General features: G+C 46.3%; 10 protein-coding genes, 1 long non-coding RNA gene and 2 pseudogenes across 28 annotated transcripts; 6 read left to right on the forward strand and 7 right to left on the reverse strand.

Moving 5' to 3' along the window:
* Positions 1–2,060: 2,060 nt before the first annotated feature.
* Positions 2,061–4,648, reverse strand: LOC120644234 (leucine-rich repeat extensin-like protein 6). The gene has a single exon (XM_039920835.1). The coding sequence runs from the start codon at positions 4,453–4,455 to the stop codon at positions 2,314–2,316; it is 2,142 nt and encodes a 713-aa protein (XP_039776769.1). The 5' UTR covers positions 4,456–4,648; the 3' UTR covers positions 2,061–2,313.
* Positions 4,649–11,659: 7,011 nt separating this feature from the next.
* LOC120644775 lies at positions 11,660–12,903 on the forward strand. 3 transcript variants are annotated; one of them, XM_039921592.1, is made up of 3 exons: positions 11,660–12,163; positions 12,293–12,355; positions 12,440–12,903. In XM_039921592.1, exons 1-3 carry the CDS (start codon positions 11,802–11,804, stop codon positions 12,522–12,524), a joined length of 510 nt encoding a protein of 169 aa, XP_039777526.1. In that variant the 5' UTR covers positions 11,660–11,801; the 3' UTR covers positions 12,525–12,903. The 3 variants fall into 3 exon arrangements, with proteins under 3 accessions (XP_039777526.1, XP_039777453.1, XP_039777590.1); XM_039921656.1 differs by having other exon boundaries at positions 11,675–12,163; positions 12,293–12,337; XM_039921519.1 differs by having other exon boundaries at positions 11,663–12,163; positions 12,293–12,903.
* A 134-nt stretch (positions 12,904–13,037) lies between these two features.
* LOC120644297 (protein REPRESSOR OF SILENCING 3-like) lies at positions 13,038–17,484 on the forward strand. The gene is made up of 4 exons (XM_039920923.1): positions 13,038–13,497; positions 13,716–13,931; positions 15,936–16,400; positions 16,505–17,484. Exons 1-4 carry the CDS (start codon positions 13,264–13,266, stop codon positions 17,270–17,272), a joined length of 1,683 nt encoding a protein of 560 aa, XP_039776857.1. The 5' UTR covers positions 13,038–13,263; the 3' UTR covers positions 17,273–17,484.
* Positions 17,485–17,643: 159 nt separating this feature from the next.
* Positions 17,644–20,986, forward strand: LOC120644971 (annotated as a pseudogene).
* A 1,237-nt stretch (positions 20,987–22,223) lies between these two features.
* Positions 22,224–25,319, forward strand: LOC120644700 (annotated as a pseudogene).
* Positions 25,320–26,531: 1,212 nt separating this feature from the next.
* On the reverse strand, positions 26,532–30,392 carry LOC120644362 (protein PHOSPHATE STARVATION RESPONSE 3-like). Of its 7 annotated transcripts, XM_039921255.1 has the most exons (9): positions 30,224–30,392; positions 29,388–29,450; positions 28,689–29,342; positions 28,347–28,551; positions 28,139–28,215; positions 28,002–28,041; positions 27,824–27,893; positions 27,615–27,684; positions 26,532–27,089 (listed from the first exon to the last, which is right to left on the reverse strand). In XM_039921255.1, the coding sequence occupies exons 3-9, from the start codon at positions 29,316–29,318 to the stop codon at positions 26,820–26,822; spliced, it is 1,362 nt and encodes a 453-aa protein (XP_039777189.1). In that variant the 5' UTR covers positions 29,319–29,342; positions 29,388–29,450; positions 30,224–30,392; the 3' UTR covers positions 26,532–26,819. The 7 variants fall into 7 exon arrangements, 5 of the variants coding, with proteins under 5 accessions (XP_039777189.1, XP_039776998.1, XP_039777129.1 ...); XM_039921064.1 differs by having other exon boundaries at positions 28,689–29,557; positions 30,224–30,391; XM_039921195.1 differs by having other exon boundaries at positions 28,689–29,450; positions 30,224–30,388.
* Positions 30,393–31,935: 1,543 nt separating this feature from the next.
* On the reverse strand, positions 31,936–34,338 carry LOC120645049. Its single transcript, XR_005664115.1, has 2 exons — positions 33,919–34,338; positions 31,936–32,299 (listed from the first exon to the last, which is right to left on the reverse strand). It is a non-coding gene; the product is annotated as an uncharacterized LOC120645049 (long non-coding RNA).
* Positions 34,339–37,009: 2,671 nt separating this feature from the next.
* Positions 37,010–40,628, reverse strand: LOC120645345. The gene is made up of 6 exons (XM_039922167.1): positions 40,241–40,628; positions 38,235–38,288; positions 38,041–38,121; positions 37,690–37,759; positions 37,502–37,590; positions 37,010–37,402 (listed from the first exon to the last, which is right to left on the reverse strand). The coding sequence occupies exons 1-6, from the start codon at positions 40,424–40,426 to the stop codon at positions 37,268–37,270; spliced, it is 615 nt and encodes a 204-aa protein (XP_039778101.1). The 5' UTR covers positions 40,427–40,628; the 3' UTR covers positions 37,010–37,267.
* Positions 40,629–40,947: 319 nt separating this feature from the next.
* Positions 40,948–53,866, reverse strand: LOC120645102 (protein arginine N-methyltransferase 5-like). Of its 4 annotated transcripts, none has more exons than XM_039922029.1 (22): positions 53,544–53,865; positions 53,248–53,454; positions 50,034–50,120; positions 49,856–49,933; positions 49,673–49,761; positions 49,489–49,564; positions 49,308–49,394; positions 49,043–49,124; positions 48,593–48,687; positions 48,467–48,502; positions 47,741–47,809; positions 47,316–47,384; positions 43,007–43,060; positions 42,738–42,812; positions 42,514–42,606; positions 42,324–42,427; positions 42,182–42,230; positions 42,025–42,111; positions 41,766–41,871; positions 41,592–41,679; positions 41,410–41,503; positions 40,948–41,328 (listed from the first exon to the last, which is right to left on the reverse strand). In XM_039922029.1, the coding sequence occupies exons 1-22, from the start codon at positions 53,685–53,687 to the stop codon at positions 41,245–41,247; spliced, it is 1,953 nt and encodes a 650-aa protein (XP_039777963.1). In that variant the 5' UTR covers positions 53,688–53,865; the 3' UTR covers positions 40,948–41,244. The 4 variants fall into 4 exon arrangements, with proteins under 4 accessions (XP_039777963.1, XP_039778021.1, XP_039777891.1 ...); XM_039922087.1 differs by having other exon boundaries at positions 49,877–49,933; positions 53,544–53,844; XM_039921957.1 differs by having other exon boundaries at positions 42,182–42,427; positions 49,877–49,933; positions 53,544–53,866.
* Positions 53,867–57,137: 3,271 nt separating this feature from the next.
* On the forward strand, positions 57,138–64,374 carry LOC120645437 (glucan endo-1,3-beta-glucosidase 6-like). Of its 7 annotated transcripts, none has more exons than XM_039922498.1 (9): positions 57,138–57,281; positions 57,376–57,573; positions 57,677–57,749; positions 57,852–57,936; positions 58,298–58,383; positions 58,759–60,449; positions 60,522–60,734; positions 60,818–61,216; positions 62,954–64,374. In XM_039922498.1, the coding sequence occupies exons 8-9, from the start codon at positions 60,867–60,869 to the stop codon at positions 64,071–64,073; spliced, it is 1,470 nt and encodes a 489-aa protein (XP_039778432.1). In that variant the 5' UTR covers positions 57,138–57,281; positions 57,376–57,573; positions 57,677–57,749; positions 57,852–57,936; positions 58,298–58,383; positions 58,759–60,449; positions 60,522–60,734; positions 60,818–60,866; the 3' UTR covers positions 64,074–64,374. The 7 variants fall into 7 exon arrangements, with proteins under 7 accessions (XP_039778432.1, XP_039778484.1, XP_039778337.1 ...); XM_039922550.1 differs by having other exon boundaries at positions 58,759–60,161; XM_039922403.1 differs by having other exon boundaries at positions 58,759–59,078; positions 59,165–60,734.
* A 2,843-nt stretch (positions 64,375–67,217) lies between these two features.
* Positions 67,218–71,899, forward strand: LOC120645873 (squamosa promoter-binding-like protein 3). Its single transcript, XM_039922623.1, has 5 exons — positions 67,218–67,631; positions 67,937–68,662; positions 68,807–68,943; positions 69,881–70,150; positions 71,270–71,899. The coding sequence occupies exons 2-5, from the start codon at positions 67,992–67,994 to the stop codon at positions 71,605–71,607; spliced, it is 1,416 nt and encodes a 471-aa protein (XP_039778557.1). The 5' UTR covers positions 67,218–67,631; positions 67,937–67,991; the 3' UTR covers positions 71,608–71,899.
* Positions 71,900–85,754: 13,855 nt separating this feature from the next.
* On the reverse strand, positions 85,755–86,453 carry LOC120647964. Its single transcript, XM_039924762.1, has one exon. It carries the CDS (start codon positions 86,451–86,453, stop codon positions 85,755–85,757), a length of 699 nt encoding a protein of 232 aa, XP_039780696.1.
* Positions 86,454–89,302: 2,849 nt separating this feature from the next.
* Positions 89,303–97,998, reverse strand: LOC120645971 (cycloartenol synthase). Its single transcript, XM_039922694.1, has 18 exons — positions 97,627–97,998; positions 96,442–96,627; positions 96,044–96,133; positions 95,775–95,969; positions 95,600–95,684; positions 95,078–95,244; positions 93,917–94,105; positions 93,011–93,124; positions 92,724–92,846; positions 92,520–92,642; positions 92,157–92,255; positions 91,807–91,863; positions 91,518–91,564; positions 91,297–91,440; positions 91,028–91,205; positions 90,360–90,440; positions 90,193–90,276; positions 89,303–89,882 (listed from the first exon to the last, which is right to left on the reverse strand). Exons 1-18 carry the CDS (start codon positions 97,816–97,818, stop codon positions 89,763–89,765), a joined length of 2,274 nt encoding a protein of 757 aa, XP_039778628.1. The 5' UTR covers positions 97,819–97,998; the 3' UTR covers positions 89,303–89,762.
* Positions 97,999–125,086: the final 27,088 nt, after the last annotated feature.

The following is a 125,086-nucleotide window of genomic DNA, read 5'->3' on the forward strand; positions in this document are numbered from 1 at the left end:
ATGGCGGTGCACGAACGCATCCATGAGTTCCTGAGTCCATCATCCGTCGTCTCTGCGGTCTGCTCCATTTTGCATTTCACCTACACTACACACCTCTGTGGCACGCCGCTCGTCACAAGTCGTCAGCGCGTGACGCACGTGAAGCGTCACCGCTCGTCCCTCCCATTTACCCAGCTTCTGCTGTGGTCTGCTCCCCAAGTCCCGACGGTCTGATGATTAAAAAAAAAAGTCCCCACGGTCTGCGCCGCCGCCACCGACGATTCGGAGTGCTCAGAAGTAACGGCTACTGATGAACCTGAGATGGGCGTAGCTATGGGCAGCGGCGGATCCACAGAGCCGGGGGGGGGGGGGGGGGGGGCGTACGGGCTGGGAACAAGGAGAGCTAGAGGAGGAGATAGTAAAGGGAGAAGAAGAAGAGGAAGAAAAAGGCTTCGGCCTCTCTATGGCTGTGACCTAGATCCGCCTCTGCATAGCGGCTGCAGTAACAACACAGTTCCCTTTCTTTCCAAAATAAAAAAAAAAACAAACTGCAAATATAGTCAGTCAGCGTGTGCCGTCGGCTGCCGGTGCTTTTCCGTAGCAGTAGGGAACGAACGGCACAGCCCGGCCAGACGGCGATAGATCGATCGATCACTCGTCGCCCGTGTATTTCCGCCCTGCTTACCGCGCAGGACGCTCGTTCACTGGAACAGGTATCAAAGTTGTCGGGGAACGCGATCCCGTCTTGCTTTCCGAAGTGAGGCCGCGGCGGCATCAAGAGTTCAAGACTGACCAAATCTGAACTCGCTCCCAAACCTGACCATCAGCGTCCCATCTGGCACGGAGGACGGCCGTGCGTGCCATGGCCCATGGCGTAATGATTAATGAATTCCGAATTCCATGTGTCCTGCAACACTCCTTGACCATCAGCGTCCCATCCGGGCACTGGACCTGATTGATGGTCGGAGAACAAACAACAAAGGACATGATGGCCTTCCTTACCTACCCTTCTCCAGTTCCAGTTCACGGTTGGTAATTTAAAATTTACCAATGCGATTAATCCCCGGCCACCGACCAGTCGACCACCAACTCAGGCGCCGGCCACCTTTCTTCAGCGGCCATCGGCTGTGCTGCTGCCCGCTAGCATGCACGTCTCGGATCCCATCCATGCAGCATCCACGCGCCACCGGCGATGGCGACAGGCCTGATCGCCGCGCTCCTCTTGGTGCTTTGCTTTTGGCTGGCAGCACCGCGCCGCGCCCCCATCCGACCCGGCGCCCGCAGCGTCGAGTCGCCGTCGCCTCGCATGCATGGCATCACCTGACGGCCCTTTTCTCCCTTGGCGCGGACGGAGCCATGCCCCCACGCAGCGGCACCGTCTCGGCCCCGCTCCGCGCGGGCGCGCGGCGCACACATGGTGCGTGATGGATGGACGAGCAGACAGGACGGGCACGCCCACGCGGGCCGCCACGGGACGCCCGGCCCCGCTGCCGGCAGCATGCCGCCTGTCCCTTTCCCCCTGATCCGAACCCGGCAAGTACAGGCAGCATGGGGATTGCCCTCCAATTGATTGCCGGCGTTAGCCGCCACCAACCAACCGCTGAGCAGTGAGCTGCTGCTGCTTCACCTCGCTTCAGGCCTTTTTCTTTTCTTCACGGGCGCCATGGCCGTGGCCACGTTCTCGTTCATCATCCGAGCCATCGAAGATTCCCCGTTCTTTTTGCCCGGAATTATGCATCCTTTACCACCGAAAGAGAGAGATCACAGCGTGCACTGGCGAATCGAATTCAAATCCACCACCTGCTTGGCAAATGCAACCAAACATTCCCCTCGATCCGAAGAGGCTGCCGCTTTTTCCTTGCCATGGCGGCAGCTGCTCCGGAAGAGCGGAACATCCATCCCGACGAGGAATGAATTAAAGCCATGCCATTTCTTAAAAAAAAAAAATTAAAGTCATGCCCAAGCCCAACATAGATCGCGGTACTGTATCGCAGATCTCGTATCGCGGCGTGTGCATGTGATCGGCCGTGTTCCGGCGGACAATGCGATGCGATGCGATGGGGAGTACAGGAGCAGGATTATACATCTCCAGATCAATCAATCAATTAATTAATAAAATTCGGTGAGGGGGAATAAGAGGGGGGTGAGAAAGAATCAATACATTGCAACTCTTTGATTCAATTTGATCAAATACTCATCATCAAAGAAGAAAGAAGAAGAAGGATCAAAAATACTACAGGGATGCATGGAGAAGTATTATACTGGCAGTGGCGGGTGGATGCTGGTGCCGATGGCCGGCGCTCCGGCGAGGCGGCGAGCGGTGTTCACGAGCTTTTAGTACGGCTTCCCCGGCGGCGGCGGGGACGCGTAGGACACGCCGTAGACAGGCGGGAACGGCAGCTTCCCGCCGTGCGCGTGCCCGTGGTCAGCACCGGTGCCGGGGCTCCCTCCCTGGGCCGGCGGCGAGCAGTGTTTCGTCGGCGGAGCTCCTGGAGCCGTCGAGGGGGTGCCGGGGTGCGACGGGGGCGAGGAGGGGGTCCCCGGGGCGTGCGGCGGCAGGACGTAGCCCGGGTGCTCCGTGGGCGGCGACGGCGTCGGATGGCCGGTGGACGGCGGCTGGTAGCCTGTCGAGGGAGGCGACGCCGAGCCGTGGGACGGGGGCGTCGAGGGCTTGGGGCCGTACGAGCGCGGCGGTGGCGCGTAACGCACGTCCGGCTCGTCCGCCGACGTCGGCGGGGGCGGCGCGTGGGTCACTGGAGTTGGGGAGGAAGATCCCTTTGGTGGCGACGGGTGGGACGGGGTCGGCGCGCCGTGCGGCGGCGAGTGGTAGGATGGGGTTGTGGAGCTGAAGGGTGGCGACGGGTAGGACGGCGTGGAGGAGCCAGTCGGTGGTGAGGGGTAGGACGGCGTGGAGGGCGAACTTTGGGGTGGCGAGTGGTGGTAGGACGGGGTGCTCGCGCTCGACGGCGGCGGAGGGTAGGACGGGGTGGTGGGTGATCCCTGGGGCGGCGAGTGGTGGTAGGACGGGGTGCTGGCGCTCGACGGCGGCGGAGGGTATGACGGCGTGGTGGAGCCCTTTGGTGGCGAGTGGTACGAGGGAGTGGTCGCGCTCGACGGCGGCGACGGGTACGATGGGGTAGGAGAACTCGAAGGCGGCGGCGGGTTTCCAGCGATGCGGCTTCTCCTCGGAGGCGATCCCACCGGCGCGGGCGGCTGCTTGCCGCCTCCGCGCCGACCACGGCCGCCGTGGCCACCAGCACCGGGCGTCGGGGTGTACCCAGGGCCACCACCCGGCGTTGGGGTGTAGGACGGGGCCTGGCATTGGTCCTTGCTGCAGTCGAACGGGTGCGCCGCGGCGGCCGCGCACTGCGACGGCGGGCGCTGGGCCGGCGCGCCGGGGATGCAGTTCCACGCGCCGTCGGCAGTGGTCTTGGCGCAGGGCGGGCGCGAGGTGATGAAGTTGTCGGTGTAGGTGAAGTTCCTGAGGCTGGCGAGGCCGCAGACGCCGGCCGGCACGGCGCCCTCGAAGCGGTTCCTGGCGACGTCGAGCTCCTCGACGGCAGCCATCCCGCCGATGCTGGCCGGGAGCTGGCCCTGGAGGTGGTTGTCGCTGACGTCGAACACGGTGACCTTGGTGAGCAGCCCGACCTGGGGCGGGACGCAGCCGGTGAGCTCGTCGGCGATGAGGACGATCTCATTCAGCGTGTCGGCCATCTTGCCGATGCTGGGCGGGATGCATCCCCCGAGCCTGTTGTGCGCGAGCACGACGACGGAGGCCGGCGAGTTGCCGAGGTTGGCCGGGATGGGGTTGCGGAGGCGGTTGGAGTTGAGGAAGATGGCGTCGAGCGGGCGGTCGAAGAGCGCCGGCGGGATGGAGCCCTCGAAGTCGTTGAACCTGAGGTCGAGGTACCGGAGCGACGGGAGCGCGAGCACGACCTCGGGGAAGCCGCCGACGAAGCGGTTGTTGCTGAGGTCGAGCTCGTGGAGCAGGCGCAGGTGGCGGAAGGTGTCCGGGACGACGCCGCAGAAGCGGTTGGAGTTGATGTGGAAGAGCGCCAGGTCGGGGACGCCGAGGGGCAGCGACGCCGGCAGGTACCCGGCGATGTCGGCGTGGTTGAGGTCGATGCCGGCGACGACGAGGTCGCCGTGGCCGTACCCGCCGGCGGCGCCGGGGAGGGGCGCGCAGAAGACGCCGCTGTAGGCGCAGACGTTGGGGCCGGACCAGTTGGCGGTGAAGTTGGAGGGGTCGGAGAAGATGGCGGTGCGCTTCCAGGCCTGGAGCGCGGCGTAGGCGGCGCGGAGGCGCGGGTTCGGGAAGGACCAGGACGGCGGCGCGGCAAAGCGGGCCGCGAACGAGGCCGCGTACGCCTCCGGCACGGCGCCCTCCTGCTGCGCCGCCGCGGGGCGCGGGTGCAGGAGCCCGAGCAGCGCGAGCGCCAGCACCAGCAGCAGCGCCGGCGCGCCGCGGGGTGTCATGGCCGGCGGGGCTGGTCGTCGCCCGTCCCGAGGAGGAGAATGTCTGGCCAGGCGGTTGCCGCGATCTGGAGGGAGGAGGGAGGGAATGCGGGGGCTTGATCTAGGGAGAGGAGGAGGAGGAGCGGGGAGGAAGGAGACGACGCGCGTGAAGCCGCAGTGGCATTCAGAGCGGGCACATGGGGGGTGTGAGCGAGTGATCGAAGAAGCAGCGCTTCTCGTTTCTCACGCGGGGGCCGCCAGCCAGCTCAGGGTGTGTTTTCATTTTGTAAAATTGTGTAAAGATATAAATAGAGTATTTGAAGTACTAAATAAAGTCTATTTGCAAAACTTTTTCATAGATGGGTTGTAAATCGCGAGACGAATCTAATGATGCTAATTAATCCATGTTTAATCAATAATTAGCGGGTGGTTACTGTAGCATCACTGTTGCAAATCATGGATTAAGTAGGCTCATTAGAATCGTCTCGCGATTTACAGTCCATCCATGTAAAAAGTTTTGTAAATAAACTTCATTTAGTATTTCAAATTAGTAAGATTCCGTTTCACTTTAATGTGTTTACGGTTTTTTTGCATTTACATGTAAACATCTAAACAGGGCCTCAGTTGGAGCGCGTCTCGCTGGATTACTACTACTAGCTGGACTGTGTCTGTGTGAGGCGGTGTCCGTTTGCGGCTGCCGGCTTCGTCACGGAGGAGACGACGACGCCGCGGCAGGCAGGGGTGGTGGTGGTAGCTGGGCTTGGTTTAGTTGACGGGCGGCGCGGCGCGTAGCGGGCGGCGGGCGGGGAGCGGTCGGCGTTCGAACGTGGGGGGTTGGTCCGGTTGGCGGTGGCGGCTCGGGGGAATGCTTTCCCTCTGGCTGCCTGCCGTTTCGTCTTGGCCTGGACTCTGGTTTAGCTTTGCAAGCTACTAGCTTTCGCCTTTGTTTTTTTTTTTTTGTTTTTTGTTTGGTTTTGCTTGCGAGCTCTGGACCATCCGCGTTCGCCGCCGCGTGTGTCCTGGGTGGTTTTGGGTGGCTCTTGTTTACGAATCCCCATGGAGAAAAGAACCGGGTGATCGAGCTAGAATTCAAAAGTTGATGAGCGTAAGAGCGTTAGGCTATCCACATTGGATGGAGCAAATGGAGGAGCATTTGTACTGTATATGTACTGTTTGACACTGTAGATGTACTGTTTGGCACTGCAGACAGTGGAGGCACGAGGAACGAGGAGGAGAAGGAGCATTTTGCTCCACCGGATACTCCGGCCGCTGTGGACCGGCGCGCGCGGATCATGCTCGGGCTAGTCGCCGCCGGGGGACACATCCGCCTGGGAAAGCTCCTGCATAGGGATGGCAATGGGTACCCGAAACCCGAGTACCCGACGGGTTTTACCCGATAAGAAGGCGGGTATGGAATGATTTTTCTACCCGTGGGTATATTATTGGACAAAATCCTATACCCATTGGGTATAGCGGGTACGGGTGTGGGTTTATACTACCCATACCCGCCTACCCGTGGGTAAGAAATACCCGCAGGAAAAACAAATGAGCCTAAGTATCTAACTCATTTTAGCCCATATGACCTATGAATTTAGCTCAAATCCAATTAAACCCTCCTAGTATACATATTGTTGAACCCTCTCTAACTCATGTTAACCCATATGAGCCATTAACTTGTTGAAATGAAGCTTGTAATGATTTATTTTTCATGTGAATGTCTAATATTTATATGTAATACTCGGGTATGATTTCGGGTGTGGGTTACCCGACGGGTAAAAATTACCCGACGGGTACGGGTATGGAATCATTTTCTTACCCGTATGCGGGTACGGGTAACCCGACGGGTAAAATTTAATCCTAACGGGTATGGGTATGGGTGGCCACTACCCGACGGGTATATACCCGTTGCCATCCCTACTCCTGCATGTGTAGACTAGTTTAACACTGACCGGAGGCGACAAGCTATCCGACCTGGCATTGGACTTTCGGTACTTTTATATCGCTCGCTGTACTTACAGTTGCCGCTTGGTAGGGCCCACACGAGACCCTGCTTGTATAGTCACTGGCTCACTGTTAACAGTAATTGAAAAAAAAGGGACAGCGTGTAATGTACCATTGTAAAATCGTACTCATCACCCTACGATTTTACAAGTGCCTTTGGAGGCCGATTATCATGCATGCAAGATCCAACCTAACGTGCTCGCCCTACTATAATCGCCGCTGCCACTAGTTTAACTGCTCCGTGGCTTTTTGCGCTATGCGCTCCGTACCACTCCACGTGCTGACTTGCGATTGCTAGCGAGGATTCCGAGGCAGCTTCAGAGGTTTGAATCGGTCAGCCAAACCAAACCAGTGCTGTGTTTGCGAAAAGTGTTTTGCGAAAACACTGTAGCTTTTTTGTTTGTACGTGGTAAATATTGTCCTACCATAGTCTAAGTAGGCTCAAAAGATTCATCTCGCAACGTACATCAAAATTATGCAATTAGTTTTTTATTTACCTACATTTAGTACTCCATGCATGGGTCATTTGCTATATTTAATATTTCGATGTGATGGAGAGTTTGAAAAGTTTGGAGAAATTGGGGGGAACTAAACACACCCAGCCAACGTTAACACGAATTACCTGACACGCGTGCGTCGCGTCAGGCAGCCTGTTTTATCTGATGACACGGACGCGTTGCAGCGTTAGACTGACTTCAACAGGCAACGCAAATGCATTTTTGCCTTTCCACGGGGCACTGTGCATCACGGAACCATTGTCCAACAGAGAAGGCAACCGCGCCATCCATTTTGCCTTTGAGGAGAGAGGAGATGTAAAAATACATCCCCTCTCTCCTCGATTGCATTTGGCGAGCGGCGGCGCGGGGCGAGGCCGGCGCGATGGCGAGCCCCTTCAACCGCCCTGGACGGCGGCGTCCCCGGACGGCGGCGATGCCCGGCCGGCAAGGGTGGAGGCGGCGGCGGAGCAGAGGAGGAGGCGCCGGCGGAGCTTCAATCGGCGCCGGTGGAGCTCGAATCGACAACGCCGATCTTGAGGGTGGCCAGGAGGCACAAGACCCAGCGCCGCCCGCTGAGCCCTCGCCGCTGCGTTCCCCATTCGCGTCCGCGCCCCCGTCCCTGAGGAGATCCACATCCGCCACGCCGTCGGAGGCCCTCGCCTCCCTCGTCGCGAGAACCTTCTCCAGCAACGGCGCCTCCTCTTCCTCCTCGAAGCCGCTGCCCTCGCTCTTCCGCGGCGTCCGCCCCAGCCCCAAGCCCGGCGCCGTGCTGGACGCCACTGCCGCGGCATCCCGCGCGATCCTTACCCCGCACGTGGCTGCAATCAAGTCCCGCCGATCAGTCTCGGCGCCCCGTCCGCCGCCATGGGCTCCGCTGCGCGCGGATTCGAGGGAGGGGGGACGCGGAGGTGGCCGGCGAGCCATGGCCTTCGCGCGGTGGAGGAGGAGGTGGCCGTCGGGGAGTAGGAGGCGGCAGGATCCGCCCGCACCGGCCCCGCATGCGGGATGGGGAGGAGGGGGCGGCGGCGAGCTCCATGGGGAGGGAACAAAGGAGGTGCGCGCGCAAGGGGGAAGGGAGGGCCGGAGGAGAGTGAGGGACGGAGAGGGAGATTTTTTTTGCTTGCGCTGTTGGAGATCGGTGATTTTGCAACCGCAATGCAATTCCTATAGACGAGGCATACCCACGAATGCCTCTCCTATTTTGCATTGGACTGTTGGAGTCAGTCTTAGGCTTTGCTCGCTTGATGTTGAACCACGCCCAAAAATTTGGGGACAAAGGTAGTATGGGATGGTTTATTTTCAAATTTTCTTTTCTCCATATTTTAGAAATTAGGAGTATGCAGGAGTACGGTACTTTAGAAAGTATGCCTTGACTACGAGCATCTTCGAGGGCTTGCAGACTCATTTAAATAAAAAATGTTTTTTTATATCTCTGTATTCTTCAGCATCTTTTCTATATCTGTTGCGCTCCTTGCTCTATATCTCTATCTAGCAATAAATCGATAATAGAGGATATTATTATTTGGATATTTAATTGAAGAAGCTGTTGGAGGCTAGTTTTTCACTAAAATCTCTATTTCAATGGTAAACGACGTTTTCGTCGACGGCGAGGCATATATGGTGACTTTGTCAATTTTAAGGATTTGCTGATTCGGTCTTGAAGATACTCATGGAGGTAGAGTTTACTACGTGTGTTCACATGTATGAATGAGCGTGCATTGTAGGTGTCTAAATTATATTGTGTAATTTTAAACAGAGAGTCCATCGGAGATGCTTAGTACATCGAGGTGCAAACCAAGGATCTTGTGCAAACCCGTGCAAACCTACTAAAAAAAGTTTCTAAAAATTCTGAAAAAATCATGAATGTTCTTCCCAGCTTACCTCATCTATATACAAAATTTTATGGTCAAATTCATCATACTCTAAAAGTTAAAAAAAGACAAATTTTCTGACAACAATAATGGTTCAAATGCATCTCAAAATTGTCTTTTTTTTAACTTCTAGAGTAAGACGAATTTGACCATGAAATTTTATATATAGATGATGTAATCTGAGAAGCACATTCATGATTTTTTCAGAATTTTTTAAAACTTTATTTAATAGGTTTGCACGAGTTTATATGAGTTCCTTGGTTTTCACAAGATAAGTTGCCTTTCAAATGAGCTGTACGGGATTTATACCGCACGCTAGCTCAGCAGCAGGGGGAGGACGTCACCTTTGCCGGGCCTCCGCGGCATTTTCGGCCCATTTAATACGGAGTAGTAGCCAGGGCAGCACGTTGCTGTGCTGGATGGGTACGCGCAGTGGGCGGCCGCGGATACGGCGGCGGCGGCGGTGGTCCGGCTGGCGCAACGCATCCACTAGCAGTGTTCCTCCTGCTGTGTGCTGTCCCAGACTCCCAGTCCCAGGCTCCCAGCTGGGTCGCCTCGCACCCGGGCGCGGCAGCAGCCTCGTCGCCGGCGCGCCGCGCACGGGCACGGCTGGCTGCGCCCGCGGCGTCGCACCGCAGCAGCCGCGCCGCCGCCACGCAGGAGAGAGGAGACGGTGCACGTCGATGCCTACGCCGGACGGTGAACGAGCACGGCGAGCCGCCACCCGGGTCGGCTGCTGTACCTGTACGGAGCGGAGCGGGTGCTGGACTTGTGGCCGTCGACGCATGGCATGGGTACGCCGCACGCTACGCTTGCTGCCGGGGCCACGGCGGCGGCGGTCGCCGCCATGGTTTTGCTCCGATCCGCCGGCCAAAAGCCCTGAAGCGCCCACCTGACCGGCGACGGCGGCTGTAGCTCGATGGCCGGCCCGGGAGACGCGTTCCGCTACCAGGACGCGCACAGTGCTTTCTTCGCAGACGCACGCCGCTCAGCTCACGGACATGGGCACTTTCGGTGTCGAGTCGACCACGACCAGCTGGCAGCTCATCAGTTCGACTCCCCAAGGAACGGGGACTTTCACTTTCCACTGCAGCTCCTGCGGCTGCTTCGCATGTAGCAGCACTACACAGGGCGGAGTAGACATGGACGTTTCTCGTTCGTTCGTTCGTTGCAATCCGTGAGCGCTTTCACTTGACGAGAATGAACAGCGCGGCGGATTCAGCACGTAGCGGCCCGGTGATCACCAGCTGCTCGCTTTCCACTTTTCCAGCTTCGCCTGCGCGTCGTCATGGCAAGAGCATCGTGTCCGTGCCCGACCTCCTCCCAGCTAGGGAGCCACTGGACTACTGACTGGTACAGTGACATTTGCCGGAGATTCCCAACACTGATCACGCACACTGTTTCTTCCTTTCGAGGATAATAAAATATAAAAAGAAGAGAAAAGAGAGAGAGAGAACGCGGGAAGAAAGGAGCAGAGGGAAAAAAGAAATCTTTTTTTTCTTGACACGATAGGTGCAGTGCGACTCGAGCGTATCCCGCTGGGACGGGCGTGCGCGCATATGCGAATGTTCCACGAGACAGCTGGCGTACGTGCCCACCGCATCACATTACGGCGCCCACCAAGCGCCGCTGCACGAGGGCAGGGTCGGTTCCGTTCCCCTCCCGGTCGCCGCGACTGCCCGCGCGCTGCGCAGCAATCACCGTGTCCGTACCGCGCATGTGGAGTGCAAATAATTGCGTGCTGCCAGGCGTAGCGTCATTGAGAACCGGTCGGCACGGCACGGAGTGCATGCACGGGCGCACGGCGTTCACCGACCGTGGCGGATGCAGGATTGGAGAGAAGGGGCTGAAACAATAGAAATATTAATTTGTGTGAAAATTTAATGGTGATTTAGAGATCTTGCTACAGTGTTTTATATGTAATTAAGAGAGCTAGGGGCTGAGCCCCTAGCCCCCCTCCTGGATCCGCCCCTGTTCACCGACGACGCAGCGCAGACAGACACACTGCTGGAGGACAGCCGTGCCGTGGCGAGAACGCTTGCCAGACCTGACCGCGTGCCCCCGGCGGCTGGGCCGCCACCGATCACATGCATGCGCGCACCGCCACGTACGGGCGCAGTCGGAACCGACGCCCTGCCGGACGCCGGCATCATCAACCCAGGTTCGTAACGCTGCAGCCAGGTGACGATGAAGATCAACGGCTGACCTGACCTGCCAGGTGGACGAGCTACTAGCAGCCTACATGTACGATGCCAGAAAACACATGGGCCGTGTTTGGTTACCGAGGAAATTTTTCGCGTACGTTTTTCGAGAAGATAATTTTGTATGGATGGAGTACTAAATGAAAATGAAGTCTATTTGCAAAATTTTTTCAGGGATGAGTGTAATTTTTCGAGACGAATTTAATGACGGTAATTAAGTGATGATTTGCTACAGTGATGCTACAGTAACCATCCTCTAATCGCGCGGTCGAAAGCCTCATTAGATTCGTCTCGCGATTTACAGGAGTTGTAGAGGTGGTTTTGTAATTAGACTTCGTTCACTACTCTAAATTTTTGATCAAAAATGAAAGAAAATTCCATGGAATTCAACCAAACACTGCCCATGCGTCCATTTGTCTTGCCCCAATCGTACATCTGCTGATCTGATCGTCGCGAAATTCTCAGACAGTGTGATCCAGGGCCAGGAGCTTGCAATCGGAAAATCAAAATTTTCGAAGAGCCGGTACGGAGTAGTACTACGCGTAAGCAGATGTCAGCAGATGGAGGTCAGGCAAGCAACCAGGTGGCTGCGCAGAGCCCACGTCAGCTCTGCGAATTTGAGGCCCTCCTCTCGCGCCCGCCGGGGACGCCGCTAGGCGCCATCCGGATTCTGGTGGCCTCGCTCCGCCGCTCTCGCTTCTTCCTTGCTCCTTCAAACAGCACAGAGCCATGCATCTGGTGCAGGCCGCGCAATGGCTCGGGAGGACTCCTCCTCCTCCTGCTAGAGCAGCAGCACGATGCGGCCGCCGACCAGGCCCGGCGGGGCGCCGCTGGCCACTGGGGGCGGGCGTAGCCGTAGGCTCGGCGCCGGCGCCCTGAGGCTGCTGCAGGCCCCGGCGGTGGTGGCGCTGGCGGCGGCGCTCGCGGTCTCGGCGCCTGCGCCCGCGCCGGCGGCTCCGGGTCCAGCAGGGGCGTCGGAGCCGCTCTGCAACCTCCCGCCGACGCTGTCCGGCGACGAGGGCGGGCGGCAGGGGGAGGCCAACAGGATCCGGCACCCCAAGTCGGACCGCGCGGCGCGCTGCACCTCCAAGTGCGTCAGCACCTGCGTCCTCGGCGGCTACGGCGCGCCGGGCGTCGCCGGGCCCTTCAACATCCGGAGGTACTCAGCTCCCCCACCGCCGGCCGAATCGCTGACGAGCATCGTTCGTGCTCGTCGATGGATTATTCGATCGCGTCGACGATCGTTGCTGGTCCCAATTAATCAATCAATCCCCCCCGTTTCTTGCAGGCCCCTGGTGGTGTTCAAGGACACTTTCCGCAGCCGGCAGTACTGGTGCAGAACCAGCACGATGTTCAGATTCTTCATTCTTCTGATTAGTATCCTCAATTGGCATGAACTTGATCCACTCTCCATGCGTGTGTTGATTACTTGCAGCCTGGTCGAGTGTTCGGACATCTGCAATCTGCTCAAGGACGGCGAAGATGACCAGCGAGATCGATGGATACAGCTAGACGCCTAGACCAGCTCTTGCATTCCATGGCGTGGCCTGGCTGAGTTAGGCCGGCATATCGGAGGCCCTGGCCGGGCTGAGCCTGGGCGGCCGGTCCGCGCTCCCGGTGCCCACTCCACACAGCATTCCGAGGGTGGAAATGCCATGGGAGGCAGAGCTTTTTAGCTAGATGGAACATGGAGGAAGATGGGAACTTAGCTACTACTAGAACTCGACTCACCACTACTCCACTTGTGTTCTGCTCTCTGTAACAGATAGCTTGAGCTATTAAGGAAACTTATGCAGCAGCACAAGCAGCCATGGTCTTTCAACATTCACTGTTACCCGATGCTGCTGCCGTGTAAATCTGATTATCTGGTGAAATACAGGGAGTGACGGATTCACATGATTTGGTTGGGATTTGGTCAAAAAGCGATGATGCATGTGATTTTTTTTTTGAGGAGGATGTGATTTTTTTTTGGTTGAGTTTGAGTGAAATCGCAAACTCGCACTAATGGGTCTTTGAAGCCAATACTAGTTGGGCCGGCCCATATGAAGGCCTCGGCCCTCCAACCCACAACTCGTTGGCCCCACCTGTCCGAGACAGACCACGCACGCTTCTGCAAGGGGAGGAGCCACCTGGGCCGTCGCTGCTCGTCCCGCACGAATCTTACAGCCTCGTGTCGTGTCCGTCCACCCTCCTCTACTCCGCCGCCGCCACCGCGCTCTCGCTTCTCCAGCGACCACCGCAAGCAAGGAAACCTTCCTCATGGCGGCGGCGGGCGGGGAGGGAGGAGAAGTAGACGGCAGCGGCACGGGCTCCGTTGTGCGTATATTCGTGGGCGGTCTGGCGGAGAGCGTGGGCGCGGCCGACCTGGAGGCCGTGTTCGCCTCGGCTGGGCGCGTCGCCGGCGTCGAGTTCGTGCGCACCAACGGCCGCAGCTTCGCCTACGTCGACTTCCACTGCCCCTCCGACAAGGCCCTCGCCAAGCTCTTCTCCACTGTACTCATCACCCCCTTCTCGTCTTTACCAATTCAGTGCTCCCAATTAGCAGTATTGGATTTTGCAGCTTCTGTCAGTCATCTTACTCTGCTAGTGGTGGAGAACTGGAGATGAGTGCATTTTTCTAATTCGCGAATCTAATGAACTCAGGAAACATTGTTAATCAGAATTTTTTTTCGTCCTGTTTGCCGTTGTCTGAACTTATGTTCTGTGTGCAGTACAATGGGTGTAAATGGAAAGGAGGGAAGCTTAGGCTGGAGAAGGCTAAGGAGCACTACCTTACCCGCTTGAAGCGAGAATGGGAGCAGGAAGCTGCGGCGGCAGCACAGGAAGCTGCGGTGAAAGATAATGTGGAGAAGCAGGACAAGCCGAAGCTGGATAAGGCTGCTTTGGATGGCTCAAAGATTAACATTTACTTCCCAAAACTGAGGAAGGTGAGCAGTTTCTTGTGTTGTAGTCCAGGTGTTTGGAACTTATGTCTGTCAGATTTTCTCACAACCTCTCAGTACATACTATACGAGTTATTAGGCTTTATGAGCCGTACATTTCTTTAGTCAGTTCAGTTCTTAGCATAGGTCCAAGTACTAGAGTATTAGTTCATATACCACTCCTCAACATTGATCCTAGATTTCTCATTTAGTCATTTATACTTCCTGCTCCTGGGATCTTTAGATTGCACATTTAGCCATTTATACTTCCTGGGTAGATTCTAGATCGTCTTTCTTTCAGTAGTAGTAGTTTTCTTATCAATAAGTCAAGTTCAGAATAATAAGTTAACTGTAGGAGCTTGCCAGTACGATCTGGTTATACTAGTGTTATGCTAAGCTCTATATTATGTTTAATTGTTGACTAGTGCTTCTAGTCCTATGGTCTTTCAAGAAGTGAAAAAACACAAATCTTAGAGGACATTAATGGACTTACTTTCAAAGGTCATATAGGCAGTACATTACGGTATGCATATAATTTATATGGTGGAACTGATTCTCCAACAGTGTTGCTTTCCTTTTTCACATGTGCTAATGTATGTTGTCATAACTCATAACTTGTAAGAATGGGTATTCCTCAAAGACTACAAGTTTAATATGTCATGTAGGTAGGTTAGTATCTTGTTGAAATCTTTGGACAAGTAGTGTTACACAATTGTGAGAGCATTCAGCTACCTAATAAAACATAAACAAACATGATGATTACTACATGACATTTGTGCTTCTCCAAGGCCCACCACATGACATTTCTGACAAAGTACCGAGAAATGTCATGTGGTGGGCCTTGGAGAAGCACAAAGTCCCAACTAAGTACATTAGCCTCATTAAGGATATGTACAAGGATGCGACGACGTTTGTCCGGACATGTGATGGCAACACCACTGACTTTCCTATTAACATGGGCCTACACCAGGGGTCAGCATTGAGCCCTTATTTATTTGCTTTAGTGATGGATGAGGTCACAAGGGATATACAAGGTGAGATCCCTTGGTGTATGCTCTTTGCTGATGATGTGGTGCTAGTTGACGAGAGTAGGGCATGAGTTAATAGGAAGTTAGAGTTGTAGAGATGCACGTTAGAGTCGAAAGGGTTCAGACTTAGTAGGACCAAGACCGAGTACATGATGTGCGATTTCAGCGCGACTAGGCATGAGGGGGGAGACGTTAGTTTAGATGGGCAAGTGGTGGTCCAGAAGGATACTTTTCGGTATTTAGGATCGGTGCTACAAAAGGATGGCGACATTGATGAAGATGTTAGGCATAGAATTTCAGCTGGCTAGTTGAAATGGCGGCAAGCTTCTGGTATCCTTTGTGACAAGAGGGTGCCACAAAAGCTAAAATGCAAATTCTATAGGACAACAATTCGTCCGGCGATGTTATACGGTGCTGAATGTTGGCCTACAAAAAGGCGACATGTCCAGCAACTGAGTGTAGCAGAGATACGGATGTTGCGGTGGTTTTGCGGGCACACAAGGAGGGATAGAGTCCGGAACGAAGTTATTCGGGATAGGGTCGGGGTGGCACCAATTGAGGAGAAATTTACCCAGCATCGACTGAGATGGTTTGGACATGTCCAACGAAGGCCTCCTGAGGCGCCGGTGCATAATGGGGTTCTTGAGCGGGTCAATAATGTAAAGAGGGGTAGAGGTAGACCTAAACTGACGTGAGATGAGTCGGTTAAGTGAGACCTTAAGGATTGAAATATCTCTAAAGAGATAGCTTTGGATAGGAGTGCTTGGAGACTAGCTATCAATGTGCCTGAACCTTGAACTTATTTCTTTCGGGTTTCATCTCATGCCTACCCCAACTTGCTTGGGAAAAAAGGCTATGTTGTTGTTGTTGTTGTTGTTGATGATGATGATTACTACAGTAGTATTGTTCTGTGCAATATATAGAGCAATGTCCAATGTGCGAATAAACTCACAGGCATGTGTTCTCTTAAATCTATTTACAGGTAAAAGCTTTGCCTTTAAAAGGCACAGGAAAGCACAAGTACAGTTTCCGCCATATTGAAGTTCCTTCTTATCCAATTCATTTCTGTGACTGTGAGGAGCACTGTGGACCTCCTGAAGCAGCTAATAATGAATATGCTTCAGTTCTTAATGCTGCTGCATATGAGAAGGAGCGCAACATCATGAATTCTGTGATGAACAAGCTTTTTGAGAAGGAAAATGAGCATTTTGATTCATCAGAAAAGGAGAAATTTGATGTTCATACTGACACCATTGAACCCTCCAATGCTGTGAATAACATGCAAATTGAAGAAACTGAAGATGCTCCAGATGAAGATTTGCAAATGGAAGAACCAGAAGAGTCTTCAGACGAGGATTTAGATGATGACCTTGTAATTAATATTGCTCCCCGCAAGTCCAATGGATCAGTAGGGCAAGCAAACATGGAAAAGCAGGAAGTGAAAAATGTATGCACATCGCAAGTGCTTATTTGAGCAATTTGCATATCCTTTACAGATTTATGTGTAATTATGTGCATGAACATGATCTGAATAACTTTATTCATATGCAGGGCTCACAGTTAAGAAAGCGCCCAAGTGTTGAAGAGGCTTCTCTGCAAAAGAAGAGGCAGAGAACTGAGGGTTCGTCCGAACCTAGAAAAGGGAAACAAGAACCTGTTTTAGTTATGTCAGACATGAGAACCACAGGCAAGACTTTGCCTACTAAATCAGAAGAGAGAAAAATTCAACTGAAGTTTCCGGGTTCAACAGGAGAAGGGACATATGAGTTCTCTTCAATACTCCCCAGAGACAAAAGCTCTGCAGACCCTGAAGTTGTTGAGGCTCAGACAAGTTCTGGAAGTGCACAAAATGTGTTTGCGAATGAACCTAAAAAGGGCTCGATGTGGACTCAGAAATCAGCTTGGAGAGATCTTGTAGGGGGCACGGGAAGCGCACCTTTCAGTATATCACAGGTGCTGCCAAACACCTATCCAGCACAATCAGTACATTCAAATGTCACTGAAAATGTGAGATCTTCAGAACTCCTGGAATCTACAATGCAGCTCCCATCGGACCAGAAGTCTCCGAGTTCTGTGGCAATGCTGTCTACTGGTGCTATAGATGAGTCAACTGGTGGTGAGTGCAAGGACAGCAATAAACCGCAAAAGGTGCGGGTGGTCCCAAAGATCACCATCAGTGAAGTCTGCCCTTTCATGAGAAATGCTGAGTCACAAAAGCAATGGTCAAAGGCAAAGAAAGCTATATCTGGGTTCGCGAGGAAGAACAACGAGAAGAGTGGATCCAATGCTGGGAAGGGAAAACCACTGAAAAAAAGATAAAGCTGTTGTTTTGTGAGCTGTAACTCGTTGATCAACATTTCAATACTGTCAAAGTCATGACCATAGCTGTTGTGTTGTGATAATTCTGAAATGGCAAGGGTGGATTTTTGTAAGAGCAACTAAAATTTCTGTTTGCGTATTGTAAACAATTGTGGTGCTCTTAATCCAGTTTTTTAATGATATGGTAAAAAAACTAAATATACTTCCGCCAATATCATAAAATCACTAAGTCCTGGGCACCATTCTGTATTGTTTAAGTTTTTTTTGTGTGTATTGTGAAGGGCCACGTTGCAAAGCCAGTTGTTGCAAATGGACGACAATTTCGCGGGGATCATGCGCAGCGGGGCACCGTTAAAACTTCTCTCTCTCTCTCTCTCTCTCCTGAGTAGATGGAATGCCTTGTGCATCTATAAACTAGCCATGGACCTGGCCTCTCGTCTTCCTTCCATCCATTCGTCTCGTGATACCGTGCCTTAATTCCCATTAGATTCCAGACTTGCATTTCAACAAGGTGACCATTCTGTTCTAATGAAGAGATCATGTTATTCATGGCGATTCTTATTCTGATCGGGTTTCAATCTTTGGACCAGGAGATGGCGACGGACGGTGCCGACTACCGGAGGCTCTTGCATGGGCGTCAGAACTCCCATCAGGTTCTGTTCATGTGTATTCCTGTATAAATTCTGTCGTTCAGTCACCTCATCGAGAGATTTCCACATCAATCACGAAATTTTTGTGCGGTTGCATTCCTTAGACAATACTTGGGAGTTGGGATCATGCATGTTAAAGATGAATTCCTTTCGTGCTTCACTATTTGAGAAAGAATTTGCTTTTCCTTTGTTAAAAAATCACCAACGATGGACTCATACGGAATTTCATCAAGTTCTCCAAAGGAATTTGCACTTCAGAATCAATCATGCGAAAGTTAGGTATCATACTTTCTTATTGCTACTGATATGCAGATGGACCGGTTCAAGTAACTAATCATAGTCGCTATTGGTGCCATCTAGTGCATTCATCATTCTTTCCATTTCCCGAACTCCATGATTTTTGCTTGGTATGCCTCCAAACTTATTCACTGGATTTATCTCCACCGATTTTCCTATAGTACAGGCTCCCGTAGATGGAGCAGATGGGTTCGAGGATGACAATCTTGCTGCTCCACAATCACCGCCCCACAATATTGGAGTACGTCCCCAAAGGGATCTAGGCTCTGCAGATTGGGGCGTTTTCGGTAGCATGAAGATCGTGCTGTTCAAATCCAAGCTCAATTTGCTTATACCATGTGGATTCTTGGCAATACTGATTGATTATACCAGCCAAAATCAGGTCATATCCATAGACGATTCATCCATTTGTAGAACTTCCACAAATGCTTTTGCATGCTTGTGGTCTTTTATTGATGTTGTTACTTTGTTTTCTGAAGGGCTGGGTGTTTCCTCTGAGCCTGTTGGGTATAATTCCTTTGGCAGAGCGATTGGGTTTCGCTACCGAGTAACTACTTATAATTTTCCCCCACACTTGGCGTGTTTTTGTGACCTTATTGCACAAATTTTTTTGACTATTCACTTCTTGATGCAGGCAATTAGGACTCTTCACTGGCCGAACAGGTCTCCACTTGCTCTTTTTCTGAAGCATTCTGAATTGAATTTCATTACACGCAGCTGCACTTTACCTGAACTTACATTTCATGTGTAGCTGGAGGCCTTCTGAATGCTACATTTGGTAATGCAACCGAGCTGGTCATATCGATTCATGCGCTACGGAGTGGAAAACTACGGGTGGTTCAGCAATCTCTGCTTGGATCAATCCTGTCGAACACTCTCCTGGTTCTCGGTTGCGCATTCTTCGGTGGGGGACTTGCCTGTGGCAAAACCGAGCAAGCTTTCAGAAAGGTGCCCATCCTTATCACTCTGCACGATTGCCTGATACAGATGGAGTGCTGATCCTGAATTGTTGACAGGAAGATGCAGTGCTGAACTCCGGGCTGCTCTTGATGGCGGTGATGGGGTTGGTATCTCCTGCTATGCTGTACTATACTCACACTGAAGTTAACTTGGGCCAGTCGGCGCTGGCATTATCAAGGTTCAGCAGCTGCATAATGCTTGTTGCTTATGCTGCTTTCATTTATTTCGAGTTGTCGAACAGTCGCCGTCGAGATGAAGCTAGTGAGGCAAGCATGATGGGCTCATTCTCTTCAACTCACTACTTATTTATCCCTTTGCAAGTTTATGAGGCCCTTGTCTGCATTTTACTAGGGAGGAGGTGGAGATCAAGGGGATGATGACTACGAATATGCATATCCTGAAATTTCCAAATGGGAAGCCATCGCTTGGCTTGCAATTTTCACAGCTTGGATCTCAGTTTTCTCTGACTTTTTAGTTAATGCTATCGAGGTATTACGTCTCCCTGATCTAATGGATGGTATTTTTTTTGGCCAATTCTCTTGTTTATCAGAATTTGTAGCAATCACATTTATCTTCTATCATGGAGAGATATGGGTTAGCACTGCAAGTGGTTGCAGGGGGCCGCCAAGGCTTGGAAAATACCGATTGCATTCATCAGTACTGTTTTGCTTCCAATTGTGGGGAATGCTGCAGAACATGCTAGTGCTGTTATGTTTGCCGTGAAAGACAAATTAGTAAGCAGCTTGAGATTGCTAACCATTTTTAGTATATTTTCTCTTAGTATAGTTTTGCAAAACTCTTATTTGTCTTTATATAGGATATTTCCCTTGGAGTGGCTATTGGGTCTTCAACGCAGATATCCATGTTTGTGGTGGGTTGTTCAACTATATGCTGCTCACTATCATTAATCTGAACTTATTCAGAAATTAGATTGGCTATGCTTCACCAGTCATGTTAATCTAGTTCCCAAGTCATGCTCACAAGGGGCTTCTTTTTCTAAACTGACTGATACCTTTTCGTCTGGTTTTTTAGATACCATTTAGTGTGGTGGCAGGATGGATGATGGGCCAGCCAATGGACTTGAATTTCCATCTATTTGAAACTGCAAGCCTCTTGATAACCGTACTGGTTGTAGCATTTTTGCTGCAGGTACTGAAATAATATAAAGACCATTTTAGCAACCCCTGATGTAGATGTACTATTGCAAGATTTCCATGTTTCATGTTTTTGTGGTCAACATTTTCAGGATGGAACGTCGAATTGTTTCAAAGGGTTAATGCTAATTCTCTGCTATCTGATAGTAGCTGCCAGTTTTTATGTATACGCTGACCCAAATATTGACGGTAAGGTTTCATTCTCTGTTCGACAAAGAAGGTCCTGATTGCTTTTCTTTTTCGTAGTTCTCTAATTAAAAAAAAACATCTCTGAAGTGAGCAAGATCAACAACGCAATGATTTTGCATAATGTATATTTGGAATTTTGTGTTGCAGGTGTTTAGCCTCCAAAAGTACTTTGATGATTGGATGGATTGTTCACAAGTTTTGTACTGTGGGACTACGTGACAGTCAGAACAGGAGCTATTTTGTGTATCTTTGACCAACTTCTCGGTGTTCCTCACATTCAACGGTCCTTCAAGCACACCCACTGTTTTTGATATGCAGAAAATGAAAAGTTCAACATGAATCTACCATTCTTCTGTAGGCAACAATTTCGTTCTTATGATACGTGCAGAAATTATACGAAGTAGAATGACTCTTGAATTTTTGTATGAACAATTGTTGTTCCATTTCCATCTGAAAGTTAATCATATACAACGTCTAAACTCATGGCAGTACTAGTTGGTCATGGTCATAAGATACATTGAAGAAAGATCAGCATCTAGGAGCAAGTGCTAAAATTCTACAAGTAAAAAGAAGCAAACATTCAACCAATCACCATGTGTCTCCTTCTCAAGATCATCCTGAGCCTTTGCACTTTTGTTATCCACTTTTGATTCACGAGTTGCATTCCAGGTCAGTATCTGAAATTTTGCGCCTTGACAGTGGATCTGAATAGGTGTTTTTGGCTGAGGTTGAATGCTCATGCATCAGATATATGGGGTGCCAAATTTTTTGAAGGCAGGAATCCCAATTCCAGCTTGGGCTCTGCATAATTGCTACCTCTCCCAGATCAGACAGTCACTGAATGGACAGCATTAACAACCTTTAGATTATATCTTTTTACACCAATTTGTATTGTTGTGTATTAAAAAAATCTAATAGGCTCATAGCATTCAGATAATGATTTAGGTGTCATCTTAGCTTTGGATACGAGATGTAGCATTCGTACAGAAATATGGTAATTTTTCTTTGCTAGTTCATGTTCATCTCAACAGGTGCATAATATCAGTACACACATACATACAGTCTCAGTCGTCCAAGTACGACTGCAAATCCGTGTGTTTATCGTTGGATGCGAGGTCCTTGTCGTCACTGAACCTTACTTGTAACTGACATACATGCGCCAAAAAACAAGAAGTTGAATATGTGATGCAAATCCCCCAATATAGAATAGAAACTTCACCTCCAAGTCCTCAAGCTCACCAAAAGAAAACTCAGGAATGTCTAAATGACCTTTGACTTTCTTGTTTTCTTCTTTAACTAACCATTCACCTGATAAGCATGACCATGAGTAGTAATACCAATATCAAAGGAGAGAATCATGAGTGAATGATGTCAAATCTTGATATGATGTGGTGTTTACTACGTACTGCTCTAAATCTCAAGCTACTTCTTCCACGTCCATGGCGGAGGAGTCAGTTTTTTTATTGGTTGCGGCCTGCTACCTACTCCAGAAGTAATTCAGTCCAATGCACCTTCCGGCTCGGCCCGTCTAACACTATCTGTAGAACGGACGGGGGAAAGCCCACCGAGGCTCCAATCCAACGATCCAGATGCGCCCAACGTGGCTCGGGAGCTGTCCCTGCTTCAAATGCTTCCGCCGCCGCCGCTCCGGCTCCGCTCCGCTCGCAGGTCGCAGCAGCCGCCGGCAAAATGGTACGCGCCTCTCTCGCTCGTTCTGGTTGCCTCCCCGTTGCTGTGATCGGCAATGGAATTCCCAGTCCCAGCCTTCTTGCGAAAAATTTAAGCTAGTTTCCTTGGATCTTGAACGGCTGCTGCTAGGTTCTAGTACTGTTTGATCTAGTGATCCTAATTATCCTCGGGTAATCGTTTCTCCTCTTGCTAAAGAACAACAACCTAAACAATAATTTACCTATACTGGGTTTGCCCCCGATCCAATCCAATCCAATCCAATCCCTCCGTGCTTTGTTTAGGTTGTTGTTCTTTAGCGAGAGGAGAAGCGATTACCCGAGGTGCAACTGCAGTTCATTTTCCAAGATTTCTAGCGGTTCTGCTGGAACCCTCATGCCCCAGGTCAAGCTCGCCGCCTCTTCGACATGAGGCTCAACAAGGTGGAAGTGAACCTTAGAAGGCTGCTGGAGGCGGCTCCTCGGCAGCAGAATCAGGCTAAGCTTGTTCATGCATGTACTAGTGGTTCGTACGAATTTCCTTGGTAGTTAGATTTCCATGGCACATTGGTAAAGTTGATCACCTAACTTTCTTAACCTCCTTTGAAATGAATGGAATAAGTAGATATGGCCTCGTTCTTGTTTATTTGAGTATGTAAATATTTGTCATTTTGAATGAACTGTGTACTAGTCATTGACGGCTTCCATTCAAATGCAGTATGTAACCACAGCCAGGGAGCTATTGGAGCAGCTAGGGGCAGAGACCACACCTCAAGGGATATCAAGGTGTGTTTTTCTGCGATGGCTGAGAACATTCTGGAACACTGATATCGTGCATACTGGCTGTGACCCAATTGATGTATGTCAAAAATCTATAATTTTGGCGTAAAGGAAAACCAGTTGCCATTTGACAGTACCTAAAAACATCAGAATTTTTCTTTCTTGTAAAGCTGTTATGCATAGATCTTGCCACTGCACCAGTATAGCCATCCATCTTTTGCATTTCCATTGAATTCTTGATGTCTGTGCCAGTAGTGAATACACCCTGGTCGCATATTCTTTGACCGTCTATGAGAAAACACAATTGAGGACTGGCACATTATCAAAATTACGCCACCTATCCTATAATCTGGAAAAAAGTGGGTTTGCTAACCTGGCTTTCCGAAAAATCCTTATTGTTTCATGGAAGGCTCCTTGGTTCACCACTTCATATATGCATGTTTATCTTTCAGATTCACTAAAAAGCTGTTTCTGAAATTCTTTCTGTAGATATATATTCCATCTCGTGACTCCCAAAATATACAAAGTTAACAGTCATAAGTTCCTGCCATTTTTTATTTGATGAACTGCATTTCTATGATAAAAATCTTTGAGTTATTGCCTGCCTTTTTCATGTATCTGGTTCTGTGTTATTACTAATTTGTTCAACAAAGCAAGCATTTCTCTGTGTGAAAAACTTTCCATTCACTGCTTATGTTATATTTTTTTTTCATGAGCAGAAGAACATGTTTTAATGAATCTGTTTTTTTTTCAGTGTTTCTAAAGCTAAGCTTTCTGAGTATTCAGAAAAGATTGAAGCACTAACTGCCAGGCTTGCTGCTCCAGTGGTATGTTATGATTGCATCGATTCATTTTTCCCTCTTTACCAATTACCATTGTTAGTTCATTTGCCAGTTCTTCATAGGCTTCAGAGCTACCACAGCTGATGATGCCAATTTCTTTTATCTGAACCTTTATGTCATTAACTTTTAGATACACTTCTATATTACGGTTGGTGCATCCTGAAAATGAAAAGCCAGTTGTTGAAAGCAGAGAAGAAGAAATCTCTGATGAAAAAGCTAAGGCGGAAAGCCCAATATCTTTATCATCAGGATTGTGAAGGAGATCAGCGTAAGTTGTATTTGGTCCCTATGTTTCCCCTTGCTTACCATTACAACTACTGAACTAACAGATGTATCTACATAGAGCTCATGTTGAGGTTCGACCAAGCCATCAGGAGAGAAAAGAAGATATTGGAGCACCAATCAAATTGGATGCAGAAGCTCAGGCTCACATTGAGAAGCACAGGTTTGCTACTTTGCTAAAGATCTCCGTCCATATCTCAGTCTCCAGCTCAATCCCCTCATTCTTATCCAATATCCGCAGTTTCTGTATTGCACACAACCTACCCATTTCAGGATCCATTCATTTTATTGGGTTAACTGGGATGCTCTGTTGGAGGCCATACTGTGCCATGCTTGACTATTAGCTTCCTTTTTGTCCCTAGTGTTTTAAGATCTATGCATGAAAATTTTAGGCCTTGCACAAGGTCATCAAATGAATATACACCCAGGAGCTATTCTCTTACTGTTACCTGATCTTACTGCACAGGAAGCTGCAGGAAGATTTGACGGATGAAATGGTTGAGTTAGCACGCCAGCTGAAGGAAAGCAGCCTTATGATGAACCAATCTGTGCAAGAGACGGAGAAGGTATGATTCTTTCATTTAGTCCTTTACAGCTTTCGGTTGTGTTTACATTGAGTTTTCTGTGGATATAAGTTATTGTGGTGATACTGCACCAAAGATCTCCTTTTCAGTTGGCCGCTTGTTGAGAAGTTAACTTATCTGCTCATGCAGATCCTTGATTCCACTGAGAAGGCCGTGGAGCACAGCTTGGCAAGCACCGGTCGCGCAACCTCGCGAGCGGCGGAGGTCTACTCGCTGACTTCCAAGACGACGTGCTTCCAGTGGCTGCTCCTCTTTGTGATGACGTGCATGTTTGTAATGGTGGTTCTGCTCATACGGATCACTTGAAGGAAGAAGCCGCAGTGGCACTCTAGTGTTGCAGCCCCTCCTCTTTGTTCAATGGGCTCTGACGTGACCAGAAACCCCCCAATCCAGGAGTTTAACCTCGCAACAACAAGATGGACGGTGTACTGTAAACAGATGACTTTCTGCCAAGTACTTGTGTTCGTGGTGTTTTCTGAACCAAGTATCGGCATTGCCTGTTGCTGGATGATAGCACTAGCAGCGTGGTGTATGTAAAACAGGACGGCAGCTGCCTGCATAGGGGCTTTGTGAATTGTGATTGCTGTTTTGTTGCTCTGCTCGAGCCTTGATATATAATTAATTGATCCTGAATCCCGAGCTTTATCCTAAGTTAAACTTTTCTAATCTGGCCAATTATCGAATAAGGCATCAGCGTTTTCTTTTTATAAGTTAAGGGTACATGGGCGGGTCCTGTTCGTAGGTGCTTCTAACTCGAGCTCTGTTCACCTGGGGAGGGAGGTCTTGGACGATGGCTAGCCGGTCTTGGACGACAGCAGCACCGGTCCAACCAAGAAGCTTGAGCTGGGTAGGAAAGGAACACACAGCAGAGCGCAAGAGTGAGTAAACAGGACTGATCTAGTGGAGGTTGCCAGCGTGTAGAAAGAAATGTTCAGGTTCAGACTCCATGCATCAGATCAAGGCCTTGAGATCATCCATTTTATGTCATTATGAAATCTGAAGGTGTTCTTTCGTGCTGATTTGCTTGTTGGGGACATCAAGGGAGTACTAAAGTACTGAGAGGGTTAGTGCTAAATTGAAGTTTGGTGTTGGATAGGGAAGACGGCCTGAAGATTGCTGCACTACACCATGTTTATATAACTGCTGCCAAATATTGCATATTCTTCTTGAAAGATCTGATGGAAAATTTAGTTGTTCTACTTTATGGTTTGAAACCATGTGTTTCTATGAATAGCGCTGCTAAAACTACTGAAATCCTGTGACAGTTGGTTGTCAATCACTCTAGTTTGGCAAGCTCAGCCTACCATGAAATCTGTTACTTTCATGCCTTCACTACTATTGCTCGTAAAATTGCAATGATTTGATGTAAATGCTATCCACGTGCTATTGCAAGATTTCCTTGTTTCATGTATTCTTGGTCAACATTTTCAGGATGGAACTTCGAATTGTTTCAAAGGGTTGATGCTAATTCTCTGCTATCTGATAGTAGCTGCCAGTTTTTATGTATACGCTGACCCAAATATTGATGGTAAGGCTTCATTCTCTGTGTGACAAAGAAGATCCTGATTGCTTTTTTTTAAAGTTCTCTAAATAAAAAGATATCTCTGAAGTGAGCAAGATCAACAACGCAATGATTTTGCATAATGTATATTTGGAATTTTGTGTTGCAGGTGTTTAGCCTCCAAAACTAGTTCTTTGATGATTGGATGGATTGTTCACTAGTTTTGTACTGTCAGAACAGGAGCTATTTTGTGTATCTTTGACTGACTTCTCGGTGTTCCTCACATTCAAAGGTCTTTCAAGCACACCCACCGTTGTAGATATGCAGCAAATGAAAAGTTCAACATGAATCTACTGTTCTTCTGTAGTCAACAATTTCATTCTTACAATACGCGCAGAAATTATAGGAAGTAGAAAGACTCTTGAATTTTTGTACGAACAATTGTTGTTCCATTTTCATCTGAAACTTAATCATATACAACGGTAAACTCACCGCAGTACTAGTTGGTCATGGTCATAAGAAACATAGAAGAAAGATCAGTATCTAGGCGCAAGTGCTAAAATTCTACAAGGAAAAAGAAGCAAACATTCAACCAATCACCATGTTCATCGCAGATATGAACATAGTGCCTCCTTCTCAAGATCCTAAACGTTTGTACTTTTGTTATCCACTTGTGACTCACGAGTTGCACATTCCAGGTTAGGATCTGAAATTTTGCGTCCTGACAGTGGATCTGAAGAGGTGTCGTCTTTCATCTTGGTTTCCTCTTTCTCTGTGGATTCTGGCGCTTCCTCTTTCTCTTTTGTTGAATTTCTCGTAGTGGATAAGGAGTCCCTTGCCTTTTGTTGTTGTTCTAATATCTTCTGCAAATATCTTGCATGTTCTTCTATGTGCAGCTGTAGTTGCCTTTGCACCTGATGCCCAAGAAAAAAATTATCAATGTAAATGTTGCTGGTAAACTTAAAATTCGTTTGAATTCACCAAGAGCAGTGATGGTCTGTTATGAGCGTGGTGGGATTGAGAGGATTGTGGAGGAAGAAGGGGCGGCTGTTGCCGCGCTACAGTACCGCGGGTACTGTTCACGAGATGGAGGTTGCGAGGGCGAGAGAGCGGCGGCTAGGGTTGGGGGGCGCCGGGAACGCCGGCCGCGGGGCTTCGCCCACGGCCGGCAAGAGAGAAGGGATTTCCTTCTAATCTCTTGCTTGATTAGGTTGATATATATCCTCTCCTTATATAGAGAGGTTTACTTGACCCCTAAGCAAACGACTAATTAACCCTAATGGGCTAAGGCCCAATAGTCCCTTGACTCCTCTAACATGGTCAAATGACGATTTTCGAATAGTATTTGCCAAAAATGGCAGCACAGATGAATCAGAAATATATACAGATCTTCAAAATATTATATTAAATATCGTTGATCATAAGTGTCTGGTACTTACCTCTAATTGTTCATGAAGTTGTTTCTGAACCTCCATTTGCATCCGAAGAGCTTCTGCTACTTGTAAGCTCCTAAGAGAGTTAAGAGATGTGAGTTTAAATGGTTTTGAATTTCTTCATCCACACTGTAATTTGTTCTAATAGTCGCATACTCTTGTGGTCAAGCCAATGGCAAACGGGAAAAGGAAATCCAGGAGGAGGAGATGCTCACTTCTTTTTGTCAGAATCATTTCCTGGTATTACCAATTGAGATTTCTTGCCTTCTGAAGAGGACTTCTTATCTTAAATGAGCATGAAAAAAACCCAATAAATACAAAAGGAGAATTTTGCAACATAAAGCAATTACCAGGACTTTAAATATATATGCTTTGAATTGCTACTTTAAATACCTTCTTTTGTCTCTGGAAGATACTTGGCGAAACGATATTTCTGCATTTCCCGACAAAAGGAGTGACTTGAAAATCAGCAATGATAACTGTTTTGTGGAGAACGTGACTATGCACGGGAAGAAATTCCACCCATTTACCTGCAAATGGCTCTTCACATGATAGATGGTCAAACCTTCTACCTTCATAAGCTTTAGCACACCCTTTGGAGTTGCCTCTACAAAATTTTGTATCATTGATATGTTAAAACCAATTTGAATATCAAATCAAGGCCGGATTTTTTTCCATAATCTAAAAAACAATCAAATCAAAGAATTTGTTTACAACGAACTAGAAGGACCACCGTACTTTCTGGTCCTCCAAGCTTGTTGACAGCCTCTACAAAACGCTCATGGAGTTCCAGTGTCCATCTCAGTCTTGGTTTGTTACATGCTTCAGCTCGGGATGAACTCAGCTGAACTTTGACAACAGATACTGGGCTCGGGAGGTTTTCTTGGTTAGAGTAAGATGGTACTGTACAAGAAGAGGTTTGTGGTGGTCTGTCGTAGATGTCCTGATCAAGAACAAGTTGTAGGGAAGGAACTATAGTTAAGAGTCTCAATTAAGGCATGACAAATAGATTAAAGTGGACAATATAAGCTATTGTTAGTGTCAAATACCCACGAAGCTAGAGATCAATGGAAGACTCACATCTAATCGAGGGCTTTCTTCGTTGTTGGTGATGGCCATTCCGAGCTGTTCAGACAAGAACTGAAACTCCATCTGCTCACTGAAAGCCATGGCATCGCTTTCTCCATGGAAACTACCTTCTGAAACATCTCCAGAAAGGTTAAGAAAGTCCTTGAGATCACCTGAATGTTCAGCATCATCATGACTACCATTGCTGAGGTCAGCACCAAAGAGCAGTGAAGAAGAACTGGATGACTGCTGAGCCGAAATCTGCTGCTGCTGCTCACATTTAGGAGGATGGGGTAGGAAAGGCAGAGCGCCTTTTTGCCGGCACGATTCGGAGCTTGTCCTGAACGAGGAGAACATACTTGTGTGGAATGTGGAGGAAGAACTAGATGAAACTGGATCCGACAATTGGGTTTGTGATGCGCGAGAAGCAGAACGTTCAGGATTGGACTCAGGACTCCGTTTATGAAGGTCAAGCGGAAGGATCTTTGTCAGACTCAACGAGCCAATCATCTCTGACTTAACGCTCGAGGATTGAGCAGAAGCACAAGATGATTGCAGATCATACGCTGAACCACAGTGATCGGATTTAGCACTGAACAGACTATGAGCTGAAGGCTGTGGAGTAGTGCATGTTTGAGCCATACTGTCAGGGCCAGCGAATTGCTTCACAGCGATAATGCTCTGTGTGCTCATGGCGCCTTGAGGTTGTTGGTGTCTTTGGTCATTCACCACTGAACAGAAGACATTGAGGAATGAGGACTGCTTCCTCCAAGCCTGCATAGTGAAAAATCTGTATAAGAACACGCAGTTCCAAGACCTATCAAATAGACTAGTCCAGGTTGTGACATTTTGTTGCAAGTCCTGTCAAATCATTAATGGATCTAGTAGGAAAAATAAAAAATAGAAAAATTAGAGGCCAGAAATATGGATGCAGAGTGAAATATTGTCTTGTTTATGCCCCAAAGATAGTTTGAATAATATATCAAAAGAGGTAAAAACACATATGCTAATAGTAGCGGCAATACACTGAAATGGATGAAAGAGAAGAGAGCTGCAACATCTGAACAGAAGACACTTCAACAACAGTAGCCTTTTGGTTGATGTAACAGTATCCTGCTTTTGAACCGTCGGGTTCAGAGCAGCAACATCTGAACAGAAGAAAATCATAGCAGACTTGTGACAAAGAAGCCCAAGACAGATCATAGGAAGGAAAACAAACGGGAAAAAAAATACCCATGCAAATCTTGTGATGGTTCCAAATAAAACAGCAAATTAATGAATTATCAAGGTCACTTCGTTTTTTTCAAAAGAAGAATTATCAAGGTCAGACAGTTCAGATAGTTCCACAGTTTGACTAATTTTCCATGAAACGAGATCTGAAGGGGAAACTCAAACACAATCTGCGGATTATAAGAGCAAAACAAGATTCCTCGAAGAAAACAAAACACGACCAGGAGTCCAGGAGTGTCGGACTTCAACTCTTAAGACGGGAATCAAGAAGGGAGCGGCTCTGGAAAGAAATGGTGGTGGAAGATCCAAACCCCCACCTGACAATGAAGCGCAAGATGACGAGTTCTAGAGCGTAAGAGATTCAGAACTCAGAAGCTAGCAGCAGCGTACCCCTCTCCGGCTCTCCCCTTCACCGCACCCTCTCTCCCCTCTCCTCTCTACTCCTAACCTATCCATTCTCTCTCTCTCTCTCTCTCTCTCTCTCTCTCTGGCTTTAAACTAGTACTAGCATGGCAAATGATTGGTGCCCTGCAACTATACTAGTCTCTCTCTCTCTCTCTCTGCAGTTGCTTTCATTGTTTATGCCATTTTGTCCCTGCTTGCTTCTGATTTTGGGAAGACATCATGGTGTTTTAAAATAACAGGACAGGCTCACCAATTTTGCTGCTACAAGTTCGAAATTTTCTCACGTGTCTTGTTGGCACACGTATGTATTTCCCTTTCTTGTAAGCTAGCCCATAAAATGAGAGGTAATCTTACGCTCCCCTCCCTCCAACTTAGGACGCATTTTAGTGGAAGGAAAAATATATTCTTGCCTTTAGTTTCTGACAATACTGTCAATTGATGTAGTATAAAATCAGCATAATCCTAAAGGTACTTTGAATACGATTAACTTTGATCAACTAATCACACATACAAGTTGACTACTTATTACTCCCTCTGTCCCACGATATAAGTCACGGTCAAACTTGGCATGTTCTTAATAAAAATATTTGACTCTTAATATCTCCTATAATATAATATTTATAGCAACAAAATTATAGTTATATGAAACTACTTTTAAATATGAATACACTGATATGATTATTATTATTATAAGATAAACTTTTATTATACAAGATTAATCGTAGGTCAAATTTTTTCAAGTTTGAATCTTGATTTACATGCGCGCCTTATATCCTAAGACGAAGGGAGTATAAAATTTTTTTGTTTTAAAAAAATTCCGCATCAAACACGCCTACTTGGATCACAATTACTTGAAAAATCTAAATCTATGGGCCTAATACAGTGCACATGTGCGCGGCCATTGATAATGAGGCGAAGAAATTAGGGCCAAAGCAAAACAAGCCGTCGCTCGCAACACAAGTTGACCAAGCTGTGCTTGCTTATTCATCAAGCCATCACTCCTGAGTCTGAGTGTACTGCACGGCATGCGTTAACTGCATAAGCACGCTGAGTTAGCTCAGGGGTTACTGGTTAGCTAGTGCATAAACAAGTGAGACGCTGGCTGACTGAATCTGGGCAGCCTCTTGTGCTGTGAGAGGACAATGAATGCCCAGTTGCAAGCTGTGTGTGACCCTTGAGATGCAGGTGCTTGATTTTTTTTCCTACTTGGTTCGATGCTTAGTTAGATCGCTAAGTGTAGATTAAAGGGTTTGACAGTGGATTCGAATCTTACCCTCGTTGTCGTCATCTACACTGGCAGCGCGTCGTTGGGGGTGGGGCCATAGAGGGCCATGCCCCCTGCCATGCAAAATTTCCATTAACCAAACAGTAATTTTAACAGTGTTCGTTGGTTTAGCAGCTCAATTAATAAAGGCTGGGCCCCTGATTCTTTGATGAGGCTCCGCCATTGACCTACTGGTTTGTCTTGAAGCCCCTGCAAGATTCTATCCAACTAGAAACAACACGTGGCATTGCCGCGCTAAAGTCATTGTCTACCTTTGGTTTTGCCGCTTATTTGTAAATATTCTGTGGTTTTGAATTTATAAAAATTCTGTGGTTTTGAATTTATAAAAAACAAATGTACTGATCTGTGAGCACCATAATTGCATTGAACCACCAGAATTCTAAATGTTACATGGTTTTATAAAGATCCTGACTTAACATAGGGGCCAAAAGATTGTTGTTTCAGATGTACTAGGCAAAAGATGTGTTTGCCATTACATGAAGAGCATGGTGTTACCAAAGATTTGTGTACCACAATAGCAAAATACAAGGGTCATATTATCAAGCAAAAGACAAGGGTCATATTATCAGCTTGTGGAGAGCAAAATATCATTCTCCAATGTTCTTTCCATTTGTAGTTCACAAAAGCTAACTGGATAGTAGTAAACAAAATCTTCTGATGCCAAATGTGTTTCCATCACCTTCACTCCTTCGTTCCTTGATATCTGATTCATATGGAAAAAAGTAATTAAGTACAGTTGAATCAAATTTAAAAAGATAACATTTCACAGTTAACAAATCACCATGCGTAGTCATTACAATAGTAGGCACTGACACTTACGGACATTAACTGTTGTCCACACATACAAGGTAAACAATGCCCAAACAATTAACTTTATAAAATTCAACAAGCCATGTTATACTGATCCATGATACATATTTTAACAATTTGCAGATAGAAGAGGATCCTGAAGAAAGTTATTCAAGTCAGAAGATGGCACACTTAACTGTTCTTGAAGTTATTTTGCTTTGTTCTACCTAAATTTTAACTAATGCCATTGCCATTAAACTGATGCTAAGTGACTGTAAGGGGCAGCAAGATTTAATTGTGCACTTCTGTCATCTCCATCTAATGAGGCAACAACGTTGCAGTATGCTGAGTACCGAGTCTATGCAATGAATAATAACATTGGTGAAAAGTCACCACTTTAGCTCTGAGATTTTAGGGCAAAAATTGCACATCAACTGAATAATAAGCTGAGCGTTATTAGGAATATGGTTTTCTTTAGTAGCAAGATTTTTGTGGTGGTTCAAGTCTATTAGAATTATGAGCGTTAGTTCTAGTCTTGGGAGTTTAACTGTCCAACACAAGGTAAAGCATTTGGACATTCAGGTAATTAATGCTCCCACTGAATATGTGTGCTAATTCTGATGATCTTTAACATAACTATGGGACAAGGGCTATTTTGCTGACCACTTTTATACAACAATTTTTTTATGGCATTTGACACATTTGGCTTGCAAGTCTACATATACACACCCTGCAAACATGCCTCTATCAGTGGGAGGGAATTTTCAGTGGGTGCAGAGACAAAACTGTGCATGCTCCCTCCTTCGAAGGGTTAAAGAAAACTTGTTGATTGTGTCATTATTCTGCTGGTTTATTCCAGTGTCATCTTGAAAAAGAAAAAATGGACGCTAGTGTTGGTCTAGTTGGCAGTGATATCAGAAGCCTCATCTCATTGGTGATTTGCACTTGGTATGATCTAATGTTCAATTTAATAATGCATATGGGTGCTTACCTACCAGGTTAAATTAGTGTGCCACTGGAGGTTACTTAGATGGTAGTGATACTGAATTACTGACGCAGGTGGCTAATATGGAAGGAAAGAACCCTCTGTCTGATGCATAAACTGAATCATATTGCTGCATGAAACCAAGCTGATAGAAAATAGAACATGATGTAATGGGTAATAAATTGAGTCGCGAGCAGTGGCCGCGGTACAAGCCACAACGATAGGCAAGCGGAGTGGCTGGCTAGGCTAGTGGCGGCGGATGGCAGGTCTCAGCCGTGGGTGCTGAATGACTGGTGCTATCTATCCCAGTCACGCTGCCTTGGCCGTGCTGTGTGCCTGTGTGCTTGTGTGGTGGGAGTGCGACCAGACCTGAACTGGCCTTGTGAGTCTGAGGGCGAAGGAAGGAGAGGACAGGCTGGGGAGGCGCCGAGGAGGGATGGCCACTGCTTGCCTATGCACTACAGGCCGGGCAGGATCCGACTATCCGAGGCTTGTTCCGACCTGGCGCAGCGCCAAAAGGAAAATCTAGACCATCAATGAGCACGTACGGGGAGTTGGCTCGGGAGATGGAGGCGGAGGACCTCCTGGAGGCGCCGCCGTCGTGGCCATGGCCGTTCTTGGCGGGAGGGAGCCTCCTCCTGGAGGCGGCGGCGGAGGAGATGCTCCTCCGGGCGGGGTCACTGTGCTCGGCCGGCCCTGCGCCGCCGTCCATCCTCCCACCGCGCGACGCCCACGGGGGGAAGGCGAGGGGCCTCAGATCGGCGACGGCGCTGATCCGCAGGCGGCGGGGGGGCGGCGGCGGGGTGAGGTGCCTCCTCCCCCATCAAATGGCGAGGACTATACGGTTTAGGAAAACTGGGATGGATCTTATTCGAACTTCAGAGTCTTAGTACAACAATAGAGAAATCGGACTCAGGAGCAAAGAACAGCACTGAAGTAAGGAAAAGAAAATGTAATCTGGGAGATGAAATTACCTGAACAGTATGTGATGTTCGGCAAGAGATGAAAAGGCACGGGGAACTGGGGAAGGTAGAGGGACCCAGCGGAGATAAAAAGCTACGAGGAGGGTGAAGGGACCGAGGTGTGTTACTCGGCACAGTAAAAACGGAGAATTCTCTGGACTACCGTCGAAACGCCGTTGTACGGATGAAATACCAGACGCCCAATCCCAATCATACGATTTTGAAAGGCATTCTGATGTGGCACAACCACATCCCGTTTTATTAGCCGGGAATAGTAGGTAGAGATGAGGTTTATGACAAAAGCAGCACGCCAACCGAATTTTAGGGGTTTATTTGGAACGCGGGAATTTCACATGAGATCATCGCAGAAAAGAGTGATTTTTTTTTTCTCGTAGTCACGCTTGTTTTGTTTACGGGCCATTACTAAGTAGCACACGAATATGCCATATTTAGTCATGGTAAGTTGGGGACAAGAGGCTACACAGATGCCAAAAAGATACCACAAACCAGCTTGCACAGTACACCTGGCCCCACTTGAATGGCTGCTTCCCTGGTGGACCCCAGAGACAGCCCAGGAGTGGGTGATGCAGATCGACTAGTCGACAGAGCTCCTGAAACCGCCACTTCAGTCCTGCTCCACTCCAACCTGCCCACGCCTTCCCTTGTCTTTGGTAAACAAAGGAGAAAATTCTCCATTTGACGCAATAAATTCAGCTTCTCCCTTTTCTGGCCCTTTTGTCAGTTCAGTTTAGAGTTTGCTGTTAAAAATGTGGGTCCCGCCATCAGATTTTAGATCAAGTGACCAAAATACCCCTTTTCTAGATAGAATGAGCAGTCTTCCTCCCGAGTCCTCCCGCAACCCTAAATCGGAAAGGGAGGATGCTCTCGCATGGGCGTGCGTCGACGGGCGGCTGGAGCAGGGGGCAGGGGGGCGGCGGCACGGCCCTAGTCCGGGGGCATGGCGCCTGCTCGGGGCAGGGGCGCAGGCTGTGGCGCGGCGGCCTCCCCTGGCGGGCGAGCGGCGGGCGGCCATGGCACGAGCGTGGCTGCGGCTGGACTCAGCGGCGGCGCGACGGTTCCTGATCCCAGCGGGAGGCGGTGGATGCGAGTGCTGTTGCTTCCGGCAGGGCCGCAGCGGCCGCTCGGGGCAGGGGCGAAAGCCCCAGCGGCGCTCCTCGTGCTGCTTCCTCCCCTGCGGCAGAGCCTAAATGGCTAAGACCAGGGGTAAAATGGTTTTTGCATGCTGCTGCTAACACCGTTAGCACTCAAACTAACGGAATGACCTTAAAATGAAAAAAAAAAAACTGAAGTTAAGAGACTATATAGGGAAGACTTGAAAAAAAGAGATCAAAGAAGGAAGAGCCAACTTTAAAAGGGTCAAATAGGAAATTTTCTCTAAACAAAGACCATATCCGCTCAGCCATACACGTATGCAAATTCGGTTTGGGATGCTAAAAGCCTGAAACCAATTGACAAATGATTTAATTGGACAGATAGGTTTGTACAGTTGTTCGTGTACTGTGATTTCGTTGAACACTTGGAACCCCGGGCTGTAACAAGGCCTTAATGCCCATTTAAGATTAGGGCCAATAATTTGGTTCTCGGATCAGGACAAAAAACAGCCGTGTGATTTTATTTCTAAAATATTCTCTGAAAATAGTGTCGATATTAGTTCCCAAATTGATATAGAGATTTGATTTGGCCTTATTAGCACGGGTAGCGACAAATAAGAATATATATACCTAATGATGTCACACCACTATTTTTGACAATATGTCAGTCTGAACTTCTAAACGATTTGGCTATCTCCCGAACGTATCAACATCACTGGATGGTCATTACTTTAAAAACCACTTTTGACAACCATGTAGTAAAAAGAATGAGGGTTAATGATGATGAGGTTGGAGGATAAGGCAAGTAAGATTGCAATTGCCTGTCCAAATTCTCCACTGAACTAGATAAGCACTTCCCTTTGGAAAACTAGTAGTATAATCCAGACCAGCACTCATGCTGAAAATCCAAAGCTGGATGTGCCCAAATAGACAACTCCCAGGGCCAAAGAAACAGGTGTCTGCTCCTCATGAGATCCCCATCCAAGTAAATTTGTTCGCTTGCTGATAATGTGAAGCAGTCAATACATGATTGACATGATTGCACACTCAACAAAAAAGGTAGGATGATGAGCAAGTCATAGAATAATCCAAACATGTCACTCAAGAGCTATGAATGAATGGAGGAAAAAAAATCTAGGATTTGGGAGATTCATGCGCATGCATGTATTCTCCTCGTGTCTATGTGTAACGAATTTGATGGAAAGCTGTCATAGGAAGAGAGGATGAAATGGTCGATTTATTTTGAATTTTTGATGGAGAGAAATGGTGATTCCTGGGGTTTGTGGCTGAGGTTGAATGCGCGTGCATCAGATGTACGGGGACAAACTAAGTTGTGCCAAATTTATTGGAGACAGGGATTTCAATTCCAACTTGGGCTCTACATAATTGCTACTTCTTCCAGATCAGTCAGTCAGTGAAAAGGACAGCATTTCGTATATTAACAGCCTCTAGATTATAATTTTTTACACTAATTTGTATTGTGTATTCAAAAATCTAACTGGTTCATAGCATTCAGATAATGATTCAGATGTCATCTTAGCTTTCGATACGAGATGTAGCGTTCATACAGAAATATGGTAATTTTTCTTTGCTATCAAATATCGTTCGTGAAGAGGGAAGATCAAGAGACGGGTTCAGAGTTTTAGACAGTTCTTGTTCATCTCAACAGGGGCATCAAATCAGTACACATACAGTCTCAGTCGTCCAAGTACGACTGCAGAAGATGGCGAAACCACAAGACGACCTCAGCTTTGACATGCTTACTCATCTAGCACAGCAGCGCCAGTCAGTTACCTAGCACTGCTGACTCCTGTTAACCTTCGCTATCTACCTTTAAGCTCTTCTTCAAACATGCGCATTTTCTCCTGAATTGGAGCCAGAAATGACTTCAGATCCTTACAAATCAGTGTTTTATCGTTGGATGTGAGTTCCTTGTCGTCACTGAACCTTACTTGTAACTGACAGACACCAAAAAAGAAAAGGCAAATATGTGATGCCAGCCAGTATTATGTTAGATACATTGGTACAAAGCCCCCAATATAGAATAGAAACTTTACCTCCAAGTCCTCAAGCTCACCAAATGAAAACTCAGGAATGTCTAAATGGCCTTTTACTTTCTTGTTTTCTTCTTTAACTAACCATTCACCTGATAAGCATTACCATGAATTAAACTGTAGTAATACCAAGACCAAAGGGGATAATCATGATTGAATGATGTCAATCTTGATATGATGTTGGCGTTTACCTCTAAATCTCAAGCTCAGCTCATAATTATACCCTACTCTCTTCTTGTTGCGAACTGTGACCTGAAATGCCTGCATGGCAACAATGGGTATACATCGAGTTGTTACTATTACCAGTACAGAAATACTTAGTCAAAGAAGTAAACAGCTATCAAGAAATCACAGCAGATTCCATCCAGGGATACACATTGAACAATGCATCTGCCCCACTGTTACAGGTCAATACAAATAATATCAATTGCATTAGGTGCATAATGACAATGAAAGAACATGAATAATTAGTGTGTTTTCTTCAGCCACGAACTAATAATGGTATCACGGAATTGAATTGCTCAGTCAAACATTATACTTACGTCTCCTGAGCATTTGGACACTTCATCAATGGATGCCTTCCCTGTTGGGAATTCCAATGAACCTAGAGAACCCAACAAATCCTGTAGCACAGATCAGCCAACAAATGTCAAGAGAAATGCAGAAGAATTAAGACATCATTTTTCTATTTTATACCAAATATTTTTGCAAACAATTGGCTGTCAAACTACCGCACCTTAATCCTACTATTGGCCCATGAGTTGAGGTTTTTCTCCTCCCAGGTTCCAGCCTGCAAAGCTCAAACAACACTTCAGGAAAACAGTACTGTAGCAAGCAGCAGTGAATCCACAGTAAAAGTGCATTGGTAATTTGTTCCTTCCAAAGCTACAACATCCATATCAAAACTATGCACGAGAAGACATAACTCACCACTTGCCCTACTTTGAAATGTAATTGTAATTTTGCCCTTGTTTTTTTTTTAACTTTGTGATTTTGCACACAGATCGGTTACAGCTAACGGCCTGTTCGGATGGTCGTTATGGGCTGGCTGGGCTGGTGCTGGCTGGACTTATCAGCCCAGCCGTTCGGCTGCCCAGTTCCAGCCGAATGGCTGGTGGATAAGCCTGGCGTCGCCCTTTCGTCCCCCCCCTGTGCAATCACCACTCACCCGCCGTGAGGCGCCGGCCTAGAGCACGGCGCGCGCCCTGGCGGCGACAGCGAGCTTGGTGCCGTGCCTCGCGGCGAGAGGAGGCGGCCACCATGGCGCGCATCGAGCCTGCCGCCTCAGCTCTAGGACGAGCTCCGACGACGACAAGGAGGATCCCACGGCCGAGCCCCCGAACGACATGGACGGCGACAGCGCGCAGATGTCCTCGTCCTTCCTGCTCCTCGCACCGAGTGGCAGCCCCTAGCACCCAGCCGCGGAACAAGAAGTCGGACTTCATGACCCGACCTTGCGCGGCGTCGTCTGGAGATGTGGGCCGCGGAGATGCCGGCCGCCGCGGTGGAGATGGGGATGTGCTGTGGAGACGAGGATGTGCCGCGGACGTCTAGCGCGAGGAATGGGCGAGAGGTCGCCGGTGGCAGAGGTGCGCTCGCCGCTCATGGTTGTCGCCCCGCTCGCCTCTACATCTCCGCCCCTTCCTTCTTTGGCATGGAGCTCGTTGATTTGGGCTTGAAATTAGCGTGCGGTGCCGCTGCAGTCTGGCCACCTGCCATGTGGGCCATGGCCCTTTACCGATTGCTGGAGCCGAGGCTGGCTGGCAGCCAGTCAAGCTCAGCCGAATAGGGCCTAAGATGACATAACTCACCACTTCCCAAATTTCTTCCCACCATTCTATTTAGTATTTTAGTTCCTGCGCCTTGTAAGTTTTCCCTCGTTTTTAACTCTGTGATTTTGCCTTTTACTATTCACAAGTCAATGATTTCCCCCCTAGTCAATGGTCAAAACAGAGGCAAGTCCGCAAAGACCAAGGGCAAAATCACAAATTTTAAAAAAACAAGGGCAAAACTACAGTTGAAACTTCGAAGTAGGGGCAAGAACACACAAAAAAAAGGCTTTCAATTTAATGTCATGAGATTACTCATTGTGAAGGTAATCCAAACATGGGGTAAATTCAAATTGTCTTAAATCATTTGGAATCTAAACATTAATCCTGACTAACTAGTTTCAATTAATCCTGACTAACTAGTTCAAGCTTATAAATCTATTCACCCTTCAGCTTCATGTATGTTTCCTCGGTGAAATCACTCCTATCTCACACTCAAAGGTTCAGTCACGTTTATGCCTAGCAATCTAGCACATTATATTGTCCAGGTCATCAGCTCTGTGAACAAAATCAAATGCTCACAGGCAGCAGGAACACTCGCCAACCAATTCTATAAATTCCTTGTGAATTGGAGGATGAATGTACACTGCAATCCGCAATAAATTACATGGATTGGAATAATACTCGCTGAGGAATCCATGAAACAATTGGAGACAGATGGAGCCATAGTCTCGGCGGTAGATCAGGTACACATAATGGTAGGCAAGTTTGATTACAGATCAGATCTAGCACTCGTAGCTCCACCATTAGATTGGACAGATGGGGTGAACGCTGATGAGACACGAGGCATCACAAATTTGCAATCCTTTTTTTTTTCTGCCAAGCTTGCCGCAATGCAACCACAGGGTTTCATTCCCCACGAGATGGAAGGACGGAGATATGAGATAAGATGAGACGGGGTGGGGGGGCTGACCTGGTTCCAGACGGAGCCGAGCGGCGGCGGGTTGCCGTTCCCGTTGCCGTTGGCGGCGGCCGCGGCCGGGTCGAGCTTGCGCGGGACCGGGAGCGGCGCGGCGTCGCCGGTGGCCTCCCGCACCCAGTACCTGTACGACGACGCCTTCTCCGCCGGCGCCGGCGCCGCCGTTGCTGTGTCCTCCATCTCCGCTCGTTCTCCCCGCAGCTTCCGGCGCCAACGACGGGCGGATCGGTGTCCACCGCAGATCTCTCAGCGAGGCGCGGGGCGGGAACTGGAAAGGGGGTCGCGTGCGCTCCAATTCTGACAGGGTCCTTCTGCTTTCGCGAGGGCTCGCGTCCTCTTCCCCTTTTGGTGGCGGCCACTCAGGACACAGTGGCATGGGCACGTGTTCCAGATGCTTCGTGAACCTTCCCGGCAGTTGCACGCTGGGTGAGAGAGCTTCCTGTTCCCGTCAACGCTGCCGACTTGTGGGCCCAAAGCAGCTGGCCCATGCGCCACAAGCTGGACCTGAGCATCGTACCCGCCACTGATGGCAATTTGCCCTTCATTTTCCATGGTGCTTTTGCAAAGTTTAATTTAATTATATATGGAGTAAAACCTGTCATGTTCATGTTCCTGCGAAACAACAGTTACAGATCTTACTCGCCAAAAAAAAAATGAAGATAACAAATCCCTAGTCACAAGCAAATCGGGGGCGGTAGAGAAGAAACAGAAGCCACAGAGGAGAAATTTTCAGAATTGACGAAACAAGAAATATTGTCAAAATTTGCAAGTCAAAAGCCTAATGCTATCAAAATCGAGCGCACAACGTTGGAGGCCAAACGACCCCTTTGAGATACAAGTTCCAATGTTCCAGGGCTCCCAAAAGCCCTGCATCCAAGATGATGTCCATTGCTTGAAACTCCAAGGATCCTCCAGGCACCAGCGAAACTCCAGATATTACTAATACCTAATTTTTTTTTCTCTGTTACAAAATATAAGACAACAATGATCTTGGTGACTTATAGACCAACCCAATATGACCGGCCACTGCTGTTATGGATGGGTGACGGAGTCGGTGTCGTCACAGCCCACTCGTACCACACCTGCAACAATGGAGGATGCGATGATAAAAATTCAAGCATGCCAGAAGTAGCAACCAAACAGTAAGACATGACATGTACTACCTTTGTGGGGGCACAGCACCGCCAGAAGTGCACTTCTATAGGAGATCGGTCGGGCACGTAGATGGGCTTTCTCAACGGGAAGAAGATCGGGAACCTGACAAGGTTTGGTCATGAATATACATTATTGATGGCAAGATTTGATAAATTTATTGTCAGCTTGCAAGGATCAGGTTGCCAATTACCAGCTAAACATGTTTGGTGTAGCAGTGTTTGGCTCAATTCCAAGATGAACATCCTTATATAGAACAGAGTCAAAATATCCAGCAAATCCTGACAAAATAATGGGCACAACTGCTGTTACTGAGGGAACAACTACTGTAGATGCGGTAAATTCAAACATAAATATATATGCATACCGTGCACAAGGCATGACCCCATATCTGGTGGCATTTCAAATTGCAACTTGGTATACCTTTGATTGCTCGCGTTTGGTGAGAAATTTGGATGGGTGAAAGTAAATACCTAGAGATATAATGGTGATCAACAAATTTCATGGCATAAATAATGAATGAAAAAGTTTTCTCAAAACAATAATGAATGAAAAATGGCAGTGTCAGAAACTGTGATCAGATCAGACAGCCATTCAAGCACACACAACACATTCTGACTTCTAACCTGTTGTGGAGGTGTCAGTGTCGCTATGCGGTGTAGTTTGACAACATATGCAGTTTCAAAATGTGCAATATCTTTGTGTGCTTTGATCTGCAGAAATCAGGTCGCTTAGATTTCTATAGGAATCTCACAGCTATAACTGAAATGGGTAGACACCTACATCATTGTGCAACTTTGATGCTGTTATTGGTTGGATAAAACTAGTGTATCTGCAAAGAACCATAAGCAAACAATCAATGATATCAAATATATTTTGGACATCGGGAATTAAGGAAAGATATGTATAAGAAAAGGTCCAGTACGAAGAAGGAATAGAAATCCCATCAGGCTTCAAGAATCGCTGAGCACCATCCAGACACTCAGGAGATAACTCATTGTCACCAAAGGACCCAAGCAATTCACTGACCTGATCCATGTAGGTGTGTAAGAGGTTTATCTAATTAACAGGTTGGAAAACATGACCATTTCTAATAAAAGAAAATATCACCGTACCAAAATATCTGCTTTTTCAGGGGCATCCCAGCACCTCATGTCGCTAGAAATTACAGTAACCAAGCTTTCCCACCCCTCCAATTTGATCAAACTCTGTTTCAGTCCCCCAGAATAGATAAAATCAAGTATTAGTCAATTCTTATACAAGACAGCAACGATTGCATCTTGCACTAACAAGGAATGGTTGGATAAATAAGAGACAGGACAATCACTCAATAACTCACATGAAGAGTAATGACAGCATTAGGATTTTTTTCCACAGCATATACTTTTAACTTGCGACCAGTTTGTTCAGCAGCCTGCATCGAAAGCCAAAGTTTATATAGCTCCAAGCTCCATTGAAAACAGAAGAAAAATGAAAAATGATTTGTGTTACAGTTGTACTATGCTTTTCCAAAAGGGTTTTGCAGTTGTATCATTAGCGCAAGCTAATAATTCATCAAGGTCCTTTTTTTCTTTCAAGCTCATAAGCTCCAAGAGAAGTGACACTGACCTGCAATGATACTCGTACTAGAGGTCCTCGGCCTGCTCCAACAACCATCAGCACCTTCGTTTGTTGAATAGCGAGGAATTATATGATTAGACTTAGGAGATAGTAGAAATATGGAATGAAGCTCAATCAGACAGGGAGTAGATTTGTTAACAGGATGCAAGAAATGAGAAGCGAGAAAAAAAGTGTCATTCAATTGGCCAGGGTCTAGAACCATATAGGAGAAACAATATCTGAATTTATGTCACCTCAACAGAAAATAAAGCCTCTAATCTTAGTTCAAAGAGATGCACAACACACATGCACCATTACTTCATCTCTGTCGGTACCCCGGGACCGGGGTACCCCCTCCTACTGCGTCTGGGCAAGGACTTGCGTAGTTATCCTAAACTACGCGCTGAAGAGCAGAGCAGCCGGACCCCTACGGTCCGGAGTCCACCTCGCCGGGCCAGCGGCCCCGGACCTGCTCTCTGCTCGGGGAAGGGTCCGGTGACGCCACGTGTCCCAGAGAAGGCAGCGCCCGGCACAGATAGCCGGGGGTCCCCGGACCCCCCGGCGCGCGGGGAACCAGCATTTCACCCAGGAGGGGTCCGGAGCTGCCACGTGTCCGCGGGCGCGGGCACGAGTCTTCCGCCGGAAGACTCGCCCACCCACCGCATTTAGTGCGGAAGGCTGAGGCGTGCTCTGTCGCCGCAGAGCACGGGGCAGCCTTTGCCAGACTCCACTATTGGTCGCGTATTACCAAGGTGCATAGTGCAGCCGCAGGCGCCGCGCGCGCGGCGCACGTTAGTCTGCCGCATTAAATGGATGCGCTACGCGGCATGAACAGCATGCGTGGCGCAGCCTACCCGGCTAGCTGCAAGCGCCGCACCAACATGACAGGGCAAGACCACACCGGTTGGAGGGTCTGCGCCGGTCAGTACATCCATGCGGACGAGGCAGCGAAATCCCGGAATAAGATCTTCCCCAGGTGTAGCACCATAATAGCGCTAGGCGTTATGTTATTTAAATACATCCACGTTAGGCCCACCTGTCGGAGTCTCAATGGCTATGTACGTGCCTCCCTTTGACTATGAAAGGGGACCACACGCTAGTCTCAGGATAGGTGGACTCAGACTCTCTCCCTCACACTCTCAGCTCACCAGATAGAACCACTCTCGAGCAATCTCTTGTGAGCACAGGCAATACAACACACAGTGAATGTAGGGTATTACGCTCCGGCGGCCCGATCCACTCTAAGCCTTCTGTGTTCATCGTGTTCTTGCATCTAAATCGGACTAATCCTAGCTACCCTCCGAGTTCATTCTCCCTCGGGGCTTAGGCGGGCGCATTCTGCCACCCGGCTGGGTTTACCACCCGACATTTTGGCGCGCCAGGTAGGGGCGAAGGTTAGCTAGTTTTAGTTCATCTCTTGCTCATCTCCATGGTTCGGGTGGTTGAGCACTCCCACCACGACGACGACGTGGAGATGGTGGAGGGTGTGGCGTCATCTGCACCACGCGCCTCTCGCCTTCCTGCCCAGGGGCAACCGTGCCCGTGGAGCAGCCACCGATGGCAGCGGCGCACGTTGCACGCCAGCGAGAATCAGGGCACCCGTCAAAGGCCCCCTCACAAGCTGCGAGCAGCGGGGCGCTGGCGGCAGCTAAGGAGTTGCTTCGCAACCCTCCGGCTGCTGAGGCAGTGGCGGGACGATGTTGACCGTCTCCTCCATCTGGCTCAGGCCTCCCCTAGTTCCACAAGGACTGGGCAACGACCTCCGCCTGGCAATGCGGTGGTACCCTACCATCGGTGCCAGGGCGGCGCGTCGGCATTCATGCGCTCCCCCACGGTGAGGGGTGCGCGAACAGAAGACCTACGGGCGGAGCTCAACCGCAGGTGCGCGGGTGAGGATGCCCGCATCTCCGTGGAAAGGGCACGAGAACGCCGCCTCAACATCGAGGGCCGCAATCTCAACGCCGACTTGGATGCAGCGGCACCCAAGCTCCCGGGAAACGCCCGGGCACCAGCGGCTGCACCGGTTGCTGGGGTGGGCTGTGCCGCGCTCGCGGATCATCTCCGCGCGGAGGCCTGGCCGTCCAAGTTTCGTCCACAACTGCCGGAGAAGTACGACGGTACCACTCATCCGTCGGAATTCCAGCAGGTGTACGTCACCGCCATCACAGCAGCTGTTGGCAACGACGCTGTCATGGCGAGCTACTTTCATGTAGCCTTGACTGTGCCAACCCGGACTTGGCTCATGAACCTCACTCCTGGGATGATTCAGTCCTGGGAAGGGCTCTGCACCAGATTTACGGCGAACTTTGCCAGTGCTTATCAGCAGCATGGTGTGGAGGCTCACCTCCACGCCGTGAAGCACAAACCCGAAGAGACGCTCCGGGCATTCATCTCGCGCTTCACCAAGGTACGGGGTACTATTCCTCGTATCTCTGACGCATCTATCATTATTGCTTTCCATCAAGGAGTACGTGATGAGAAGATGCTCGAGAAACTGGCAACGCACGAGGTGGAAAGCGTCACCACGCTTTTCTTCCTAGCCGACAAGTGTGCCAAGGCCGCTGAGGGCCGCGCATGGCACTCAGCCCCCCAAGATGGAGTCGCCGAGGCTGGTGGCTCCAGAGCTACCGTCCAGGGCGGTGGCAAGAAAAAGAAGAACAAGAACCGCGGTCGCGGGGGGCCCAGGCTGGAGCCCCAGTTAGCTGCAGCAGCGGCAGCTGGGGTTCAGAATGCGAACGGCAAGCGCCCGCGCCCGCAGGGTGGCAATGGTGGTTCATGCCCAGTTCATCCCACCGCTCGCCACAGCGCCGCTGACTGCCGTGAGATCCAGAAAGTTGCGAAGCGGGTCAGTGGGCGGCGTGAGCAGGCCTCCAAGGACGGCTCACCCCCTCCTCGCCAGTGGCCTGGCAAGGAGAAAGCCTCCGACAGTGAGGCCGCTGCCGTGGAGAAGGGGTTGGGGTATCAATCCCCTGCTCGAGAACTAAAAGGCGTCTACAGCCATGGCGACACCGACTCTGGCGAGGACGAGCGACGCAAGAAGCTGTACGTGATGTACGGCGGAAGCTCGGAACTCTGTCTCCCGGAGAGATGTCAAAACCCTTCGCCGAGAGGTCCTCTCGGTGGGCTCGGGGGCCACTGTCGGTACCCCGAGACCGGGGTACCCCCTCCTACTGCGTCTGGGCAAGGACTCGCGTAGTTATCCTAAACTACGCGCTGAAGAGCAGAGCAGCCGGACCCCTGCGGTCCAGAGTCCACCTCGCCGGGCCAGCAGCCCCGGACCTGCTCTCTGCTCGGGGGAGGGTCCGGTGACGCCACGTGTCCCAGAGAAGGCAGCGCCCGGCGCAGATAGCCGGGGGTCCCCGGACCCCCCATGCCATCCGGACCCCCCGGCACGCGGGGAACCAGCATTTCACCCAGGAGGGGTCCGGAGCCGCCACGTGTCCGCGGGCGCGGGCACGAGTCTTCCGCCGGAAGACTCGCCCACCCACCGCATTTAATGCGGGAGGCTGAGACGTGCTCTGTCGCTGCAGAGCACGGGGCAGCCTTTACCAGACTCCACTATTGGTCGCGTATTACCAAGGTGCACAGTGCAGCCGCAGGCACCGCGCGCGCGGTGCACGTTAGTCTGCCGCATTAAATGGATGCGACGGCACGGCCCTTTCCATCATACCGCCTACGCCGCAAGCTACGCGGCATGAACAGTATGAGTGGCGCAGCCTACCCGGCTAACTGCAAGCGCCGCACCAACATGACAGGGCAAGACCACGCCGGTCGGAGGGTCTGCGCCGGTCAATACATCCATGCGGACGAGGCAGCGAAATCCCGGAATAAGATCTTCCCCAGGCGTAGCACCATAATAGCGCTAGGCGTTATGTTATTTAAATACATCCACGTTGGGCCCACCTGTCGGGGTCCCAATGGCTATGTACGTGCCTCCCTTTGACTATGAAAGGGGAGCACACGCTAGTCACAGGATAGGTGGACTCAGACTCTCTCCCTCACACTCTCAGCTCCCCAGCTAGAACCACTCTCGAGCAATCTCTTGTGAGCACAGGCAATACAACACACAGTGGATGTAGGGTATTACGCTCCGGAGGCCCGAACCACTATAAACCTTCTGTGTTCATCGTGTTCTTGCATCTAGATCGGACTAATCCTAGCTACCCCCTGAGTTCATTCTCCCTTAGGGCTTAGGCGGGTGTATTCTGCCACCCGGCTGGGTTTACCACCCGACAATCTCTTAAATTTTGGGCCATTGAAAGTATGCATGCATCAAATCTAGAAAGGGAAACTGTCGAAGTTCGAGGTTGGATCTTACCGTCCTAGTTGTGGAGACCGCATCATCTGGGACCCTATCAACCAAAGCCTTAGCAACTGCTCTTTGATACTGTGCACATGATGTAAATAAAGAATTATTGGTGTTAATAAAAGCAAAAATGCAGTAAATCCCAGGAAAGAGAAAGATAACATTCTGGTCATATGATGTTTTTTTCTTTTGCTAAACCAGGGCCATCAGTTCATGCAAGAAAATTAATACTTGAAGGGGGCAAGTACCATCACAAAAAGTCATATAACTGGTCATTAAATAAAAAGGGAAAAATTTGAAAACAAAGATGTAGCAAGTTTAATTCAAAATTTCAAACCTGTTTAATATTTTTACAATAAACGTGAAAAGAAAGTAGCTCCTTCAGAACGTATACTATATATAAAAAAAAAGGCATATTCACAGCATATAGCAGAAACCTGAGTGTACTTCACAACATCCTTCTCAAATGTCTCATAAGTCTGAGCTTCCAAATTATCCATTAGAGGCTGCACCAAAAAAAGGGTCATGATCCATGAGAAAAACAGAGTGCAGACTCTGCAGAGTAACAGGGGTCAAAGGATTTATATTTTGGCTTGAAGGTTTTTTCTCAGATGTAAGGTTGTCACCAGAATAACCTGAATTTGCGAATTATGAAAAATCCATTCCACATTCCATAAAGATTTTTTGAGCAAGTTTGAATTTTTAAACATAAAGGTAGGACAGAGAGTATTATCTGCCATGACATATGAATGCTTTTAGCCTATTTGAAGGCTGTACCAGCGAGGGTGAGATCCTCAGTTTTCTCTCCCTTGAAGTAGTGACCAGCCTTCCATGGAAAGTAAATTTTGACAAAGCTGGCTGAGCATGGGTATTGACCATGGACATTCTCTACACGCGGGAGATGCCGGGATGGGGACTTGGTTTGCTTTATTATGGGGGTATTTTATAATTTTTACCCTTCTAAATAAGATCTTAAATATTTTTTGGGACCAAAAACACCTTGTTGCGATGAGAATAGCTGAATTTTGCAAAATTTCAGTGAATTTCAATAACACTAAAATCCCTGCTGATGGTATTTGGAAGTAGTAGTAATAACCCAACCCATGAGCCAAGAAATATTAGTTTAAGTATATGAAATCAAGAGCAAATAAATCAGGAATTACCTGGAGAGGGGACTGCAAAAAATCCCTGTAATTGATCTGAATCAAGTAAAAAAAACAAAGGTTAATGAAATATACCAGTTAGACAGTTAAATAATGGGCCATGGCAAGTCTTGGCAGAACAGATACCTCAAAGCATTCCTGCTCAGGAAGTGGATCCATCCTCCGGTATAGGTATGCAGTGTAGTCCAGGTATGGACTTAATGCATGTCGAACAGGGGCATCTAAAGCAACAGTTCAGTTCAATGGTAAGGAAACAAGTTAGGCAATATCTTTGCTAAAAAATGAAAGCATATTTGCATTGAACCTTAGAAAATCAGGTGATTAACTCATACATAGGACAGTAGAATCATAGAGATGCTCACATTGTTATCATAATAAAGGATGAGAGAGCTTAGTTTTCAACATTTGAAGTTAGGAACTCTGGTGTTTCTTCCCAGTGTTGACTTTAGTAATAAAACTACTTAAGTGTAGTGTGGCCAGTGAAATATTAGTATAAATGGTTACTTTGTCTATCGATAATCATGCGTGGTTAAAGCACACAACAGATGAATATGTTTTGAAGTATGCATGACTAACCTTCAGTGTGGTTCTCATCACCTAAGAGCACTCCTTCAGATACTGGGGGAACATTGTGATTTGATCTCCCAGAGAGTATTACCTAAATAAAACAAAAGGAACTCAATACTGATGTCTGCCACAGAATTCTCAAAAGTCCAACACGGCATATATAAGAAAAAAAGATAAGACAAAATAGAAGCATATACATAGGACTGTTAACTTGAAAGATATGAAAATAAAAAGACTGACTCAGTGTAAGGTAAATGCATAAAAATTAACAAACCTGAATATAATGGTTAAAAAATCCAGTTAGCAGCTTCTGATGCCGCTTTGACAAACAAGGATACCCTCTTCCATTTGTTAGAAAAGCCTGTGATGCAAAATCAAAAGGTGATCAGAATATGCATTTTCATTTCGACAGCACAACAGCATGAATTTGTTAAATCAATAATTTGAATGATTACATTGGTTTGTAGAATAGCTGCCCTTACAGGCTCCCCAAACCACCGGCCTAATGAGTTTATTGATGGCAGTGTGCTCCTGATAAAAGAGTAGTGAATTTTTGTAATGAATGCCAAAGCTATGATATGATAGATTAAAAAATTAACTACTTACGGAAGTACTGGTAGAGGAAAGTATGACACTTACGAAATATCAAGTGCCACACATAGTTGGCTACTATGATCACATAGCAGTCTGAATGAATTCCACAATTCCCATGAGTCTACCATTTCATTCTGCAATTAAAGAAAACAAATAAGTAGTGTCATGTGAAATTTTCATATCACTTACACAGTGTTCCAGGCAACTCTCAATGATAAAAAGAAATACCATATGGTTGTTATTCTTTACTTTATCAAGGTCATCATCCATTGGCTCCGACTTCTCCAAAGGTAGCCTAAGCCACAACTTGAGAAAGAAGAAACAGAAGAAATGTATTAGTAAGATATAAGCATATCTAGAACATAGATACAACTACCGGAAACAAGTTGAAGATGGAGAGCAATACATGCATGTTGGTCAGGCCTTGCAAAATTTGATTCACAACTCTAGCATAATTGCCACAAGATCTTCTGGGGGCAGGAAGAACGCATGCCTGCAATGAAGTGTGCCGAAATTCAAATTTTCTTCCAAAGGAAAATGCTGCATGAGACAGTAAAGCTTACAATGTAATTGACAACCATCAAAAGTCTAAGATTCTGCATTGGAAGTACTGGAATGGAATTATCCTTATTTCTAGTGCTTGCAAGATGATTACAAACTGGGAAAATTAACCATTGTAAAAAAAATTAAAAAAAAACGGAGGAGACTTATAATGATATATGGCGATCAGGGTTTCAAATCCCAGGGGCGACCCACAGATTACCGACTGGAACTGGGAGCAAATGATGGCAATGAGAATGTTCCACTTTAGGCTGTTTATAGGTGTTTTGGAATATACTCCCTCCATCCATTTTTGGTCAGTGCTTAAGTCCTGGGCAGTGAGACCAAGGCGAGCTAAATATCCCCCACAATGCATTAATTCCACATCGCATTGTCACTTCGGACTAACACCCACATGCCACCATGGAATGCTTCTGGCCAATGATGATAGAGACCGCGGGGGGCATTACTACAGGATGATGGGAGCACTACGGTTGCGACAAAATTGCTACAAAGAGTCACACACATCCACCCCGAGATAAAACCGGCACTCATCGCTAATACGACAATAAAAATTGGATTTTTCTTCCGTTTGCTTATGCGCTCATCAAAGTTGTTAAAAGTATGAAAGCTGTATGAAATGTGACCGGACCAGCAGCCAGTTACTGGTTCCCGGCAAAGTTTGGAGATTTTTTTTTCTTTACAATGGGTTTGACTTCTGAAATCCTGAAGCCAATGCATTACCCGATAAATTCTTCAACATCATCGGGTTAATTAAAACCTGCTGGTGTTTGAGGCGCCCTCCGCACTTCCCGTGCCGCGTGGCATGCGAAGACGCGTCGCCCGCTAGCCTGGGATGGTCTCCCACAATCCCACTCCACCTCTATGCCCTGCGTGTTGGCAGCACTAAACATTTTTTTCCCACCTTGAACTTTCAATCAACATTATCTCCAAAATATGGTATCCGATTTATAAACGGGTTGCACTACCATATTTCTGGTAGTTAATCCTTCAATTCAAGACCCATATTGATTATGTTTTGATGATAAAAAAATAATAATACCTTGGACCCACATGTCATACTCATTTTTACCATTGTCCAACCTTTGGCTTGGTCACGAACCAAATGGCAATGTTTCAGCTCTGATTTGGCACTGCCCATGTTTGGCTATGACCGAAATTTGGTTTGAACTACTAGAGTCTTAATTCTTAAATCAAACATGCTTTGGGGCTGTGCAAAACATGACCCTGCAGCTATTAAGGAGAGCAGATGTATATCAAGATAGGCGCTCAAATGCCCCTCCTCAGATTCGTCTGTCCCGAGATGGATTAGTAACTGTCTACCCAATTGCTATTACTAATTCATTACAACATAAGGTTATTAGTAATTATTTTGATCTCTTATTGACACTATTTTGTATTCCCTTGAGACTGATGAGTACTGCAAAAGGATACGTATGACCAGCGAAGGGACATGCTCATGCCTCCTTTAGTTTCAGTGATAAAGAACCTAACCAGTCTTGTTGCCTATATATGAAATTGTATAAGGATCACCGGGGTGTCCAACCCTAGAGGGGGAGGGGTGAATAGGGTCGCTAATCCGCTTTCTAACTTAGGGCTCAAACTACTTGCATAAGATAAACCTAACATGTCTTACACATGCTAGGGTTTCGGGTTCGTTAAAGGCTGCTGGCTCCTCCACGCACAGCCGCGTTTCCCACACTATTTGACCCCTTCCCACATCGCCACGTCAACTCGGGAGCCCTCAGCGCACGCAGCCAATGGGGGTGGCGCACAGGTGAAGCTCGGCCCCCTGCCCCCCATAATGGCCCCATCTACTTGTGTGGGCCCTACGGGCCATATCTTCTCAATTCTCTCTCACCTTTTCTAAACACCCCCCTCCCCCATGATGGCCCCATCCACTTGTGTGGGCCCTACGGGCCATATCTTCTCAATTCTCTCTCACCTTTTCTAAACATTAACTGTTTGTTTCATATGCCAGACATAGGTTTAAATACATCATCAAGGTCGTATAGGGAATACGATTAATAAGAGTTTAGTCTTAGAAAAATATAATGCTAGAATAGAAAATTTTAGAAAATTATTTTAATACTAATTTCAACGCTAGGCGACATCGACCGTTATATTTTTGCATATAGCATAGACTGCTATATATAGCCACTCATGCTTTGATGAATGATTTGTAGAATGCACACAAAATTATTTGTGAATGCAATCATTTTTAGAGGTAGGTCAGTAGGTGTCTATAGTGATTAATTAAGCATCTGGGCTTACTCGTGAATGTAATTGTCTTAGGATACCATTTTATATATACACTGAGATGCCTAATTATGCAATCTTTCTACTGCAAAAATACCTTTTACAGTGATCTATTATCTGCTAGTACGAATGCCTTTAACAATAAGATGTCTGATTATGCAATCTTTTTGCCACATAAATGGATGTATCAAATTTCAAGCAGCATACCACCAACTGCAAAAATTTTGCCTTCCAATTTCTTTCCCTTCATTTTAGGGGCTCAAATTATAACCTGTTAGCACGTTCATCACCATCTCTGTTAGCAGTTATCTTTTCACAGTTTCAGAAGAAGGTTCTTTTTAGGATCTGCTACGAGAGAGATGCATAGTCTTACTTCCCTGCGGACAAATGCTTGGAATCATTTATCACGTGCTGACTTAAACTGAAAGTTTTCTCTGTATTAGGTCTTCTGCTAAGAAGTGCAAGAAGTGTCCAATCTACTGTGTGCCAATTGAAGAGCACATTCCTGTATATGATGTTTAAACCTCACTAGCTGTGCTTACACCTCAATTTTTTATACATGTGTGTACTGTGAGCTAATTCTACCAAGGAGCTTGTGGGATAATTGAAACCAGATCTCTTTGATTGAACAAAATATCAAGATTTCACTAGCACTTCTAATTCTGTACTCGGCCACGTCTATATATATAATGTTATCATGATAGGGCGCGCAAAGCGAGCGGGATGTTCTAGTAATGATCAATGGCTGGTGTCAGACAAAGGGGTGAATGAATTATGAACAGTGCAATGAGAAACTGGACCTGCAGCGAGAGGTGAGATGCCCAAGCGATCTCCTGCTTCAGCGTGAGCTCGGAGTCCAACCGGAGCTGCTCGTCCTCCGCGTCCAAATCGATCCACTCGCTGATCTTCCCGACGACGTGGTTGCTCCACTGGGCCGGGCCGAGGACGAGGTCCGACGCCGACACGGGCAGCACGGCGCCGGGCGCGGGCCGGTAGTTGGGGTCGACCTGCAGCGCGGAGCAGAGCACGTCAGACTGAGCAGGGGAGTGGAGGAGAAGAAGGCGGCGGGTTGCAGCGGCAGCAGCTCGGTACCCACCAGCGGGGCGAGGATGAAGTCGAAGGAGGAGGCGAGGGAGTGATTGAGGACGGCGGGGAGGCCCTCGCCGGCGGGGAAGTCGAGCACCTCCACCCCGCAGTAGCGGGAATCGCTCTTGTCCCCTGCGCGCTGCCCCAGAGGCATCTCCGCCAAACCTGAGAGTATATGCGCTTCTCCGCGTCCGATACTGGTGTGCCACTCGCCGCCGCCGCCGCCGCCGGGGAAGGAGGGGAGAGGCCCTGGTGCGGCTAGGGTTTAGGGGTTTGAGCGGCGGGAAGAGAGCAGGGGACGGCGTCTTGGCGCTTGGCGGCTGGCTCTGATTTCTCTCTTATTTTTCCTTTTTTTTCCTTTTTGCAGTTGATTTGTGTTTCCTTTTCGCATATTGGCGTGTGGGACCCGCATTAGGTTAGCCTCTTTTTTTTGAACTCGCATTAGGTTAGCCTTGGCTCTACACTTACCGTTTCTCAAACGAAGGCCGTGATGGCAAAAAAAATTTTGGCAAACAACATTACATCAAATATTTGGACACATGCATAGAGTACTAAATAAAATCTATTTACAAAATTTTTTACATAGATGGGTTGTAAATCACAAAATGAATCTAATGAGCCTATTTAATCCATGATTTACAATAATAATGCTACAGTAATCATCTGCTAATTATGAATTAATCATGGATTAATTAGGCTTGTTAGATTCGTCTCACGATTTATAACCCATCCATTCAAAAAAATTTAAAAATAGACTTCATTTAGTACTCCGAAATAATAAGATTCATTTTCAAATTTTTTTACGGATAAAGATACATTCAAAATCACATGCTCAAAATACTTTGTTTATAGGTTATTATTCTGCGATATCATAGAACGGATGTAGGAGTAATTTTGCAGTTGATGTACTGCATCTTGCTATGTTCTATGACATGTTTTATGTAAAAAAGAGACTTTTTGTGATGTTATAGCCCATTATTATTACTGCAAAAGTAAGCTACACTAATAATGAGACACGGTGTTATATTTGTAGGCTTCCGCCTTTTCATCGTTTTGTTTCTCATATGGCAGCTAGGGATCAATTTTTTTTCTCATGTTACTGCTGTGCAAACATTTGATACCATGTATTGCATCTCATCATGGTAGGTGTTTGGTTATTCATTACAAGACGTATTCGTTTTGTTGGGGCAAAACTTTGATGGTTAGGGCGTGTTTAGTTGGCGAAAAAGTTTAGGTTTTGGTATTGTAGCATATTTTTGTTGTTATTTGACAATTAATGTCTAATTATGAACTAATTAGACTTAAAAGATTCATCTTGTATGAAAACAATTATACTGTGTAATTAATTATTTTTTCAACTCCATTTAATGCTCCATGCATATGTCCAAAGATTGGATGTGACGGTACTAAACATGGCCTTATTGCACCGGCATTATTTATGCAATATAAAAGTATATAATTTAATATAGTAATTATTAATAAATATGTTTCACCGAATTAAATTTAAAGATGTTGTATGTGATTATAATTAGCTTATGCCTTGCAATAAAAAGCTGACTAGTTTCTTTCTTATGCATTTATAAGTTGTATAGGCAGACAAACTGAACCTTTACCTTTTTATGTCCACTCATTAAAAGAATTAAGTTTAACTTAGTACTAGGATTTATTTAAAGCTGGATACAATAGAAATCTGGGATCCGAGACTCATCGAATAAAATCTAGTTCAAGCATATCGTCACAAAATTCCATACCGTGGTTCAGCTTGCTAGATGAACAAAATTCTCTCTGGGAGGCAATCAGTGTTTTTTTCTGCCTAGTTTTATCTTTCAATACAATATGAGATCAGCATAGGCAATCAATGAACATCCTTCTTAAAAAATTCCTATACTAGGAGTTTAGCACCAAGCTATATCCCCATATCCTCTTTGAAATCTGTAGTTGAGTGTGCTAAACCACACTAGAGATCAAATCGTGGGAACACCAACAACACCCTCAACACCAACAACACCGCTATCAAGTATAGATGAAAACCAAATTAAAATCAAACAAAAGACCCAGTTGGTTCACTTATTGTCTAAACAATTATTTTTAAACCGTAAAAACACCTTTGAGTTTAAAGGGGAGAACATAGCCTATCTATATCTATATATCCTATATAGATAGCACCCACTAACTATTTCTCTCTTCATGCAAGGTGTCCACATCATTCTCCACTAAGTGTCCCACTAAATTTTAACTACCTTATTAATTATAAAAAATATTCATTCTTATATAGATAGCACCCACTAACTATTTCTCTCTTCATGCAAGGTATCCACATCATTCTCCACTAAGTGTCCCACTAAATTTCAACTACCTTATTAATTATAAAAAATATTCATGTCATCTCTACAATATGCAATACTTTTAGTCTTTAATTAACTAAAATAAAATCATATACATATGTTATTTTTTCATCACCTATTCTTCTATAATGTGATCAAATATTATATTGGTGTTTCTTCTTTTAGCTTATCGATTTTTACGAGATTCAATAAATAAGAAAATATCCATATGATCTCTACTATGTGCAATACTTTTAATCTTTAATCTATTTACATAAAGTCATATACATACTCTATTTTTGCAATACTTTTAATCTTTAATCTATTAAGGTAAAGACTCATATACATACTCTATTTCTTTGAGCACCTATTCTTTTATAATGTGATCAAATATTCTATTGACGTTAGTTTATCGATTTCTACCAGATTTTGATAAAAAATAACATGCAAGTAAAATTCATATCAACTATATAACCTATATAGATGACACCTACTAAAGTCATTAACTCTATTTCTCTTAACATGCAAGTTATTCGCATCATATAGGAATCCATTATATCAAATGCCACATCAACGTCCACTAGGACCATCTATTTATGTTTTCCATCGATTTTTTATGAATGTTGTCATGCAATCATCTTAATTTTTCTACTTTCAAATTTCACGTTAAATTTAAGAAATCCCGCAGCAACGCGCGGGGTATCACCTAATTTATACAAGGCTTGGCCCCTCCAAAGAGCCCTCGTGTGCCCCAACCTACCGGTAAGTAGGAACCTAACAAATTCTTAGATCTTTCTTTAAAAAACGAATTCTTAGACCTATTTGACAGGATTTATAGTATTTCAATTTGCAGGTTTCCAATTACTAGCTCCAATCAATCATGCACCTCGGCTCGGCATGGCTCCTGAACATCTCGGTCCATGCTGCTGACATGGTGCCAACGAGGCGACGTACCTGACATTTTAACGGGTTACTGTCACTGTCCACGCTCTGCTGTCCTCACTCCTCACCAGTTTGTTCCCTTTGGTTTGCTGACAGTTTATCGAGTGTTGGTTTATTTTAAGGTAAAGACTCTATACCAGCCGGTTGTTTTTTTTCCAACGGAACGGCCGATTGGATCCACCGCCCATCGGCCATCCAACGAGCGCGCGCTGCCGCGCGCCGTGATCCCCCCGACAGACTGGTCCCACGTCCACCAAACGACCGCCACCCGGTCCCACCTTCCAGAACTCAGAGGGCATTTTTATTCAAAACATTTGGTCGCGCGCCATTTCATTTCCTCCCTCATACTCTCTCTCTAGGGTTAGCGCTCTCTCTATCTCCCCCGCTCTCACATCCACCCAGAGATTTTGAGTGATTTTGGCCCCATCGCACCACCGGTGAGGGGGAGGCCAGCGATTGAATCATCGGGGGATCGCACCCAGGTGAGCATTTCATCCAGCGCGCTCGCATCTCTCGATCCCCACGATTTTGACCAAGTTTTCCTCATTTTTTTTTTGCCCTTTTTGTTCATCGAAGTCATCGATACCGAGCACCTGAAATCTAGAACTGTAGGAGGTGTGTTGGAATTGCAGATTCTAGGTAGGTAAGCATACCCTCTAGTACCAGCATCTCTCTCTACAAACTCGTCTATGATTTTGTTGGTTTTGGGGGGTGAGGGGGGATTTTCCCCTGCAGCAGCATCTCACAGGCTTGGAATCCGTGGTGCAGGACCAGGTTAGCTCCCCCCACTTCTCTCCCCCCACATCCTGTTCCACCTATTTCTCCCCCCTTTTTTTCATCCATCTCTGATCCCCCGCATGGTTTTGGTTTTGAAAAGGGAAACATCTCTGCAGGGTATTTGCTTCATGCGCAGGTCTGCATGTGTCAAAAGGCGTAGGAGCAGCAATCAGGTACGTGATCTCTTCTACTTTCTGTGCCTCATCCCATCAGATTCACACAGACCTCACCTCCACGAAGCACATGCTCATGTGGTTGTTTCTTATTTTTTTTAGGTTGGAAGGATCTCTGTTACTGGCTTTTTCCTCAGCCCCTCAAATACACTGGAAGGATATCTGATATTTTTTAAGTTCACAATAAGTGAGTAGAACTGTCCCTTCCTTTTAATGCTTGTACTGCTACATTTTTTTAGTACTAGAGATTCTGTATGTTCAGTGCATTTGTCAGTGTGTTTGGCTTATATTCTGGTAGTGGTTTTGTTTGGGATGTGTAGAGAGGTAGGGGCTATTAAGATAGTTTTTTGGGTTTTTGTTACGGTCCAGACATGCAAATTGGATGTTATTTCTGCTATGCTCAACAGATGAAAAATAGACAGTAGCATACCCAGGGCAACTGAATAATGCAAATCAGTTTTCTTATTTAATTATGCATAGTATGCAAATCAGTAGCATACCCAAGACATTATCTGACCCCTGAAATCTTATTTTCTTTGCATTTCCAGCATCCAACTCTGAACATTTGCAATCATAAATTACAATGCCTGGAGCACAGAAGAAGCAGCAAGGCCGGGGGGCAGCATCCCAAGATGTGTGCCACATATCTGCTTCACACTGTCATTTTTTTACTAATATGTCATGCTTCACATTTTTGTTTAGGCAATAATACTATCCTGATCTAGACAAATTCATTCATTAGATTAGTCAACTTCTTAGTTAAATATTGCTACATTAAATGTTTTTCAGATGTAATAATATTATTGATGACTAGGCAAATTTATTCATCGGAGTAGGTAACTTTTCATTCATATATTGCTACACTAATAATGTTTGGTAATGTTTTTAGACGTATGCAATAATACTTTTCTGATCTAGGCAATAATACTTCTAATGTAGGCAAATTCACCCACCAGATTAGGCAACTTTCTCATTTTTTTCCAAATGTTTTTCATTTAAATGTGTGCAGTCTCGAAGAAACAGGGCATTCCCTGCTAGACTCATCAAGTTATATGAAGAGTTGACTGGACCTCAGCGCAAGATGATTCGTGACATCGATTTTGATGGGCTGCTGCAGATTCAGTGTTCCACAATTCCAGCAAGATTCACCAATTGGCTGTTCACTGCGCCGCAAACTTGCATCACATAAGGGCGCCTGAGTACAGTAGGAAGGATTTGCAATGCTTTCATCTAGAAAATCATAATCAAATTCTGGGGGGAACTCATTCAAATCCATGGTGCCTGAAAATAAATTTTTTATGAATAAATGGACAACCAGCAAGCAAAAATGTGATTATAGAAAGGCATAGTAGACAATTTTGTCAAGCAATTTTCTATCACAAAGCTAACAATTGTTCAACATCTTTTTTTTGCAGCATACAACAAGGTGCAACTGAGAAGTGCAAATGGATGGTCGGTGATTATTGGAGATGCAACCATCTTTTTTCACCAGCGTTCATGATAGTTATCCACACCCTATCCTTTTTAGATCTGCAATAACTTTTCGTACATTAAGAAAACTGGAGAGATTAAAGAGTAGGCATTTCAAATCTTGGCTAGAACCTAAAAAACCCAATCTATGCTGTGCAAACTAATGCCCCCAACAGATCTTTTTCTTCGACTGCTACAATATGTTAATAACGTACCTTTTCTCAGTTTCACTTCTGAATTGCGTGTATTGCTACAAATATGTGCCGAGCAATCTTGTTTCTTGTTGCCGTCGCCTCCCTAGGCGATAGACATTTTTTTTATCTCTGTGCATCTATAAATCTGTATGTACCGGCGGTTGCAGCTGGGTTATTTAGTAGAGCACGCAACAGGGACGAGTAAAATGGGCCGCGCTAAGGCTAGTGGGCCGGGGGATGGCGGGGTGCAGCCGGGTGAGACAAAATAGGAAAGATGCAGTTTTGTGTTTTTTTCCAAAAATAATAAGGTTGTAGGGAAGTATGTTTTTACATCCGGCTCTAAGTTAGCTGGCCCTTATTTTAATTTAATGGTCCTAGAATCAATGTGAGCCGCAGCAAACGGACAAGTATAAAGAAAAGAACCTGACAGCAAGGGCAACATGTGCGAACAAAACATTGTAGCCTTTTTAGGATGCAGTGGGCGGATTTCCAATGCATTTCTGGAGGCTTTTCAAAGTGGAGCAGCAGGGGAATATTGCTAGCCTTTTTTTTCTTTTTGGCACTTTATTTTCTGTTTCTTAGACTTTTAATTTAAATCCCATCCTCTCTGCACAAGAAACAGTGCAAATATATTTATTTATTTATTTGGTCTTGCTGAGCATCATCATCTCTCCTCACTGAGTCACTCTTTGCAGCTGCAGTGTGTGAGTTGAGTGCTCTATGCCACCAGCTAGTGAGGTTCCTGGAGGTGAAGGCGACCGTTTCACTATGCTAGATTAGCTCAAACACTCCTATTCTTTTCAGCAGCTCTCGCCTTTTTGTTCAATCCTGGGCTCAAATCGTATCTATTCCTGCTTTCCTTTTCACACTTGCAAATCAACCTAGAAAGGCCATCTTGTTTATCGCTTCTGCTTGTTTTGGAGCCATCTTTGGCAGTGTTCTTTATTGCTATCTAGCAGCCTCTTTGCTGTCCTTCTCAGCCAATTTACTCTCACCTGGGGCCTGGGGGCTTGCATGCCATCAATGCTCCCCTGAGGTGTTTATCATGTGAACATCTGCATTTTGCTATCACGGGAAATCCCCTCTCATGGTCCACTGTATTCTGTAGGTGGAGTTTGGCTGGACTTCATTTATTCCCAAAGATTCGAGCTTTTGGAGCTTTAATAGGTCACAACTCACAACTCACAAATTCTCCTGGCGCTTGAGGAAACTTTGGCCGCCCCCTCGGGAGGAGCTCTTGCAATTCTAGAGGCTTCGAGAATTTCAACTTTTTTTTAGGCTTCGAGAGCTCAAGAGTTGGATTTCTGAAACCATTCTAGAGGTTTGCTCTCGCCGATTTCCAAGATTTCTTCTTTATCTCTTCGTTTCCAAGATCTGAGCTTGAGGATTCTTTCTGCAAAGCAGAGCAATCCACCTAAACCGTCCTAAGATTTGGAGCTGGAATAATCCACCGATGGGTTCCGGGTTCGGCCATGGAGCGGCGGCGGTGGCCGTGGCGCTGGTTTCTTGGCTGTGCTTCGCTTCAGCGGGCGTCGGCGCGATAGGGGCGAACTGGGGCACGCAGACGAGCCACCCGCTCCCGCCGGACACGGTGGTGCGGATGCTCAAGGACAACGGGTTCCAGAAGGTGAAGCTGTTCGACGCCGAGGAGGGCACCATGAACGCCCTCAAGAAGAGCGGGCTGGAGGTGATGGTCGGCATCCCCAACGACATGCTGCTGACGATGGCCTCCAACATAAAGTCCGCCGAGAAGTGGGTGTACACGAACGTCTCCAGCTACCTCAACGACGGCGTCAACATCCGGTATTTGCTTCTGTATCTCTGCATCTTCTGATTACGGTTACTGCTCTTCAAATCACTCTGAATTTTCAGTCCTAATGATCTAGCGTGAACTGTGAGTCTAAGGAGATAAGATGATTTTCATGCTTCCGTTGCTTAGTGTTGATTGATGGCAAATGATTTATGATTGAAACTCATAGCTGCTTAAATGTTCGACATGGAAAGTAGTAACTTTTCATCTCCGTACACGACAAACACTTGCCATTTTGTGCTAACGATCTAGGGTGGCAAATGATTTAAGCTCGTAGCTGGTTAAATGTTTGACTTGGAAAGTAGTAATTCATCATCTCCATACATGACAACGGTTTGGCATCTTTCATCGCACTTTTAGTAAATTTGTGTGCATGCTGTAGTTTAGACATGAAACGGCCGACATTTTAAGCTGCCCATCTATTACTTTGCACGCTTGCTTGGGTGCATCGGAACATGTCATTGTTTGTATGTGAGAAATGTTCAGCGTGTTTGTTTCATTAGCAAATGGGGAGCTTTACGTTCCGCATCACTAGATCAATGCCTGTACTGTTTTGAAGAATCTACTTTGCTGATAATTTTGTTTTGTTTGCAAGGTATGCTTCGCTGTTGACTTGTTATATGGAAATCTGAAATGTCTTAAGTTTTCACGAGCATTGCAGCAAGGTGTTGCATGGCTGCACCAAAAATCATGTACATTTGTACTCTACAAAAAAACTATCGATACCGCAACTGTAGCGATTCAATCTTAGCTAGATATTTTGTGTATCCCTTCTCTCTGTTTTGGGAGTATTAGCATTTCCAGATACGATCCATTATTCTACGTATCAAAATTTCAAGGCTTTTTTTAAAAGAAAACGAAACTGCTAAATAGCATGTGCCTGGAAAAGTGCCCGTAAAACATCAGAACTGATATTAATACTGCATTGCAAAGCACTATCACATTATATACTGCATTGCGAAGCATTATTTCTTTTTTTTTATTATTACTTCAAAACCTGACTGATTATAATCTGTGCGGTGCCCTACATTCGTCTTTCAGCAAGTTTTGAATAATCGGCATATTTTGTACATGCACCATGTCTTTTAAATTGGCCACTTGACCACTTCTCCCTGCCTTGATCCTTAATGGCACCACTGCTTGCAAGCAAAGCTCTTTAAAAGCAAAAGAATGCCTTGTAAGCATCACATGTAACAGGCACAATGGCACTTCATTTTTGCCTCCCAACAGTAGCTGATAGCTTAGATAGAATAATACCAGTGGCATTCACAAACTCAGATTCGTGAATCGACTAACAGAATCCATAAGCTATTTAATTGATACTCTCTTTTCCAGCTTTTATGGAAAACATACAACTATCAATCTTTTCATATCTTCTGCATAAAATTTTCATGTACACATCTTGTTCTTGTAAGCTAACATCTTTGTTGCATGAAGGAAGAGTCTACCTTGATTGTTAAGCGCACTCTTGTAATTTACAAAATGCTGTACCAGTACCATATTTTTTTGAACTAGCTATCTGAGCTACTTGCGTGCATATGATGACACTTCTGCTTGCACCGCATGTTGTAAATGAAAGATAGTCTATGCAAGATAGTACTTTGCTTCATGTTCTGAATCCCGCAACCAATTCCATTGACCATTCTGCAATGATGTGTTCTTGATGCTAACTCAGTCAACCATCTGCATGATGTGGTCTCACCTCTTTATTTGTCCTATTTCACTGTTAGGTACGTTGCAGTTGGGAATGAGCCATTTTTGGAGACATACAATGGAAGCTTTCTGCAAACCACTTATCCCGCCATCAGAAACATTCAAAGTGCACTTATAAAGGCTGGTTTGGGCAATCAAGTTAGAGTCACATGCCCTCTGAATGCCGATGTCTATGCATCACCAACCACCAAGCCTTCTGACGGGGACTTCCGCACAGATATTCATGATCTGATGATCGCTATTGTAAAATTGCTCAGCGACAATGGTGGAGCTTTCACTGTCAACATATACCCTTTCATAAGCCTCTACATTGATCCAAATTTCCCTGTGGACTATGCCTTCTTTGAAGGGGCCTCGTCACCCATTGTTGATGGTTCCATTACTTACACAAACATGTTCGATGCGAACCATGACACACTTATATGGGCTCTGAAAAAGAATGGCTTTGGAAACCTCCCAGTCATTGTTGGGGAGATCGGATGGCCTACTGATGGGGACAGGAACGCTAATGCTCAGATGGCTCAGCGCTTCAACCAAGGCTTCATGACTCATATTGCCTCTGGTCGAGGAACGCCGATGCGGCCTGGACCTGTTGATGCTTACTTGTTCAGTCTAATTGACGAGGACGAGAAGAGCATCCAACCAGGAAATTTTGAGCGGCACTGGGGTATCTTTACTTATGACGGATGGCCAAAATACCAACTGAATCTCGGGACAGCAAATTCAGGCGGCCTTGTGAGAGCAAAGGGCGTGAAGTACCTTGAAAAGAAGTGGTGTGTACTGAAGCCTTCAGTGCCCCTCAACGATCCGAAGATCGCAGACAATGTGGGTTATGCATGTTCCATGGCAGACTGTACCAGCCTTGGTTATAAGACTTCATGCGGGATGCTGGACGAAAGTGGTAACATCTCATATGCGTTCAACAACTACTACCAGAAGAACGACCAAGATGATGTTGCCTGTGGGTTTCAAAACCTCGCGACCACCACCGGCCAAGACCCCAGCACTGGGACATGCAGATTTGGTATCATGATAGAGGTCGACTCTGCCTTCTCATTGGGGCTGCAGCGGCTTGGAAGCAACTTCTTCTTGATGCTCCTGCTTGTGCTTCTCCAGCTATGCCTGTCGTTCTCATAAATGCTTGTTTTCTGGAGATGAGCATAAAAGTATAAACAATCTGACAGCTTGAGGATATTTGATGTCTGTTGTCAGTATCATTCATGTAGGAACCTTTTTTGTTTAACCTTTTTTCTTCTCTTCTGAAGGAAATTGCGGACAGCGGTTCCATCCATGCTTGGATTATTGTTAGGTTAGATTTGATCCATCAGCACCATTTGTGATGGGAATGAGGCATTGAGCCAGCCATTTGCTCCCAGAAATGTGATGGCGCTGCCATTAAACCTTTGCAAGCGTGACAGGTTCAGACGCTTGTGTTGCATCTGTTCCATCTTGCGTCATCTTCAGGGACCATGCTTTGCGCTTATGGCCTGAAAGGCTTTGATTCTTTTTTTTTGATGAAAACAGGAGGGGTTTCCCCCTACTGATTAGACTTATATTAAAAGAAGCAAAAAAAGGCTTTGATTCTGCTTCAGCATGAAACCAAATGCTTCGGGGAGAGCATCTCTTCTACACTTTACAGCTTACACATGTTTTCTTCTTCATTCTTGCTCAGTGAAGTGTGATCACATGTTTTCTTCTGCATTCTTGTTCAGTGAAGTGTGATCTGATCACTCAAATGGGCAACGGGACCGCCGAGGGCTACCAGGTCAGAGTCAGGTTTGGATCTCAGGCAATCTGGCCCTCTGATTGACCAGATGATGCCAAAAAAAAAACTAAGATTTATGCTATCCTATAGAAAAAAAAGATTTTATACTATCCAAGGTTACAACTTGCTCAGTTGCTGATTGCTGAATCAAATACTCATATAAGATACTAGTAAAATAAGATACTAGTAAAAATGCAGGACCACATGAGCATCTGAGACGCCAATAGATCAATTTGCAGTACATGCTGAAGTGGACTCATGGCACCCTTTTGCCCAGATTCCAAGTACACACGGTAGATACTAAGTGCCAGCATTTTTTCCTGTTCCGTCCAGACTCGAGACTTAACGAGCTGCTCAGATAGGGGGATTGAAATCTAATTTCTAAAACTTAGTATAAATTTACCCCAAATATATCATACATGCATATTACATATTTTTTTTGAAGAGCTTATATTACATATAGAAAGTACTAATCCCCCTTATCCAACACGGCTAAAATCGAATCCTGACGATAACTTGGATTGCTGTATATTTTGGAAGACAAAACGTTGATCAGGTTTCTAATTAATTTTGGCATCGCAAGGTGTGGTGAAGACTCTTTACAAGACCGAACCAGTTCGCTTGATGCGAGCGTGATCAGCCGTACAAGCCCTGCAATTTACGGATAGTCCAGTTTAGCTGGTGAAAAGTTGTTGGTTTTGGTACTGTAGCATATTTCGTTGTTACTTGACAAATAATGTCCAATTATGGACTAATTAGGCTTAAAAGATTCATCTCGTACTAATCAGTTAGACTATGTAATTAATTATTTTTTCAACTGCATTTAATACTTCATGTATGTGTCCGAATATTTGATGTGACGGGTATTGCAGAAATTTTTTTTGGAACTAAACAGCGTTGGTTGTTGTCCTTTCAGATTCTGGATTCATTGCGAGAGAGAGACGATTATCAACAATCTGTCCCTGCGGTTATATGTTTTGTTTCCGGTCGTTTTCGATATCGGCGTCCCTCTTCCGTCTGTGATTGTGCTTGGATGGTGACGCCTCGAGTTGGAGCCAAATTTGCACACTGCCAATCTGAACTTGTGATGAAATCACACAGCACCTAACATGAGCTGCAATGCAAAGCCTGCAACATCCCCAGGCCAGCGCCAGCAACTACGGAACTACCATCATTGAGCAAGTGCGACGGCGATGAGGAGCACGCTGACGAACTGGCACCGCCGCACCGGCACCACAGTGTCACTGTCGCCGCATCCACAGTGTCCCCAAGATCGCCACTACTTTTGTTGATCTTTTCCTTGAGGCTGGAGCCGTGTGCTGCTGCGGTTCGGAGAGGCCGGCCAGGCGGCCAGCCATTGTCGATTGTCCAATCGTTCCAAATGTGGCAACAAGAGCTTTGCCATCAGAAATAGAATCCTGGAAATCCGCCACAAAAGGCGTCTCCTTTCGTGTGTCTGGGTACTGAACTCGTTGTTGTAGTACTGGACTACTGGGCAGCGCCGGCGTGGTGGCCGCCCGCCAGCCGTAAGGAGCAGCAACTGGAAGATCATTGGGCAGTGGCAGTTGTGGTTGTTGCAGCCCGCACCAGTAACAGTCACCGCCCTTCTGGGTCAGAGGCGGCCATGTGCATTGGTTGTTGCTGAGGAGGCAGCCATCCACTCACTGACTCGCAGACACTCCCTCCCGGACCAACCGCGCAGGTGGGGTGGAGACCAGGGTTTAACTTTTCGGCGAAATTTCGCCGAAATTTCGGTTTTTTTTCTGTTTCCGCTAGTTACCGGGATCCGAAATTTCGGTATTTTTCGATATATTTCGTTTCAAAATTCAAAATTCAACAAATTTCGTCCGAAATCCACCGAAATTCGCCGAAATTCACCGAAATTCCGGAACGGAATTCCGTTTCCGCCGATCACCGGGATTCTACCGGAAAACGAAATGGTGAACCCTGGTGGAGACTGGAGAGACACACAGAAGAGAGATGGATGCAAAATAAAAAGGGTAGCCATCTTGGGTGATCGATCGATTATTGGGAGTCGGTCTTTCTTATCGCTTTCCTTCCTCGTCTTTTTGGTTTTTGAGGCCCTGGTTCAACCGTTCAAGTGGTTCCCCTTTTTCCACTCCCCTTGCACAGTTGATGCGCAAGAATTTTCAGCAAGACACAGATTCTTCAGGCTCTGTTTAGTTGGAGCGCAATTTTTTTTTGCATTGGAATTTTATTAATTTGAAGTACTAAATGAAGTCTATTTACAAAACTTTTTGCACAAATGGGTTGTAAATTACGAGACGAATCTAATGATGTTAATTAATCCATGATTAATCAATAATTAGCGTATGGTACTGTAGCATTACTGTTGCAAATCATATATTAAGTAGGCTCATTAGATTCGTCTCGCGATTTACAGTCCATCTATGCAAAAAGTTTTATAAATAGACTTCATTTAGTACTCCATGTATGTATCGAAATATGTGACGTTTTTTTTTTGCGTTTACGGAGGACTATGCCTCATTCTCCATCATCGGAAAAGGACTGAGATTCTTGCTCCTTCACCCCTAGCCTAGGAGCAGGTTGGAATCCGGAAGATTGGAGGGGGGTGAAACACTGAAACTGGGGAGGTGGTTGTCATGATGTATAGGGTCCAGCACTGGAGTGGTTGACGACTTGACGGCACTGTGGTGTCCAGGCTGAGGGGAGAAGAAGACGAACAGGATATAGATCTCAGCAAGCCAGGGATGAGGGCGAGCCAGCTGAGGCCAAGCTTGTGCTCTCGTGGGCGAGGCTGACCTTCTTGCTCCTCCAGTTCATCGATGCGCCGCCTCCGCCTCGACTCGCCGGATCAACGGAGCTCCATGGCTGCCGTCCAGCGCGGTGCTGCGGATTGAGTGGGAGGAATCTCTCGCCCGCTCCTTTTTTCTGGGAGCGAGGAAGTGGTGAGTACTTGGTCTTTTCTTGGTGCACCTTGATAGGCGTACTTGTGTTTTTGCCTTTCTTGGCGCTAGAATGATGGCGCTGCTGTTCTTGCCATGATTGACGATCCCTCTAGTAAAAGTTCTAACTGCTCTCTGGTACATGGCATCTGCATCTGCTGATAGCACCTTGCGTACTTGTATGTAAAGTTAATGATGCCTAGTTGAGTGCTCAAATGTGTTACAGCAAATCTGTCGAATTTCTGCAACTCTCTATGCCGAATCCTTTCTGTTTTTAACCTGATTCACCTTCCATTTTGTTGCTTCAGAGGGTAGGTGCTTTGGGATACAGATAGGAGCAGCGCTGGGATTTACGATTCTGGAATGGGTTCATTTGGGATGGATTGGAACCAGAAGGGTTCTGTGTTGTGGGATTGGGAGAATTTGCCGCTGATAGGCACAAGTGGTAACGAGAGCGCAAAGATGATTGCGACTCAGGCTGAGGCCAAGTTTTCAGCCGCTGAGGTCACAAGGCATGGATCAGTGCATTCTTCCTGTGGTACTTTCTCTTCCAACTCGGAGATGGGGTATGGCTCATCTAAGAGCTCCATATCCGCGTCGATTGATTCTTCGCCCAAGGTGGGGAAGAACATGGAGCTCAATTTTGCACCTGCCAGAGTGTCTGACAAGAACACTGTTTTGGTAAAGGTTGATGATGCCAGAACCTCCCCATCATCAGTGATAGCCGTAAGCAGTGGAGAGCTGGTGCTTAGCCTGAAACTTGGCAAGAGAACCTATTTTGAAGATGTCTGTGGAGGGCAGAGTGTCAAGAGTTCTCCGTCGGATACGAGTACAGTGACTCCTCCTGCTTTGGTGAAGAAGGCAAAGGCAGCTCAAAACGCACAGAACACATACTGTCAGGTTGAAGGTTGCAAGATTGATCTCTCTTCTGCTAAAGATTACCATCGAAAGCACAAAGTCTGTGAAGCTCACTCTAAGGCTCCAAAGGTGGTTGTTGCTGGTCTGGAGCGGCGATTTTGTCAACAGTGTAGCCGGTGAGTCGCATTAGCTTGTGAACTGAGCATCCATTTGTGTTGAAAAACACACACATGATTTCTGTTTGTTTTCTTGAATCCCTTGTCTTGGCATCCTTGGCTAAGGAAACATGTTGTACTACGTTGGCTCTCCAATGCCTGCAGGTTCCATGGTTTAGATCTCTTCGACCAGAAAAAACGAAGCTGCCGCAGGCGTCTCAATGATCACAATGCCCGCAGACGGAAGCCACAGCCTGAAGCAATTTCTTTTGGTTCCTCAAGGCTCTCTGCAATGTTCTATGGTACTGATAAGCATTTGGTTGCCTTGTGGTTTTGTGAAACCAGTGCATTAATCATCGTTCTTCTTTAACCAATTATTATGTTTGAGAATCTTTCCTTTCATGCACATTCACAATTAAATGGCATAAAAACTTAGGAATACAAAGTTCAAATATTTTGTGTCTGAAGTTCGCCTTGTTTATTCACAACTCAGTGTCATGATTTTTCTTACTTATGATATTAGATGGCATGATGACTCTGGCACCACCGGTAATCTATGAACTCCATCTTAGGAAGTGCCATTTGTGATCATTTCTATTGATGGGACAAAGGAGATATCAATTAAGTTGTATTTGTTTTGTTGAGGATATGCTCTGTTTTTTTTTTCAGTTTAGATATCCAAGAAATGATTGAACTTATCTGTCCTGATGCCACTATACAGTTATGTTTCCACATCATACTTCACTAGGAAAAGTTATGTTGCATAATTTTACAAATAAATTGATCTTTTCAAGTTTGGAGACACTAGGGAGCTTTTAAGTATCCGAGTGGAGTATGGATTCAGATCTAACAAGTGCTTGATGGGTCCACTATATTTTCGCCACTACTTCAGTTCTAAAATGTAATTCGTTTTAGTTTTGTCCTAAGTCAAACTTTTCTAACTTTGACCAAGTTTATATAGCAAAATGCACCCAACATCCACATCAAATCAATTTCATTAGATCCACCATAAAATATATCTACTTAGTGCATTTATTTGGTATTGTAGATGTTAATATATTTTTCTATAAACTTGGTCAAAGTTGGAAAAGTTTGACTTAGGACAAAAACTAAAACAGCCTAAATTTTGGAGGGAGGGAGTGCTTTGTATGGAAGCAGTTTTGACATTAATACCAAGCAAATATTTGTTCTCTTGCTGAATCTGTTTTAGTGCTGAGATTGTTGTTATTTTCTTAACAGATGCAAGGCAACAGACAACTCTTCATTTTGGTCAAGTTCCTTATGGTCAAATGAGAAGCTGTACAAGTTCTTCATGGGATAACCCAGGAGGAGCCTTCAAATTTGCAGAAACTAAAGCTCCTTGGTTAAAGCCAGCAAGAGCTGCTGGTATTGATGGCTTGCATCTATCAAGTCAGCAGGTATGGAACAACATTATGCCACATGGTGGACATCAAGATTTTGATGGGTTCATGGGTTTCAATGGAACCAGTGCAAAGATCCTCAATCAAGGTAGTTTTTCCACCATCGTGAACTGATACAATAATAATAAGAAATGATCTTTCACATGCATTAAAAGTATTTTCCTATAATTTATCTTTTGGATGATTCTTCTATCTGTGCGTTAGTGCATTACTGTTCTGAAGCTACAAAATTGTTAGCTAACATAATTCAATTGCGTCACACTATATGGCAGGTTTCTAAATTTGCAATATCAGAACCTTTCTTTGCGAGGGATGATATCAGAACTTGATTACTAGGCCACATTTGTTTCCCCATGTTTTTTCGTGGTCAGGGAATGACCGCCACCTACCATTTTTAGCAGCATCCTAAGTAATCTTATTCTTGTCCTTTTACTTGCTTCTTGCAACATGATTGCACCTTTTGCTCTAGGCTTGAATGCACTAGTGTATCATCTGTGTTTTGCAAGTGCTGAATCAGCAAGGATCTGCAGTCTCATTTAAAATTCATCCAGTTTACATAATTGTCAGCTTGTCGCCATCATTAGCAGCCACCTAAACCAGTACGCCAAGTCAACTTTTTCAGACCACTAAATAATGTGCAACCTGGGGCAGTTGTAGACTTGTAGTGTTCTATGTGTAAGGTAGGTTGGTATGTGCCTATAGCATGGTTGGTTCCAAAATTTGGCATGTTGTGAAATAGATTGCACTCATGGTTGGTTAAAAAATTAGGTATGTTGTGACATAGACTGCAACCACCAAAATGTTTCCCCTTATCTCGTACGTTGGGGAAATCAGTAAGTACTAAGTAGCCAACTAATATCATCCGCGTAGCCAACATGCTTTGGGTCCAGATTCCAGGAAAGACTTAACCTTGGAGCCAGATTGTTATTATCATGTTGAATGGTCTAGTCATCATCGATTTTGGTAGGAATATATCCTCGATATGAAAAACCCTGGCCCAATTACGCCATTTGCTAATTAATGAGAGGACTAATGCACTCTCTTTCATATACTTGTGAGGACCGAGCTGCTTGTTTCCAAATAACTATGACGCACGACAGTTGCACTTGCACACGTCGCAATTATATCCTAAATAAGTCGTTTCAAAAAAATTGAGAATTTTGAATATTGGTGAACTAACAATATCCTACCTTTTACCTCTCTTCAGGCGATGAAGCTTCTGCGTCCGTCTCCAACTCAAATGGAAATCCGGACCTTCAGCGTGCTCTCTCTCTTCTGTCAAACAATTCGGCTGGTGCTGGCAACAACCACCCGACCACTCAGCTGCACCCTGGCCTGAGCACCCTCGCCAGCACCTCCAACGCAGTGATGCAAGCTTCATCACCAGGGCTCTGGCAAGACGGCACAGCGCTTGATCTTCATGCGCGGTTTCAGGCTCTCGATCCCCTTGGCAGTGGCAGCGCCATCCCAACAACTCATGAGGTCCAGCTCCCAAAACCGTCCTTGTTCGACGACTCCTCTTCCCACTATGACCTGATGCACTGATGCTTCCTTCGGTTCGTGCCTCCATTGCCCCGGTTCCGAGGAAGCGGACTTGGTTTCCTGATGTCCGAAACTCTGAATTTTGGATTGTTACGATGTCCTGAAAAAAAAAAAGGCCGCACAAAACTGAGGCTCGAGTTAATCCAGATTTGAGCCTCGTTGCCATGAGAATTCCTGTGTCAGTAGCTCTGTGCTTGAATAATCCATACTTGTGATTCTGTTTATGCAACTTGATTGCTTCAGCAAAGTGACCATGGACGATTTTGTTCTGATGCTAAATTCTCAATGCCATGAATGGAATTGTCTAAAAAAAAAAAGCCATGAATGGAACTCTTGTATTCGATGTTGATCACCCATTCACCTATACGGATACACTGATCTCTCCACAATGAGGGCTTCCATGCCGCCAGGACGAGCGAGCAATGCAGGCCAACAGGCAACAGCGCCGGCTGCCCGTGCCGCCGCCTCCGGCATAGCCCGCGAGCCTCGCCTCCGCTCCTCCTGTGATGTCCTGATCGCCGCCTTCCGCTGCAACATAACCTATCAACCTCCACCCTCCAGGAGCCCCCGCCGCTCATCCATCCTCCCATTCCTCCGCCGCCGCGCCCACCGAGGGCCGCGCCGCTGGCTTCTCCTGGGGCCAGAGGGTGACAAACTGCCCAGGGATGTTTTCAAAAGAGTCCCTGCTCCAGATTTTTATTTACAAATACCGCCCAATCGGATCGCGATCCTGTGCGGTTCAGATCGGCAAAACGAAAACCGACGCAGGCATTTTTGCAAAGTACCCCTAGTAGTTAAGTTTCCGTCAAAACAGCTCCGAATTTGGATCGCGATCAAATTTTTAGGTCGTTTTCAGACGTCCGATCAGTCCTGCGGCTCGGTTATTTATATTTACTAACTTCGTGCCCGTGCGTTGCTATGGATAAAACAAATATGTTGATCCCATCATATTATGTAAAAGGACCTCAAATGTTCATCTTAATCAATTTAAGTGACATACGAATGCATGTTTTACAAATTCTCAATCTATACAAATGTTTGAATACATGAGCTCAACCATTTATTTCATAGTCTCAATATATTGGAATCCTCCTACACTATAAACAAGCTATTTTACACATTGTCACTAATACAGTAAATGCAAAATTCCATGAAACAGAGAAATTAAAGGCAACTCTTACACACAGAATTTTGAACCAAACTGAAACTCGGTTCTTCCAAGTTCCAACAATTTCATGTCTTCCATAGGCCCCAATCAAGTCAGTTACTGATTGTTCCCTCTCCATATTTTTTCTTACATTGTTTGCTTGTTAACCTGCCAATTATATTGTTATCTTGTCTTAGTCTTCCTTTTCTACTTCTACACACAAAAAGCATATACCAAAACACTTAACACATTTTAGAAAAGTGGAACAAAGAAAAATCGGTCGCAAGAGAATATAATGCATCATAAAAATCAAAGCTCCATGTTATCACAGTCATACGATGGCAAGATATAGAATATTCAAGATATAGAATATTCAATCAAGTGCTGCTTCCCCAGACATGTAGCCCAACAATGACAGAGAAAAACAGCAATTGAATCTGTACACTCCAGCGGCTCCCTTGCCATCCAGTGAAACTGCATCCCGGATTGGGGCAACAGAGGAACTGTACTATGAAGCCAGTCTACGGGCTTGTGGACCGAGTGGTAATCAGTCTATCGTCTATGGTACACCAGATATACGTGAAAGGGTATCCTCATTGTTTAATATATGCCATTGATTTAGGGATCTAAGGTTGCAGGACCTTCCTTCTTGCTTTGTCAAGTGGGTACAGCCTAGCCTGCAGGCGACATCAAGATGGTGGTTGATAGATGTCCTCACAATTGAACCAAGAAACACCATCTTATTAACCAATGGCATAAAACTACAATAATAGGGAAAAAAACAAACTCAAGGTGAAGGTGCGTTCCCTCCAAAATAGCTATCAATGTCAAATGCTCAAATTAGCTAAATAATTGCTAATCTATTTATTATATGCCAAAGCAGTACAGGACATTTTAAAGATGCGATATGTCAAAAAATGATGAACTTCTAAACAACACAACAGGTCTCCCTCAAGCATTGTGTCTCATAATACATTTCAAACGCTGCAACAAACATAGGCATTGGCAAGGAGGAAAATTATCACCAGAAACTGCATCCAATCCTGTCAAATGTACTACACTGGAAACTAAAGGACAAATGGTGTCAGCTATGATCCAACCATTCTAATAATAAGCAGTCAACTATACTGAGTTTGTTCACCGTAACTACTGTTAGCACCGAGAGGTGCTATGCGCCTATGCTAGGCTCAAAATAATCATTAGTATACTCATCCCTCCATCCATAATGCCAAGCACCACCCCATGCCCATAAGCTCATGTTAAAAAAAAGAAGTCTAAAGCTCCAAATTCCCATACTTGAAGCAAAGAACAATAAAGTGAGACAGATCAACCAAAGGAGTAGTTGTCATACCTGTAGAGTAGTAACCTGACAGTAATTCGTGACTCCCAATAACTGAATCACCATTTCATCCCAACTATACCTCTTTGACTTCCTCTTTTACAGTCCAACCATTTTCTCTAGCAACTGAATTACCATTCTACCCCTTCCATCGATTTTGACTGGTTCCAGCTCCTATGTCTTCATACCCAGAAATGTAGGGATTTGAAGAAATCAGTATGCTAGGTTGCATAAAGGGAAAATAAAGTAAATTATAGCTCAGCACAAAATAGAACACACCAGGACACACAAACCGGTGGTGCAATATAGGAAGGGATCTGAACCAAATTGAAATCAGTTTACTTAAACCTGTAGGCTATAGCAAATCAGTTCAAAGGGTTATTATGGATCAAAGATCTGTTGGCTAGTATCAACAGTTCTATTCAAACTTTTGGGCCCCATGTCTACATTTAGAAAAATGTAACTTGGATCCATCTAGTATTAATCACAATATTTGTTAGACATTGGTCAATGAAGGGAACTACAGCAATAGTATTTACTGAAGGAAAGAAAGCATCGCACCAAAACAAGTTGTAAAAGTTTTTTTAATCCAAAATCCAGAATATTTGCCATTTTGCAAAAGCAGGTCCAGCCTATTGGTGTATATTGAGCCCATGTGTATAGAGGCCCATCTAGAGGTCCATGTATAGGAATTATATATACCCACCCTTCTAGGGTTGGAGTAATACATCTATTATTCCTTCCTACATGATATCAATAGCCTAGGGTTTCCTCCTCTCTCTCTCCCTCCCATCCAGCCCGCAGCTGCCGCCGCCGCCGGCCCCCTCCCTTCCCCTCTCCTCCTTCCCTCCCCTCCCTTCCTCCTCCTTTGCTCCGAGCGCCCCTTCCTCTGCTTTGGGCTCCACAGCAGCCTGGGCCGCCGGCCCCTCCTCTGCTTCGGGGGCCGGTGCCGCCTGGGATCGCCGGGGGCCCCTGCCCGCCGCCGCCGCTACCGCAGCAGCCGGTGGTGCGAGCGCGGGCACGCCGGGCGCGCTGGGCGCCGCCGCCTGGCCCCAGATCCAGCCGCCCCCTCCCCTACCCTCCTCTTCTGCCGCTGCCCGGCCGGCCGCCGAACCCTCTGCAGCCGCCGCCTGGGCGGCCGCTGCCAGTCCTGGCGCCGCCGCCTGGCGCTCTGCCGCCGCCGCTGCGCCCTGGCGCCGCCGCCTGGCGCTCTGCCGCCGCCGCTGCGCCCTGGCGCCCCCCGGCTGCCACTCTGGTCGCCGTCGCGCCGGCGCCGGGGGCCGTTGCGAGTGCTCCCGCTGCGGATCCGGGCCTGCTGCACGGCCCAGCGCCCGATCCAGACGCCGCTGCTGGAGGGGATGCAGGCGCAGGAGCCGATCCGGCCCTGCTGTACGCCCCAGCGTCCGATCCAGCCGCCGCCGCCGATCCCGCGTGGTCCGGCCTCGGGATGGCGCCCGCGGATGCGCCGCTCGCCGCCGCCGCTCTCGCCGCCAAGTCGAAGGCTTCGGCGGCTCAGGAGCGGGTTCGCGTGGCAGCCCTCGGATGGGAGCGCGAGCGCGCCACGGCCGACACCCTCGCTCTCCGGGTCGCCGATAGCGCTACATCCGCGTCTCCTCCGGCCAGCCCGTCGACCCCGAGCACGGCGCCTCTTCCTCCCACCAGGCCCCGGCCGCTGGATCTGGAGCCCGGTACGACCCGACCGACCCCATGGTCGCCTAGCTCCACCTTCAGGCCGCCGGCGTCCAGAACATCAAGGCCCTGGTCTCCGTCCTCCTCGACCCCGCGTCCTCCTCCTACGGCCGCTGGCGGGACCAGGTCCTCACCCTCCGCTGATACGCCCTCGACGACCACGTCCTCGTTGACTCGCCGATCGAGGCGCGGGACGTGGCGTGGCTGCGCCTCGACAGCGTCGCCATGTCCTGGATCTTCGGGACCATCTCCCTAGATCTTCAGGACCTCGTCAGGACCCACAGCGGCACCGCGCGGCAGGCCTGAGTGGCAGTTCCTCGGCAACGCCGAGTACCGCGCCCTCCAGCTCGACGCCACCTTCCGCACCTTCGTGCAGGGGGACCTCTCCGTCGGTGAGTACTGCCGGCGGATGAAGAGCATGGCCGATGCTCTTCACGACCTCAAGGATCCGGTGTCCGATCGGGTCTTGGTGCTCAATGTCCTGCCGGGCCTGAGCAGCACCTACGACCACCTGAAGAGCTGGATCGCCCGCCAGAGGCCCTTCCCCACCTTTCTGCAGGTCCGGGACGACCTCGCCCTCGAGGAGATCACCCGGGGTCTCGCGCCCGGATCGTCCCCGCCCACCCCCGCCGCGCTCGTTGCTGCTCCACCGGCCTCCTCCGCTTCTCCACTCTTAGCGCCGTCCTGGACCCCGCCCGCTCAGCCCAGCCAGCAGCCGACCTGGCCTGGGGGGTGGGACCAGGCCGCTCTAACGCAGTCCTTCAGCACCATAGGACTGACGCCGCCGGCCAGCACCGAGTGGATCGCCGACTCGAGTGCCTCGTTCCACACCACTCCTGATGCCGATATCCTCTCTTCTGTCCGACCCCCACACCCCTTTTTTCCTTTTTCTATCATGGTTGGTGATGGGTCTTACCTTCCTGTCACCGCCGTGGGTTCTGCTCCTCGTCTTCCTAATGTTCTTGTTGCTCAAATGGTTCACAACCTTCTTTCTATTCGCCAGTTTACTGCTGACAACTCCTGTTCTATCGAATTTGACTCCTCTGGTCTTACTGTGAAGGATTCGGCTTCCCGGCGTCCGCTCCTCCGATGTGACAGCCCGGGGCCCTTTACACTCTTCGGCTTCCTGCTTCCGCTGCCTCGCCTTCGGCTTCTTCGTCTACTGCTTTTGCCGTGACGCATTCTTCCACCACCTGGCACCGCCGGCTTGGTCACCCCGGTCGCGACGTTTTAGCTTAGCTCAGCTCAGCCGTAGTACCGATGTTCCATGTACTAGGGCTCCTGCTGAGCACCTCTGTCATGCGTGCCAGTTAGGTCGTCATGTTAGACTTCCGTTTTCTTCTTCTTCTTCGCATGCTGCGCATGCTTTTGATCTGATTCACTGTGACCTGTAGACATCTCCTGTACTCAGCATGTCTAGCTATAAATATTATCTGGTCATTGTTGATTTTTCTCATTACTCTTGAACTTTCCCTTTGCGCGCCAAGTCTGAGACCTTCCTCACCCTCCTCCACTTCTTTGCCTGGGTGTCCACTCAGTTCGGCCTCACCGTTAAGGCCGTCCAGTGTGACAACGGGCAGGAGTTCGATAACTCCACCTCCCGATCCTTCTTCCTGTCTCGGGGTGTTCAGCTGCGTATGTCTTATCCGTATACCTCTCCTCAGAACAGCAAGGCTGAGCGGATGATTCGCACGACGAACAATGTCGTGCGCACCCTTCTGATCCAGGCTTCTCTGCCCCCGCGCTTCTGGGCTGAGAGCCTCCACACCGCCACCTACCTGCTCAACCGCCTTCCGTCCACTGCTTCTCCTGCTCCCACACCTCGCTACGACCACCTTCGGGTCTTCGGGTGTGCGTGTTACCCTAACACCTCCGCCACCGCTTCTCACAATCTGGCGCCCCGCTCGACTCGTTGTGTGATCCTCGGGTACTCTGACCACAAGGGGTACCGATGCTTTGACCTCACCTCTCGCCGCGTTCTGATCTCCCGACACGTCCTCTTTGAAGAGTCAGATTTCCCCTACTCCACCTCCTCCACACCTTCTCCTAACCCCGAGCTGGAGTCTTTGTTTCCGATTGACCCGGTGGTTCAGCCATCGTTACATGTCTGTCCTTTTTCTGCAGGTTTTTCCGGCACACCGGCACCGCTTCCGGTGATCCTTGCTGCGCCGAGCGTGGCCCCGGTGCCCGCGGTCGCGCCACGCGCGGCCTCCGGACCTCCGGTCGTGCCGCGCGCGGACCCGGTGTCTCCCGCTGCGCCACGCGCGGCCCCGGTGCCTTCCCCTGCACCCGCGCGGTACGCTCAGCCGGTGCAGGTGTATCGGCGTCGCTCGGCGCCGACCCCAGCACCGCAGCGGTACGCTGAGCCGGTGCAGGTGTATCGGGCCTCCTGCTCTGGAGCCTCCTGCGACGCCGACGCCGGAGCCGTCGCCGCCTCCTTCGGCTCCCTCTGGAGCCGAGCCGGAGGTGTACCACCCGCCAGTCATCCATCGGGATCCTCGGCATATCCATCCCATGGTGACTCGGCGGATGGCGTCTCAGGCCGCGACTCTCTCCGCCACCGAGGGAGAGCCGCGGGTCTCTGGTACCCTCCTCTGTCCGCGACGCCTTGGCAGATCCTCACTGGCGTCGCGCGATGTAAGAGTACGCGGCTCTTCTTGCCAACCAGGCGTGGGACCTCGTGCCGCGTCCGTCTGGTTGCAATGTGGTGACTGGCAAGCGGATCTGGACGTATAAGCGTCGGGCTGATGGCACATTGGAGCGCTACAAGGCTCGCTGGGTTCTCCGGGGGTTCACTCAGCGGCCTGGTGTGGACTATGATGAGACCTTCAGCCCAGTTGTGAAGCCCGCTACGGTGCGCACGGTCCTCTCACTTGCGCTCTTGGCCTGTGCACCAGCTGGACGTGAAGAATGCGTTTCTTCACGGCACTATCAGAGACTGTCTACTGCTCTCAGCCAGCGGGATTTGTGGACTCGAGTCGTCCGGATATGGTCTGCCGGCTCAACAAGTCTCTATGGACTGAAGCAGTCTCCTCGGGCTTGCTACTCTCGGTTCGCCACGTTCTTGCTGACATTGGGGTTCACCGAGGCCAAGTCTGACACGTCTCTCTTCGTCTACTGCCGTGGGGATGAGGCTGCATATCTGCTGCTCTATGTCGATGACATTGTGCTCACAGCCTCCAGTCAGCAGTTGCTTCAGTGTCATTTCCTCTCTGCAGCAGGAGTTTGCTATGAAAGATATTGGTCAGCTCCACCACTTCTTGGGCATCACTGTGGAGCCTCGCCCGTCTGGTCTTCTACTTCACCAGCGGCAGTACGCACTTGATATCCTGGAGCGGGCTGGGATGACTGATTGCAAGCCCTGCTCCACTCCTGTCGACACTCAGGCGAAGCTGTCTGCTGATCTGGGTGATCCGGTGGCTGATCCTACGGCCTACCGGAGTCTGGCCGGCGCGTTGCAGTACCTCACCTTCACCAGGCCGGACCTCACCTACGCTGTCCAGCAGGTCTGTCTCCATATGCATGATCCCCAGGAGTCACACCTTGCTGCGCTAAAGAGTCTCCTCCGCTACGTCCGTGGCACAGTGGACCTCGGCTTGGTGCTTCACCGCTCGTCCTCTGCTGAGCTGGTGGTGTACACCGACGCTGACTGGGCTGGCTGCCCGGACACTCGTCGCTCCACCTCCGGCTACGCCGTCTTCCTTGGTGGCAACCTGGCCTCCTTGTCGTCCAAACGGCAGCCAGTTGTCTCCCGCTCCAGTGCTGAGGCGCAGTACCGGGCTGTCGCTAACAGCGTGGCGGAGGCGTCCTAGCTACGACAGCTCTTGGCGGAGCTCCACAGCCCGCTCGCCAAGAGCACGCTCGTCTACTACGACAACGTCAGCGCCGTGTATCTCTCCACCAACCCCGTCCAGCATCAGCGGACGAATCATGTGGAGATTGACCTGCACTTCGTGCGCGACAGAGTCGCCATCGGCGATGTTCGGGTACTCCATGTCCCGACTACCTCCCAGTGATGTGAGGCTCACCCGCCCGAACTTCACGGAGAAGACGGGACCCACTCGACCGACCAACCCGGAGGAAGTGGTTGACCGATCCACGAGGCGCAGATCTCCTCGAAGTCCTCCGGAACGCATCCTGCTAAAAATATATTACGACAAGCCTGAGTATTCTAATACTCAGCAAGACTTACCCGTCCATGGGTATACTTAGCCCATTATCTAGACATGCAAAGCTGTTTGGCTCTGGAGTTATTTTGCTGAAAAGCTGCTAATATTGAATCCTTACTTTCAATATTTTAGTGCCAATTAAGTTGACCGCTATAACTTAGGTTTGCCTAGTTCTCTAGAGCATACATGATTGAACACATTAATCTTTAGTAACATACAACTCCATTCTTCCATTCCAGTCTCATTCCACTTCTTTACTATGATGCGACGAAGTGACCAAGGTTCTCATAACCGCGAGTCACGGCGAATCGATCCGATTTAACCTTGCAAGGTGGACCTAACACACTCGTGACATATAGGCCCCGTCGGACCCTACGTGGCAACCCTTCACATATGCACACCGAACAGCCGAACTACCCTGCGACCCGGGACTGCCAGCCCCACCGATACCAACGATGGGTCAGCCATGAGTTTGTATACTAGCTCCACTGGTGAAGACAGTATCAAGTCCGCCTACCGGTGCACATATGGTACTGAGCTTACCGGTTTCGCTACCTCCTACTCCCGACATGTGGTTAGTACTGTTCAAACTTGGTCAGCACAGCCAGCAACGGTACAGTCCTCAATCGACACAGGCGGAGACTCAACTTTCCTTTATTCCACAGTCATGTCCAGCTTTCTCTCCGCCCGGTCTTCATTTCCATTCTCATAGCATTATTCTCATATAACTGTCTGAAGTAACAACCATATATCTCGCGGGTGACAGGAAATCACCCGTCTTCTACCGAGTTTACTTAGCATAGCAGTGCTAGCGATAACTGAACTAGTAAAGACACTGGGTATCCAAGATTATGCATCTATGGTTCCAATCAATTCCTTGAACGTAAATGCACAATACTTTAAATATAACATGGAGTAATTAAAATAAGTGTCATGCTCCGGGGCTTGCCTTGCCGGTCAGCGGGGTTAGCGACTTCTGGATCTGGCTCGACGGCTGCTTCGGCTCGTGGTTCCCCTGCTTGCGGCTCCTGGATCGGCTCGGCGACCAACTCGTAGACGGCTTCGCTCGTGACGTCTACACGTATGAAAAAGGATGCCATGCAATAATTAAAATGGTGCAATGAAATGACACAAGCGTTCATGATGCAATGAGTACACCGAGAGAGATTATTTGGCAGCGCAAAAAGGAAAACTACGGCTAGGAGCGAAACACGTGCAGGAACTCAACTTGCCGACATGAATAAAGTAGCAACATTTCATTAGCATGAAAAATACATTGACAACACATGCAAGAAAAATTTATTAACTTTTATTGCAAAAAGGAAACATTTATTTTTGCCCTAGCAAAATAAACTGAGCAACAATAGATCCACAAACACGCACATAGGCTATGCACCTGAAAATTTTTCAATGAACTACACATACAAAAATTAATTTACTGAATAAATTTCATAATTTTTAGAGCAGCGGAACAACCGGTATTAAATAAACTAGCTTAAACGCAAACTAAATTCTTAGTAGGGCAAAAGTGACATTTCACATGCCTGAGTATTTTTCCTCTGAAGATCTTGATCTAAGAAACCCAACAAAATTTAGTTTGCATTTTTCACATTTTCCTATATTTTTCTAAACATTTTCAAAGTTTTCAGCCGAATAAATAAATAAATATGGAAAAAAAAGAGGGGGCTGACGACTGGGCCCCACCGGTCAGGGAGCCCAGCCCGCCCCTTCCCCTGTTTTGCTCGCGCCACAGCCGGCGCGCGGCCAGGCGGCTCGCGGCGGCGCTCCCCGCGCCGGCGGTGGCCGACCGGCGGTGCTGTTTGGCCGGGCTGCGGCCAGGGCGACCGAGCGGCAGCGGGGCGCGCGCGGGGTGGGGCGGAGGCGCACGCGGGGCGGCAGCGGCGCGCAAGAGCAGGGCAGCACCAGCGCCGGCATCCATGGAATCCAAGGGGGAAAAGGTCAGGGAGGAGGAGGTCGCGAGGAACCTCACCGTGCGCTCAAATCGAGCTAAGGAGGGCCGGGAGAGGAAGTTCGACGGGAGGGGGCGGAGCTCCGGCCGCCAACCATGGCGGCCGGCCGGCGCAGGGCCGATTCGGCCGGGGAAACGGCACGAACGGGCTCAGAGAGGGGCAGTGGAGGTTGAGGGCGAAGTTATTCGGCTTGGGGCGCGAGGAATCGAAACGGAGCGGCGAGGGGGTGGTCGGAGCGGCGAACGGCGACGAGCTCCGCTCGTGCTCGGGCTCGGCTTGACGAGGACGAAGGGGATAGAAATGGATAGGGATGGCGCTGGGAGCGGATAAGGCGGCGCACACGGCTGGCGAGGATCGTCAGTGTGCGCGACGCGTGGAGTCGCCAGCACATCGCCGGTCGCGGTACGGGCAAACACAGTGACAAACAGTGTAGCACAGAGATCGTTTTGACTAGTTTTGACCGGACTTTGACCAATTGAAACTCAAAATTCCATATAGAACTTGAAATTTGGCCAAAATAAAAGTTGTAGAGGAAGAAAAGATCTACAACTTTTGTTTTGGGCGAAAGTTGATTTGAGGCTCGGATTAGGGAGAAAAACGAGATCGAACGTAGCGAAGTCGAAAGTTACTATGCGAACTCGATTAGCGCTAATGACAGAGATTAGCCTCGATTAGCGATTAAGCACGATATTAGCGTCAAAATTAACGCCGGGGTGTTACACCTGGTCGGATCAGCAAGAGGAAGACCATCCGATGGCTTCAAATGACTAGTTTTGACCGGACTTTGACCAATTGAAACTCAAAATTCCATATAGAACTTGAAATTTGGCCAAAATAAAAGTTGTAGAGGAAGAAAAGATCTACAACTTTTGTTTTGGGCGAAAGTTGATTTGAGGCTCGGATTAGGGAGAAAAACGAGATCGAACGTAGCGAAGTCGAAAGTTACTATGCGAACTCGATTAGCGCTAATGACAGAGATTAGCCTCGATTAGCGATTAAGCACGATATTAGCGTCAAAATTAACGCCGGGGTGTTACACCTGGTCGGATCAGCAAGAGGAAGACCATCCGATGGCTTCAAATGAAGGTGAAGTTCCATAGGATTAGCAGCAGTCCGAGTGTCAGTGAGACCAGAACGAGCAAGTAGATCTTGAATATACTTGGACTAAGAGAGATAATAGCCAGCAGCAGTTGATTCAATCTCAATGCCAAGAAAATAGCTGAGTGAGCCCAAGTCAGACATCATGAATTGGTCACAAAGACGGTCTTTAACAAAAGCAATATATTCTGGATCATCTCCAGTGATCAACATATCATCAACATAAAGCAGAATTAAAGTGCGACCACGTGAAGAGGTGTGAACGAACAGAGCTGGATCATGGTCACTAGGAGTGAAACCTGCAGCACTAACAACCGAACTGAACCTCCCAAACCAGGCCCGGGGTGCTTGCTTGAGGCCATAAAGAGCACGCCGAAGATGACAAATATATCCAGGAGGAATCTCAACCCCTGGTGGTGGATGCATATAAACATCCTCTTGCAAATCACCATGAAGAAAGGCATTCTTAACATCCACTTGAGAGATGGTCCATGACCGAGCAGCAGCAACAGCAATAAGAGTACGAACTGTAGTCATATGAGCAACAGGAGCAAACGTCTCATAATCACGACCATACGACTGTTGGAAACCCCGAGCAACTAGACGAGCTTTGTACCTCTCAATAGAGCCATCAGCTTTGGTTTTAACCTTGTATACCCACTTGCAGGTGATAGGAACAACATTAGGAGGCAATGGAACAACCTCCCAAGTACCTGTGCGGTGTAAGGCATGAAGTTCAGCAGACATGGCATCTTGCCAAACATGGAGGTTAACTGCTTCCTGATAAGAAGGCTCACAAACAGCACCAGCAGTGGGAAAACCATATCAATCGGGAACATGAATATTAGAACGATCCCTGAGGTCATAAAGCAGTGTGGGGATAGGAGAAGCATCGTCTAAGGTAGGGCTGGAGGTAGGAGAAGGAACACGAGGACGACGACTATAGTGAAAAGGAAAAGGAGTAACAGATGAAGGTGGGGACCGTGATGGTGGATCAGACAATGGAAGTGGAGGTGTTGGATTAAGTGGTGACTGTAGTACATGTGGAACGGCACAGGAGTCAGAAGGAAGAGGTGGAACCATATCGACAGAGGAAGTTGGTGGGGAAGGAGATAGGTGGGAGGAAGAGGAAAGAAAGGTGCTCAACAGATTTCGATGATGTAGGAGTGGAAGAGTGAAAATATGGCTTGTTTTCAAGAAAAGAGACATCACGAGAAAAACGAATACGACGAGCTGAGGGATCATAACAACGATAGCCTTTATGTTCAAGACTGTAACCAAGAAAAACACACTCAACGGATTGAGCTATCAGTTTGGTGCATTCACGGGATGGTAGAAGAACATAACATGTGTAGCCAAAAACACGAAGATGATCATATCCAGGAGGGGAGCCATGCAATACTTCTCCAGGGCATTTACCCTGAAGACGAGATGATGGTTGAAGATTGATGAGGTAGACAGCAGTAGATACAGCTTCAGCCCAAAAATGAGGGGGCACAAAAGAAGAAATGAGAAGAGTTTGTGCAGTTTCAACAATATGACGATACTTACGCTCAGCAACGCCATTTTGAGCATGAGCCTCAGGGCAAGAGAGTTGAGGCAAAATTCCCTCAAAAGAAAGAAACTGACGAAAAACTGTGGAAATATACTCCCCCCTGAATCAGAACGAAAAATACGAACAGGAGAAGAAAATTGAGTATGGACCATTTGAGCAAAAGATTTATAAATGGACAACAGTTCAGAACGGTGCTTCATGAAATAAATCCATGTATAGCGCGAGTAGTCATCAATAAAAATGACATAGTATTTGTGACCACCTTTGGAAACAAAAGGAGCAGGGCCCCATACATCCGAGTGTACAAGAGCAAAAGGTTGAGTAGCTGAATCTGTTTCCCTAACTTACAACCATTACATTCAAAAGAAGGATCAATAGGTACATGACCTAGAACACCCTGCTTGACTAAGGTAGACAACGTGAACCACACAAGTGACCTAAGCGATGATGCCATTGAGGAAAAGTAGCTGCAACAGAAGCTGATGACGATGATGTGACGGAAGACAATTGTGATGGAGGGGTTGGCAATCGAAGATGATCAAGGATGTAAAGGCCCGAGGAGCTCTTAAGGCGATGGCCAGTACCAAGAAGAGCTCGGGTTCGACGATCTTGAATAAAACAAGAGGTGTCATCAAAACCAATAACACAATTCAGATCAGCAAGTTGCCCAACAGAAATCAGATTCATGGAAAGTTTTGGGACAAGAGAAACATCAGAGACATCAAACTGAGAAGTGACAAGATTTCCTTGATGAGTAACTGTGCAAAAGGTACCATCAACAGTTTGAACAGAACGAGGATGAGAGATAAGCTGACAAGAATCCAACTGAGAGAAATTGGAAGTCATATGAAAAGAAGCTCCAGAATCCAACACCCAAAAATTAGTACCTGTATGTGATGGAGAGGACAAGGAACTAGCTGACATGTATGCACTGACAGGAGCAGAGATGGAACTGCTGCATTGCTGTTGGAACTGAGGTGCTGATTGCTGGTGTGCTGCTGCTAGGAATTGAAATGCTGTTGTTTGTGTGCCAGAAGAGGTTGTTCCCCGGCGTGAGGCAGAACGCTTGGCTCTCATTTCAGCCAGGAGGTGAGGATACTTCTTGAAACACCGCTCATCAGGATGATTTATCCTGCCACAATGGCTGCAAGGAGTCTTTTTAGAAGAGGCTGCTGCTGCAACTTCAGTAAACAGGGGGAGGAACACCTAGCACTGAATGCTGAGACACTGGTGAATTTGAAGTAAGAGTCTTAAGACGTGTCTCCTCAGCCAGGAGAGCAGATAATGTCTCAGACAGTGTAGGCAGAGTAGGTCGCCCCAAAAGCTGAACACGAATGGGTTCAAACTCAGATCGCAAACCCATCACAAAGTCAAACATAGTATTTTCTTGATCATACTTGTCTCTGGCAGTCCAAGAGGAGACACAATCCGTGCATAAGGAAGAAGGTTTGGGTACCATGGATGCAAGCTGGCTTGACAGCTTAGTGAAGGCAATGTAATACTCCTCAATTTCCATGTCCTGCTGTTGAAGATGATGAAGATTCTGACGAAGTGAATAGCGAAGGGCTGAGCTGCTTTGTTGATAGCGACCTTGCAGGTAGTTCCACATTGCTTTTGCAGTATTGTAATCCTCAAGACATAAGCGAATGCTCAGATCAGTATTCAGACAGATAGCTGCCATTACCCGATCATCTTGAAGACTCCAATCTTGGGCCGCTTTATCATTAACAGCAGCCACTGGGGGTTCATCAGTAAGATGTGAGGCAAGACCGATAGATCGAAGGAGCATCTTGAAAGAGAAAGCCCAATCTCTGTAATTTTGACCAGTGAGCTTCACATCCATAACGAGTGCACCAATGAAAACAGTGGCAGAGGAGGCCATAACAGCAGCAGAGGCGGCGTGCTGCACAACAACGTGCAGCACACCAGCAGGCAGCAGCCGCAGCTCGTGATCCCTGACAGGCAGAGGTCAGGGACCTGCAGCAGGAGAAGGCCGAGGACGCGCGGACGGAGGACGGAGGCGCGACGGGCGGAGCGGCACGTTCGCGGCGGGCGGAGTGGCGCGTCCTTGACGGGCGGGTGGCAGACGGGAGGGCAGCGACAAGCGGCGGAAGAGGAGGACAGGAAGGACGTCGACGACGAGGAGGACGAACGCCGGCGGATCCAATCAGCAGCAGGCTCGCCTGCGGAGAGAAGGTCCGAGCGGCGACAGGGGCGGCGGCGGCGACAGTGGAGGCGTGAGAACCATGCTCGATACCATGCTAGAGTCGAATGACCAGCTCAGATGTATTTCCATGAGTCTAGGTTACATATACAAGATATGGGCCGAATGGGCCATATGGCATATTGGGCCAAGGCCAAAGACTATATGTAAGCCTATATACATATTAACATGCAACACATGATTTACGTGGTGTATAGGTAAGTTTAACTTAGAATGACTCAAATTCAGATTGCCTAGTATGGATAAATATGTAGACCCCCCCCCCAAAAAAAAAAAACATGCAAATTAGTAGTAACTTTCTGGTTGCCTTAGATTAATTTTGGCAAGACCAAGATCACGTTGATTGTTGGTAACTTTATAATTAGGTACACCCTCCTCCATCCCAAGAGCGTGCTCTTCGAAAGATACTGGGAAGAAATATTTAACAAAGGCACACAACTAACTCTTTGGAATAGCACAACCTTACAAAAGGAAATAAAATTCCTTAAAAAACTTGACAGGATGCATCAGGACACTAACATGAAGCTTGACTTGTCTAAGAGGCTCAGGTGTCTTGACCCTCTGAATGAGCTCAAACACATGTAGCCATCAGGTTCCTGTACAAAGGAAACACCATACCTTTGATTGTTAGTCCTGATGTGTTGAGCTTGTTTAGTAAATTATCTTAAGTGTAGTGTAGGATACGTCCTGAGACGATGTAGAATGTACTATTGTCTAACCGGAGCTACATGCCTAGGATATTGTTTCTGTTATAGAATTCTATTTACAATGCCTGTTAAAAAGACTATTGTTTTGAATTTGGCAGGAAGTTACAACTATAGTCCTTATGCCTCTATTTGAAAGCTATATCTTGTGAAGCAATATTTATTGAAAGATAGCCAGCTTCCTTAAGTACTATTGGCATAGAAAGTATTCCAGTATCCAGAAATAGGTTAATCATCAAAGATGTTTTGCATTTGGGAACATACTTTAGAATTAGCAGAAGAACCACCTCATGAATACAACTTGTCAAAATTATACTATTGGAGCAACCAAACAAGTTCAAGTTTATCAGGAGTTAACACTATATAACCTTGGTTCCCTGTTAGTACCAGTTGTCCTTGTCATTTCATCGAGCAGCTCAAGGGTGTCCAGAAACATACCTTTGTTGGTGTAAGCATCATCGAGCATCAAGCTCCGCAAGGATGAGCCTCAGCCTGCACACAGACCAGTGCTTGGATATTGCTGTTGCGGGAGAAGAAGGAGCATACGGTAGTCAGCATCGGAACTGCTCGCGCTTGAGCTGGAACTGCGCGCACGGGCGCGGTGGAGGCCGGAGGCGCACAACGCGCTTGGGGTTCCGGATGCCTAAGATATTGCTTTGTGTGGATGAACTCAGTTGATTGAACCTCATGGGGAAACTATTTGGCAAACACAGGAATGAACTTCCTGGGGAGGCTCACCTGACGTGGAGCCGATGGCGAGGGTCTCGAGCCGGAGCAGATCGTCGGGGAGGCGAGGAGCTGCCGCGCGATGAGGCTTAGGAGGGGTGCGGCCTGAGCAGATCGTCGGTGAAAAAGGATGGAGACGGGACTCCTGCGCGCGGTTCAGCGCCGGGAAGGCACGGCAAGCGGCGCGGTGGAGAGGCACGCCGCGCGGGGGAGGCTGGAGGCGGTGCGGAGAAGCACGCCGCACGAAGCGGAACAGTAAGAACTACCAACCAGGATCCCTCCTTCGCCCCAAGAGGAAGACGAGCAGCAAATTCAACAATGGACCCAACAGAGGCGCTGCCCCCCTGGCGGCGGCGGGCTGTGGGCGTCGGGTGGGGGGAGGGAGGCGGCTGCGTCCCGGCGGCGCGGCAGGAGGCGCCCTCCCTCGGGTCCTCCTCGCTTCCGGTGAGGGGAACAGCGGAGCGGCGGCGGCAGCGGCGAGCGAGACGGGACGGGGAGGCAATGGCGGGAGGAGAGGCGCGAGGGGTCCCGGCGTCGTGTGGGGGAGGGAGGCGGGTCCGGACCGGCGGCGCGGCGCCCTCCCTCGGGTCCTCCTCGTTTTCCGGTGAGGGGGATGGCGGCGTCGGCGAGCGAGAAGGGAAGACGACGGCAGTGCGAGGGGACGGTGGATCAGCGGCGTCGGTGAGCCAGACGGGGGAGCGAGGGCGGCGCGAGCGGGAGCGAGATTGGGGAGCTGGAACCTTCGGCGGAGCGTGAGCGTCGGCGTCGGCGAGCGAGACGGGAAGGCGAGGGCGGTGGATTAGCGGCGTCGGCGATCCAGACGGGGGAGCGAGGGGGGAGCCAGAACTGGAACCGTCCTTTTTTTTTCTGAGTAGAGGAACCGTTCGCTTCGTGGGGCTTCTGTTTTTAGCGGTGGCCAGAACCACGGGGGAGGCAGAACCACGGGGGAGGTAGACTCACTTCGTTCTTTTTAGGTAGTAGTAGAATACTTTATTTAAATAATACTTCTATAAATAACAAGATTCTCTTTAGTGTGACTAGATCAAAGTTTAGCCACCCGTGGAAACAAATTGGACATAAATAATAAGCTTTCATGCATGTTTGTAGGGATTGGACTGCTTTTGCTTCTCCCAACATTGCTCAGGATTGACTCTGACATGAGAAAAATTGCATGGGCACAAGACATCTACCAGCCTTAACATTGCAAGAGCTGTGTCCAGATTTGTCTAAGTGTCCACCGTGCAACTCCAGATACATCTCGGGAAAAAAAAAACTCCAGATACATCTGTTGCACACAAACGGAGCAACAGAACCTATCAACTGACCTGAATCTAGCTACATTATTAACCACACTGAATATACATTATTTGGATTAGGATGGCAGCCCCTAAAGGTAGCTAATTATTCCAACTACTAGACTCAATCTCGCGGAAGCTGATTCACGAGACAGACCTCCCATTCAAGCAAGTAGCTAGCCAGCAAGGCGTGGCAAGGCGTGGCAAGGTAGAGTGACGACATAGAGCCATTAAGTGGGACACTACTGCTTGCCAGCGCCCAGGACTAGGCACCGGTACTCTCCCAGAGCCCAAATTGGGAAGATGTTCCTGTACTGCGAGTAACTGATCATGCAGTTCTTGTTGAAGACTCCAATGATCTCCTGTGTTATTTGCAGAAAAAAGTTATTCAGCATCTAAGAAAGGAAGTAATCAATGATGGGTTTAAAAGAAAAACTGAGATCCATGCAAACAGTGGTTAATCCTGGTCAGTAAACAAAATGAGATACCCAGAACAATGTTCATATATCCAAAAAAAGAGAGGAGATTACAAGCCGCCAATCAGGACACCAGCAACATATATATCTACAATATTCCGACCATTTTGCATCATGAGTGAAGTTTCATATTGATGACATATGAGATGGAACGATGCATCAGTGTTAGTATTTCTACAGATCGATTGTAACTTACTTGCTGAGGAAATTCTCCGTCCTCTGATTGCAAGTTGATCAAAACCCTCGCTGCTCGGTGTAGAGGTGTTGGATCTCTCTCAGCCTGTATGGATCAGTTTTAAGTACCATTCTGAATGTGCAAATTGTATTGGATTATCAAAAGCCACAAGCTAAAACAATGCAGACCTGTCCTGCGCCAATGAGTGCCAGCATGGCCCAACCAGTGTTCACAGCATGAGCCCGCTTGCCTTTGAGATTGGTGTAAACCTGAATGAGTGCAAATGAAAAGATGTTTAGTGCAATTGTCTTTCCAATTTCCAAGAAGGCAAGAATTATCACTGTACCATTGTTTTTTACTGACTAGCGGGTTAAGCATTCCAATATGGCAAGAATTATCAACTGCTACTTGTGTCGAACACTTCAGATAAATAATGTGCAAATATTAAACAGGTTTTATCTGGGCTTAGTGTCCAATGATGGTTAATTATGTAACTTTGGTACATTAAATATTTAAATCCAAGACCAGGTTGCACTAAAATCTTTAGTATAGTACACAGATGATGAAAATTAGAATAGACATACATAATACGGCAAGCAGAATTGCAAGTATATCCAGGATACTGGTAATGGTTACAACAACAACAACAACATAGCCTTTTTTCCCAAGCAAGTTGGGGTAGGCTAGAGATGAAACCCGAAAGAAATAAGTTCAAGGTTCAGGCACATTGATAGCTAGTCTCCAAGCGCTCCTATCCAAAGCTATCTCTTTAGAGATATTCCAATCCTTAAGGTCTCTATACTGGTAATGGTTAAGTGCTGTTAAATTGTAAAGAAACTGTTAGAAGTGAATTTACTTGGTCTTGAGACGACAAATAGCTTTCTCCCCAACCACCAGAAGGAAGCTCTTTTGATAACAGAAATTCGCACGCCTGTCTGATTGCAGGACTGTTCTCAAATGTCCTACCAGCAGCAACTAATCCCTTCACACCGAACCAAGTGCCGTAGGTGAAACAAACAGCCCAAGAGCCATACCTGTTGGGATACATTGGATCAAATAGAGAACAATGTAGAGCTATTTGGAGGCACCTTATAGAATAATATACAGTTTCTGTTAAATACTGACCATGAGCCGTCGCTTTTCTGAATACTCTCGATGAAACTAGCAGCTTTGCTGATACAGTTGTCAACCTCTTTCTTGCGGTGCCCCGGGTAGAGCTTTCTGAATGATGTCAGGGCCTGAAGTGCTGCTGATGTGCATTCAACATACCTGCCAAATGAGTATTATATTTTTTCCATTTTGTTTTAAACATAAAAATAAGCACAGGAAAAGTTATTGCATCTTACGGGTAATCAATCACAATGTCACCAAAGGTCTCAGCAGGATTAATAAGCTGAATAATTTAAGAAAGAATGTCAATATAGATGAAGAGTGAAGATTCGAGGAATGATGAATATTTTACTTTCAAAATGAAATATCTTATTAACCTGTATTTTATTCAATGGAAAACGGAAATAACTAAGAAAATTACTAGTGTCCTGATTAACTTGGCAATTGGCATTATATGATTCCAGTTACTTGGTTAACTTCCCATTTCAGATGAGAGCACAGCGACCCAAAATGGTTAGCACATACCTCCAGCCAGGCATAAGACCTTGTGAGTTCATATGTCGCAAAACCACCATTATCATTCTGTAAAGGTTAATACAAACTTATGAGACATGGTCCCTCTGACAGAAACATGCATGTGATTAATTCAAATCACAGATACATAAAACAATGGAATCAAAGAGAAACCGCTGAAAACATAAGTTCGATTTTAGTGTTCGATATAATATTTAAACAAGATACAAGGCGCTGCTTCCCTTTCAAGGAGTCTTGTTTTCCATATAATAAACATTTTTTACACAATTTCACATTGACTATTTCATCAAAAACTGATTCAACAGCAACAATTGAGAGTAAAAAAAATCAAAGGTACTTACCATATAAGACATCAGACAGCTGACAGCATCATAAAATCTATTAGCTTCCAGCGATTCGCCAACAATTTCAGGAGATATCTTTGATAACAATAATGAGGCCTGGCGTAAAGGAAAACAAAACATCAGATGCTTAAGTCAAATAATTATGACAAGATACTTAGCACTCTCAAGAATACTGGAACATAAATGATAAGGAACAAAACTAAGCCTCATCTCAAGTGAGAGCTAAAAATACCCATATAGTTTGGCAACAGTGAAAAAGTAGAGATGTTGAAAGAATAAAGAAAAATGTAGATCTCAAAAGGGAGAAAATTCAAACTTCAAAAGTATTTCCTTATTGATTTTTCTGATGATCTAACTCACCTTCAGTCCTTCTGCAGTGCAATCTGATATAGGCCAACCATGATCGGCAGTAGAGAATGGCCATGCACCTTTAGATGTGTGGCGGTACCAGTCATCCAGATTTCCAGGGCAGTCGTCACGAACCTTTCATAATAAATAGCCTTATCAGTACTGTAAATGAATCTGATGTTGAACCATATGGATGAAAAGGCATGTTGAATGTACCTGTGTATTCTTAATGTAGTCATGTGCTAGTTTAAGGGTGGGACCAAACTCTTCAATAAGGTTGGTAGCCACAATGGCTTGAACTGTGAAAGCTGTATCCCAAAGCTGGCTGCCATTATAACCCTACAGTGGAAAGATTCGACTAGATTGAAGATGCCAAAACAATTTGCCAATCCCATTAAGAGACAGTAAAGTATTTTATGTTGACAAGTTTGCTACTGCGGTAGCTACCTAATGGAAAGTTAATGAGGTAAAAGGAAATGGGCCACAAAACAAGAAATAATCACCTGCATCTTCATGCCATCTTCAGCAAGCCACAAGTAATCATAGACTCGCGGAATGTGGAGCTTGAATGCCTCTGAGTTTGGATCTTCAATCCAGCAAGCAAGCATATTTAATACCTGCATACGAATATACGATTTCTTGCAGCGATCAGTTGACCAACAACCAACATCAAGAAATAATCAAGAAATGTTATACTAATCCAATAATCAAGGTATACACTTCTGATAAACATTTCATAACCTACAAGCACATCATCAAATTTGCAGAAGGGAATTAAGTCAATATGCTCATGGCTGAGGAATCCAACTCATACATCAAGGCACTAACAGGAGGATTCTGAGTTTGTTAACATTACAAAAATGTTGGACATGAAAGAGAAAGAAAAGAAGTTCCACAATATGAAATTTAATGATTATTCAAGTAGTATTTTATTTGGCATAATCCTATGCTGTTCCAAAGGACTGTAGATTGCATGTACTGGATACTATTAGCAACATCACAAGTACTAGGCATAGAATACATGTTTCATCAAATACATGCTATAGCTCACAAGAAGTAATCATAGTGCGCGCGGTGGAAAACTGGCAATATTTAACAGAAAACTGAGGTTGGAATATTTTAAGTTCTCATAGACGGTTCAGGTGAAAGTAATGTGGGGAAGATGATACGGGAAGGCTTCATCACTGTAATGCAAGCACAAGCTGAAAGTTAGAGGAAGCACTGAAATCGCAAGTGCCTCAGCTTTTCTTTCTAATTGGAGAGCAAAAAAAAAATTATACTAAAGTTGCCAGCACATTGGCTTGTGATGCAACAAAGTTCTTCTGATGCTTGCAGTAAGAATAGGACAAGAAGACACCACTTTCTTTTGTAAAGGTTCAACAATCAATCAATCATAGTACTCAATTTACCTTGTTTACAGGACCAATGCAAATGTACCGAGTGTTCTCATCTTCATAGTGGACGTGCTCCGTGACAGTTTCCAGAGCTTTCTCTCTCAATTTGCTCCCAGGCCAATTCAACATAACTGGTTCAACAAATTTATGGAGCGTAGCCCATAAGACATCTTGAACGAATGGGTGCGGATAGTACAGATCTTCCTGCAGCACAAGGATATAAAAACTCTTTCAGACAGAACAATCAAGATCCCAAATGGACTTCTCACAGACAAAGGAAGATAAACATGAAAGTCCATATAAGCTTCCGTAAGTAAGCAACTTTTCAAATAACACATCATTTGCCAATCAATCAAATAGCACATCACTTGCCAATTAATGATTGCTATGGACAAAAGGGACTTCAACACAAATTTATGTGGAACTGTGAAAGATGGATCCTAAACTTACTGGCCCATCGGCGCTGATAAGTCGTTCTCCCTCCATTTGAAATTATAAGGCTTATTTTGTTTTGTTAGGCCTTTGACCAAAAACTCTAGTAATTCCTAATTTTTTGACACAAAATTGATATCACTAGATTTGTATTAAAAAAACTTATGATTATGCTGTTGTACCATAGAAACTAAATATTAGTATAGTAATATTGGTCAAAGCCTTGTCCGAATGAAATCAAATATGCCTTGTAAAAGAGTGGAGGGAGTAACACATGGTCTCACAGTTTACAAATAACTGTCAAGTTTGGTTTTACTACTCAAGTAAACAGAGGGGCTAGGGAGTATTTTCTCCAGCAAGAATTGCAGAATAGTCTTCCAATTATGAGAATACATGGAAAGAAATCTCTTTTGAGAGATAAAAATAAATCTCTTTAAGCTTCTTGACAGCTTATATATTTAATGCTGAGTTATGAGTACAAATCAAAGCCACAGTCTGCCAGAGAGATTGCTGATAAAGTATTATTTAGCACTTGCATGGCTACCACGAGGTTTTGTCAGCGGCAAAACATACTCTTCTGGCAGTGGGATTTCCAAAAAAAGGAATAAGGACAACCTTGACCTCACAAGATCAACTTGGGGACTAGTAGATAACTTCATGGCACCTCATGCAATGAACTTGTGCCACAATTTGGCCCATATTGATCGATTCCTATAAGAAAGGTTAAGCATAAATTTAACAAACCTTAGCACATTGATTGCGGGCCTTGTCCCAATCAATCTCGCTGTAAGGGTCTTTGAAGAGTTCCTTTCTTAATTCCAACACAAGTGGCGTGATTCGGCCGACAAACCTCTTCCCGTAAATGTAACACATTGGCAAATACACCATTCGGCAATGACACCACATCCTCCCTGCGAGACATAGTAATCCATCATAGAGAATCAGCAAGAGACAACGTAACAACCAAAAATAGACAACTGTTCAGAATGCGGCAAGCAAAGTAATTCAACCAATTAAAAATGAAAACAGATTGATTTATTACAAATGAAAAGAATTATGATATAAGATTGGTGGTGATCGTAATATTCAATTGTGGTCAAATAATTTTTTGTGAAATTTTTCAGCACATACTGTGCAGTGTATACAACCTTTTGGATTGAAATACCCCTGGACTCCAGCAAGCAGTATCAACTACCTCTGATAGAATGTACACATATACACCTATAAAACACTGGAGTTATGTACATGTATAAAAAGAAAGCAGACCTGGATGAAATGGCAGGATATATGGTAGCAGCCATACTTCTGGTGGCACAGGGTTGTTACCAGACCATTCGAACACACCAATTACCTTAAATAAGCCAGGGAATTAGAAGGAATTATACGGATCCAAGAAGATGGAGGCAGCTCATAAATAAATAAATAAGAGCAAATATCCTACCGAGAGCCAAAACTTTCCCCATGATGTTATAAATGTTGCTCCACCATGGTCTAAAATCCAGTTTCGACCTTTCTCCATGGCTCCATCTCCACTATCCGGTCCCTCTCCAAGCAATCTCAAAATAACATACGTCAGTGCTGAGCCGAACATGGTGCTTGGACCCTCTATATGCAAGCCCCAGCCGCCATCTTCATTCTACACTTGCATTGGCAAAAATTAGATTACTTTTAGCCACCACAGGGTTGCCAGAATTAGAAATGAATCCTTGCCTGATGATTATAAAGATATCGGCGGATCTCTTTCTGGTGTTCTGATGACATGACAGTGTTTAGTGCTCCAGTCACATACAATGTAATGATCTGGGTGAAGGATAAAACACAATTAGTAGCTTTCATACAGACCAAGAAACATGAAACATATTTTTCCTTATAATCTAAAATGAGATGTTTGCCAGTTCCTATTTTAGGAGGTAACCAAATTGGCAATCGCATTCAGTCTTAAAAGAAATTGGTGATCACATAGAAATAGAGACATAGCAAGTGAGAAAGAAGAATAGATCAACTTGCTCGTAACCACATGGCAAGATTAAATGCATTTTATTTGTAGAAACGCATATCCGAGTGAAGTAAGAAATTTCAACATATTGTGGTAGAGTTCAAGGAAGTACCAAGCCTGGCATAAGGAACATAGGGCCACCATAGTCCCCAGGCCAGTGTCCATCATGTGCCTGGAGAGTAGAAAAACGGCTGATTGCCCTTTTCAAAGTAGTTGCTACGGCTTCCTCCGTAACATCTTCATGCTCGTCCAGTTTGATTGCTGGAAGGTCCAGGTTAAGAGGATTTTCTTTAGCGAACTGCAGTATGCAAAAGAGAAGAAATGTTTCAAATTTACAGGGAAGTGGAGCACTGGAACAGGGACTGCATAAGAGAACATCATTTTAAAATTACAGAAAAATGAGGGAGAGTGAATCAATTAATTAACAAAAAAATGCTCCATGTCAACCCTTTCACATAGTACTAATATTTTCACGGAGACACTGGAAAAAGGTTACTGCAGTAAAGAGATCAAACAAAGCTGATACTGTAGTAGGTAACATTTGATTGCAGTGTGTAAAATAGAACAAATGTTATAAGTCCACAGGGAAGTGGAACAAAGCAGAGACATCAGAAGAAAACATGTCTTTTATGTTTACAGGGAACACTGAACACAGACATGAATTACATAATTCAAAACTCTCAGCACTCCATTTCTAGTCATTTTGCATGGTACAGGGAATATTACCAAGGGTAGTGAAAGGGTACTGTAAGTAAAAGAAACAAATTCGAGCAAGGCGTAGCTGATTTTACTGTGATGTGTGACGTTACATCCGGTTGCAAATTGCAAACTGAACAACGCCACACATTTAAAAGGTACCGACTGTATAATATAAAGTTAATAGCTAAAAGGAGCACATCCCCGGACTGAGACAGGACGAAGGCTGTGATACCGCTCTGCAACTGCAACCAGCGAGAGCCCGTCCTGGCTCACACACCGCGCATTAAAATCATCGAGAATCCCAAGACCACAAGTTTCGTTTCATCCGCCCCGCATTGAAAGCTAGCGGATGTTGAGGGATACGTCCCGTCCCGTCGACCCCACGAGAATCTGCCAAGTAGTAGGAGTACATCCGTAACGCCATCCCCGCCGCCTTTTCTAGTCGAACGCGCGGCGGAGCCCGACCACGCCACGACACCGCTCGCCCGATTGGCCGATCGAGACGGCGACATGCACGCCCAGCCGCAGCCGCGCGAGCGCGGAGGCGGCCCCATCGACGGCAGGCATTGCTAGTGGTAGCGGACCATCGGCTACGCACCTGGAGGCGCATGAGGAGGTCGGCGCTGTGCTTGAGGTCGTGCTTCCGCTCGACGAAGGCCCGGCGCGCGGCGTCGACGGCGGGGTCGGGCTCGGCGGCGGCGTCGAACTCCCAGACCTGGCGGCCGACGTGGCCGTTCTTCGTGCGCAGCCAGGGGTCCCCGCCCCCCTCCGCGATCTTCAGCCGCCACATCTCCTCCTCCCCCGCGCAATGCAGCAGCGCCGGCGGCGAAGGGGCGGCGCGAGATCCCGATCCGCGGCCCTCCTTCCCCGCTGGGGGCGCGGCTGCCCGGCTCGTGACGGCGAGGGGACAGGCTGGCCGGAGCAGAGCAGTGGAGGGGGGAGGCAGGGTTTGGTTTGGAATTCGGGTGGGGGTGGGTGGGGCTGCCGTTTTGTTGTTTGGATCCGCCGCGGCCCGTGCGGCGTGGCGGATCGTGGTGGGTGGGCCTGCCGGACGTGGGGGGTGCTCGTGGCGGGGCCCACGTAGCACGGGACCCTTTCCGAGGGCTGGCCCACGTCGCCGTGCGGCTCCGTTTGAAGTAGCACAAATAGTAAAAAATTTTGACTAATAATTAGAGGTACTAAATAAAAGCAATTTACAAAACTAACTCTACAACCTTGCGCTATTTTCGCGAGATAAACCTAATGAGACATTTGACGCACGATGAGATGATGGTTACTGTAACATTACTGTAGCAAATCATCGATTAATTACTGTCATTAGATTTATAGTGAAAAGTTACACCCATCCGTGAAAAAAATTTACAAATAAACTTTGTTCAGTACTTCATGTAAGAAAAGAATCTCACATACATTATGTGCTTGCTACACGTGCTACGCAAACTAGGGCCCATTTCGCCGTCGCATGCATTCCGGGCATCCACTGGAACTCTCCCGTCCCGTCCACTCGAGCGAGCGAGAGATTGATGCCGCCACGCTCAAAATAATAGGCGATCTGTCACGTCAAATCTCAATTCTCAATTACTCCCTCCATAAAAAAAAATATAAATCTCATTTCTCGAGGAGTCAAACTATTTTAATTTTGATCAAATGTATTCAAAAAATTACTAACATTTGTGTCTCCGTATTAATGTAGTATAGAAATATATTACATAATTAATCTAAAGATACTTATGCTGTAACACAAATATTAATATTATTTTGTACAAATCCGGTCAAACTTGAAATTTTTTGACTCCTCGAGAAACGAGATTTACATTCTTTTAGGGACGGAGGGAGTAGTGTGGACAAGCTACCCGCTACAAATATACTCCTTATACGTAGGGTATTTTGTTTATTATAACGCAAACTATTCTAAGTTTAGGAAAGAGTGAAATATTATTAATATCAAATAAGAATAATTAGATTTTTCATAATTTACTTATTCGATGTGTTAGATGCTAATATTCTTCTCTACAAATTTGATTAAATTTATAATAATTTTACTTAGGACAAAGCAAAAGGTCTTTTACTCGGCAAAAAAGGCAAAATATCTTTACATTTTAAGATGAAGGGAATATTTCTTTTTAGATAAAGGGAAATTCATGTCTTGAACATTCATAAGTGAATGCCTACGGCCTAGGGTGAAGGGAATAAATTTAATAATCAGTTTATCGTTATAATTGTTGTCTTTTGTTCTAACTTGACATGTGGTCAGAATTGGATCATAGCCACGTGTGAGAATATGAATAGCATGGTCTTTCAAAAAAAAGAAAGAATATGAATAGCATGGATAGCGGGAAAAGGTGATGAGTGGATCTAGCAAATTATGTGGTCGCTTGATTTATTTTACATGCTCCATGCCACCGTATTTTGAAACCTCGGGTTTAAGAAAGAGGGTAACATGGTTGCAAATCTCTTGCATGTAGATATAATCTTAAATTACATTTATTTAAGTGGTTTGTTTACATCCACATGCGATCTACTACTCCATATAGTATTTGTTGTCTTTGCTAGCAAATTCTCTATTGCTCTCTTAAAAATGGGAAGAATGGGTAACCTGTATAGCTGTATAGGTTGCAGACCTTCCTATAGACTCTTGACGTAAGGAACATGGAGACTTAAGTGGAGAAATGTATAGTAGCCATCAAGGGACGTACAAAGAGGAGGTATTATTGGAAGGAAGGTACTAACAGGCACAGTTACTGAGCAGCACAACACCAACGGGCACATCACACATCAGCCTGAAGATGTGTGTGCTTTTTTATATACATATAATAATTCAGCCTGAAGATGTTTGGTCTGACACCTTAACGTTTCACGTTTGGCCCATCCTTAGGAACGGGTCGAGAGAGTTTTTTTTTATCAGGAATAGGTCGAGAGTTGGATCATATCTTGAAGCTTGTGAATGTTCCCATGGCACAAAACTTAACACTCGAGAAAAAAAATGAAGTGTGTATATAGTACTCGAATGCTAATGGCGCAATGGACACATATTTTTTAACGAACAGTATGGACACGTATAATTCTTGCAAACTGATAGGGTATGTGGTACAAAGACATGAATGTACTGCCAAAGACATGAAGTGAACTCTGAACTGAAGGACACGTCACGAAGGACACGGGCTGAAATTAAAGCTAATGACACGGATATGCTACTTGATTCCTCCCATCTCATGTTCTTCTCTAATCTGTCAATACACTGGTGACGCAACAGTCCAACTTGCCCCTATTACTATATTCTTGGCAGGAGATTATTGGTAGTAGGTACAGCAAACTACAAAAAAAAAAGATCCCACGTATCACCATTCATATGTACTTAATATATTGCAGTATTTGAGATACGCGAAAAAGCGAATCCCAGGATGCGTGCCTTTTGGAAGATTCACGTGTTTGCTAAGAAAAAAAATCATAAGCCATGTAAAACACTCATGTTTTTCTTTAAATCGCCAGTTATCTCGTATGGCACAGTGATGACGAAAGATGGTATCGGTTCATCATTGTAACTCCACGTACCAAAGCTCCTGTAGTCTAGTTGGTCAGAGGAGGTATGGTCGTCCCTCACGAGGTCGCGAGTTCGAATCCCAGTTGGGACGAATTTCCGCCCGTGGGTAAAAAAATTCCCTCGCTATGCTCGCCGTAAGGCTTGGCCCTCACGGGCATGGGCCAGAGTTCGGGGATTTTTCTGCGGCCGGGAGAAACCGTGTTGCTTCCTCTTAATGAAAAACAGTGGCTTCCGTTCACATTGTGCGAAAATGATGTGTATAATTTGTGTGCCACAAAATTTACTCGGAATTTGAGTTTGATTGCGATATCACACAGCGCGCGTCAATGTCATAAGAGAAGTGCAGAAAAGCCACGGTGAAAAAACCTCATAGTTCATATTTGAGAAATATCCAAATGATTTCTGATAAATTCACTTGCACGCAGTGGCCGTTCTGCATATACTTGTGGTGCTTAAAACAATTTGTGTGCCACAAAATTTACTCGGAATTTGAGTTTGATTGCGATATCACACAGCGCGCGTCAATGTCATAAGAGAAGTGCAGAAAAGCCACGGTGAAAAAACCTCATAGTTCATATTTGAGAAATATCCAAATGATTTCTGATAAATTCACTTGCACGCAGTGGCCGTTCTGCATATACTTGTGGTGCTTAAAACGTAATTTCTCCATGAGAAACTAATGAAGCTTCTACAAAAAAATTTTAAAAAAAATCCCTGGAAATTCAGTGTCCCTCAACTTGGGGTCGAATGAAATGCTGTGGGGAAACCTGGACATGCATGGCCATCAGCAACAGCAGAGAAATGTCGCTGTCGAGAGCTCCTCGTGGAAAATGCTGCGATTAATGGAAGAGAAGCTCCAACCGTCCAGAAATCGATCGATGCGTGGTCCATTATTACTGGTACAGACAGGTTGCTTCCTCGTGCTCTCCTGTAGAACCCACGCGCTGACGCTGATGTCTCCGGAGTCGTAGATCGCAAGAGAGAATTGACGGCAGCGTCGAGAAATTTCTACACGCGGTTTCTTATTCGGGCAGGTTCACGACAGCTGCTGCTGATGATGATACGTGTGGTGCAGTAGATCTTTTGTGGATCGTTCGGAGGCCAGCACGACGGCCAGATAGATCTTCGGAGTGTTCCGTTTGACCCCTGCACGCGGGAGTTCAGAGAGGTACATTCACCCGACTGACGAAAAAATGAGCGTCGTCGTTGTCTCCTGGGTGGAAAGGCGGCGGAGCGCCTCCGCCTCCAGGGCGGATGGGCGGCGGTGCGCCTCCGTCCCCGTGACGACGGACGGCCATTGGACGCCGTGTGGTGGTGACGATCTCCGGGAGCGTGCGTCCTCGCCGCGTCAGGTTCGTTCATCTTCTTCCTTTGACCAGGTTCGGCGGGTAGGGTTGAATCAAAAGGGGCGATCGCGACTGAGCGCTCAAGCTGCATCTGAGCCAGCCCGTCGGCAATCAGCATGGAAGGAGGAATTAGAGAAGCTTCACCTAGCCGCAGAGATCAAATGTAATCTGTTCTCAACGCATCAGACTGGGTCTGTCTCTGCGGATTTGGGTCATCCTGCTGAGAATCCAGAAGTGGAATTGAGCGCGCAGGGCGAAGGAGATTCGAAAGTGGTTGGGCCGCAGGAAAAGGTTGGGCTGCCTTTTGGGCGCAGAGTGGAAAACCTTTTTTTCCCATTCATGGCGACAAGAGCCCACTTCCAGATGGGTTTGGATTCGGAAGCCCGGGGTGATGGGCTGTGAGGAATTCCCCGCTCGATTTGATGAAGTACGCTTATGGGGTCGCGTGCCCGTCGGGTTGTTAGGGTTCCTCCACCGCCGCCGCTTCCTCGTTCGTTTGTGAGTGTTGTGCGTGAGGGTGAGATGAGGCAAGCTTCGCCTAGGCAGAGATGGGAGGAACAAGGACCTTCCAAGCGCAGAATCGAAGAAGACAGGAGGGGTGGGGAATTTGGTCGAGGGTTTAGTTCAGCTGATGGGGATCGAAGGGAAGGGAGGTTTGATGCGGATTATCCCAGAGACCAAGTTCTTCGTGACAGGCTGGTTGAGGAGCGGAATTTCCAGAGAGAGGATTGGGAACGCAGAGCACCCAACAACAGAGAGGCCAACTACAACCAAAGTTTCGATGAGTTCAGAACCAGTGATTCAGAGAAACTCTTTAGGAATGGGGATCGGATAGGAGTGGGAATGCAACGAAATGCTCGCATCCCTACAATCCATGATAGACTTGGAGATGGGGGATCCAGAAACGGAGCTGATGAAGGGAGGGACAGGGGATTTGCTCAGAATAGCCGCGGTGTCCCTCGACCCAAGGATTTTGGCACTTGCAGGTGGTGTGGCCAGGAGGGGCATCATCAGGCGACCTGGACCAATGATCCACTATGTTTCCGCTGTAAAAAGTCTGGTCACATCGCAACCCAATGTCCCCAACACCTGGGATGCAAAATGAGGATGTTTGGATTTGGTGCTCCCGGCCATGGCTTCTATAGTTTGCAACTTCCTGAGATGAAGGAGCCAAAGCCTGAAGAAAATCTGGGAGCCATACAAATTGTGAGTGGGAAGGCTTCAGTGGATTGGGTGGAAGAGGAGCTGAAACATCTTATTGACAACAAGTGGGATTGGAAAGTGAGACAAATATCTGATAGAGAGTTTCTTGCAGTCTTTCCCAACAAAACGATGCTTGGTGCTTTCTCCAAATCAAACGATATTAAACTGGCCCTTCACAATATCTTTGCAAAGGTTTCTAGGTCCAACCTAGACTCCGAGGCTTCCTCAGTTCTCCAAACTGGATGGGTTAAGATCTACAACATTCCACCTGCTGCCAGGAATGAAGAAGCTGTCAAACAAATAACAGAACTAGCAGGAGAAGTGGTAGTGGTTGATGAATTGTCACTGATCAGAGATGGCCCGGTGAGAGTGAAGCTTAATGGCAGAGAAATTCATAAACTGCGAGGTTACATTGAAGTTTTCTTTGGCAAGATAGGCCGAGAGCTCAGGTTTGTAGCTGAAGGTGGCTCTAGGGGACTGTCTGGGGGAGATCAACCCCCTCCAAAAAAAACCAGATGTGGATTCTGATGAAGAGGAGGATGACTTAGGAACAGACAATGATCTGGAACTTGAAAAAATGAGAAAGAAGTTTGAAAGAGACAATCACAAAGAGTCTGAAGTGGCTGGAAAGTCTAATTCTGCCCCAACTAAACAGAGGGATCAGGATATTCCCACCAACTCAGTGATGGCAATGCCCACAGGAAGCATTAAACAGGGGGGAGAGGGAGAAAATTCTTCAAAGCTAAGCTGGAGTTCTTTTGTGCATGATAATAACTTAAGGGAATCTGTCACAGAACCAACAGTGCTGAAAGAGGAGGTGGGCTTAGCTGAGGCTGTGGTGGAAATACTTTCCATTAGTCAAGACCCATGTGAAGGCGATGTGATATCCTCCCAAGAACCTGATTTGCCTGGTCATGTGATGGTTCCCAATGCTGCTCCAAACACTATGCAGGGAGATTTAAACACCATGACAGTGGACAAGACTGCTGATACAAGGGACTCTGAACAAAACTCTGCAAGGATGGTGTAACACCCCAGGTGTTTAATTAGTCAAACCAGGGTCGTTAACACCAAATCATGTACCCTTAACCCAATGCAAGTCTACATAAAATGGTTAGCAATTCAAAATCTTGGTTGTGTTAAATTTAAAATAATTTTCAACCCGTGGTCTAATTGAACATTTTTCCTGAAATAAAACTTGTGGAGTTTTAAATGTTGAATAATTTTCGTGCTCCAATATTTTTAAGTTTTCAAACAATAGTCGAACAAAATTTGAATTTATCTCGAACCGGGTAATAACTACATTTGTCGGGATTCAAATTGAACTTTTGAATTGGGTCACAAATGAAAGTAGGCCTGAAACAAAAGTGGTAGGATTTGAAATTTTGGAACATCTTTCGTATTCAAAATTTTTCGAGTGTTAATTGAAAATTTTGAAAAAGATTCAAATTTGAAATCAATCAAATTTCTCTCTCTCTCTCTTTCTCTCTACTCTCTCTGCTCTCTCCTCCCCTCCCCTGTTCTGCCGGCCGACCAGAGGCTGCCGGCCTCACGCTGCGTGCCGCCCACCCGGCCAGGTCGCCCCCCCCCGCCACCTGGTTCGCCCAGACCGGCCACCCCAACCCGCTCGACCTCGCCACGCGGCGCCACCCCGTGCGCGCACGCCGAGGACCGCCGACGAAGCGCCACGGCGACGCCGTGCGGTGCCATCCGACCGCGCTCGCCCTCTCTCTCGCCCAGGATCGCCTAGAACCATCCCGCGAGCTCCACAACGCCCTCACCCCTCTTTCCTTCCTCCCTGAGCGCGTGAGCCGGCTCCGTTCGCCCCTTTCCGCCTGGAACGGCCGCCGCCGCCAGCCATGCCCGCCACCGCGCCCTAGGCTCCCGCGGAGCTCACCCCTCCACCCTCCCTAGTGCCCAACATCCCCCGCAGCTAGCTCCCTTGGCCTCCACCGGTGCTCCCCGACCCGCTCGCCGCCGCCCCGGACCACCGGACCGCCGCCGCCGCCGCCAAACTCCGCCGCCGGAGCTCCTGCTCCGCGGAGCCGCCGCCTCCAACCGTCCCGCGCCCAACCGAGCCCACCCTTGGGTTCCTCTCGACGCCGTGACGCTTTTCCCCCACTTTCCCCACGCCCCCGGTGAGCCCCCACGCCGGAATCCCGCCGCCCGCCGCTCCCCTGCTTCAAACTCCGGCCAGGAGCCTACCCGCGAGAAGAAAACTTCTTCCAGGGGCCTCTGCGCAAAAAGTTCTTTCTTTTTCTTTTTGTTTTCCAAACCAGCAAAGTTGTAAATTCGATATAAATTCATAGAAAAATCAGAAAAATGTAAATCCAAATGTTTTGGAATTATTGCAACAAGATCTACAACTTTCTTTACATGCACGTGTTTATTTTCTGTTTATATTTTAATCTAGGAAAAATATTAGATTTCAAAGACTATAATTGTTCTAGGAGTTCTACTTAGAATTTATAGTTGATTTTTGGCTGGTAGGTAGTTCATGCCATGCTTAGTGTTGTGTAAAAATTTGAGCACCAGTTGACACATGTAACTAGATGAAACCATAGTCTTGGCTAAATCTAGTAGAATAATCTACTTTTTATTTCTGGATGTTATGATATAGATATGTGTATGAAACTTTTTCTATATATTTACAATACTAAATTAACACCACTGTCCAAGTTTCATTATTTTTAGATTTGTGTAGCTAACTCTGTGAATTAATCCTTAAAAATGGTGCTATTTTGTGATAAATAGATGTTGCTGCTGGAAAAATCTGAAAATTTTACTGTGGCTTAGTCTTCAGAAGATAAGCTATAATACAAATTTTGAGAGCCAAAAACACTTTGCAACTATCTGTACTAATTAGTCTTGTTATATGTGAGTAGGATTTGTCAATTTTATTATTCCTGATTTACATCTAGAAAAATTCCGATAAATTTAAAGTGTGTCGAGGATCGTATGGAGACTCCTCTGCAAAAATTCGAGACTCAGAAACTATGTGTAACGATAGTTTTGGACAAAGCATGATATCGTTATTTTTGTTAAAGAAAGCCACTTTTGTATGTTTTGGTATATAACGAAAACTCCACTTGGAACTTATGCACTAACTAATATTATTTTCTACTCTATACACGATTGCCCAAATGGAAGAAAAATGACAGTGTTTATTGCTGTTTTGAGTCTTGTTGGTTTACGCTTTTATGATGAAATAATTCATTAATTACTGCCATCACAACGACTTACCCCATGTGCATTGCATCTCATATAGATACTACTACTCTCGCTGACGGAACTTACGAGCTGGTGCCCGAGTCCGAGAGTGAGCAGCGCGAAGCTCAAGTTAATCTAACTGAAGCTGCACAAGACCCGAACCCGAGTTCGGAAGAACCCAGATCTAGTTACGCCCAGGAAGGCAAGCCCCGGAGCATGTCCTACTATTTTAAATTTATGCAACTTATTATTGTTCCTATCTATTTGTGCATTTAAGTTTACAGGAGTTGACTGGAACCTTAGTTGCATGATCCTAGGTACCTATGCTTGAACCCTAGTATGTGTAGGTCGCTAGTTGGCTATGCTAAGTGTTCGGTAGAAGTCGAGTGATTTCCTGTCACTCGCGAGAATTATAGGAGTTGGTTGTTTAATACCCGCTGCAACTATAAGGCTTACGGGCGGGGCTGTGGTACTTGTGATGCCCCGTCTGTTTAGTGAAATTTGATAAGGCCGCAGTGTGTGGTAGTGGTGGTTGAGCGTTTGAACGTACTAGACACATGCCGAGAATATGGTAATCGGTAAGCTTAAGTACCTGATTGGACCGGCAAGTGGACTTTACTTTCACCTTCTTTGAACGTCGTTTCTCATGCGCGCACATGCGGGTGCAGAGTTGTCGTACTCTGTAGTCGAGGACGGTGACCCTGATCCACAACCCGGAAAGAAAGGGGAAATGTTGCACGTGTGACTCTGGGAGTAACCACGTGACGTGTGTTTAGGTCTGCCTTGCAAGGTTAATAAATTCGATTCGAATCGTCCGCTTCTCACGGTTTGGGACTGCTTAACTCTTTTACCACATAGAGTAAGAAGTGGAACTTGATGATGATGATGAATATGTTTGATTGATGAAAGATAAGTTTTGTTCACCATGTATGTGGTTGGATAGATGCTCACTTAGAATGGGTAATTGAACTAGAACCTGAAAGCTAAAACCTGCAATTAAGGACCCACTCTTTATCGCTTTTCGGCAAAACAAACCCCTCAAGCCAAAAGCCTTGCATGTCTAGATAAAGGGCTAAGTATACCCTCAGTCGGGTAAGCCTTGCTGAGTATTAGAATACTCAGCCTTGCTTGTGGCTATATTTTGTTTCAGGTGAAACCTTTGAGGATATGATTGCCAGTTTGACCTGGCCTTGCACTCTTCCGCCTGGTTGGTCCGTGGAGTGGGATGCGTCCCCGACCAATGATGACAAGAACGAGTGATGTCTTGTATTGGGCTTTCTCGAGACATCCATATCGTCGTTAGTTCTGATGTTTACTTTGCCGCTAAAATAAAGGACTCTGAGGAACTTCTGTTACTTTGGGTTGAAAAGTACCTTGTTAAATTGGAACTTGGTTTGTAATTCTATTTTTATGTCAAACTCTGTGGTGTAATATATCGTGAGGTGTTTTAATCTCTGGACTCGCCTTCGTGTGAGTTATGCTGCTTTGTTCGATCCAGGTTTAAGTGGTTTCATCGGGATTTTACCCGACAGCACTGCCGGATTGCTCCGTTTTAAGTGCGTGTTAACCCTGATTGGCGTTTTGATGATGGTTAGCGCACTTAAGCCGGTTTATGTCGGGCGGGGCTGCCACAGCTGGTATCAGAGCCGAACAAAGCGTGCACCAGAGTTAGTGACGAGTTTTTGAAGAATTTTATTAAAATTTTGACCATAACAATTGCGTTTGCAAAATACGTTGGTTCGTTAAGGATGGTGCCTAGTCCGTAAAGCCCTATGGAAATTATGGGAAGTTACTAGGTGGCTATCTAGCTTATGTCATTATATATCTGACTTCCAGCACTTTACTTTCCGTCAGACCTTATTTTGTGCACAATCAACCCTTGAATTCTGTAACGACGCACCTGCGCTAAGGTAAGGAGGTAAGGATCCTCAGTCAGCTGAGGGAGTCTGACCTTCCCGTCGGTGATGCGAGCCGAACGTTGCCCTCAAGCAATGGCATACTTGAGGTGCTGCCAATATACCAACTATCAGTTGACTATATTGGGAGTAAAGTATACTCAGTCAGCTGAGGGAGACTGACCTTCCCGTCGGTGATGCGAACCGAACGCTGTGCTCAAGCAGTGGCCTACTTGAGCTACTACCAATATACCGACCTCGGTCGATTATATTGGGAGTAAAGGAATTTGTGAATATGCCACTGAGTAGCGTATGTTAACGTTGGCCATACGGCGGAAAATTGTATGGCTGCCGTTTCTATAGTGAATGGCAATGTATGGGTGAATATGTGGGCAACTGCATATGCGTTACACATGTGGCGTAGGACACATGGGGGCCGTTCGTGAGTGCTGGCACGAAGGGTGCAGTCGTGGATATTCATATATATATACATGCCATGCACCTTTTGCAGGTACACTAACCGCGGTTACGTTAAGTTAAGAACGGTTAGAATTCGGCTAGACATATATAGGGAGAGACGTAATTTTGTGCTATGCTACCAGCGCTAACCCCGTAAGTCCAAAGCTATTTGGCAGTTGTTTGTTTTGTGAGGACGAATAGGTCGTGCATGCATCATGATCTTAATCTGGAAATCAATAAAAGTACATGTGGTAATAGGAAAATACTGAGGTTTGCACCTGAGCACGTGTTATTTTTCACGATTAAGGTCTATCTAGACTCTGTTCTGTCTGCCGTGTTTGAATATAGGAATTTACCGAACTCAGCCAATGACTTTAATTGCCGAAGTGCTTGAGTAGAATACAAAGGTGTAGAATGTTAAAATACCCCTCTGCTGTCAAGAGTTGTTCTTGAAACGAACGACTTTTTGTCCATGTTGTTATATAGTTCATACAAGTTTCATTGATCTGCACCTATTCTTTTGTATTTTGGGGCTATGCATCCCACTTGCTTACGAAGGAATTTTTCTTATTCCAGATGGTGGGATCAACGCGTGGTAATCCGGAGGGTTTCGTGAACGCGAGTGGTAGCGGATCGCAGCAGCCGCCACCCCCACCACCAGGCATTGCGGAAGTCTTGGCCGCCCAGACTGAGTTGCTTCGCCAACTTGTCCAAGGGCAGCAGCGAGGTGGACACCACGCCCATCAACCTCAAGCTGCTGGTTATCAGGATTTCTTTGCAACCCAGCCTCCTCTGTTCCACAAGACAGAAGAACCACTGGATGCGGATGCTTGGATTCGCACAATCGAGTCCAAGTTTGCACTACTTCCGGTGCCATGTTCGGAGGAAAATAAGACTCTCTTTGCCGCACAACAGCTTCGCGGTTCTGCTCGTCTTTGGTGGGACAACTATCATGGCATGCTTCCGGCCGATCATGTTGTTACTTGGAACGAATTCAAAAATGCATTTAGGGACCACCATATTCCAGAGGGTCTTATGGAAAGGAAACTGAATGAGTTCCTGGCTCTCACTCAAGGGACTCGTACGGTTATCCAATATGCCCAAGCTTTTAATGGTCTCTGTCAGTACGCAGGCTATCATGCTGACACTGATGTTAAGAAACGTGACCGCTTTCGCAGAGGACTCAATACCAAACTCAAGGAACGTCTGAATCCCATTAGGGTCGACACATATAATGAGTTGGTTAATCTGGCAATTACACAAGAAGATTGCATTGTGGCTCATCGTGCTGAGAAGAAGCGGAAGGCTCCACCTGGACCCTCGAGTGCTCAGTCACCGAGGTATCGTTTCGTGCAGAATGTTTCTCCTACAATCCCTCAGAAGGCCCCTCAGCCAGGGCGTTGGGTTATTAGGCCGCCACAGCAGCAGGGTGGAATGCGACCCCCTGTTCCTCAGTTAACTGGTCCCAGACCTTTTGCCCCACCACCAGCCCGTCCAGGCGATAAAAATCGTTGCTTCAACTGTGGGAGTTCATCTCATTTTGCTCGAGAGTGTCCGCAGCCTAAGAAACAAAACTAGGGTCAGGGTTCTACTCAGAACAACCAGAACAAGGGAAGAAGGCAGACTATTCAGGTCAGGCAAGGGCGAGTCAACTTCACCGCTCTTGCAGAACTTCCTGTGGGTGCACCAGTGATGACGGGTACCTTTTCTATCCACAACAAGCCTGCAGTTATACTATTTGATTCCGGTGCATCCCATAGTTTCATTAATGCAAAATTTGGTGCAAAAGTGGGTTTGGATTTCTGTCACACAAAAGGGTCCTATATGATATCCACACCGGGTGGGAAGATTGCTTCAAATCAAATCATAAGAAACGTTCCAATCAAACTGGGTAGTAAAGTCATCAAAACCGATCTGATCTTGTTGGCACTAGAAGGACTAGATATAATATTGGGAATGGATTGGATGACTCGACATGGAGTGGCTTTGGACATTCCCTCCAGGGCCGTTGAAATAAATTCCCCGATCCAAGGAGCCACTACTCTTTATTTACCCTCCCAAGAGTGCACCAATTCTTGCGCATATGCCATGAGCGAATCCAGATTAGAAGAAATCCCAGTGGTATGCGAGTTTGCCGATGTTTTTCCGGAAGACTTGCCAGGAATGCCACCGGATAGGGACATCGAGTTTATTATTGAGTTACAGCCAGGCACTGCACCTATCTCAAAAAGGTCCTATAGAATGCCACCTAAGGAATTGGCCGAATTAAAAATCCAACTTCAAGAACTTCTTGACAAAGGTTTTATTCGCCCTAGTGCATCACCTTGGGGTTGTCCGGCCTTATTTGTGAAGAAAAAGGATGATAGTTTGAGATTGTGTGTGGACTACCGGCCCCTCAATGCGGTGACAATTAAAAATAAATATCCCCTACCCCGCATTGATGTTTTATTTGATCAGTTGGCTGGAGCTAGGGTGTTTTCCAAGTTGGATCTTCGTTCTGGATATCATCAGATCAAAATCCGACCCTGTGATATTCCTAAAACCGCATTCTCTACCAGATATGGATTGTATGAATATTTGGTTATGTCCTTTGGCCTCACAAACGCACCTGCCTATTTCATGTACCTTATGAATTCGGTGTTCATGCCTGATCTTGACAAGTTTGTCGTGGTCTTCATTGACGACATCCTTGTTTATTCCAAGAATGAGGAGGACCATGCCCAACATTTGCGCATTGTTCTTCAATGCCTCAGAGATCATAAATTATATGCTAAGTTTTCCAAATGTGCATTCTGGTTAGACAGGGTGAAATTTTTGGGTCATACCATATCCAGTGAAGGCATAGCCGTTGATCCTAGTAAGGTGCAAGAAGTGATGGACTGGAAATCTCCCGCTTCCGTTCATCAAATTCGCAGTTTTCTTGGTCTAGCTGGATATTATCGTCGATTCATTCCGGACTTCTCAAAGATTGCCAAGCCTATGACCGAGTTGTTAAAGAAAGGAATGAAATTTATCTGGAATAAAAGATGTGAGAAAGCTTTTCACACTCTAAGGGAGTTGCTGACTAAGGCCCCTGTACTAGCTCAACCCGATAATGCCAAGCCCTTTGACGTGTATTGTGACGCGTCGGGTACGGGTCTTGGTTGTGTGCTCATGCAAGACAATAGAGTCATTGCCTATGCTTCACGATCTCTTCGGCCACATGAGCAGAACTATCCTACTCATGACCTCGAGTTAGCAGCCGTCATTCATGCTTTGAAGATTTGGAGACACTATCTTATGGGCACTCATTGCAATATCTACACAGACCATAAGAGTCTCAAATATATCTTCACTCAAGCCGATCTAAATATGAGACAAAGAAGATGGTTAGAATTAATCAAAGACTACGATCTCGAGGTGCACTACCATCCGGGCAAGGCCAATGTAGTCGCGGATGCACTAAGCCGCAAGACTCATTGTAATTGCCTAGCTGTGGAATCTTATGACCAGACACTGTGTTCTGAAATGAGAAGACTCAATTTGGAAATGATTCCCCAAGGCACTTTAAACCACATTTCCATTGAACCAACCCTCCACGATCAAATTATCATGGCGCAACTACATGATGAAGGTATTAATATCATCAAGCAGAAGCTCTCCCAAGGGGAAGACAAATATAAGTGTTTCCGCCAAGATCACCATGGAATTCTATGGTTCGAAAGCCGCATAGTCGTTCCAAAGAATCATGATCTCCGAAAGCAAACCCTCGATGAGGCACACCTTTCCAAGTTCTCCATTCATCCAGGCAGTAACAAAATGTATCAAGATCTTAAACAAAACTTCTGGTGGACTAGGATGAAAAGGGAAATTGCTAAGTATGTTTCCGAATGTGATACCTGTCGGCGAGTAAAAGCCAGCCACTTGAAGGTAGCCGGCCCTCTTCAACCTTTGTCTATCCCATCATGGAAATGGGAAGACATAAGTATGGATTTTATTGTTGGATTGCCAAACACATCCCAGAAGCACGACTCTATTTGGGTTATCGTGGATAGACTCACAAAGACGGCGCATTTTATTCCAGTGCACACTACCTATACTGCCAAGAAATATGCCGAGATTTATCTCGATCGCATTGTTTGCCTACACGGTGTACCTAAAACGATCATTTCTGATCGTGGTACTCAATTCACAGCACGCTTTTGGGAACAATTGCAAGCTTCTCTTGGTACCAAACTGATTCGAAGCTCAGCTTATCATCCTCAAACCGATGGACAAACAGAGAGAGTAAACCAAATCCTAGAAGACATGTTAAGGGCTTGTGTTATTCACTTTGACAAGAGTTGGGATAAGTGCCTATCTCTAGCAGAATTCTCGTACAACAATAGCTATCAAGAGAGTTTAAAAATGGCACCATTTGAGGTCTTGTATGGTCGAAGGTGTCGTACTCCTTTAAACTGGTCACAAGTCGGAGAACGAGTGGTATTCGGACCTGATCTTGTAACCGAGGCAGAAGAAAAAGTGAAGGTAATTCAAGCAAATCTTAAAGCGGCACAATCTAGGCAAAAGAGCTATTCCGACAAAAGAAGAGATCCCTTGCAATTCAAAGTTGGAAATCATGTATACCTTCGGGTTTCTCCAACCAGGGGTGTACAAAGATTTGGAGTGAAAGGAAAACTAGCTCCCCGGTATGTAGGTCCCTATGAAATCATCGAAATTTGTGGACCCGTGGCATATAGAGTGAGACTTCCTCCGCAACTATCCACCATGCACGACATCTTCCATGTTTCTCAGCTTAAGAAATGTGTCCGAGTTCCCACGGAGATTGTCGAACAAGAGGATATACGGGTAGAACCGGACCTTTCCTTTGTGGAATATCCTATCAAAGTTCTGGATCAGAAAGAAAGGGTAACAAGAAGAAAAGTAGTTAAAATGTACAAAATCCAGTGGAGTCATCACACTGAAGAAGAAGCCACTTGGGAGACCGAAACTTATCTAAATGAACATTATCGTGGTTTTCTAGCTTCCCTCCAAGGTACACACCTTCCACACTTAGCCTATTTACTCGAATCTCGGGTCGAGATTCTTTTTAAGGGGGGTAGGCTGTAACACCCCAGGTGTTTAATTAGTCAAACTAGGGTCGTTAACACCAAATCATGTACCCTTAAACCAATGCAAGTCTACATAAAATGGTTAGCAATTCAAAATCTTGGTTGTGTTAAATTTAAAATAATTTTCAACCCGTGGTCTAATTGAACATTTTCCTGAAATAAAACTTGTGGAGTTTTAAATGTTGAATAATTTTTGTGCTCCAATATTTTTAAGTTTTCAAACAATAGTCGAACAAAATTTGAATTTATCTCGAACCGGGTAATAACTACATTTGTCGGGATTCAAATTGAACTTTTGAATTGGGTCCCAAATGAAAGTAGGCCTGAAACAAAAGTGGTAGGATTTGAAATTTTGGAACATCTTTCGTATTCAAAATTTTTCGAGTGTTAATTGAAAATTTTGAAAAAGATTCAAATTTGAAATCAATCAAATTTCTCTCTCTCTCTCTCTTTCTCTCTACTCTCTCTGCTCTCTCCTCCCCTCCCCTGTTCTGCCGGCCGACCAGAGGCTGCCGGCCTCACGTCGCGCGCCGCCCACCCGGCCAGGTCGCCCCCCCCGCCACCTGGTTCGCCCAGACCGGCCACCCCAACCCGCTCGACCTCGCCACGCGGCGCCACCCCGTGCGCGCACGCCGAGGACCGCCGACGAAGCGCCACGGCGACGCCGTGCGGTGCCATCCGACCGCGCTCGCCCTCTCTCTCGCCCAGGATCGCCTAGAACCATCCCGCGAGCTCCACAACGCCCTCACCCCTCTTTCCTTCCTCCCTGAGCGCGTGAGCCGGCTCCGTGCGCCCCTTTCCACCTGGAACGGCCGCCGCCGCCAGCCATGCCCGCCACCGCGCCCTAGGCTCCCGCGGAGCTCACCCCTCCACCCTCCCTAGTGCCCAACATCCCCCGCAGCTAGCTCCCTTGGCCTCCACCGGTGCTCCCCGACCCGCTCGCCGCCGCCCCGGACCACCGGACCGCCGCCGCCGCCGCCAAACGCCGCCGCCGGAGCTCCTGCTCCGCGGAGCCGCCGCCTCCAACCGTCCCGCGCCCAACCGAGCCCACCCTTGGGTTCCTCTCGACGCCGTGACGCTTTTCCCCCACTTTTCCCACGCCCCCGGTGAGCCCCCACGCCGGAATCCCGCCGCCCGCCGCTCCCCTGCTTCAAACTCCGGCCAGGGGCCTACCCGCGAGAAGAAAACTTCTTCCAGGGGCCTCTGCGCAAAAAGTTCTTTCTTTTTCTTTTTGTTTTCCAAACCAGCAAAGTTGTAAATTCGATATAAATTCATAGAAAAATCAGAAAAATGTAAATCCAAATGTTTTGGAATCCTTGCAACAAGATCTACAACTTTATTTACATGCACGTGTTTATTTTCTGTTTATATTTTAATCTAGGAAAAATATTAGATTTCAAAGACTATAATTGTTCTAGGAGTTATACTTAGAATTTATAGTTGATTTTTGGCTGGTAGGTAGTGCATGCCATGCTTAGTATTGTGTAAAAATTTGAGCACCAGTTGACACTTGTAACTAGATGAAACCATAGTCTTGGCTAAATCTAGTAGAATAATCTACTTTTTATTTCTGGATGTTATGATACAGATATGTGTATGAATATTTTTCTATATATTTACAATACTAAATTAACACCACTGTCCAAGTTTCATTATTTTTAGATTTGTGTAGCTAACTCTGTGAATTAATCCTTAAAAATGGTTCTATTTTGTGATAAATATATGTTTCTACTGGAAAAATCTGAAAATTTTACTGTGGCTTAGTCCTCAGAAGATAAGCTAGAATACAGATTTTGAGAGCCAAAAACACTTTGCAACTATCTGTACTAATTAGTCTTGTTATATGTGAGTAGGATTTGTCAATTTTATTATTCCTGATTTACGTGTAGAAAAATTCTGATAAATTTAAAGTGTGTCGAGGATCGTATGTAGACTCCTCTGCAAAAATTCAAGACTCAGAAACTATGTGTAACGATAGTTTTGGACAAAGCATGATATCGTTATTTTTGTTAAAGAAAGCCACTTTTGTATGTTTTGGTATATAACGAAAACTCCACTTGGAACTTATGCACTAACTAATATTATTTTCGATTCTATACACGATTGCCCAATGGAAGAAAAATGACAGTGTTTATTGCTATTTTGAGTCTTGTTGGTTTACGCTTTTATGATGAAATAATTCATTAATTACTGCCATCACAACGACTTACCCCATGTGCATTGCATCTCATATAGATACTACTACTCTCGCTGACGAAACTTACGAGCTGGTGCCCAAGTCCGAGAGTGAGCAGCGCGAAGCCCAAGTCCGAGAGTGAGCAGCGCGAAGCTCAAGTTAATCTAACTGAAGCTGCACAAGACCCGAACCCGAGTTCGGAAGAACCCAGATCCAGTTACGCCCAGTAAGGCAAGCCCCGGAGCATGTCCTACTATTTTAAATTTATGCAACTTATTATTGTTCCTATCTATTTGTGCATTTAAGTTTACAGGAGTTGACTGGAACCTTAGTTGCATGATCCTAGGTACCTATGCTTGAACCCTAGTATGTGTAGGTCGCTAGTTGGCTATGCTAAGTGTTCGGTAGAAGTCGAGTGATTTCCTGTCACTCGCGAGAATTATAGGAGTTGGTTGTTTAATACCCGCTGCAACTATAAGGCTTACGGGCGGGGCTGTGGTACTTGTGATGCCCCGTCTGTTTAGTGAAATTTGATTAGGCCGCAGTGTGTGGTAGTGGTGGTTAAGCGTTTGAAAGTACTAGACACATGCCGAGAATATGGTAATCGGTAAGCTTAAGTACCTGATTGGACCGGCAAGTGGACTTTACTTTCACCTTCTTTGAACGTCGTTTCTCATGCGCGCACATGCGGGTGCAGAGTCGTCGTACTCTGTAGTCGAGGACGGTGACCCTGATCTACAACTCGGAAAGAAAGGGGAAATGTTGCACGTGTGACTCTGGGAGTAACCACGTGACGTGTGTTTAGGTCTGCCTTGCAAGGTTAACAAATTCGATTCGAATCGTCCGCTTCTCACGGTTTGGGACTGCTTAACTCTTTTACCACATAGAGTAAGAAGTGGAACTTGATGATGATGATGAATATGTTTGATTGATGAAAGATAAGTTTTGTTCACCATGTATGTGGTTGGATAGATGCTCACTTAGAATGGGTAATTGAACTAGAACCTGAAAGCTAAAACCTGCAATTAAGGACCCACTCTTTATCGCTTTTCGGCAAAACAAACCCCTCAAGCCAAAAGCCTTGCATGTCTAGATAAAGGGCTAAGTATACCCTCAGTCGGGTAAGCCTTGCTGAGTATTAGAATACTCAGCCTTGCTTGTGGCTATATTTTGTTTCAGGTGAAACCTTTGAGGATATGATTGCCAGTTTGACCTGGCCTTGCACTCTTCCGCCTGGTTGGTCCGTGGAGTGGGATGCGTCCCCGACCAATGATGACAAGAACGAGTGATGTCTTGTATTGGGCTTTCTCGAGACATCCATATCGTCGTTAGTTCTCATGTTTACTTTGCCGCTAAAATAAAGGACTCTGAGGAACTTCTGTTACTTTGGGTTGAAAAGTACCTTGTTAAATTGGAACTTGGTTTGTAATTCTGTTTTTATGTCAAACTCTGTGGTGTAATATATCGTGAGGTGTTGTAATCTCTGGACTCGCCTTCGTGTGAGTTATGCTGCTTTGTTCGATCCAGGTTTAAGTGGTTTCATCGGGATTTTACCCGACAGCACTGCCGGATTGCTCCGTTTTAAGTGCGTGTTAACCCTGATTGGCGTTTTGATGATGGTTAGCGCACTTAAGCCGGTTTATGTCGGGCGGGGCTGCCACAGATGGTATGGGAGAATACAGTGGGATATTGAGAGATCCCCAAAATGAACCCCAACACAATTCTGGTACATGACAGAGATGGATGTTTTTGGATGGATAAAGATAAATGGCATGTTCTCAGACTGGACTGTGAGAAAGAAAACCCAAAGATCCTAGAGGAGGCTGAGACTCAGAGGGAGGGGGGAATGATGCTCGAGAACACTTCTGCAATTGAGGAGATATTAGCTGAAAAAGAGGATGAAGGAAATCCATGGGAGATCAGTTTGCCACCAAAAAGCAGGAGAGATAACCCGGTGGTGGGAACAAGGAAGAGCTCTAGGATATTGTCAAGGGAGCATGCTGGGGGGGGGGCTTCTTCTAGTTTCAAAGGTACATCTTCTAATGCTTTTGCTATATTAAATTATGTTGATGAGGAAACCTGGGAAAATATTGCTACTAATTGTGATATCATTCTGGGGGGTAATATTGAGGTGATTAGCTCCACTCTTTCAGCAATACAAGTAGAAGAAATGGCAAGAGCTGCTATAGCTGAAGCCAATTATAAATCTAGCTTGGATGCCAAAATGGGTTCTTCCCATGTTTTAGAGGGGGGAAATTTGGACTTATCTTATATTTCTAATAGTCATAGGGGTTTGTGGTTGGTAATAAGAGGGGGGGAGTGGAAAAAAGAAAGGGTGCAAACTTAGCAGGGAACTTAAACATTTTAGTATCCAATGAAAGCCCTCTTTTGGAATACCAGGGGCATGGGGAAGCCTTCCAGGGTTAGGCTTTTGAAGGATCTCATTTCTCAAGAACAGTTTGAGCTTGTGGGGGTTCAGGAGACTATCAAACAACATTTCTTTCTGCAAGAATTGGAAGCCTCGACGCCAGGTATCAATTTAAAATGGAATTGGGTACCTACTAAGGGGCACTCTGGGGGGATTCTATTAGGAGTAAGGGGGGACATCCTAGAGGTTGAAAACTGGGTGACCGGTAATTTCTTTGTTGAAGCTCAGGTGAGACACAGAAGTTCCAATTTGAGATGGTCCTTCCTGACAGTGTATGACCCAGCAAACCATGAGCTGTCTGAAATTTTTTTTGATGGAGCTGGAGCAAAGGTGCTGCCAAATAACTTTTCCACTTGTAGTAGTAGGGGGTGATTTTAACTTAATTAGAAAAGAAACTGACAAAAGCTCGGGGCAGGGCAACAAGCTCTTGATGAACATGTTCAATTCTTTTATTGAAAGATGCCAACTCCGAGAGATTAAAAGAGTGGGATCCAGATACACTTGGACAAATAAGCAAGACAATCAAGTTCTCAGCAATATTGACAGGGTTTTTATGACGACTGATTGGGAATGCAAGTACCCTCTGGCCACCTTAAAAAGTGCTATCAGAGTGGGATCTGATCACTGACCTTTGATTCTGGATACTGGTGAGAGGTTACACCCTAGGAATAGGCGATTCTTCTTTGAAAAACAATGGCTACAGGAACCTGATTTCAGAGAAATAGTGGTAAGAAAATGGTTTAAAGGGAGAAGTAGACATCCTGTTCAAGCTTACTCAGTAGACAAATGGCATGGGAATCTTTGTAGCCTGAGATTCTTCCTGAAAGGGTGGGGAGCAAGTCTGAGAGGTGACTATAGGAGGAAAAAAGAGGCCCTACTTAAACAGATTTTAGATATTGATAGCTCTGAACAACAAGGAATACTAAGCAAAGAGAAATGGACTCATAGAATACAGATTGAGGCTGAATTGGAGTCTCTAATGGAAAAGGAAGAGCTCTACTGGAAATAAAGATCTGGGGTGAAGACAATACTACAAGGGGATGCCAATACCAAGTTTTTCCACCTATCAGCCAATGGAAGGAGAAGGAAAAAATTTGTCCTAATGCTAGAAGATGGAGGTATAGAGGTAACAGATCCACTTCAAATTCATAATATGATCTATGATTACTATAAGCAACTCTTTGGATATAGAGAGAAATCTAATGTGAAGTTTGACTCCAATGTCTGGATGAATAATGGGGGATTGTCTGACAGTGACAGAGTGGACCTTTGTAAACCCTTCACAGAGGCTGAAATCAAACAGACAGTATTTGAGATGAAGGAAGACTCAACACCTGGCCCAGATGGCTTTGGGGTTTCATTCTATAAAGAATTTTGGGAGACTATCAAAGATGAGCTGTTATCCATGGTTAATGACTTTTATCTGGGGAAACTAGACATTGCTAGGCTCAATTATGGTGTGATTACACTTATTCCCAAGATCAAAGAAGCAAACAATGTGAAACAATTTAGACCAATCTGCTTGCTAAATCTCAGCTTCAAGATTTTTACCAGGCTATTGATGAACAGATTAACCCTATTGGCTGATAAGATTATTAGTAAGAATCAGTCTGCTTTCATCAAGGGGAGATATATTCTGGACAGTGCAGTAACCTTGCATGAAGTGATGCATGAGATGCAAAGCAAGAAATTGAAGGGGGTAATTTTCAAAATTGACTTTGAGAAGGCATATGATAGTATCAACTGGGAGTTTGTAGAACATGTACTAGAAAGAAAAGGATTTCCCACTAAGATGAAGGATTGGATCATGCAAACTGTAAGAGGGGGAAAAGTTTGTATTAATTTAAATGGAGAAAATGGACCATACTTCAAGACTCACCGAGGCCTAAGGCAAGGCGACCCTTTATCTCCTATCCTCTTCAATCTGGCTGTTGATGCCCTTGATCATATTCTTGGGAAAGCCAAAGAAAAAGGTCACATTCAAGGGGTGGTGCCACATTTAGTGGAGGGTGGCTTTACTCACATTCAATATGTAGACGATACTGTTATTTTGATGGGGCTAGATGATAACACAATCAGGAATTATAAATTCCTTCTTTACTGCTTTGAGTGGATGTCGGGGCTTAAAATTAACTATCACAAGAGTGAGGTGATTGTTTTTGGGGCTCAAGATGGAGAACAGATTAGGGTGTCTAATATGCTCAATTGTAAGGTTGGGAAGTTGCCCATGGATTACTTAGGTTTGCCCATTAGCAGTAGAGCGGTTGGGGCTGCTAGTTTTGAGGGTATGGTGAATAAAATGAGGAACAAACTGCAACCCTGGAAAGGAAGAAATCTGTCCTCGGGTGGAAGACTAATTCTAACTAATTCCTCACTTAGTAGCATTCCCATATATATGATGGGAATGTTTCTGCTTCCTGGTGAAGTTCACCACAAAATGGACACGCTAAGATCTAAGTTCTTTTGGAGAGGTGACATTGAGAGGTTCAAGTATCATATGATGAGGTGGGATAATGTCTGCTTGCCCAAGGATTATGGGGGTTTGGGTATTCTAAATTCAAAAATTCTGAATGAATCACTCCTACTGAAATGGATTTGGCGAATCTATAATGCTGATGAGAAGGATTTATGCTGTAATCTTCTAAGGGAGAAATACTTGAGAACTCGTCCCTTAGCAAAATGTAGTAGGACAGGAGGATCACAATTCTGGAGAGGCATCCAAAAGGTTGAAGACCGTTTCTATATGGGAGCGTCTTTCTCTGTTGGCAATGGGGAGAATACCAGATTCTGGATTGATACATGGCTCGGTGAAGTCCCTCTCAAAGTAAAATTTTCTAAACTTTTTGGTTGCTGCCGGTCTAAAGAGAGCTTGGTTAGTGACTGTTGGAAACAGTTTGAATGGGTTGTGTCCTTCAGGCGTACCTTTGGGATGGTTGAAACCCAGGAAGGAACGACCTCCTAGAGGGGATCCAACCAACGAATAACACTGATCGTGTGATCTGGAAACTAGAGAAGAAGGGCCATTACACAACTAAGTCTATGTATAGATTCATAACGTTTGGGGGTGTGATTGATAGACGATTTCGGAAAATTTGGAAAAACAGGATGCCTTTGAAACTGAGAGTTTTTGTATGGCAAGCTTTACATAACAGACTTCAAACCGGGGTGGTTCTAAAAAAGATGAAATGGAAAGGGGATGACAAATGCCCTTTGTGCAACAAACCTGAAACAGTAGACCACATTTTTTTCCAGTGTGTGATTGCTTCTTTTGTTTGGGCGTGCTTTAAAGAAGCCCTTGGGTGGGACAGGGCGCCGAGTAGTTTAGGGGAGGTCTTCTCAAATTGGATCCCAATGGGGTGTACTGATTATGATACCAAACTGTTTTCTTTTGCCATCATATGGTGGTCCTTATGACTCTCTCGTAACAAAATGAGACTAGAAAAGAAATTTCCGAAGCAACCAGTGGATGTCTTGTACTCTATTATTCTCAAACTGCGAAATTGGGGGGTGTTGCTGCAGGAGGAGGACAAGAAACGTTTTGACAAGGCGTGCGGCGTTCTGGAGCTGTGGAGGAAGGAGTTTATCAAGACTGGAGAGCAAGTTACAGCAACGACCGTCGTTCCTTTTTAGCGTCTTTTGTTTTAGCTACCACGGTTGTGGATTGTTCCAAAAGACCTTCTCTAGTTCCTGTGCTTTCTAGTTAAGCTGGTATCCCCAGCAAGTTATCGAGTCTGTACGAACTTATATGCTTTCTTAATAAGCAAGAATTGTTCTGGTTCAAAAAAAGAAATTTCTACACGCTTTAAGAGAATCAAACCATCTTATTGCTTTTCATGTCTGAATGAGGGAGAAAAGTTGGATTGCCACTGGGGGCGGCTGTAAAGGTCTGACCTTTGCTGACCTTGAAGTTCAGAATTCAGATAGGCATAGCGAGCCTATATATGGGTCGGAGGATCAGAGGAGGTCATGGACGTCTGGTCTATCGTCTTGGAATGGGACGGGATCTGGCCCTTATAATCCGAAGTTCCGAACACGAAGGAGATAAAGCAAATAGAGTAGTAGAACGCGTAGATTATTCAGGTAGAAATGGATCAACCTGAAGAACGACGACTCAAATATTCAGATAGCGAATGCAGTGATGGCAGCACACATAGTAGTATGTATGGACATAGTGTTTAAATCTTGCATAGTAAGGGTACATACACATATAGTTCAGACTGATAAATGAGCCTCCTTTTTACATCAACATCCATGTCATGAAAGAAATGGCTGTCTGCCCCAGAAAGACATGGCACCCAATCTGAATTTTTTTTTGCTTTGACCTGCCTGCGCCGGAAAGACATTTGATTTAGACTACACCAATAAGAGCTTTGCAAGGATAAATCATTTGATTGTTCCTTCCACCCAAACTTTAATTCATGTCACAACATTGTATATTTATTTCGGATCTGTATCTGAAATAAATGTGGATATGGAGATATAGCGCTAATTAAATTCTGGAATAAATTCAAAAAAATACGAGCACACGCACTGAGTCGAGAACTCAAGCCTAGATGGAGAGGTTCCACCACAAGGAACTTTACTAGCTGAGCTACGTTCAGTTCGCTTCCATATAGCAACTTAGTATCAATCTAACATCTATTTGACCGAAGTAGCAGAGAAGGGATTGCAAATTTCAACTAGTGGAGCACGCAAGGAACATAAGGTTTTCTATAGCACGCAAGGAGACGCTACTATTTAGTAAGGATCTGTATACAGAAGGAACGGTGTAGAAGAGGAAATATGCAAGGATAAAATATCATTATTCCAACCACCCATGTTTCTGTCGGGACATTGTTTATGTAACTCAACTTGCACTAATTGCATTCATATCAGAAAATTGATAGGTATAATATATAATTTCATTTCAAGACACAGGAGAGCCGTGTATCTTTATATTAGGAAGAAATAAAGGTCTGTTTATAACACTCGCCCACGATCACAAGTTCTCACTGATGCTCTGCTAAGAAACTCAACCGGATAGGTCTAACAATATGCATGCATGTCGAGCTAGCTTCAGTCTCACATTATGCATGTGATACGCTGATACATGGAAACGGCTTTACAGCTTCACATCTTGTGTAGTTCATATATCATAGCTCGCATAGACCCATTAATCTTGTTTGCACGAAGACATCGACGATATTCCCCAAGAGCCCAAATGGGGAATATGTTGCGGTAGTTTGGGTAATTGAAGAAAAGGGAGCAGTTGAAGCATCCGACATGTTCCTGCCATCAAAATGCAAGCACAGTAAAAAAAAGAACAGATGCACCTTGGATAATCAAAGACCAACACACCACATTAATAATACAGAACCATGATAGATCACGCTTTCAGGAATACCTGTGAAATTCTGCATCAATTACATAGCCAAATAGATTATTTCAAAATTCATCGCCATCATACCAAAAGAAGCATGTTAAGTTTATGAGGTTACTAGAATTAGAGGAGTTTAAGTGTGCAGGTTCTGGTTGAATACCTTCACCTGTGGGAGCTTCTCTCTAATGTTGAGCTACAGCCAGAGGTGGAGGACATACATATTTGGAAGTTCACAACTTCTGGAGTCAGGGGCGGAACCACAGTGTATGCCGGGTGGGCCGTGGCATACCCTGCGGCCAGCCCAGCTTGCTGCTCCAGCACGTGTATACGAGAGAGAGAGAGAGAAATAAAAAACTATCTAGGCCAAGTTTAATTGTTGCGTCGTCTGGTCAGTTCCTCGCGAGGCTGCGATCCCATCACCCGGTCCTTCCGCCTGCGGCCTGCTGGCTTGCTGCGCAGGACTGCTGCCATTTGCTGTTGTGGTGCATGCTCATACATTTTTTCATGATTTGTCTCCCGGCCCCTAGAAGTCTAGTAACAACAACATTACACAAAGGTTGATACTGATCAATATTTCCTTGCCATTATGTCCGCTTTATCTTCGGCCACTTACTTCTTACATAATCAAACCTGAGAAGGTATATTGTTCTTATAAACACAATTATATTAATTTTGAATTTTTTATCCACACATGTAACAGCAATTTTGAAAGTGCAGCTACCCTATCAGATTTATTTTCTTTGAATTGGTCATCAGTAATGCTAATGCTGCACCTTGAATTATTGATTATACTTGATTATATATGGAAAAAAAATTGCGGCATACCCTATGGTGCAATCCTAGATCCGCCACTGTCTGGAGTATACTCCACCAAATCAGCCTATGAAGCTTTATTCATTGGATCTACTTAGTTTGATTCATGGGAAAGAATTTGGAAAAGATGGGCTCCAGGGAAATGCAAGTTCTTCATGTGGACAGTGGCCCATAATCGGTGTTGGACAGCAGATAGACCTGCTAAAAGAGGCGAGGCCTTAACCACCCACCGAAATGTCCACTGTGTGATCAGGTTGGAGAAACAATTGATCACCTATTGGTCTCTTGTGTTTTCACCCGGCAATTTTGGTTTAGCATCCTGCACCATTTTGGGCTGCAAACTATTGCGCCACAATTAGATGATCGCTGGGCTGCAAACTATTGCGCCACAATTAGATGATCGCTGTTTTATTGACTGGTGGGCAGGAGCAAGCAGTAGGTTCTCTGGTCAAGTCAAAAAGGGAGTTAATTCCATCATTATCTTAGGGTCTTGGTTAGTTTGGAAGCATCGTAACTGCTGTGTGTTTGATGGGGGGTA

The sequence above is a fragment of the Panicum virgatum genome, chromosome 1K (genome assembly GCF_016808335.1).
Source record: "Panicum virgatum strain AP13 chromosome 1K, P.virgatum_v5, whole genome shotgun sequence".
NCBI classification, from domain to species: Eukaryota; Viridiplantae; Streptophyta; class Magnoliopsida; order Poales; family Poaceae; genus Panicum; species Panicum virgatum.

What these genes read in the sequence shown, in the direction of transcription:
- LOC120644362 (XM_039921064.1), bottom strand. Translation starts at nt 29,456, where the DNA reads ATGCAGGCTTGGAGGAAGCAGTCCTCATTCCTCAATGTCTTCTGTTCA. An exon ending in AAGAAAGCCCTCGATTAGAT is followed by an intron (nt 28,552 to 28,688) that starts GTGAGTCTTCCA and finishes GTTCTTGATCAG; the next exon opens with GACATCTACGACAGACCACC. An exon ending in TCTTCCAGAGACAAAAGAAG is followed by an intron (nt 27,894 to 28,001) that starts GTATTTAAAGTA and finishes TGCTCATTTAAG; the next exon opens with ATAAGAAGTCCTCTTCAGAA.
- LOC120645437 (XM_039922454.1), top strand. Translation starts at nt 60,867, where the DNA reads ATGGGTTCCGGGTTCGGCCATGGAGCGGCGGCGGTGGCCGTGGCGCTG. An exon ending in AACGACGGCGTCAACATCCG is followed by an intron (nt 61,217 to 62,953) that starts GTATTTGCTTCT and finishes TTTCACTGTTAG; the next exon opens with GTACGTTGCAGTTGGGAATG.
- LOC120644297 (XM_039920923.1), top strand. Translation starts at nt 13,264, where the DNA reads ATGGCGGCGGCGGGCGGGGAGGGAGGAGAAGTAGACGGCAGCGGCACG. An exon ending in TCGCCAAGCTCTTCTCCACT is followed by an intron (nt 13,498 to 13,715) that starts GTACTCATCACC and finishes TTCTGTGTGCAG; the next exon opens with TACAATGGGTGTAAATGGAA. An exon ending in AAAAGCAGGAAGTGAAAAAT is followed by an intron (nt 16,401 to 16,504) that starts GTATGCACATCG and finishes ATTCATATGCAG; the next exon opens with GGCTCACAGTTAAGAAAGCG.
- LOC120644234 (XM_039920835.1), bottom strand. Translation starts at nt 4,455, where the DNA reads ATGACACCCCGCGGCGCGCCGGCGCTGCTGCTGGTGCTGGCGCTCGCG.
- LOC120647964 (XM_039924762.1), bottom strand. Translation starts at nt 86,453, where the DNA reads ATGGCCTCCTCTGCCACTGTTTTCATTGGTGCACTCGTTATGGATGTG.
- LOC120645102 (XM_039921887.1), bottom strand. Translation starts at nt 53,687, where the DNA reads ATGCCTCTGGGGCAGCGCGCAGGGGACAAGAGCGATTCCCGCTACTGC. An exon ending in TGATGAGAACCACACTGAAG is followed by an intron (nt 48,688 to 49,042) that starts GTTAGTCATGCA and finishes CTGTTGCTTTAG; the next exon opens with ATGCCCCTGTTCGACATGCA. An exon ending in ATGTTGTGAAGTACACTCAG is followed by an intron (nt 47,385 to 47,740) that starts GTTTCTGCTATA and finishes TCATGTGCACAG; the next exon opens with TATCAAAGAGCAGTTGCTAA.
- LOC120644775 (XM_039921519.1), top strand. Translation starts at nt 11,802, where the DNA reads ATGCGGCCGCCGACCAGGCCCGGCGGGGCGCCGCTGGCCACTGGGGGC. An exon ending in GGGCCCTTCAACATCCGGAG is followed by an intron (nt 12,164 to 12,292) that starts GTACTCAGCTCC and finishes CGTTTCTTGCAG; the next exon opens with GCCCCTGGTGGTGTTCAAGG.
- LOC120645971 (XM_039922694.1), bottom strand. Translation starts at nt 97,818, where the DNA reads ATGTGGCGGCTGAAGATCGCGGAGGGGGGCGGGGACCCCTGGCTGCGC. An exon ending in ACCTCCTCATGCGCCTCCAG is followed by an intron (nt 96,628 to 97,626) that starts GTGCGTAGCCGA and finishes TGCATACTGCAG; the next exon opens with TTCGCTAAAGAAAATCCTCT. An exon ending in CACTCATTGGCGCAGGACAG is followed by an intron (nt 90,277 to 90,359) that starts GTCTGCATTGTT and finishes TGATCCATACAG; the next exon opens with GCTGAGAGAGATCCAACACC.
- LOC120645345 (XM_039922167.1), bottom strand. Translation starts at nt 40,426, where the DNA reads ATGGAGGACACAGCAACGGCGGCGCCGGCGCCGGCGGAGAAGGCGTCG. An exon ending in TCGGCTCCGTCTGGAACCAG is followed by an intron (nt 38,289 to 40,240) that starts GTCAGCCCCCCC and finishes TGAGCTTTGCAG; the next exon opens with GCTGGAACCTGGGAGGAGAA. An exon ending in GCTGAGCTTGAGATTTAGAG is followed by an intron (nt 37,591 to 37,689) that starts GTAAACGCCAAC and finishes AATGCTTATCAG; the next exon opens with GTGAATGGTTAGTTAAAGAA.
- LOC120645873 (XM_039922623.1), top strand. Translation starts at nt 67,992, where the DNA reads ATGGGTTCATTTGGGATGGATTGGAACCAGAAGGGTTCTGTGTTGTGG. An exon ending in TTTTGTCAACAGTGTAGCCG is followed by an intron (nt 68,663 to 68,806) that starts GTGAGTCGCATT and finishes CAATGCCTGCAG; the next exon opens with GTTCCATGGTTTAGATCTCT. An exon ending in TGCAAAGATCCTCAATCAAG is followed by an intron (nt 70,151 to 71,269) that starts GTAGTTTTTCCA and finishes ACCTCTCTTCAG; the next exon opens with GCGATGAAGCTTCTGCGTCC.